We start from the raw sequence: 121,896 nt of genomic DNA, 5'->3' as shown, positions 1-121,896 counted from the left end.
TTCAGTGACAATTTGTAAAATTCATACACAGTATTATGCCATGCCATTTTACTCAGCCGCAATAAGAAGCTTGCTGGGGGTGAAGTGGGAGTTAAGACGATTTCTGTGCTATGTTCTGAAATCCTAGTAGTATTTTATTCTTGGAAAAGAATGCCACTAAAGTTACATATAAAATCTTGGGCCAAGTTTTTCCTATGCTAAAATCTACTTAGTTTATATGCTGTAATTGTTTATATAAAAATCCAACTTGACCTAGATGCTCTCATGGAAAACACGGTGTTGAAGTTAAAGATCACTTCTGAAATGCACGAGGACACAGTCATGGACTCACTCACAAGGGAAGGAAGCAAGTAGCTCTAGAGTAGACAGGATGGGGCTGCTGTAGTTTTGCTACTGGCCCAGATGATCCAGCCCTTGTGTTGCCGGCTGAGTTCACAGGGCTCTCAGGTAAGCCAACTTTGTGCTTCTATTCACATTCCTCTCTGACTCCACAAGGAAATTTTGTTTGCAGGTTTGAAGGCAGAAATCCTTACAAGCACTTGATCATGAGCCATTGATGTAAAAGTACAAGGATGTAGTTAAAGAAAAAAGTCTTTATTTATGGTATTATCTGGGACCATAATAAATAATGCCATATGCTAATGTAACAACAGATGTTCTCATGCATTTACCTCGCTTAGAAATAAATATACAAGAAAAGTGGCTTGCAGGATCAAAGGTGGTGAAGTGTATTTAGCAATACAGTGAAAGGTACAGTGTTAAGACCGCCTAGCAAACAGATTCTTTCCCGATCACCGTAAAAATACATCCCTCTGCACCTGTGAACAAATGGCAAGTTCCCACATATTTCCCACTTTTTGTAAACATGCCAGAGTTAAATTAGCTATCAAAAGACCAGGACCGATAATTTGTTATTTATTAGTACTTCTCATGGAAAACAGATTTTAGAGATGAAAAACAAAACCTAACTTCTGCATATTTGGTGTAGAGGCTGCTAAAAATAATACAATAACATGAATCTGAATGGAATGAGATCCCCGGCAGGTTTTTGTATCTGAGTCTTATTATAAAAGTGCTGTAATATTGTGTTTATAATCTGGTAAATAACAACCAATTACCTGACTGCAGAAGTGATGAACTTCAATTAAAGCTTAATTTTGCTAGTAAATTTCACAGAAAGGATTAAAATAGGATAACCTTTAACATAAAGCTTTAGAACAAATAATTTAAACATACCTTAAACACTGAAAATGTGTTTTAATTGTTATTTACAGTTAATCAACAATACCAGTGTTTAGCTTAATGTAGCCAGTCATGAATCCCCACTTAAACACCCGTTTTTTACAATCTTCAATGTAAATACTCAGGTAACTCAATTGAGTGAAGGAGAGCGCTCTGTGGTCCACAGTAACTCAATGTATGGCCATTTGGTTTGGAGACAGCGTTTAATAGGAGTGTCATCTGTCTGTAGCATGGGGTCTTCAAAACCCATAACCACGGCAGTCCCTTCCACATACATTACCTGTTAAGAGGAAAAAGTCAGCAAGGTCAGTTAATAGTCATAGCTATTAGATAGATCCATTCTCACATGGATACAGACAAATTCACAGGCAAGTATGTTTCTGAGACCTTGTTATGTGGAGCTTTATGTCTAACTGTTTTGATAGGAATTATACTCAACTATAGCATCTGCAAAATAAATTTGTGAGATGGTGATAACCATTTTGTTAGTTAACTGGTAAAATCTAGAATTCAAGATCAAGATAAAAAAAAAGCATAGGTGAATCACAAGTCAGATACTTTTAAAGAAAAACATCATTTTTCAAATGACGGATAAATAGGGTGTGTTTCTTCCCCTAGTGTCCATACACACTGGGTTTCCTCTGGCTGGGCTAATGAGGCAGTCAGTTGCTCTTGCTTCTCAAGAGAACACAGCTATGCACTCTGAGAGAACCTCAACTTCCACTTTGGATGTAAGCACTGCATGTTCAGATCTGAAGGTATTGGCATGCTTGTTAATGAAATCTGCTGTCTTTGGATTGAATGTTTTTGAAATGTAGCTCTTCAGTGTATTTTACATTTTATGACAATCATGGAGAAAAAAAAATCACAAAAGATGTGAGGACAGACACAAAAGTCATGGAAGGATGACAGAGCAAGCTAACCTGTGGCAACGATCACATTAACTATAACTTGGTGGGAAGACACCAGAAAACATTTGTTCTGCTTTTTTTTTTTTAAAGAAAATACTTAAAATTATTTGAAAATCCTAACTATCAAGGATTCAATGTGTACATTAAACACTATGTTATTTAAGGGAGTGTCTATAAACTACTCTCTTCCAGAGTATGTATAGTTATTTTTACCCATTCAATGGATTATACACGTGATTATAATTATGTTCTTGCAACATAAAAACCATAAGCTATGTGACCAAGGAACTAAAAGAAACAAGTTGATCAGCCTTCAACATGAGTTCCCTCAAAAAACAAAACTGATGTAGAAATGTTCTATTACTGGGTCACATAATTTGGTTTATAAACTTTACTCTTTAGGGAAGTCCAAAGGCATTAAGGTAAAATACATTTTTCATATTAAAATTATAACTCATATTTTCCAACCTCAAAGAAAAAGTGCCACTTTGTAAAAAGTTGTCTGAAAGGAATATAACACAAGGTAGGACCTGTTTCTCCAGCTGCTCACAGCATCAGAGCAGGGACAATGTGCTCTCTTCTGAGCTCTCCACTACTGTCTAATGCCTTGCCTGTTGCCTGTGGCTAGTATGCTGCTGTTTTCCTGGTGTCCTGAGTGGTACCTGACTAAGCACTCAGCTCTGTTTCCAGTCCCTGCGTAATGCCAGGACTTTACACTTCTTATAAATCACGTGCATGCCTTGCTTTATGGTTGTTACATAGTATGTCACATTAATACTCTGTATGTCTTGATTTCTAATCTTGTGTTAGTATGTCAGACGCTTGTCACAAGCATGATTTGAAAACTTACTATATACAGGTAGCGTGGCCAAGCAGACCAAGGACAGGATTGGGAATCAGGAACTCAGTTCCAATCCCTGCTCTGTCAATGACTTGCTGTGTGACTCTGGCTGAGTCACTTAATCTCCCTGTCTCAGAGGCCTCATCTGTAAAATATGGATAATATTTGACTACCTTGCAGGGAATGTGGCAGTCAATTAATATTTAGTGGTGACGAAGCTAGGCAAAACTTCAACAACTAGATGAAGTACTCATTAACACACAATAAGATAGCACACAGGGTTTCTTACTGATTGAACTCTGTTACAGATAGCAATAAATTGGTGAAAAGATTTTTGGATATATAAAAGGTTTTGATTTATATTTTGTTATGAAAATAAAAGTAAATTTCAGTCTCTTAGCTTGGTTTCGCTAAAGTAATGTATCTAATATACATTATGATCTACTTTCTGTAGCCATCCTCCAATTTAGAAATTTATAAGACCAGTATGAGATCAAACTGAAAAGGTGTTATTCTTCCTAATATTGGTGATACCTACTGAATAAATGGAAAGACTTGCCACAAGAACACATAAAACTGGCATTTCACTCAAAGGAGTGCAAGTGCTCAGACAAAACTTTTGCCTTGAATGAGGCTAGTTTACTCAGACACAAGGTATCTATGTGCCTCTATCCATGGCTTAGAAAGGAGAGGTGCAAAGCAAAGTGGCTAACTGCACAGGCTCTGGCCTTGGGCTACACTCCTGACACGTTTCAATCTCAGCTCTGCCATTGCCTAGCTCTGGAAAAGCTGCTTACCTGTGCTTAGGCCCCTCTATAAAGCACACATACATACAATACTGACTTCAGAAGTCTGTGTGAAACTAAAGACTAAGTACACTATGTAAGTGGTCACTAAAGCCATTTTGATAAATTAAAAAAGAATTCTCAATTAAAAAAATCCCAGTGTTATCTACTTCTGCATTTAAATGGATTAATAACAACCTTCTGTGGATTAACCAGAACTGCTGATTCAGAAATCCTCCACAGTCTAAAGTAACATTGTGTACACAGCAGACATGGTAATTTTGTCACAGTGAAATTATTCCCCCATAGTTCAATGTACAGCTTAGTCAAACTGAATACACCCAATTTTGACACATGTGGCAGGAGAGAGACTTCTGGAACCCTCTCAAGTAGCAACTGCAGAGGACTCAGACATAGTCATGCACTCATGTAATTATTCAACCCAGCTGAAGACAATTTACTATGTGAATTCTCATACCTTTTCATTATAATTTGACTGCTTCAATCCATTGTAGTGGTAGACAGTAAAAGATTCTGGACCACTGGAGCCCTATTATAAATAAAGGACTATTAAAACCTTAAGTTATATCTTTTTATCAAGCAATTTCTAATGAGCAATGAATGTAAAAATGCCAATTCCTTATTGTTACTGGAGAATCACTTGATAAAGGCAACTTGTATAGAGTTAACTGCCAGGAAAGCTGAGAAAGGAAACAACTGCTTCTGAAAGCAGGGAAGCCCTGACCTGTGCAAGCTCTTTGGCACTTGCTTATGTAGATGTATGGATTACATTAAATAGGACAAGCTCCTAACAAATCTCCTAACTATATCCCTGCAAAACATTTGCTTCTCAGTGTGGAACAAAGCACTAACTTTACTTAAACCACAAATATACATATACCAATATCTTCAATTTGGTCCACAACATTGAATCAGAAGTTTCCATTAAAAATATCATTTCACAGAAATCAAAATATATCATGCCTAATAAGACTTCATTCTCACTCAAAATGCATAGGCTCCTAGCTGAGTCTCAGCAGGCAATTTTCTGTCCCTACAGCTTGTCTTCTTGGCCACCCCTGACATAAGGTGACTATGAACCAACCTGGGCCAGAGTCCCTCCACTGGGTCTTTTCTCCTTGGTAGGAGATGAGCTGCTGGCAGCTCATGCTTCAGTTCTGCACAAGAGATGGGCGGAGAGAATGCAGCTTTACTGAAAGGAGGGAGGTAGGATGTGGTGATACCTTGCTTGTACAAATAAAGCTGGTCTGAAGGTCAGAGAATGGAGCCTGCCGCTAGCTAACTCCATTTACAGTGGGGGACTCTGGGAAGGGTTCGGGCTGTGCTCTAGGCTTGAGGCTGAGAGCAGCTTTCCTTTCCCAAGCTCACTTTTTCAATTCCCGTGAGCTAAGCCTTCCCCTTTAAGAGTTTTTCCCCTTATGCCAAGAGCAAGCAAGGGTCTCCAAAACAGCAGGGGCTCCAATCTGCCCTTTAGTCTGACCCCTAAATTCTGAGTCCTGACACTCAAGACACATTTCTTTCTGAAATGCCCCTTTCTCATTTTCTAAGACCTGACCCAAATCTTACTTTCCTGTAAAGTTTCCTCTGAGCATACCACCGGATTTCTTACTACTCTCCAAGCTTTAAAAAACTGTTGGAATTAATTTGAGAATAAACCTCATGTGAGTTTATACCATTAGGTTGTTACTCTGAAGACTTTACATTTGCTTTTAGCATTTCCCAACTAAAACCTAACCTCTCACAAACTGAACTTAGGGGATCACTTCCTCAATGGTACACTTGAGTCACTCTGATTGCTTAGGTGAGGAATTTGTTCTGGATTGTCACAGTTTATTTTAACAAACATTGTCCTTACTTAAATCCTATTTGTATTCTCAAGGTGGAATAACTAATTGGCATACAGAAACACCAGTAAGACAGAGCGATGCAGGAAGGACTTTGAGCCCTTGGATCAGTCATGTAACAGTGAATGACACCAAGCATGTCTCTTAAATTTTCCAGTCTTCACTACCTCGAATGGGGGACTAGCTGCCCTCAATTACAAGGCATACAGGATATACTTCCTGAAGAAAGCTGCTGCCATTGCTCTGCTCAGCTACTACCTCCTAACAATGCAGCGTCCTTCCACTGCAGCTGTGGTAAGTCAGCACAGAGATTCCTGACTTACAGATTTTCCTTCTAATTTGTTTTTGTAACTCATTTCATTTACTCTTAAGTTCAATGGACACACGTTTACCGAACTACCCTTGTATCCATCTGTTAGGTAAGAAGCCAACTAAGGATGGCAGCAAATTGAGCAGCAAGTGCTGGTATGCACGAGTACAGAGGACACCAGTGACACAGGTCAGAAGGAAGGCAGATATGGCATGGGGGTCTGAGTTCCCACATGGTGTGCAGGGGCAGAGGTGAGGGAGCTGTCCTAAGTCAGACCTCCATTAGTCACCTAATGAAGAGCCTAGAGGTGCTTCAACATTGCTGTGTTGTTCTCCAAGGCTCCTGATCCACCAGATCTAAGGAGAGACTTAGGGGTTTGCATTTCTAATTAGCTCTTACACACTACACTCTGAGAACCTTCTGCTCTAATGGAAATGACAGCATGACCACATATGTTGAGTAAGAAAAGAATATGAATTCCACAGAGGCAATGAGAAAAGCCAGGCTTGTATGGAGACTTTCTTTAGAGTAATAGGGAAGCAAGCAAATAGTAACATGAATGCAGCACAGTACAACCAATTAGAGAGAAATGTCTGTTTCTGTACAACAGAAGGGAACTAGAACATTCTTCTACCACGTAAAGAAATACTACCACAAAGACAGGAACTCTTACTGGAGTCAATGACTTGTTAAATAAAATAGCAAAAAGATGACACACAATTGGGTGATCTGGGAGGGGCTAACGAGAGGAGCTGGGGTGAATATGATCAAAACACTGTATGAAATCCTCAAAGAATTAAGAATATATGAAAACAATTAATTCCTCAAGCTAATAAGTTCTACTAACATTAAGCATCATCTTGTAATTAACACACATGCAGCCAAAAGAACTGGAAACTGTCTTACACTGCACAGCAGTTTTTAATCCCCACCCTAACTAAGTGTTTCAAAACTAATAAGCAGTATTTCTATTAATGTCCTGGTAGCACCTTCTTGAAACATAACCACAGCCTCAAATACTGCTTCAAAACTTCATGATGCTATAATTCATCATCCATTGACATATCTAAAGGAACTTTCAGAAAGGACCAATAATTGGAATGCTAACATACTGGACACTATGGTCCAATAGTGCCTTTCCAATGTTTTGGAAAGGTTTATCTTTTTATTGATTTCATAATTTATTTGCCAAAGTTTAAAAAGCTCAATTTATTATACTATGATAGCATTGGTTGGTTCCTGAATTTTATCACTCACCTCCTTTATTCATAATAACCAAAGGAACCTTGTTTTGTAACCCTGCATCAACTAGTAATATTGAATGCCAGTAATACTGATTACTCTGTTCAAGTCAGACTTGTGCCTGAGATACCAAATTAACAAGCATGTCAAAATGAAATAACTACATTTTCTACAATAGTTGAACAAAATTTGCATTTCTATTGGAACAATGTATACTGCTGATATTTGATGGCATGACCATGATTATTAAGCTGAATAACTCAGTTCAGTGGTTAAATGTTTCACTTAGATCAAAGAAAAAGACAGGTGCAGGCTATAGAATGGCTTGCCACCAAAGCAGGCCTAACTAAAGAGCGTGAGAACGAACAGAGCCTGTTAACTGAGGCAGAGCCCAATAGAAGATATGTGTTGCTCCGCTGAAGACAAAACCACCCTGTTCATCCTTTGCTTCTGGAACTCAGGCTCTTTACTAGGAACTTCTACCCTTTCTTCTTGTGGCACTGTCCTAAGACACACACTAACCAACAGTTTTCCTGAGAGAATGAACTCAGGCATGGGAGATAGAGTGTTATCTGTATTTCATGTACTTCTAATTTTATCCTTCTTTTTAGTATTACACTATCCTCTGCCACCCGTCAGAAACAGAGGATTGCATTAGTGTACTGGCACAGTGACTCCCTTAGAGAACTGCATCACTGCACTAACTATAAAGCCTCCAACCAGAGGAGTGCATGGCTATGCCAGCACTTGTACTACACACATATATCACTGTACTGACATGCATACTCTGAGACCTACACTGTTGTACTAGGACACAGACCTACTGCACAGCACACACCTAATGAGAGGGGTACGGAGCTGTATCAGCACATCCTCTGGGCATTGTATCACTGTACTGACACATGCATGTTTTCTAAGCACTACACTGCCATAAGGGCTCATACATGTCCTTCTGACCTCTGCATGGGAAGCCTTTATGTAATAGTGTTTTCTCAGTCTTACATTTTAGGAAAAAGAAAAAAAAAGTCCTGTTCACAGCCAATCATCTCAACAGAACAATGAATACATATATTTTCTTGGCTATGTTACCTGATCAGGAAAAAATTCTTGAAGAAATGGACCCAATAATATGATTCCTAATCCTTCTGGATCTAATTTATTCTTCATGAGATTTATACTATAGAGAGAGAAAGAAAAAAAGAAAAACAGTGAATACTAAAGGAGACAAAACCCCACAAAACTATTCCGTTCTTTCATGATTAAATTTCTGGTACTCTAACACATTTGGATGCCAAAATCCTAAGAGCTGTTCTTTTTAGAACTTTAATGACAAATACACAGGAATGACATTCAATTTGCCAAAACTTGGCTATTTTTAAATCAGAGTAATCTGTTACTATTTAAAATTTAATTATGATGATGACTTTAGAATATTGTTCCTTATTAGGTAAAGTAATTTAAAAACCAAGGCTTATAAACTCAGGCTGTAACCTCCTAAAGGCAGATTCTCTCTGCTCCCTAGGTATGCATGAATTCAACAATCAAATGGAGCATTTACTTTTCTAAAAACTATTTTAGGCCCTAGGAGTTAAAAAGAAACAAGCCAAGAGGCACTGGGACATCAGATAATAAAAAATGTCTGTCAAAATGTTACTTTTATGAACTAAATGAGATAGACAACATTCTTGGACAATCTAACTTTAAGGCCACAGCCATCAGAGCTTTAATCTAGGGAATTATAGTGAGTGGCTTGGCCCTTGCTGGCGCAGCAGCAATCAGAAGTGAACAAGCTCTGTACAGCCCTTGCCTGTATATTAGGTATAATGGGGGCTGGTGGAGAGTGTCATGTATGAGTAGATCAAGAAGGCAGAGAAAAGGGGAGTGCAGTTGAAAGGGTTTCAAAACTGTTAGTGTGCTTTTTTAGGTTTTTTCCCAGTGCTATCTCAAATGCCAAGTTAAACTTAGCCTATTATGCAACAAGCAAAGCACCATGTTTGGGAGTTACAGGGCATTTTGGCTATCAACTTCCCCAGTGCTCAGGGGAGTCTCTGGCTCAAGCTCTTTAAGGATGGACAGCTGGAGCAGGGGCCAGGCACAGGGGACTATACTCAGTTTGGTGGGTGTTTGTCTTTCCCTTTCTTCCGCCCGTGTTTACACTAGGTCAGTTCCAGAGTTTTTGTTTTTATTAGAAATGGAATCTGAACCATGTGCTCAGGGAAAAAACATTTTTTTTTTAAAAGATTTTCTGAATATTACATCTGTGGAAAGTCTCTAGCCAGGTTCAGTGACACATGGCATGACTATTGTAACCTCTTCAGCCCTGGTGTCATTTGAGTGCTCTATGCAAAGGCTCTGAGTTTCCATGGGTCTGAGGAAGGCCATTAGATTGTGATCTGAAGCAAAGGTAAAGTCATTATTTTCAATGAACCCGCATATATAAAATCTCAAAAATGTGAAGTCTTTGTAGAGAGAAAATTTCAAAATAATACTGAAAGACTTAGTTTTAAAAAGTAAGACAACGCAAAGTGAAGAAGCAAGACCATGATGGATATGTTTATCTGTTCTCAGACTGGATTAGGCTCCCCTCGCCCCTAAATTTGTATTGTTTTGCTATATAGGTTTAGTACTTTTATTTTATTTTTTTGAAAAACAGGGTAAAAATGTTTCGACTTGATGGAATGTTTTTTTGAGTGATCAAAGTAACACTTCCAATTCCACTCACTACTCAGGATCTGAAACAAGGTCCAAGGCTTTCATCACATCTTCTAGAAGGGAGTCAGCTATGAATCCATTATCTGGAAAAACATAAATGGTAAGTTGGAATAAGAACATTTCTGATCAGGTTCTGGGGAGGTGAGGATCACATTACAGGAGTACAAGGAGTTGAAGAAAAGCTGAAGTGAGGATGGCATTAAAAAGCTCAATAACCTAACTAGAAAACTCAGGGGAGAGCCTTATAAGTAGAATGAATCCAGCCAAAGACAGAATATCAGGACTCGAAGATAAAATAGAGAAACCAGACCAAAACAAAAAAGAGTATGAAAAATTAAACACACACACACCCCACACACCCACAATACAGGAAGGGTGGGATACCATGAAAAGACTAAACCTCTGAATAGAATAGGTTGATGGATCCCAGGTCAATCACATAGATAGGATCTTCAATGAGATTATAGAAGAAAATGTCTCCAAACTAAGGAAAGACAAACCCATACAGACACAAGAGGCACACAGAACACCAACTAGACAAGATGGGAAAAGAAAATCCCCAGGGTATATCATGCTTAAAGAGTATTGAAAGTTACAAGAGAAAAACTGCCAATCACATAAAAGGAAGACCTATTAGAACAACAGCTGATGTCTCAGAGGAAACTTGGAAAGCCAGAAAAGCCTGGAGCAATGCAATACAAGTTCTAACAGACCAGGACTGCTAACCTAATCTGTCAGATTTGAAGGAGAAAATAAAATTTCTATGACACCAACACCCTAAAAATTTTATATCCAGCAGACCAAGCCTAAGCAAAATATAAGAAATACTCAGGCCTGAAGAAAGGAATAAGCATAGCTAAGATACTGTAAAAAGAAAACTAACAAATAATTACTAAAAAATAAATTACTACAGAGAACACAATCAACAACAAAAATACAAGTCACAACACAATGCCTGTATTCCACACACACCTTTCATTAATAACCTTAAATACTGACAATCTCATTAACAATTTAAAACATTAACAGCCTCAAAGGTCCAATCAAAAGACACAAGCTGATTAAATCGATCAAGAGACAAAAATCCATCTACCTGTTGTCTACAAAAAGACTTAGTGTTAAGATAGGCACCACTTTAGAGTGACATGATGGACAAAAATATCCCAACCAATGGGAGTGGCAAGCAGACAGTGTTACTCTCATATCCGACAAAACAGACTTCACACTAACTCTAATCAGACAGGATAAAGAAAGATACTTGATTATAACAAAGGTAACATTGACCAAGAGGACATTGCTATCCTAAACAAATGCATCAAACTCTGGGGCAGCCAGTTTCACAAAGCACACTTCTAGAGTTAAAGACAGAGATCATCATCAATCCATATGCAGTTTCACTACCCCAGTATCTCCAGAAGGCAGGCCTTCTGGACAAAAAAATCAGAAACATCAGAGTTAAAGGACATCATACATCAAATGTTCTTAACAGACACCTCCAGATATTCCACCAAACACAAAGGGTACACATTTCTACTCAGCAGCTCAGACACCTCTCTAAAATTGACCCAAACCGGGACACAAACAAATCTTAATAAATTCAGGAATATTGAAATAATTGGCAATGATTCAACAAAATTTAAAGTTAAATGTCAACAACTAAAATGGTGGTGTGTATATACACAAAATAGTATAGAAAGCGACCCAAACTCTACTGATGCCAAAATTAATGACACAAACAAACACTGGTAGGGCAATTACAAATGATAACAGTTCTGAATAAGTCAGTTGCTTATTCTCTTCAATGCACAGTTCACAAGTACTCATTCCCAAAGATTGCCTCTACTTTAAATTAGCAGCCAGCATAATATCTTTTTCAGCAATTAGACAATGTTCTAAAAGTCCTACTAAAAGTCCTACTCCTCTAACAAACTACAGATAAAGTGAGCAGTTGATCACTCTGGATGTCTAATTTTATAGTCTACTAGGTAGGAAAGAGATTAGGAGTATACAAAAGCCTTTTATATTTGTAATCATCTTGAAGTAGTTCACCCTTTTCAAGACAGATTGCCCTTGACTAAAATGCTCCAGATCATTAAAAAATGCACAGATTTTAATGTGAAGGGCTAGTGTAACTACAACTTGTCTAGCTACAAATAATATGAGGTCTAAAGAATAAAATAACTTGCTTGAAAGCACTTTTAAAGACATTCAAGTCTGTAAGCTTGCTTTGATGAATCAGAAAGACGGAGAAAAAAAATTATTTTGTTTAGTTAAGTCACAGCTACAAGCCCGGAACTTCTAAATGTGAAGCAGATTTTATTTGGCCACTAGCAGACAGGAACAATAATCTGGAAAAGTCCCTGTGATTATTGGCTATCACAGTTCTCTACTTAATATTCAGCATCTTAGGAAGTATAATGTAAAATTCTCTGCTGTCCCTGTCTGGACACTTTCATCAATATAACTCTATTCTTTTACTTTTATTATTATTTTAGAATCCCATTATAGTATATACCTGAGGGCAAAGATCAGATCCAAATACTTTTCTCCCAAAATGATCAACAGTTAAAACTGTAGACTTCTTAAATGCTTGTGCATAAGGGTTTGCTGTCTAGTAAATCACTCTCACTATGTTCTGAGCAGTTTTTATTGTCATTTCATAATCTATGGTTTAATCATGAAATCTTGCCAAGTAATTAAAGAGGTTTAACAAAACATTGCTAAGATTAAAATTTTGATAGCATTCCAACTGAGAAAATACAAAAATATATTTTTGATCTGATAATTTTGTTTGACATCAAAGTAAGTCATAGGCTTCTAGAATCCTGAAGAATCTAAAATACAGATTACTGTAATTTTTCAAGTAAAAGGAAAGCCAATACCAAATTATTAGCAGCAATCTAATGTCAACAACTTTACAATGGTGCGAGCATTTCTATGACTTTAGCTGTAAAAAAAGACATTTTTGCTTTAGAACATCTAGAATCTACTCTTGGTTCTGAGAAATACAAAATACGTATGTAGCTTTGAAAGTGACACATACAAAAAGATAGTTTAGCAACTTTGCAAAAAATGGTAATAATCTATATTCTAGGTTATAGTAAAGTGTGTGTGTGTGTGTGTGTGTGTGTGTGTGTGTGTGTGTCATGAAGGTGTGTGTAGATATGAGGTAGATGTTGAATGTTTTCCTCACTCTGTCTCAACCTTAGTTTTGAGGCAGGGTCTCTCGCTGAACCCAGAGCTTGATGATTCAGCTTGGCTGGATGGCCAGTCTGTTAAGTTCAGGGATCTTCATGACTCTGTATCCCCAGCCCTGGGATCACAAGCACACACTGCCATAGCTAACTTTATATGTGGGTGCTGGGGAGCCGAGTTTAGTTCCTCATGCCAGCAGAGCAAATACTCGCCTAACTGAGCAATAACACCAGTCACATGCATGGCATAGCTTGTTTTAACATATTCATGGAGGTAAAATGTTTTCTAAGTTGTAATGTTACTCACCAAATCAGTCTCCATTATGTTTACAAGGTAGAGGAATATGTAGAGGATAGAGAGACACTCAGTAGTTAAGAACACTTGCTACTTTTGCAGAAAATGCCAGGACTCATATTGGGTGACTCACAAGCACTTGGAATTCCAGCTACAGGGCTTCTGAAACCCTCTTGTGGACTCAGAGAATACCTGTATTCATGCGGTATTCTTACATACATGTGGCACACACAGAGATACATACATATAAAATAAAAATAAATCTTAAAAAAAAGCGTGCAAGATATGGTCTACCTGTGGTCTTCCAGTATAAAGTTCACTCATTTACTTGATTATAATTGTGAGGAATGTTATACAATACATATCAAGTAATAGAATTAAAATTTCTACTATTCAGTGAAAAGTTTTTTATCTCCAAATTTTTATGTGTGTTAGCTTGGCAGGGCTATATTAACTAAAATATTAAACAAAAAGTAAGCAAGCTAAATGGGCTCTTCTTCCTCTACCAGACACAGCATTCTATGTATGAGTCACCATAATGAAGATCAGTTTTCTTTTCTCATCACTGCTCTTGATTAAGCAAGCTTAAGGATTAAGCACTGAGCCGAATTTTCATTTTCAGTCTTTTCAGTCACTCACAAATTAATCTGTTCCCCGATGAGGCAGTGCCAGCAGAGGCACAAGAAGGGAGCTGTGCCTGAAGGAAAGGACAGATTCAAGAGCAAAGAGCTTAAAGTAGAAGACAGAGAACACGATGATGACTGAAGCTCTTGAGAGCTCTGGAGGAATGCCCTGATATAACAATTTAGGTTTCTATATGGTAATTTCCAACTGAACTTAAGGTGTTCACTTTGAAGTTGTCTTTATGGGAGGGAGATGCAGGATTAAGGCACAATGTTTTCCTCAGTACAGAAACAAAAGGCCATTGAGACTCCTCAGGTGACAGTAACTGTAGACAGTTAATATACAAGTGAAATTTTCATAACTCATTTTGGTAGAATAAACACAGGATCAGAAGGTGAATGATCAGGATGACAGTCTTACTCATGAAGTATTTTTTCAATTACTTTTTATTGTGTTTGTGTGTGTGTGTGTGTGTGTGTGTGTGTGTGTGTGTGTGTGTGAGAAGTGTCAGATCCTTTGGAGCTGGAGTTACAGGGGTACTGGAAACCACACGAGGACCTTCAGCAGCCAGCGCTCTAACTGCTGAGCCAATCTCTAGCCCCTGTTCTGCTTATTCAGTGTGCATTTGGATCAGTTAAATAAAGAAGAATATTACTTATTTGAATCCTGGCTTTTGACATCCTACATCAAAGAGAAAATCACCTTTAACTAAGGATTCCAATAAACATAATTGCTCAGTGGCAGAATCTGATGGGAGTCACAGTTGGGTATCTTTACTGTCCTGTTTTCCATTTCATCACTTCTCAAGGTTTTTTTTTAGAACTGACACTCATCTTCCATTTAGTATTCCAACTCATCTTTTGAATAAAACCGGAGTATCAATATAGGATGTTTTACCTTCTGGATCATAGGTTTGAAAAACTCTTCTGGCTTGTTCAGAAGGTGCCTCAGGGGCAACTAAAGCCATATCCTAAAAAACAAAATGAATACTGTCAATCAGCTGCAACATTATATTAACAATTAGGGTGAGGTGAAGAAATGCTGGCATTTGGAGTCAGAACTCTTGGAGCTACAAATGTAACATAGGTGAGTGGCCAGAGAAACCACCAACTCTCTTTAGTAGTTAATTTTACTTCTGAAGGATAGAAATGACAGTTAAATCACATAAAATTGAGAGGATTTCATGCTAACATTATAAAAGCAATTGATATGAAATACAGTATGTAAAGAACCCATGATTTGTAAGTATATTTTATATTACTGTATATGTAAAGAAATATATAACTTCAAATATCAGATTCTAATTTTCAACAAATCAAAACTAAGAGAGAAGATATAACAATATACTCTAGTTTTCAAGGCATCAAAACTGGGCTTAGAACTCTGAGACTGTTCTAATTGCAAAGACTAATACAATCACACACAGTATTGTAATGGCAGATACCACTTTATAAGGGGAGTGTAAAACATGCATCAGGTTCATGTCTAATTTAGCTTCCAAGGAGACATTCTACAGCAGAGTTATCCTGTTTCCTCAAAAGTCAAGTTTCTTCATCACTGCTCATCAAAACAGTAGCACAATGCTCTATCGATGTCATTTCTTCATATCGCTTCCTTGCACATACCTAAGCCCTTGTGAAATCCTATTTCTGACTGACAAGAATGCAGAATTGAGGGCCCTGTTGCTGATGTCTGGCCATAGCTTCTCTCCAAGCTTTTACCTGTATTTGTGTTCAGTGAGTCACCTCATCAGAGAATAGGCATTCTCTAGCACCATCTCAAATCCTCAGACAGAGCTACACAGCAAGACCATCTCAAACCACATCAAACCAGAAAACAAACACAATAGCCATGAGGTATAAATATTAAAACGTAAATATATTATGGACAGATTTTAAAGAAAGATCTCTTAACTTCTATGTTTTTTTGTTTTTTATTTTTTTGGTTTTTCGAGACAGGGTTTCTCTGTGGCTTTGGAGGCTGTCCTGGAACTAGCTCTTGTAGACCAGGCTGGTCTTGAACTCACAGAGATCCGCCTGCCTCTGCCTCCTGAGTGCTGGGATTAAAGGTGAGCGCCACCACTGCCCTGCTAGATCTCTTAACTTCTATCCTCACCCATCTTTATCTCATTTATGAAAGAACTAAAAGAACCAGTAAGGAGAATTCTTACCTGACCCTGAAGTCTGACCTCTTCAGGAAAGGATAGCATGTTCCATTTTTATGAAAAATCAGGAATGGGAATCAAAACAAAGCAACCACACAGAACTTACATATTTTTTTCTTTTGTATTCCAAAAAAAGATGAATGAGAAAGAGGACTTGGTATTTTGTATGATTCAGTAATAGAATGTTTCCTGTTTTCCACTCCAGGCAGAGGTCTTTTCTGCTATTCTGACCATATGCGCATGCTAAGCAATATCTTCTTTGGTTTAACTTTCAATTCTGTCCTAAATTTATGACTTAGTATCTTACTGCTGGATATGTGTACGTTTGCTATCAAAAACATTGCGTCAAAGCAAACATGAAGGTATAATTTCATGTGGGCTTAATTATATTTTATGAGAGCTCTACAGTGAGTTACTGGGTCACAGGAAGAGTGCTTTTGTAATTTTGGTAGAGCATAGAGACTTGTGGATTATGTTTGCTTACTTAAACTTATTTCAAACAGTGTTTTATTTTTTGACAGAGTCACAAACTCATTATGAATCTTGGGATGCTCTCAAGCTCCTGGTCCTCTGACACCCTCCTCTTGAGTGCTGGAATAACAGGTATGCGCCTCTCTCTTGGTCTTAACATGCTGGGATTGAATCCAGAGCTTCCTGCATGCTAGGTAATTCTACCAATGAACTACATCACCAGCCTCTTGAACAATATTTCTTAAAAAAAAACTCACATCATCAGTATAGCCTTTGCTCTGGGCTAAAGCTAGGATTAGGATTGTATCCCAGCTCTCAAGATTCAGGGATCAACTGTGTTGCCTATATTCTACATTAATCTTAGTATAATCATTAGCTCTTTTAACTATTCATAACCTTCCTTCTTTCTTCAGTTCTCTTCTTTAGGAGGTCTGTGTGAAAACCAGTGGATGAATACAAAGTGCAGTCCTTCGGGAAGTAGCTCAACATTAGTGGAACCAATTATATGCAAATGGATACTCATTTTTTTCTATTCACCAGTTTCATTTAACCTTCTGTACTATCAACTAATGTTAAAAAAAAAGATAAGTATGATAAAAAATTCCATAGAATTTCTAAGTACCACTTAAAATTATATTCTAAGTAGAGGGGAAGAAAAAATAATCAGGCTTTTCTTGTCTTAAAAAACAAACAAACAAAAAAACCCAACTCTTGATTTTCCAAATTCATGACTAAGGGGTGTCTTGCCATGTATTTGTTCCTTTTTTTTTGTCATCAATGTTTCACAGTTTTTGGTGTCCAGATTTTTCAGTTCCTTGTTTTAATTTTTCCTGGGTAGCTTTGGGTAGTTATTATAAATTGAGGCTGTCCCCTTGATTTTTCAGGCAGTTCCTTGTTGATTTATAGAAACACTAATTTTTGAATTTTACTCCGTCTGTTTGGTAGCTTCAGCAGTCTTCCATGAAGTCTGTACTGTTTTCTATGTAAGATCATACCATCAGCACATGACTCTGCTTTCTCTGCTCCTCTTTGGGTGCCTTTTCTCTTACCTGATTGCTCTGGCAAGGACATTCACAACTATGGTAAACACAGGAGTGAGTGTAGAAGTCTTTGTTCTCTTCCACAACTCAGAGGAAAAGCTTTCAGTGTTTCACTGTTGAGAATTCATGGTCTCCTGTTATATGATGCCCTTCTATAAAAATTTTAGTGAGAGTTTTTAATCATTTAAACATACTAAATTCTGTCATATATTTTTACCTCTTCCCCCACATTAAATAAGATATTAAATAAGATAATCATATAGTTTGTATCCTTCATTCTCTTGATGTGATATGTCACATTTATTAATTAGTCTTTTTTGTAACACTTTTGCATGCCAGAAATACAATGCACTTGGTCTTAATGGATGCTCTGTTTTATGTGCTGCTGACTTCTAGGTGCTCACAGTTGTCGAGGAATTTTGCTTCCATGTTCATCAAGAATACTGGTTTCCCATTTTCCCCCTTTCCTTCCACCTGTCTTCCTGGTCTGGAATCTAGGCTCCTCCTCCCCCAGCCTCCTATGTGCTGGGATCACAGCTAGGTACCAACTTTGCCTAACTCTACTTGCCATCGTCTACTTTTGATGCCAGGCAGTGCTACATTCATAGATTATGAAAGTGTTCCCTCCCCTGATTTTTGGGTTTTTACTTTCTCATGAAACTAGATAGTAGTACTTGTCATGGAAATTAATTTTTTCTAGGTTACTTAATTTTTGGTATGTGATTATTAATTGTAATCCCTTAAAACCATGAAGCAGAAGAATTAACCGTGTTAAAATATTCACACTGCCCTGGGTGATTTGTAGATTCAACACATATCTATTAAAACTCTAACATCATTTTAAATAGAACTAGAAAAAATAATTTAAAAATTTCCACAAAAGAGCCACAAAAGGTCCTAAGTAGTCAGGCAATCATGAGCACAAAGAACAACTGAGAAATACAGTCATACACAACAGAGAACCCAGAAATTAATCCTGGCATGACAACTGATTTTAAATAATGCCATCAATATAGCTCAGTAAGGTACTTGCTGTCAAGGCTGACAACCCAAATTCAACCTCATGAACCACACGAACTCTGGAAAGTTTTTCTGTGACTTCCTGGTTAGCGCGCATGTGTGTGCACAAAGTAGTAATTTTTAAAAACATATTAATAGGTGGAGAAAGTGCTCTTTAACATAGAGAAGACTGGATTTCCACAAGTAAAAGAATGAAACTGGACCCTTAACTCACATCACATATGAACATTTCCTCAAAATGGATTAGGACTTAAATGTAAAAACAAGAACTCTAAAACTACTAGAAGAAAACAATAGGGGGGAAACTAAATGACACTGGCCATGGGTGATTCTATAATTTCACTCAAAACCCCCAGGAACCAAAACCAACAATAGTCAAATGGGGTCACATCAAATTTAAAACCCACAAATGAGGCTATGTTTGCAAGCCCTGCATCTCATAAAGTATTAATACTCGAAATATATAAGGATTCAAACTTAACAGTAAGAAAACAAAAACTCAAAAAGTAGGAAAGTACATGAATAGACATTTCTTAAGATACACAAAAGGCCATGGAATTCATGAGAAAAGAAAAAGCTTAGTATTATAACTCAGGGAAATGTATAGCCAGAATGGGAAATCATCTCTACACTGTCAGAAGAAGACAAGTGTAAGCAAGAAAGGAAAAGTGAGCTCTTGCCATGGTAGTTAGGAATTAATGCAAAACAGCCCAGCCATTATGGGAAACTGTGCAGAAGTTCCTTTAAAGTACTACTTAAAATCCAGCAATCCCATTCTGGAATAACCCTAAGGCTTAAAGGTCAAAGAGTTATTTATGTCATGTACGCTGACAAGTTATAGAAACAGGCCAAATGTCTCACAACAGATGAATAAATCAAAAAAATGTAGCAACAATGGAATACTACTTAGTCTTACAAAAAGAAATACGATCACTTCCATCACTGCACACTGAACTGGAAACTATTCCACTACATAAACCAGGCATAGAAGGGCAAATATTTCTTCTTCTCATCAATATGTAAACTCTAAAACAACTGAATTCAGAAGCACAGAGCAGAATGTTGTTTACAGAAGCTGGGGATTAGGAGGATTGGGAGACCTGGGATCCAAGGAGGAAGAATCAGACTGAGGGAAGGTTTCCCTTTCAGTTCTAGTACATACTATGATGAGTACAGACAGTAGATGACAGTACACTGCTAAACTGTTAAGATGGTAAATATTAAATATTCTCCCCAAATATGATAAGGACTGGAAATCATGGGCACTAACTAACTTGGTCTAAATTATTCCACAGTATACTTATAAATTATAACATTACTTTGCACTCCACAAATTTATATACCTATAAATTAACAATTTATAATAAAGAAGTAAAATAGTATTTTGAAGAAAAACACAGGCATAATGCTCCATTTGGGGGAATGAGCTGGTAGATAATATAAACAAAGCATTATGTCAATACTCCTCTTAAGTGAAATTTGAGAAATGTATTATTATTGTTTGTAAAGTTGAGGGAACATCAAAGTTTTACTAGTACAAGAGGGGTTAATTAACTTCCCAGTGTTACAAGAAAGCACTTAAAGAAAATTACCTGATGCCTTATTTGTAAATTCCAAGCATCAATAAATAAAAGTATATTCCATGTTAACCTATCAAGATATTGAACAAAAGAGCACACTGTGTTCTCTTGGTCCTGCTGACAAGCTTGTTCATTAAGGATGTGTGGAGAAGCAAAGTCCTAGTACAAAGACCCATGACTGAGGAATCCACCCAGGAAATTGGGCTCCATATTAATATTCAAAGTACTGTATACCAAATTTGAACAGAAATATAGAATCTTACTTAATTTAGAGTGTTTTATAATCCTAAAGGAACATATTTCAGTGAGGCTATCATAATTCTCAAGTTTCATATTTTACATCAAGGAACTATACTCTCATGAATAATTAAGTATGCAGAGAACTCTATGCCTCAGACTTTCTACTTCTTACATTTTATTATAGTAAGAGCTCTTAGACTTCACATTTAGCATATTCCCAGTCTCTCAATCTAAACACCCATAGTTTCTTCTCTATTCCGTCTTTCTTACTTTGGCTCATCTATTAGTTGGGAAAGAAAGACTTAGTCTTTGCACTCCAGGTCACATTATAATAGATGAAAGAGAAAAAATATGTTACTTAAAACATTTTCATAAATGCTTACTTTAACAAAATTACTTTCTAAAAGGAGGATCAAATATACTGCACTAACCCTCAAATCTCCCATTCCACACTGAGTTCTAATTAAAGTTATTGTAATGATGTAATTCTATGTCACTCAAGCTATCAGTTACTTGTATTTTCTTCATCTCTAGTTTAAACATTTAGGAAAAAGCTTCAAGAGGAGAAGCATCTGAAACTCTAAATTCTCTTCACGCATCACAAACACAAGAGTCAAATATATTCAATTACAGTTACCATCAAAATTATTTTTGTTGTATAATGAAATCTCTTTTTTGTGTGGCATAATCAGATGCTTTGGCCATAGCAATGTTAGGGTGAATCATTTGTTTTCAGCCCATTTACTAGTCTACAGGGATTACTGGAGAACACAGCCTTTAAGATCATTTAGCCTAATCCCCATTTACTTAACTGGTGAAGTACTGTAGCAGAGAAGCAGGGACTAGGATGTAAAGGGAATACCCAGTATCCCACAGTCAGGAATCTGAACCATGTGTCTCTGTTTCATGTAGCACTTTATGTACTATCATCAGTGTAATTATTTGATTGCACTGTCTTTTTAAAATGTAACTTTACCTCTTCTTTTAGACATGTACTGAACTATAAGGCATGTGTTGGCTAGATACTAGTAGAGTAACTGAGGAGGTCTTTACAATTTACTTATCATACCTTTCTTCATTATCAAGAAAAATCTGCTGTTGTAATCAAGGACCTCCAAAAGGTTACCCAATACAATGATTACAATGATAAAAATGTTATTTTAGCTTGAAGACATTTTATATTGCTATTTAGATCCCTCCAAACAATAAAATACAAATACATAACTGACCTTTCAGTTTGAAGTAAATTTAAAGTCACTTTATAATCTATTTCATACTGATTGTGTCTCCTTAACTATACTTAAAATGATTTGGAAACTATCAAGAAACAGATTTTAATTAATCATTAAATGTTCTCAAAACACACTATAACAATTGAAGCTAGTGGTCTTTTCTTTTTAGTTTTCATTTTCCTAATAACATACAAAAGCCTCAGGCTATCTCTACAGTATCCCATTGCTGTGTGGCACCTACCTCATCCTGCTGTATCAGCAAAGTCAAAGTCATCAGGATAGAAAAAGCATTTAGAGGTTACTCTTCTATATAACTCCAAGCTCTACATGTACAAGTGGAAGCATACACAGCAATGGGAGAAACTGTCTGAGGGGTTGAGGAACTCCAGTACTACAAAGTCACTAACAGTGAATAGCCTGTTGTCCATTGTTCTGCACCTGCAACCCACTTTAACCATCTTTTCAGTCTCACCAGAAGTTTTACTTCTAATGCCCAAGGTACCTACTTTGTAATGATTCTCCTGAGTCCCAAGACTGGTACTATATTTGGACTGCCTTTAGGGGAATTTAGAAAACAATCTTTGAGATTACCCCACTTAACATGAATAATACAGTGAAGTATTAAATAACAAAAGTAGGTCATCAGATTGCCAAAGATGTCAAGGCTAGACCAAAAATGTTAATCAAGATTTTAATAAGCACATTTAGGAATGGTCATACATTAGATATGTTCGATTTTTCCTTCCTTATGTATCTTATAGATACATAAAATAAAATCTATTTTCTATAATAAACTCTATTGACTACACTCTTGTCCCTCAATTAAATAGCCTGAGCTGTGGATTCAACTGCTGACTAGAGAAACTTAAGACTGATCAGGACGGACAGCTTTAAGGACCTTCTATCCAGGATGCTTCATGATTCCTTAGATAATCATTTGGACTCTCTTATGACAACAGATAAGAGAGGCACAAACAGGTCCTAGGAAGCAGGTAGACTGAAATTGAGAAGTGTTGTAGTTATCAAACACCCCCCTGCCCCCCAGTCAGAGTAGAGCAGACAATAGAATAGTACAAATAGCTGCTTTCCAGGCAAGACCCCTGATACTGTGATCCAGATTCCTATTCAAAGTCATCAAAACCAAGTTTTCCTTGTGTGGGGATACAAACTACCTGCAGAATCTTACAGTGTTAATGGGAATTGGCCTAATATACGCCAAGCAGTTAGGGAGGCTTATGTGTTTAATAACAAAATAATTGGAAATGGTTAATTTGTATAGCCTTCTCATCAAGTTTCAATATTTTCAAAATTATTTGTTAAATTTACATTGGAAGACAGATGTTAGGACACACAAATTATGATTTAACCTAAAAATTAAATATGTATCTTAAGTCTATTCCTTTTCTGTAGTGGGTAAGTTATAAAATGTAAATATTAGCAGAAATAGTAAAATCTAAGAAAAATGGATGGGATGACTAAACTTGGTTAAAACACAGAAGTAAACTACTACAAAATGCTCATGTATTATTCCTCATGAGTTTTATCTAATGATAAAAGATACTTAAACGTGAATTTTCCTCACAACACTAAACATTAATACCATGAAGCATTTTACTTATTTTTCATTAATACAGTACTGGGCATTTTAAAATACCCCCAAAACAGATCTCCCTCCCACTTAAGTACATCAGTCTTCCTAATGCTACACAGAGCACACAAAGAAAGCAGCCTGCTCTGCACCCAACCCTAGAAATAAGTAAGAGGACTGGGGTTTCCCCTTCATATTAAACTAAACATCTTTTATGCATTTTCTGTCTAAATGGTAATGTGTATTCATATGCTCTTACCTGAGAGAAAAAGTATTTTACTATAAGTCAAAGATGAGACTGAGTGTGCATGCACATACAGAGGTTTTATAATCCCAAACCAGAACAAAAATCAAAGCTATAAAAATCACCAACCTTGAAAGGAAATTTAAAACGACTTTGAAAAGAATTTAGTCCCTGTTCTTTTGAAGATAAAACATCCCGAGTACATAGATTCCTACATACATAATACATACATACATACATAAATATGTATGTATTATGTATGTATGTATCAATGGTTAGCCCACATTTAGGTTAAAACAAATAATAATATCTAAAATATTCTTTTAAAATGTAAAGTTCCAGCATTGGACCAAACCAAACCCTCTGAATGTGGGTACCAGCTAGGAGCCCAAGAGAGTCTATGGGACCTCTAACAGCGGAGCCGGTCTTTATCCCTAGAGCACAAATGGACTTTGGGAGCCCATTCCCTATGGAGGGATACTATTGCAGCCCAGATACAGCAAGGAGGGTCTAGACCCTCCCCCAAATGATATGACACACTTTGTAGGTCCTTGGTAGAAGACCTCATTATTCCTGGAGAGGAGTCTGGGGGTGGGGTGGGGTGGTTTGGGGTGGGTTAGGTGGGGAACATGGGAAGAGGGCGAGGGAATGTGGGGATGGATATGTAAATATGAGTAATTAAAAATAATAAAAACGTAAAGTTCTGTTAACAATGCAAATTAGCTTCATAATTAGTTCTCAAAAAAGAAATTAAGAAATGCTTCAAGTGTTAATTCTTAGACCCAATTATGAAAAAGAGACAGAGTCAGGAGTGGAAATGATGATTAAAACAGAACCACCTAAGGTGGCAAATGCCCAAATATTCAGCGTGGTAACACTGTAGCCTTTCAGTATGTAAACATGTTTCATGAGGAGACTCAACTCTTGACTATAGGAACTTGTGATTTTGAGAGAAATGCACCAATTAAGGAAGTATGTACAGTTACTTCCACAAAGAAAATACTGAACATATATTATCATCCATTATGTAGACTTGTTTAGTAAGAACTAACTTTATCTTCTGATATCAAAGAGAAACAATTCAAAATGACAAAGTAAGTTTAAGCATCTTTTCATAGGATTTTCTCTAGTGCAGTGAGTTTGCAAGTTCTCATCACCATTGGATACAAAACATAGGGATGTCTGGAGACCCGTGCCCACAGGGCATATTCACTTTGTCAGATCTAAAGGTTTTGCTCTGCCAAAGCTCAGATAGCTAGCATGAAAAATTCTCCATTCAACTTAACAGGAGTTAAATTTCCTTCTTGAAAGGGTCCATTTACTTACTGCATCTTGCATGCCTATGCCTGTATTAGAAGACTGTGTGGGAACTCTAGCACCTGACTGCTCTGCAGTTCCCACAAGGCTCCTACAGGGAGATTCTGTGACATTCTCGTAAGACAAGAATCAATCTTAATCCACATAGGGCAGCTTGGCTTTCATGAGTTTCTCTAGCAGACTCCCTAAGATACTGTGTCAGCAAGGGCAGTATCTTATCACCTTTGCTTTTAACACAGGCTCAGGTTTAGTTAGACCTCTAAAAAGATCACTAGTATATGAGAAAAGAAGATTTATAAAACACAATGGAAAGTTCAAATTTAAAATCAGAGAAAATTCCATAAAATATGTAATATATTTTTAATGTTATCAAATGTATTCATAAAATGATTAAATTCAGTAACTATTGATTTTTCAATAAAACCAACTTGTGATAAAAATTTCTTCAAATCTGATAAAAAATATCTCTTTTGTGGGTCAGAAAGAGATACTAACAGCATTGAAAGGTAAGTTCTAGGTCACTGGGCATCTCATATATGACGTGGTGATTACTGAGTTCAGCAACAAAACTGAAATCACCAGCTTCCACTGGTGTTCTTTGTGGAAAGTTTCAGTCAGTCCAAAGTCAGATGTTCTTATCAAAGGAAACCTCAGAACAATCAGGTGACAGGTTACTTCACCGAAGAGAGAAATGTGTATCTACCTGAAATCACAACAGCAATCTTAATAATGATATACATTTTGATGCTGCTCATTCATAACTACTCTTCAAACTTCTTTTATTCAGTTATATTAGAATCTAAGCTGAATAAACTGTTATTTACAAATATTAGGATTGATATTTGAAAGATACAACAGCAAATTTAGGAAAATCATAAAACATTTAACAAACAGCACTTGCTTTAAAATGGGCCAAGGTTTAAAACAAGGCTGTGTAGCTCACAGCACTGCCAGTCTCCACTTGAAGACTGTCTCCACCTCTCATGTGGTATGTGCTGTGGTTAAAACTGAATGATGATCTGACCTAAGTAAAAACAGTGTTGTAAGGTGACCCTTTAAAAAAAAAAAAAGACTGCTTACATATTTTAATTTTATGTATATTAATGTCTGCATGTATGTTAGGTATCTTGTATGTGCTTGCTGCCTGATGAGGTCAGAAGATGATGCTGGAGCCCCCAGGAACTAGAGTTGGACAGCTGTGAGCTGTCACATGGGTGCTGGGGGTCAAACAGTCCTCTCCAAGACCAGCACAGGCTCTAAACTGCTGAGCCATATTTCCAGTACTCTTAAAAATGCTAGCAATTAATTAGATTCAATTATCATATTCTATCATCTCATTTACTTAACATTTATAGTTTTTCCACTATCCACAACAAAGTATTACATGAAGCCAAGAACATTTGGATGATTCTTGGATAAATACTAGTTCAAAGTATTTGATAATTACCATTTGTTCAATAGGTTTTCTATAAATATAAAATACAATAAACTCAATTTAAAAAAACAGAATCAAGAAACCAAAGTTCTAATCTAAAATAGATAAACAGATATTAACTACAGTGTAGAAAGCTTAACTGGATTCTTGTTTGGGGTAAAAAGTTACAGAAAACACTTTCTGGGCTTGCTCGGCAAGTTTCTTATTACTTACATAGTGAGATGAGGCTGGATTCTTCAGTCTGCACCATATTTCTCTGCACTGTGAAATTTACCAGTATAAATATACTTGTTGCTCAAGTTTCTTGTCTTGCCTGGTCCCATGGCTGCTTTGCCCCAAATACAAACACAGAGATGCTATACTGATTATAAAACTCCTGGCCGAAGGTTAGGGCTTCACTGGCTAGCTCTATCTTAATTATTAACCCATAACTACTAATCTATGTATTTCTACATGGCATTCTCTTACCAGAGAATGCCTAGCACATCCTATCTTCCCAGTCTCTACATGGCATCTCTGCCTACCTATCCCAGAATTCTCCTTGTCCTGCCTATCTTCCTGCCTCTATTGGCCAAACAGTGTTTTATACATCAACCAATAAAAGAGGCATATATACAGAAGGACATCTGCCATCATACACTTGCTTTGAAATCAGAAAATTAAGACGTAGTATTATAAAAAAATACTAAGCTACTAGTTTCAAACTAAGCCCATTATTTTGATAACACACATCAAAATATGTCTAACTTAGGTTAGAAATAAGAGAAAATATAATGAATAAATATGAATTATAATTCGCAATAAAACTGAAGTCTCAATGTAAAGGAGTTTTTTCTTTTTTGCTAGAAAAGAAAGTAATGGAAAATTTGACCAATCTATGATTCATTAAATGTATGGTACCATCTGTGGCAAATAGATGTTAGTTCATGTCTTCCCACAAACCAGGAATGAACTTAATCCTATTATTTTGCTAAGTGGTCACAGTATCAAACTGATATATATATATATATATATATATATATATATATATATTATATATATATATATATGCAGTTCTGAGTCCTCAAAAGAACAGAGAGTAAGTGTCTATGAAGTGCTTAGCCATAAATGGGACTGTAAGAACCAGAGGTTGGCAAAGGGGCATGCCAAACAGTTGTCTTCTGGACATGACAGGGCCACTGAACTGTGTTGTGGAATATTAGTTGAAGATGTGTTATGTTTATTTATTCTGTGGGACATTTGTTTAATGATGCAAAGATGTGCTGCATTCTTTTATGTTGCATTTGTTTAACTCTGAAGCTGTGTAACTTTGTCTGTCTAAAACACCTGATTTGGTCTAATAAAGAGCTGAACAACGGCCTTTAGTGAGGTGGGAGAAAGGACAGGCAGGGCTGGCAGGCAGAGAGAATAAACAGAGGGAGAAATCTGGGAAGAAAAGATCAAGGAGTGAGAAAAGAAGGAGCCAGTCCCCCAACCACACAGCCAGACACAGAATAAGGAGGAAAGAAAAGACACAGAAATAGAGAAAGGTAAAACGCCCAGAGGAAAAAGGTAGATGGAATAAATTAAGAAAAGCTGGCTAGAAACAAGCCAAGCTAAGTTAGGCATTCATAAGAAAGAATAAGCCTCTGTGTGGATTTATTTGGAAGCTGGGTGACAGTCCCCTCAAAAGAGCCAAAAGAGTAAGGAGTAAAAAACAACAACTATACAGCTGTGGTTACCTACACAAGACCTGCACAAGATCAAGCTAGTAAATAATACTCTAGCATGGAGACAAGAGGAGCTCATGACCTCCCACCCTTAGCTGAGAAGCTACATAGACTGCTGGGGAAAGGGCCAGCCAGTTTCCTTAGGAGTGTGGTCCCTAGTAGATAGACCATGATACAGTGGATGCCCCCAACACATTCACAAAATAGGGCAGCACAAACTAGCCTCAGTGGATTATTAAGAAAAAAAAAAAAAAAAAAGGAGGCGAGGTGGAGAGGAAGGGGATAGATTCAGGAGAAGTTAAGAGGAAGGAATGGGTGTGTATGATGATGATAAAAATACATTGTATGCATGTATGAATTCTCAAAGGATAATAAAAAAATTACCCTGGATCAAATTATACCAATTATACCACTTACTAAAAATATGATAAAAATCTGTTTTACCTATGACCTGGATTATTTTCAACACGTCTGTTTTCTGAATCACCCATGGTACCCTGTTCAAAATGCAAATTTAAGCTTGTTCCTCTTCTTACCACCCCTAAACTGGTTGCGGTCAAATTTTTCCAAGTGAGGTGGCTATGAGTGCTTTTAGGCTAAGTAGTAACACAGTGTACTTACATTCCCAGCATTATCTCATACCTGCCTCCCTGGTTTTGAGCACTTCAGCTCTTTTCTTTCAGTGTGTTCACATCAGCTTTTCCTTCTGCAGTCATTCATTCGTCCAACTATTTTCTAAATAGCAAAAGTTCTTGTTCCCTTTGCTAGTTTAATCTCACTGCTACCTCTGTGCTCACTGTAAGTATCAATTCTTCTAGGAAACATCTCAGCTTTTCAAAACTCAGATAAATTCCCTTGGTATTATAGATCTGAGCTTTGTCAAGACTCATCATCACTCTTGAACGTTTCTGAGTGTGGAAACTTCAGCCATAGCCTTTTTTCCACTAGGATACACACCTCCACAACAGCAAGAACAATGTCTGTTTAACACTGTAGTCACAGCATCTGGCACAATTCCAAGACACAACTACCCCTAGAAAACATCTGATAGCTGAGCACAGGAAGAAATGAACACAGCAGCAGCCTATGCACAGCATATGAGGAATCTAACCGTTTGAGACAAGAAACTATGCTTCCGTAGAGGCTGCTGACTATAACAAAGCAAAACGGTGTAACTCCAACCAGGAAAACCCACAACACCAGACACAGAGCCAGTCTACAGAAATGATTTCATAGGACAATTTTTTTGTTGTTGGTTTTTCAAGACAGGGTTTCTCTGTATTGCTTTGGAGCCTGTCCTGAAACTCCCTCTGTAGACCAGGCTGGCCTTGAACTCACAGAGATCCGCCTGCCTCTGCTTCCCGAGTGCTGGGATTAAAGGCGTGCGCCACCTATACCCTTACCTTTAAAATATATCTTCCCCCTATTCTTCCACCCTTAATGTATTTCCCTTCCCCAAAGTGGATCTTTTCTGATTTGTGTCAGGGTAGAATGGATGAGAAATTTGCTTCCTGAGGTAAAATGGCAGGATTTGTGATGACTTTGGGTTTGATAGAGAAGCTATAGAAATGTCTAATGAAATATGTATGTCTAAATTCGACCTCAGAGACTCAAAGATATGTACTTGACAGCTATTCAAGTCTTTTTAAATTTTTTTATTTACAATTTTTAAAATTAAATATATTTTGATCATATTCTTTCCCTCCCTCAAGTCATTCCAGATCCTTTCCCCCCTCCTACATCTACCCAACTCTAAGTTCTTTTTTCAAAAAACAAACAAAAAATCAATACAACAAATCCCCAAGAAACAAGATAAAAAAACATCAAACTCTAACCAAATAAAAGCATACCCCCCCCTTGCACACACACACACACACAAAAAAAAAAAACAAACAAACAAAAAAACTATGGAGTCCCTTATATGTTGGTCAGCTCCTCTTAAAGATGAGGCCCACCTTGGAGTGGTTGATAAATCCAGTGTCACTCCATTAAAAAAACTGATTTTCTCTCTCCCAACAGATATAAACGACAGTTTAGTTGTTAACCTTTACCCTAGTGGCTATGGCTAGATTGTCTTTCATTTGTGTTTTTTAATATAACAAAAAAAACCATGACAAAACATTAGAGTGGACAGGACAAACCAACAGCAGGAAGAGAGTCCAGCAGAAGGCACAAGAATCTGAGACCCACCCATCTGCACTACTAGAAGCCATGATGTATACACAGAGGGCCTGGTGCAGGCCCTATGCATGCTGCTTCATTATCTGAGTTCATATGTGTTTTGCCTGTATTGATTCAGAGGATCTTGTTTCCTTGGTGTTCTCCAGCCCCTCTGGCTTTTAACTCTTTCTGCCTCTTCCATGGGGTCCATGAGCTCTGAGGGAAGGGATTTGATGGAGACATCCTGTTTAGGTCTCAGTATCCATAGGCCAATTATATAGAATTTTATAACTTATTTTTAATAAATTCTTGGGGAAGAAACCTTATAATCTTATGTTTCTTTGGGGTTACAGGATATACAGAGTGAATAAATTAACCACAAAATAACAGACAAAAATTGAAAACAAAACAATAATAGTCAAAGTATGGCCAAAAGTGACAGTTCAACATGTATAAGTATTTTAAAAAGACCAACCCAAATAGTGAATTGTTCCTTTTTATAATTTCAAGGACAGCAAAACTTTCAGCATTTTTTATGTAGTGAGGAATATACAAATACTTTATATTTTAAAATATCTAAAACAGAACCCAATAAATGTTAGCTTCATTTACTATTTATTCAATTTTCCACTGAGGCAGGAAGCCTCAGTCTGTATAGTATCAGCCTTGGCTCTCTCCCATCTCCACAAACCCACTTGTATAGTTTTATGTCAGTTTTCCTAATGTTAAAGAATAGGGTTAGAGGTAAAATAATTGTTTTAAAAACATATTTCATGTAAATTTAAGCTGCTTTTCATTTCCAGAAATATATAGCGATGAATATGTGTTTAGAATTACAAGTTTTCTGTTTCTGAGGTTGACTTCATCCTCCCTACTTTGAGAGTGAAATGAAGAGCAAGTTTCAGACTCTAAATAATGTATCAGGATAGCCTGTACTTTCACACAATGCACTTATGACTTGTCCGTGTTAAAGTAACATGTTCCTTAATCTATATCTATAAGCTGGATTTTGGCTAGCACAATGAAAGCAGGAAGAAAATAAATAAAACGGATTATCAGTTCAATGAAACTTATAAAACTATTATAGAAGCAACCTTATACTAGAAAAAAACATGCTGTCAAAGTCTCCTGGAATAATTAGAAGAGTGCACTTGGAGTAAGGGACCTTGAAAATACACTTTTATACCCCCCATTAGCATCTGATAGTTTGTTCTTAATGGTGTCAGAGATGTCTGTAACTGCTTGCTGAATAATGAATGTGCCTATAGTGCTAACAAGTGCTCAGATTTACTGAGTGCTCACCTAGTGCTACGGACTGTTAAGTATTTTAGATTTGAGGCTGACAACACTTCTAAAAACTAGGTACTTTATAAAGTTCAAGTTTGTCTTGAACATAGAAGAAAAGAGTCCAGGGATGTTGGGAAGCACACCTAGGGTTTAAATGAAGGTTTCCAATGGCAAAGCTCTGACCATCCAGCTGTGGAAAATATTACATCGTTTTAACAAGTAAGATTTAGGAACAGTTTTACACAAGAACCCAGAAACCAAAGTTGTTTCTTCCACATCTCAGTGATTTCTGAACAAGATAAAAAACCAGAGTTCTGAAGTTAGTAGACAGAAGTACATGGCACCTGAGCCATAAAGCAGTTTGCTGAGATGACTCCAAAGTTCCAGCACAGCAACAGGGCTTTCTTAGTATGAACTGATAAGATTTTTTGGAAACATTACATTTATTAATGGTTGGACTACCATCTGAGGAAAGATCAAACTAAATATGGACTTATAGTATTACGAGTTGCCTAATATCATTCTGAAGAAAACAAAGTCCCTACAAGCCTACCTTGGCAAAAAACACGGTGAGGTGGGTTTCGCTGCCAACAATCCAAATAGGGAATTTTGGAGATTTCAAGTAAGAACCAACCTAGAATAAATTCAGCAAAGTAAAACAAATAAATGAAAAATTTATGCTGCTTTTAAATATTTGTTCAGAATTATGTGAAACATAACAAAGGTGTCTAATATTTCTTACACCCAAAGTTTAAATGCTGAGTACAGAAAGGAAACATTCCTAAACTTACACTGCATCTTTAAACCAGAACATAGCAATGTACATCTTAGTGCATATACACTCATCATGAGGACTTTAGCTCAAGAACTCATTCTCAGATTTTGCTACATTTCCCAGATAGAACAGTCACCTCAAGAATTTCAATTTGGCACAAAATTAGAGCCATAAATTTATAATTATTTTATAAGGTAATCATTGTAAAACAATAACTAAGATAAGAGGAAAAGATAAGGGCATCCTTTTCCTTAAAGAGTTTAGGTTAATACAATAACCTCCCCTAAGAAAAAGCTTACAGTATAAAACATTCAACAATATAAAGGACTCCAACTATTTGACACTTGATGAAAAGTTCAGGTTCTACATAGCATCTTTTCTTTCTTTCTCCCCCCCCCCCCCGGGGATTTTTTGAGACAGGGTTTCTCTGTAGCTTTGGAGCTTATCCTGAAACTCACTCTGTAGACAAGGCTGGATGGATCTCCAACTCACAGATCCACCTGTGTCTGCCTCATGAGTGCTGGGATTAAAGGTGTTTACCTGCAAGGTCATATACATACAAGATTGTGCCCCCCAAAAGGTGTGTGTGTGTGTGTGTATACATATATATGAATGTGCCAAAAAACCCTTGCATTTACTTGTAACTTAGATAGAAAGTGCATTTTGAACAAATAAAACAGATTCACACAATCCATCATGTTTATACTAATCAATTCTACACTTCCCTTAAAAACAACTAATCTTACCTATTTAGTTTGCTTTCCTGTCTCATTCAGACTGACTATAACTGGAAACTGTAAGAGGCTTTCCTATTCAGCCAGTAGCCCTTGCTTCACCACCACTACAGCCCTGTGGAATTTACTATCATCACAAGGGAGGTGAAAAACAGGAACTCTTGTATTCATGGACAGAAGACACAGTACTTTGTTCTATGAAAGCAGGGACGAGTTTGATATGCTAACATGAAAACTGGTCAAGTAGGAAGGATCCGTTGAGGACAGCAGAGAAAGAAATAAGCGAAGAAAGGCATAGTGCTCAGATATCCTCAAATGCGGCTGGAGAGATGAGCAACAAGAGGTCTCACTCTTAAGAGAGCAGAGAGGTGCACAGTAGCAGGGCCTGGCTTGGACTTACACAGAGCTAGAATCACAAACAGTGTTCTGACTGCTAGACTAAGTCTCTATCACACAGTGGACAGTCTAGATACTGCTTAATTTCCCTTAGAAAAAGCATGTGCATTTCAGTAAGGTAGAGGCAAAGCAAAACAAAACAAAAAAACAAAACCCAAACCAAACCAAACCAAACAAAAACAAACAAAAAAAACATGCAGACAAATCTTTAGAGTAGCAGTGTTTATAACAGCCCAAACTGGAAATTACTACTCTAAACTATTAAATCTGAACCATTAAGAAATAGAAGACTCCTGTTACTCAATTCTTCATGACAGAAGCTAAATTTAAAGTTTTACAACATTAACAGGTCCTTTAAAATGTATAAACATCCACCAGTTGGTGGATGGAAACAAAACTGACACATTATTAAACAGAGTGGTTTCAACATAAAAGAGAATGAAGTGCTATTACATGAGTGGAGGAACCCATGAAGCCAGAAAGCAGAGCTGTCATGTCTAGAGCTAGGAAGAAGGAAGTGTTAGAGTTTCTTTTGGGGTTGAGGAAAACCTTCCAGAAGTAAGGATGATGGCTGCCCAGCTTTATAAATACAGCAAAATGATGGAACTGTATGCATCAAAATAGTGACATTTATGATAATATATTATTTCTTATTTATTTCCTGGAACTCACTTTGCAGATCAGGTTGACCTTGAACTCACAGTGATCCACCTGCCTCTAACTCCCCCAGTGCTGGGATCGAAGGTGTGTGGCTCTTGTCTTTAAATACAATTAAAAGTACCAATCTTTCTGTGTGTGCATGTAGGAGGGTTATAAATAGGTTCATTTATGTTCCTATGTGTTCAAAATGAGTAAAATGTTAACTTCATTATTAGAAGGCAATCTGCTACACTATCAAAGAATGGAGAAATGTTTAGATTTATAACATTTATATAAGCATAATTCATTTCCTTTATGTCATTTCCCTATCTGGTGACATGACTGAGAACTTACATACTGATGAACTTATATACAGCATGTTAGAAACTGACAGCTCAGTTCTGATGCCCTAGTTATAAACCAGTCAGTCTGCTTTAAGATCAGCTGATTAAATTCATATGGCACCATTCTTTTCATAGTCCTCACACTACAGGATCAGTCTATTTGCCCATATGCCAGTTGCCAGACAAATAGTTATAGCCTTATAGTACAGAGCCCACTGGAGTTATTCAAATTAGCACATCATAAAAATCCCACTTGCCATGTAATCTGCACCTGCAGCTCCAGCTTGCTGCTACCCTGTCCCCAGGGTGGAAGCCATTGGTGGCTCTGTTGTCAGCTCTCTTTACCTATTATTTATAAGCAACAGTACATTGGGGCATTAGAAGAATCCTGTAAGAATCTAATACCATCAGGGAAGAGAAGACAAAACAAATTCAAGATAAAAAAATGTAGAAAGTCACCATGGAGTAGTCAGTCATTCTTAGCAAATAATGAGAAATAGTAACTGAGGGCAGGATGGAAAGATGGCTCTGCTACTAAGGGCTAGGCTCACAACCGACACTATGAGAGTAACTGAGGAAGACATTTTCTGATACAACTTAACCCCAACCTAAGGGAAGAATCAGCCATTCATTTAAAGAACTGGGGCACTCTACACAGAAATAGTAAGTACTAAGGTCTATCAGGCAGGAAAGGGCTGAATGTGTCAGGCCACCAGTGTGTCTGGAACATAGCAATGGAGGGAGCAACCCTGATCTAATAACAGGACCCAGATGAAGACTTTATAGGTTACATGGTTATGGGGTTTAATTGAGAAGTGTCCTCCTTAAGTGCACGCATTTGAACACTTTGGCCCCAATTGGTGGTGCTGTTTGGGACTTTATCACTGGAAGCCTGTTTTAGCGTGTATAGCCTTGGTCCACTCCCTGCTCTCTCTCTTTGCTTCCTGTGGGTAATGATCTCTCTGCTTCTAGATCCTCCCACCACAGCATGTCTCCTTAACATGATGGACTCACTCTGGGACTGTAAGCCAAAATAAATCCTTTTTTTCTTAGATACTTTTGGTCATGGTATTTTATCAAAGCAACAAAAAACTTAAACAAAAAACTTAAATATTTCAGAATACAAAATCACCATAATTTGGTCACATGTAAAAGTGTGTGTGTGTGTGTGTGTGTGTGTGTGTGTGTGTGTGTGTGTGTGTGTGTGTGTGTGAAGGTGATCATAGGTGCATGCTTTCTTCCAGGATAAATGAGTATGTGTGTGGACTGAGGGAGGGTAAGGAATTCAGTTTGGATCTCTGATTCTCAGGCTATCTTAGAAAAATGTTAATTTATATAATTAAAATGACTGAAAAATGAAGGTGTTACTATTGCTTATAGTCACTACTTACAAGTAAGGTCAGAATAGATCCTGTATAGTTCTTATATAAACACCATCTCTGTTTATGTACTGTCATGAAGGAGGAATGATATCTTGACAAACAGTAACAAGAACAGTGGTGAGCACACCCACACACAGTCCCACACTTGTGCACATGCATATGCATACACACAGAGAGAGAGAGAGAGAGAGAGAGAGAGAGAGAGAGAGAGAGAGAGAGAGAGACAGACAGAGACAGAGACAGAGAGACAGAGACAGAGAGACAGAGAGAAGGAGAGAGGGGGGAGGGAGAGGGAGAGAGAGGACAAGATACTTGTTAATGTTACTAAAAATCATCACCATCATACCCACTGTATGAAATAAACATTTAAAATAAAAAAACATAAATCTACATCATTCTTTGTCTAAGAATGTGGTTGTCTTATAAGTGAGAACACTGGCTAATGTAAGCCTCATTTAAAACCACTTGCAGTATTTAATGGTTATTGATGGCTGCACAGGAAGGTACCTCAAAACAAAAATGAAGGTGCAAGGTAGTTCCCAACCCTAGCACACATGTTAAAACAGCTTAAAAGTATCTTTATAGTCAACCATATATATTTCTAATTTTTATATTATTTTGTTCTGTGCTCTGATACACATTCCCTTCATAGGAAAATGAGAATGATTAGCTAGCTTAATTTCTTAACACTTTGTTTAGGATGGGAGTTCAGCAAGGAAGTAAGACAGTGATAAGTGGTAACAGCCAGAGTTGAAGTTAGTTACCATAAGAATGAAAATACTGTCCATAGGATGAACATACTCAAACCCTTCAAGACATTTACCTTACAATATCGTAAAGCTTCCATTAATGTTAAGAATCCTACAGCTGCTTGTTCATGGATACCGAGAAGTTCTGCAAAAAATAAACAAAACCAAATTTAACACTGCTGTATATGTAAGTCTGAGTTGTGTGTGTGTGTGTGTGTGTGTGTGTGTGTGTGTGTATGTGTGTGTGTGTGTATATGTGTGTGTGTGTGTGTGTGTGAGCATAAATATATTTATATTCAAACCATGCCAAAATGTTTTCACCTAAAGCTATCTTTAAACCTTTGCACATATTTATTGATACATCAAATCAAGCCAGGCATGGTGGCTCACACCTTTCATCCCAGCACTTGGCAGAGACAGTCAAGATCGTTGAGTTCAAGGTCAGCCTGGGTTACACAGTGAGTCCCAGAGCAGCCAGAGCTATACAGAGAAAACCTCTCTTGAAATCTGCCTATCTCTGCCTCCCAAGTGCTGGGATTAAAGGTGTGTGCAAAACATGGACATTTCAAGTTATCCCTTTTGACTCTAAAATGAAACCAGAGGTATACTTAAGGCTGGGGAAACAGTGTAACTAAGAAATAGTCTCTGCCTTATGAAAGCTAAGAGTTTTCTAAGGGACACATGAGAACAATGGTGCTCTCTACATATGTACATACATATATGTTGGGGCCCATAGAAATGGCTCTGTTCCACACTGACTTAAGGTCAGAGAGTTCAAAACTACCCTTACTCTTTCAAAATTAAAGTTCTAAGATGTGGCTACTGAAGGATGTTTGGCCTGAAGTGTGGATGTCTTACCTAGGTAACAGAATACTTGATCTAAGGTTACTAGATGTCTTAATCTCAAGGCCAGATAACAAGAGGTTTGATCTAAGGTGTGGTTACTAGATGTCTAGAGAATTAAGGAAGTTATTATGTCTGTTTGTTCCTTGCATCATGGTAAAGGTCTTTTGCCTTTTCTCCCTTTTTGTTGGTGTATAAAAGAATTTTGAGTGATAAACTTAAGGCAGATCCTGGTATTCATCAGGTGCTCTCCCAACTCTATATTCTGTCTTTAGTTTGTTTCTTTCCTCAATCCACTCTCCACCTTGGGTATGGACTGGATAAGTTGGTAGGACCTGACACATACATACACACACTCATGAAGAATGGATGGAGTGTGGCAAAACCTGTTTGGGGGTAGGGAAGTCTTAGAAGAATGGCAACACTGGAATTGAATCCTGTGGCATGTGTAGAAAAATTTCAAGACCGAAAAATAAGAAAATTTAAAACTAAGAAATATGAAGAATGAAAATAATGTACCGAGGTAAAGGATAAAAAGTTGTCAGAGCTTCATGCTGTTTCAATATGGCTTCTTATAATGTTGCACAGGATGGCCCCAAACCCTTGGCCTCAAGGGTCCTTCTACCTTAGCCTACTCTGTACTTAGAACTACAGGTGTGTGATATCACTCACAATTCCTTAAACACATAAAACATGTCAAACCCGATAAACAGTGATGAACTGAAAGAAAGAATTCAAGAAACATGTTCTAAATTTGAGTGAAGATTGAACATGACTTTACTTTTACACAAACAGGGCCTGAAGTGCTTTTGGGACTTCTAAATGGAGATAAGCAACTGTCAGGAGAGCTCAGAAGCATAGGCTAGACCAGCCAGGTGGAATACCAACAGATCACCAGTATAAACTCACAGATGTCAAGTAAAGGAAGTGGTAAGCCACAGCAGCCAAGACACAGAGGACACTGGTATAAGACACTACTCACATATAGATGGACCTGAAGTGCTAGCATAGCTAATGTACACTAAGTACAAGTATAGTACATTAGGACCATAAACATAGATTAAAAAACTTTTCCTCAGGTACACTTTCCAATATGAAAATTATTACTATCTACAAGTAAAATCTATTTGGAATTTTTAATGAATTTTAGGATTATTAACAGTTTAAAATAAAAAGTTTTAGTCTTTGGGCTGCAGCAACTATGGGGGTAGGAGTACAGCAAATGCCAAGATGGGTAGAAATGATACTCTACAGTTAGCAAACATCCCATTTCCTTTCCTCTGGAATATAAGCAGTAACAAAATCTTCCTATTCAAGGACAAACCAGGTTCTACAATTTTATTTCTAAAATCAATTACCACCACCTAGTGTCACAACTAGATACTACATCATCTATTTCCTTGGGTTTAGCCAAATGTCTACAATGGTACATTTAAAATATCAAGCAACTCAACACAGCAAATTAGGCCTTCATAAATCTTGGTGATGTTCAGATCTGGTCAAAAATCACATACTCACGTATCTTTCTTTTCCCCCTCCTGACTGTTTCTGAGAAAAGGTTTCACATACCTAAGCTGCCTGAATGTACCTTGTAGCTGAATATAGCCACGAACTCTTGATCATTCTGCCTCTACCTTCCAAGTTCTGGGATATAAGAGTATACTACTATGACTAGCATTGGACAATAGTATTTCAAAATGTGTTATTCTCACTCTCCCCAAACAGGATATATACTTAATATTACCTTCTTAGATTAAGTATATCAACCAAAATATACCTAAATTTATATTTATACCAAGCAGTAAGACAGTGAGGATATATTTTTCATAACATTTATAGAACTTATTTACATTAGATTTTCTTTAAAGGTCTCAAAGTCTTTACCCTTTACTTGCAAGAAATTGGTAATTTTATGACTATTTTGTCTTTGTCAATATCTCATCTAAATTGCTGACTGAACTTTCAAAACTGCTATTTAGTTTAATGGCAAAGAAACAACTATTCTTTGGCCAGAAGGTAATATTTAATTTTATCTATAATTCACAAATAGAGGTTGTATATAATATACAACAATTCCTAAAATATGTATTCATTGTAGATTAGCTAAAGTTAATTAACACCCAGATATGACTATCTCAAAAAAAAGGAGAAAAAAATCATCTAAACCAGAGATTTGAGCATGTGATTCTTTTTTAACCTCTTTACATATTTATTACAACCCTGTTCAGCCAAGTTGTAAAATCATCCCGAGTACCCATCAATAGGCAAATGAAGAAGAAAATGTGACCTATACACACCAATGGGATTTTGTTCATCCACAAAGAACAAAATTATGTTATTTGCAAGAAAATGGATGGAATGGAAGATCATAGTGTTAACTGAAAGGAGACAGACTCCAAACAAGAAATATCATGTTTCTTTCACATGTGGAATTGACATGAAAGCCAAAGAGATTATTAGGGTTGTGTAAGGAAATGGGGTGAGAGGCAAAAGGAGAGGAGATGAATACAGTACAACTGCATCATATAGCATGTGATTCTTGCCAGATCTAAATAATTCATCACCGGGAATATATGAAGGCCTAATTTTCTGTATTTAGTACCATGATATTTTAAATGTACCACTGTAGATATTTGAAAACATATATATATATATGAAAACATATATATATATATATATATATACAGATACATATATATACATACATAAATATGTGCCTCACATATATATTTTGAGGATAACAATATTTAAAGTCTATTCTTGGCAATTTTCAAGCAGAAACACTGGTTGTTACCTACAGTCACATGCTTTACAATAGATTTCTTAAACTTATTCCTTTTAGCTGAAATGTTATATTCTTTCACATTCTGCCCAACCTTCCTCCACGCGCCCCCTTCACACTCCCCCCCCCCCCCGTGTCCCACCATTATTTTATACTCCATTTCTAAAAGCTTACCTTTTGGGGATTACTGACTGGGTATCTTAGTATTTTATTGTTATTTTCTGCACTACCAACTATATGTCATCTCTTACAACTGCTGGGGAATTTATAGGAGTCCTATTAGATTTTTCAAATATGATGCTATTTTAGAAACAAGACAATCATCCTACATGCAGTAAACATACCCTGGGTGTCAAGCATTGTAAAAAGAATGCCACAGGTGAAGGTGACTGTTACCTTAAGAGCAGTGTAACCTGGGCAGAAAAGGACAAGTAGGAAGTAGAAAGTGCTAGGAAAGTAAAATGCTCAGAGATGAAGTCACAGTCACTTTCAGCAGTGAGAACTCGAAGGCCTCCTCAAACAGGTGACATAGGAAGGGAGCACAGGACTAGACAGGCAGAGGTAGGAAGACACATAGGTCCTCAGATACAGGAACAAAGACACAGAGAATATAGTATTTTGTTCAAGCACAGGTGGATAGGTGGGAAATTGAACTAGGAGGAGATTATACAGGGTCTTGAGAAAGGTTTTAAAAACCCATATTTAAATACAGAAAAGGAAGGTGATTTTTTAAAAAACAAGAACATATAACAGTTAAAACAAAAAGCAATAAAGTACCTGAAAAACCTGTTTATTTCACCTATAGGAAACATACTAGCCATTTGTTTAAAAATCTATTTGTTTAAAGATCTTAATGGGTCTTTCCCCAAAATACACTTAAGTGATAAATTTTGTGCTTATGATAGAGTTAAGAATGAATAACTAGCCAGGCTGTGGTGGCCAATGCCTTTAAATCCCAGCACTTGGGAGGCAGAAGCAGGCAGATCTCTCTGAGTTCAAGGACAGCCTGGTCTATGGAGTGAGTTCCAGGATAGCCAGGGCTACACGAAGAAATCTCATCTTGGAAAAAAATGAATAATTATGCCTCAATTTAAATTATATGAGAGAAAAAGGTAACGCTCCTTTTAAATCCACTGATGGCTACTATTGGATTCCTAAGAAGCTGGACTGATACTACCATATAATAAGAGCCGTTAGACTTAACAAAAACAAAATGCAAACTAGGATGCCCTGTTGGTGTGCTACAGCATTCTGCCAAAAGGCAACTTAGGGGAGGAAAAAGGATTCCTTGGTTTAGACTCCCAGGTGACAATCCATTATTGTGGGAAGTCAGGGCAAGAACTCAAACAAACCACACAGGAAAGCTGCCTACTCCTCACTCCCTAGAACAATTCCAGGCTCAGGCCCAGCGAGCTTTCTTATACATTACAGCTCAATCCCTCATGTCTAGAGATAGATGGTGCAGTCCATAGTAGGCTGGGTCGTCCTACATCAACCATCAATCAAGAGTCACTCACAGACACAGTCACAGGCTGCCTTAGATACTGTTATATTGCTGTGAAGAGACACAACAACCAAGGCAACTCCTATAAAAGAAAGCATTTAATTGGAAGCTTGCCTATAGTTTTAGAGGGCAAATAAAACTTCATGACATGAAACAGGCATGGTGCTTGGCAATGGCTGAGAGCTTTTCATCCTGATCAACAGGCAGGTGGCAGTGAGTGGGGTAAAGGGTGGGAAACAGATAGACACTGGGTCTAGTGTGGGTTTTTGATATCTCAAAGCCCACCCCCAGTGACTCACTTCCTCCATGGCCACACCTACTTCAACAAGCCCATACCTCCCAATCTTTCTAGATCTTTTCAAACAGTTCCCCAGCTGGTGGCTAAGCATGCAAATATATGAGCCTATGGGGTCATTCTCATTCAAACTATCACAGGAGCCAACCTGATTTGTACCATTCCTTAATTACTTGAAGTTCTTTCTTCCTACGTGACTCTAAGTTGGGTCAGGCTGACAACAAAAGACTAACCAGCACACAATTTACATTCCAAAATGTTTGAAATATATGCTACTATTCACATTAAAAATACATACATACACACACACATATACACACTATAAAATGACTGATGACGTCAAATGTAGATTTAACTAGGACATTTAATCTGGCTCTAGCTAATAAAACATGTTGTTAAAAGTAATACAATTTCAGGATAGCAGCACTCTAATCTATTAATCCTGAAAAATCATAATTGTAAATCATATTCTTAATTGCAGAGTTCTGAAATGACCATATTCCTTAGAGTTTACATTTCTATATTTCCACGTAAGTTCATGGGCATCAATTATCCCTTATAATTAGCCATTAAATAAATGTATAAAAATGATGAACGGATAAGACATACTAATGTAAAACATTTGAAGAAAATACTAGAGGATATTAGTTTAACCTTGGGATAATAGAAATACAGAATTGATAAAGGGGGAATGAGTCACCCAAGCCTAACTGAAACAGAAAATATCAAATGACTCTACATGATGGAAGCGAAAACCTTGGGAACAAAAGACATCACTAAGAAAAATTTATATAAGAAAAGGTTGGGAGAAACTGCCTGCACTATAAAGAACTGAAAAAGAACTTATAAGGCCCTATAAATTGTGATAAAGCAATTCCTCCCCCTAAAATGGCAGATGATGAGAAGAGATAATTCCCAGAGGGTAAAACAGTTCAAAGCTTACATATGAATAACCAACTAAGCTCAGGTTCATTAGGAAGTAGAACAAATGTCAAATAAAATACATTATCACTTATCTAAAACTGACCAAATATTAAAGGTAGACAACATTCGCTTATCAACCAGGATACAGAAAAACCAAAACAAAACAAAAAAACAACAATAAAAAACCACAACTCTACATCAGGAAAATATGTTAATACTTTATGAGGCACATTTTAGAGACAAAGTTGCTATTAATTAACAGTTTAACAGATGTTCCCCCAAAGAGTCAATCTTCTGAGTTAATGTAGTATTCATGATTTCGATTTCTAGGTACATAGCAAAGAAAGATAAAAACACATGCTCTCATAAAAACTTGCACACAGATATCGCTAATAGCATTAATCATAACAGACAGGTGGCCATTTCAAAGTCCAACAAATATGGATAAATATGCATGGCTTGCCCAACACACTGCAATATTGCTTGCTCATTAATAAAAGTAAAGCACCAGTACAGGGAAACACTGTTCAAGGTAAAACAACTTTGTCACAAACATCAGACATCGTATAATTCTATTTATATTAAATGTCCAGGACATGAAAATATATAGAAACAGAAGGCAGATTCTTAGTTGTCAACCTGGAGTGAATGGAAGTATGGGGAGCTACTGCTGATGGGACCAGGATTTCTTTATAAAGCAAGAAAGGCATTTCAGATTTGATTTATTCTACATTTTGACTAGGTGGCATGCGTAGTACATAGATTATATTTCAATAGTTATTACTAAGAAAAAGTCAACAGTTGACTAAATTTTTAATATACATATAATTTAAGAAATCAATCTTGCCTGGGGAGTGGTGGGTGGATGGGGTGGGGGGTAGGTTGGAGGTGGGGGAGAAGGAATGGGGGTGAGGGGAGGGAGAGGGAGAGGGGAATTACATGTGAAACAAGCCTGTTCCCTAACTTGAATTAATAATAATAATAATAATAATAATAATAATAATAATAATAATAATAAAAAGAGAGAGAAAAAAGATATCAATCTTGCAAGAACACTGATTTGGATTGACTTACACACAATGTTTCTTACCAATTCATTTTGTAGCAAACTGGAAACCATCTACATGCTCACCCAAGGTAAACTGCTCAAGGCAAAAGGCAAAAGTAACAATTCAAACACTAATAACCTTAACAACTAAAGGTGAAAAATGCCTTGTTCATTCTTCACTGAATATTCCTAGGTCACACCTAACATCCACTTTCTCTTCTATCATCAGAGGAGTGATTATTGCTGGGTAAACAAGACAAAACAAAATCACAACAAATAACCCCAAAATCTAATAGCTGAACCAGTGAGATCCACTTTAAGCCAATCCCACTTGCTTTCTTCTAATCTGACCTCATAACAGCTCGTTACTCCTTGGAGCAGTTAATTCATACCTTTTTTCTTCATTTTTGTACATTTCCCTATGTTCACACACTCAATAAACTTTCTTTTCTTGAGTTTCCTAAGTTTAATGAAGCCTGTTTCTTTTTCTCCACTGCTTGTCATTTCTTTAAAAGAACATGCATCTCTCCCGACTACTTCACACCCATACTCCTGTTTCCTGCTGCTCCCATTAAAAGTGGCTGTTTTCCCTTGTGTACAGCAGAAGCAACCTTTAATGATTACAACAAACACCATGTAACCATCAAAGGCCTCACTTCTATCCAGCTCACCAGCAAAATCCTAGCCCACACACCTGAAGAGCAACCCTCTTATCAGGTGATTTGTATTTCAATTACCTTACTAAGGAAAGACCTTACTTTTAGCCCTCATTCTCAAGTAATGACAAATACTTCGAAGCTTATTTTCCCAACTCTACACTGAGGACAAGGCCCTTTGGATTAACTTCTCTCTATGTGGGCAAACATCTATCTTTTAGGGTGACTAGCACAGAAATGTAGTACATAATGGCAGTATATGACAAGGATTAAGTATATTGTCAAAATAAACACACTTTAAGGTCTTTCCCATGTTTCATGTGTTAATTAATGCAGTATGTTTGATTTAAAATTGTGATAATTACCTGCACTTCACTCTCACCTCTAATATGAGGAGTTCTACAAGTTCTATCTCCTGTAGACTCTACCATAAAGGTGGACTTATTTATTGTTGTAAGTTTTAGTGTCAGTGCTGCCAAAATGAGCACAAGATGGGCTGATTTAGAAGGAGGATATTCTACAGATAACAAGCAGAGGCCTTGGCATAGTAAGAAGTCCTGTTAGTTTAATCACAGGTGTTTCACTTTGGACAAATTAATAATTAGCCAAGCCTCAGCTTCATTAGCCACAATGAGGTTAAAAAGACATACCCAAAACACACTGCTTGTAGGGGGTAAATAAATGCTGTGTTCTCTTTTTCTTCCTGTGCCATTGTCTATCACTGCCCTGTACCTTTCCCATTGTCGAGCTATGTGCCAGAGCTTTCAACTAGTGACTCCACTCCAATAATTAATTCAAAAAACTGACAGCATCTTTTTCTTCTAGATTTCACTGTGTTATTTCTCTGCTCAATACTTACAATGATTCTTTTATCTAATACTTAACTAGGAGTAAATATGGTATTCAGTATGTTCTGTGTTGTCACTCCAGCCTATGCTGATACAGTCTTTCTTTTTATCAGTGTTCATCACAAACCCACTGGTTCTCAAACCCAGCTGCACAGCAGAACCACCTTGAAGTTTTATGTCCATGTCCCAACACCTAAAAGTTCTACCCTTAACTGTTCTCAGCTGGGATCCGACTGTTCATTGTTTTAAGCTCTCTAAATGATGAACACAGCTCTACTCAGTTTGTCTGTCTTCCTGTGTCTATTTACACTTGCCAACATAGACACAGTGAGAAAAGCTCCCTCCTTCCTCAGCATATGTACAGTTCAACATGACTCCTTTTGCCACACATTGAATCATCTATGTACAGGTTCTCATCCACCTAAACTATGTGCATAAGCATCTGACAGAGAATTGAGTTTTTCCTATGAGCCTATCTTCATTACAGACCTCTTACTAATAGCCATTTGAAGACTGTATTAGTTTTACATAAAGGGAAATTAAGGAAGGGAAGTAACTTGTCTTGCGTTACTTTGAAAACTACATATTTTTTTGTTTATGTTCCATACTTCCTTACCATGTTATCTAGGCCAGAAATACACAGAGTAAATGTATGGATTTTTATTTCATATTTAAATATCTGAAAGCAGAATTGAGTTCAAGTCAACATTCTTAAAGACTGGGGCAATTCTCTTTCTGAAGACAACCCTATCTTCTTACCATGGCTTAGTTTTGATTCTTAAACTGTACTTTAAACTACCCATAGTGAAATAACAGTCTTGAACAGTACCTCAAGAATCAGAAAAGAATGAATTTGCATATACCAGAAATAAGGCTTATATAAGTGATGAACAGATTCTGTAACTGAGGTAAGACTCAAAATGGTAAGAGCCTATGTACCAAGGGGAGGCAGGAGGGCAGGAGATATGGGTTCTGTAGTATGGTAACGAGAAGGGGGGGGGGAGAGGAGAATGTACAGGAAATTGCACCAGGATAACTTAGTAATGAACAAAAGACTAAAAGTTATGACCACAGCAAGCAGTAGGAAGTAGCAGTGATTGATAGAGGCCAGATGGGAAGAGATACTTAAACCACAGTTCCTTCTCTAGTTATCTGAAATTACAGCAGATACCTCAGAGACCAGGAATCTTTGGGAGGAGGAGAAATCAAAGAAACTGCACAGTACCCATGAGAGACCGGCACTTTAGCTAGCAGAATCACATGCTTTTAGACTAAATCAGAATGGCGAGTCCTTAGGATGTGCTTGTACAGAGCACTGAACAAGACAGCACTTGTGGGGTTCAGTATCCATGCAGTTTGCAAGGCTGGGCTCTTATTCTAACTTCCCCACTAAGGGAGTTACACTGAACACATTACCTAGTGGAGGGAGTCAGGCTCTTCATTTCCAAACAGTACAGTGGAAAGGTGTATTGTGTTCTCTAAATTCTGGGATTCTATAATTTTTACTCAAATTTTTCTTAACACTGTATTTTTCCTATGAAATAGCTATACAAATTTCTAAAATTTGAGGAAAATGCAAGTTAAAAGTTAAGAATCATATAAATGAAAAGCAGTAACATTTTCTCAAATGTAATATACTCTGTTGTTTGGTAACCATTCTATCGAACACCAAATTGGGGGAAAACATAAATTTGCCTACAAACAGGAACTATGAAGCTTCATGTCCTACAATAGACATTTCAGTAAAAGGTTTATTGCAATTATTCCATAAAAGTTAAATGACTACAGAAATGAGTTCAGACTGTCCAGTAATAAATTGAAGGGGATTTAATTCATTACTTTGCATCAGCTCTGCTTAAGGGAATGGCCTGGCTAATGCACTTCATTTGATGTTCATAACAACATAAGAAGCTACTGAAACAAAATAAATGAAACCAGAAATGGAAATGTAGTTGGAAAGGTAAGTAGATAGAAAGCATTAGAAAACAAAATCTGCCCAGCATATTATAGTATATATTAAAAGTAATACAGAGCTGTTGCTGCTATTGATGCATAACATACTGTCATTATTGGTCTGAATTTTTAGAAACTTTAGCTGTGCTGTCAACTTTGGAAAAAAGTATCCCAGTTTACCGTGTTGAGTTGGCATTGTACAAAATTTAACAGCCATATTGGTCTAGAAATGTTGAACTTAATTTTTTTCCATTTGTACAGAGGTAACGCACTGTATTAAATATGTAAGGTCTTAAAAAAAAAAGGGATTTTGAGAGCCCATCCCTTGTGAAGGGATGCTCCCCTGACCTGGACACATGGGGTAGGGCCTAGGCCTGGCCCAGGATGATGTGGTAGACTTTGGGGAGCCCCTTTTGAGGGCTTTACTCTGCCTGGGGAGTGGAGGGGGGATGGCTAGGGGCAGGTGGGATGTTGGGGGGAGGGAGAGGGAGAAGGGATTGACATCTGAAGCAAGCTTGTTCCTAATTACTAATAAAATATAATTAAAAAAGTAATACAGAGAAACCCAGGATACTGGCAAAACAAGTAATCCAATTACTTTATAATCTCCCATAACTCCCAACGCTGAATGCAGAGCTGTCCCTGGATAAGTAGTCATATATTACATCTACTAAGAGATAGATTACTATTTCTAAAGTTAGTCCCCACAGTCCCAATAACAAAACAGAGAAAACCAAAGCCTTGAGGATTCAAGTCTGACCAAGCTCATACATTTGGTACCCAAGACTGCCTGCCTGCTTCCAAAAATCTACACTTTAATGTTATGGTGTCCTGGAAACTATGAAGTTTCCTTCTAATAGAAAGCACTTACCTTAACATCCATATAATGGAGAGCCATTAAATAGATGAATATCAATCTCCCATATTTCACTAAAATATTAATAATTTGAGGCCATAGCAAAGAACATACTTACGCATTCCTGAGCATTCTCTATCACCATCCCATACATTAGAAACTGCATGTCCCGTCAGTAGGAGGTTAATTAAGCTTTGGCTATCAATAAAAATTAAATATCAGTTAAAACAAGCGTAAAACTTGTTCTTCAAATTAAGTAATTCCTACAATAAAGATTTTAATGACTTCTTATATTTGTTATGTTAAAACACGAAATGAGAGGAAACCTTACTTCATTTTTCTATGGCTGGCTATGGTGAAGGTCTTAGTGTTGCCCTACAATGGCATCTGTTACCATAATCATAGAAGCCACAAAACTTTAAGGGCATATTTAAAGGGATAAGTATTTGTCTGTTTACTTAGTATTTACACTTATTTTTATACATAATAATTTTTGGAATTATATCATTTCCCCCATTCCTTTCTTCAATCTCTCCCATGTACCTCTTTGCTCTCAAATTAATTGCCTCTTTTCTCTTGTTGTTACATATATTTACACACATACATACACAATCTCCTAAATAAATACAAACTACTTGGTCTATATAGTGTTCCTTGCATGTGCATGGAACTGGCTGACTACTTGGTACTGGAGAACCAACTGGAACTGGAAACATTACTACCTGGCAATGAAGTCATGTGTCTTGGAGAAGAACCTGCAAAAGCTCACTTTACTAAATCAGCATAATTCTTAACAACATTTAAAATATTTATCCTTATACATACATTCTTGCCCCCGCAACCAATAACCTTGGCTTTGTAATAGATGGAGAACATTATAATTATATTTAATATGCAGTCTTTGATAGAAGATAGGTTAATGTTAACAACTAAAGCAGACATATCTAAAAAGAAGGATGTGTGTGAGAATAGATTAATTTTCACTATTCCATTGATTTTTGGTAAAATAAAGTAAAAAAACTAGAAAAGAGTTGTTTTATCTCCAAAAGAAACTAGCACAGATAGGTAAGAAAATACTTATTTCTAGGTTAATGTGAGTAAATTTAGCTTTTTAAAAAAAATACATAAATGGATATAATAAAGGAGGCTTTGTTAAAAATATCTTGACAAGATACCTGTCATAATAAGTCATGTGTAAACAACTCGAAACTGGATGTTAACACTGGCTAAAGCAATGCAATGCACGCAGCCCAGGGCTACCAAGCCCGACTTGTTGCCAACACACTCATCAGAAACTCTCCTGCTCCTAAGTTCAGTAAGAGACAGCAGACTGCAGCCTTTACCTGCCATGCCCGTACACGGGGTCTATCAAAGGCTCATTTGCATCTTCAATTGAATTCTTTATGTTTTCAATGCCCTAAAGAAACCAAGATTTCATTAACTTCATTTTAAAATAAAGTACAAAGTATGATCAGTTTGGACTATATGTTTATAAAGTACTATTCGAATTACCCAGACTTGAAGTGGGGTTGCGTTTGATATGGTAAGAAGGGAACAACTAGTGTAATGGCTAAAACAGGCAAGGATACCGAAAGTATCAGAATTTGAGGCAGAACCACTGTTGAGAGTGAATAGTGAAAAAAAGTTCATGAGGGTGCAACACCTTAGCCCCTAGCTACCCAATCACCTGACCTCCAAGCACTTTTGGTACCTTACATTACTTAATGTAGTAACTTGTTTAATATTTGGTCAACTTCTGTTATTATTAATTCTTTATTCTATTTGTTCCCTTTCTCTTCCATTCTATTGTCACCATCCTGCTTTAGGTTTCCACTACAATACTATTTTCCTAGTTTCCTTGACTCTAGTGTTCTATATACCAAATGTCTTCATCACAAATTCTCATTCCAATTTCAGAATCTTACACACACACACACACACACACCACACACACACAGTCATTTCCATATTAAAAAATTGTATTACCTTTCACAGTTGTCCCTAGTTATTTGACACTGCAGTAGAACTGAAGTATTTATGATCTCCTAAGCTGTGTTATACCCCAATATCCCTTTCCTCTTTATACTTGCTGCTCCTACTGTTTGGTAAATTTTATTACAACTTTTCCATATGTATAACTTCTCTCATCCACACATCCACCAAATGGTCCTTACTTCAGAGTCGGTCCACGAGTCCCTTTAATAAACTTAAGTCATATCTTCTATTTTCCCAAAATATTTTCTGCATGTAATAAATAAAATATAGAAACTATCACCCCAAAACATGACCATAATGTAATTATTAGTATGTCATTTTATAATAAAAAATAGAAAACCTTAAAAACGATGTCATATACCCATCTTAGAGTTATGATAAAAAAAATTAGTAAAGGAAAACAAATAACCCTGATTTCAGATAAGGTATAATCAGGAGACATTCCAAATGAGACTGAAAGGCTATGAGCAATTTGATATTGGTATTTGCAAAATGAAGACAGGAACAGAAGAGTGCATGCTTGAGTTAGTTGCAGAGAGGTAAGCTAACAGAAATAACTACCCATAAAAGAAAAATAAGAAAAGAATTACACAGGACCCAGGAAATGACTCTTCTAGAATTCTAAAATCTGGAATTCTAAAATTCAGAAGAGGAGAAAAGAGTTAGAAAACACATTAAGAAGGAACTAAAGCTATTACAGAATTTTTTAAAACAATATGAGAAATTATATGAAAAACAAAAACAAAAACCTAGCACAAGGATTATCAACTAAATCCAGACAAGAGGGGTCAGAAAGGGTTTCTACAGGGGCTAAAAGTCAAGTGCTAGATATTGCTAAGATCAAAGAAAACCAAACTAAGTGACAGCATGTCATGATTAGAACAGTATCAATCACCTCCGAGGTCCATAGGGCAGAGGGGAGCAAGGTGTGAACATGGTTAAAGACTGAATGGAGGCAGGAGCAAACTCCTTATCAGCAGCAAGACTCTTCACCATGGATGTACAAACAGAGGCCACACAGCATTTAACAGCAGGAAAAGCAGCGCTAAGCTAAGACAGTAAATCATCTTAAACAAACCTTTGTCAGTAATACAGAATAGAGAAAAAGCAAGACTCCAAATTTGTTTCCCCACATTGAATACTGGTCCAAGACAGCATCTTTTAATTCTGATACAGTTCTGAATGATCTTTTTCTGGGGGGAAGAAGAATCAAGTATTAGTATCCTGATTACTCCATTAATAAGAGGAAAAAATTTTAAACTCTTATTCATCACAACATACACACAGGAGATATTTATGAAGTATCTTCAAGTTCTAAAAACAAATTTAGCTAAGGAAAGGAAAAACTATTGCTGACAACTCCCTGCAATCCAGTCCACTAAGATTGAGTCCTGGCAGGGAGCCTCTGCCTCTCTTAGATGCAGTACCTAGCACCAGTTCCTCAGTCCATGCAATTGTTTAGACAACAGACTGGCCCTTTTCAAAGAGGTGTTCAATAACAAGACAACTAGTAAAGGATGAAAGCTCTTCAATGAACATCTGAGGGCTAAAACTACAGTATACATTTGTGGCTTCTTTGAAAAGAAATTAATGTTAAATTTCAAAATGCCACCTATAATTCTGTCACATAGAAGCCTTCCTTTGATTTTATGATGGAATCTTTAAATGTCCTGATGAAATATGGGCATTTTTAATGAAAATTACAGGAAGCATATTTTGGCAGATAAATAACCCTAGTATTTGTCTCACTACAAATGGCTTTACATTCATTCAGAAGAGAAAAACATGATCAAATGATTTTTTTCACTGATAATGATGAAGAGGTATTTAACTTAGTGTTTTTAAAAGTATACTTGGATAGTTAGTTACTTTAGGACTTAGAATCACATGCATATATAAATTAGTTTTAAAGTTGAAAGCAAATTAATGCTCAAACAAGGTATTTTAAGCTCGTGTTTAAGTAGAGTACTATGTAAGGCTAAGGATGTTTCCACAGTATGAACAGACTTAAAATGGCAATGTGTCCACAAGGTAAGTATTTTAAATGTTTCAATGTTACTTACTGAATTAATGCATGAAATCGCTCAAAGCCAAGCTCTTCGACAGCCAAGGCAGCTATACATAAAAGACACTTTTCAGCACTACACATGGCAAATAAATGACACAAGATATACACAGCAGGCTGTAAATACTTCAAGCAATCAAAACATTCCCTATTTCTTATTCCCTTACAAGTCTCAGTTCACTCTGAGTAAGGTGAATTTATAGTTTATAATCTTAGTTACTAGTTATAACTAAACTAGATACAGAACTGAGAATGTAGAAGGGTTACTAAGTAACAACATCTCTGTACAATTCAGTTACAGCTGGGAGAATATGCAAAACAGGAACTACTGACTATTTGTCACACATTGTCATGTGTCCTGAACTATAAAATAATCTCCCAGTTTACAATAGAAGTAACTATCAGCGCTGACCTTTTCCACTATAAAATTCTTAGGCTTATTGCTCACTTATTAAACAAAGGTGTATAAAAGGCATAGCATTGAAACACAGGTTCAAGGGCAGATTTAAGTTTGTTTCCTCATTCATTCATGAAACCATTTACAAATTTTCAATAACTGTTAAGATTGTATTAATAAAGTACAAGTTTTAAAATTTTTAAAGAAAACCAAAAACTTTAAAGCAAAGATGACATTTACTAAGGTTTAACTAGGTGCTGGACACTCTTGTGAGCACAAGCCTGAACTCACTTAGTGGCCATGGCCCCTTCATCCCTGGTTGTAGAAGAGGGAACTGAGGTCCACACAGGACCTAAGAGCACCAAGTTCTAGCCAGCACTGGAAGGTAGACTCAGTCTTGACTTCCAGACTTTAAAGTCTTCAAAAGCCAATAGAAACACCTACTTTCTTGCAATGAGCAATTTCATGAAATAAATAGTAGTATGTCTCACACATAAATTTTTACTACTGTTTAAGAGAACTGATTATGAAATCAGAATTAAAATTTTATCTACAACTTAAAATTTCAAATTATACTAGCTTTATATAGCCTAGTTTTAACTTTTCAGTGTTTCACATGAGTTTCTAAAATCTTTAGAAATCCAAACAGATTAATTTATCTTTTGGTTTATGTGAGAAACAAACTGAAATTGAACCCAAGAAAATACTACTATAAACAAGTATGCATTACCAAAAAGCAAAAAATATACACACCACAAAAGCCAATGGAATTAATGCTGTACACAATGTAAAATCAATGAGAGGGAAAAATACTTCACTTTTCAATGAAAATAAAATAATCCTATTTAATCTCTTCCAAATTATACTGTTTTATAATGCCTGCTTACGCTGCACTGGAAAGTTGACATAAAGAGAGTACTTTAAAGAGGTAAGAAAAAAAACAAAACACAACAAAACAAAAAAAAAAAACTTAAAGCTTAGCAGGCAGAAATAATGGTAAATAAGACATAGGAGGAGAAACAGCTGGGAATAAAGAAAGACAGGTAAAACAGATTGTTATATGGAATAAATAATTCAATGTAAGTTCAGTTTAACTGTTAGTATCTAATATACATTCTCAAATTTTCAGCTATTAAAATGTTTTAAATCTATATGAAATTAAAGATATTTCAAATATGGTTTTATGTCATGTTTATTTAAAATTAGCATTAAGTAAACTAGAAAATTCTACAGCATGTCTTTTTTTGGGAGGGGTATTCAATATAACACACCCATCTAAATTATTTACTTAGGGAACTGTGCAATGAGGCCCTTCCTCTACAGCAAGTGCATGGTATGCATTAAAAGCCAAAGGAAAATGCTATAAATGAGCTTAAACTCTTCAAATAGATTAAATCTCTCTCTCTCAAAATTTAGTGTCCCAAATGCAATTAACATGCTTACATGCCACATAGTAAAATTTACAAAACATTTTAAAAGTATTCTTAAATGAAGTTTTATTGTCATCCTTTTGGGTAGTTTTCTTTCTCTTTAAATGTCATAATGAACTCCAAAATAAATTTTTTGAAAGGCAATGTTTTAAAGGCTTGAAAAGAAACATTACATAACTTTAATTTTTTAAAATTGTTCCTTGCAAATGTTAAAATTAAAATTTGGCAGCCACAAGCCATTCTAATTGCAGAGGTAGGGGGAAAATGATACTGGGATGTTTCAGCTCAAGGAAGGCAATACTGCCTCACAGACAATTTTATATGGGTAGTAGTACACATTGCACATAATCAAGTATTTAACTTCCTAACATCAGGTATCTATTTTTTTTTTCAAAACCATCCTATACAGAAGGTAGTAAGTACACTGTGGTATAGATAGAATAAATCACTTATTCAGTCTACGTAGTTGGGGCTACCAATTATCAAAAATTACCTACTAGCAAGATTATTCCTCCAAAGCAAATCAGAAAAACAACTCGTATCTATTTTCCCTACCACCAGAAGTCTCAAATTTACTAGCGCATTTTGGCAATATTTAGGACACTTTAAGAATATTGAAATATGTAATTTTCTTTTCTTTGTTTTTCTTCTTTTTTATTTTTTTCTGAGACAGGGTTTCTTGGTGTAGCCCTGGCTGTCTTGGAACTAGCTCTATAGACCAGGCTGGCCTTGAGCTCACAGAGATCCATCTGCCCCTCCCTCCCAAGTGCTGGGACTAAACCATAATTTTATGAACGAGAATAGACATTATTTAGATTATGTTAAAGAAAGAAACTACAGTCAGGAAAACTTAAGACATAAATAAAACAAAACTAAAATTACCTTGGCCAAGATATATAACAATGTCCAAAATTATCAGGAGCAAAATAAGAGCATATAATAAAGAAAATGTCTCCACCTTTGTTCTAGAAAGCAACTAAGGATATCCAAGCATTTAATGGCGTTAAAACCCCCTTTTAATCTAAAGAAGAATAATGCACATGTATATTCTTTAGATTTTTAAAATCCAAAGATTTAATGCTCAAAGGAGATTTCATCAAGTAGAAGCTAACTAGAATTCTTTTAAATTGCTTAAAAGGTAAATGTAACTCCTTTTGCAAAAATGAATTGTCTTATACTAATTAAAATATTGGAAAAGGAAGCAAAATATTAAAGATTACTAATTAATCTTAGGACAGAAAAAGAGGTATAAAAACAAAATATTTTTTCTTCAAAATTTTCAAGTTTTACTAAAGCAAAAGGACAAGAAAGTACTTCATGAAATAAAAATGTATCTTACAAGAATGTTCCTCTTGGCAACTAGACTGTGCAGGACTCCCAGCAATACTAGCCGCTTCCTCAGTTGTCCTTCCTCTCAACCATGAAACCAAGCAGTATGATCCAGAGCTGTCACAAGCACTTTCTAAAATATCACATAAGGTATGACAAAGGAGTTCCTTCTGCTCTTCCTCTAAAAATAACCAAAGTATAAGTTATAATGGTTTGTCTGAAAAAGAAAATCGTCATGACAAATAGCACAAATGCCTTGGCTTAATAATAAAAAAACAAGTGTTTTGTAAGAATAAGGAAAGTCTGTATATAACTGGGAGACTGTAAATTACTCTTTAGTAAAACAATGTGGGTAAGGATTAAGATATTATCACTTTAAATACTGGTGTCAGTCAGAAGCAGCAGCCTGGAAAACGCAGAATTTAACATTATGAGAAACAGTGTGCTAGGCATCTGTCTCGAGCATCTGAACACTCAGGTTCCTTTACTGCAGAATCAAGCATAACAAATAACAGGGCCCCTAGAGACCTCTGCTCTCATCTTCGGAACTCTAATGTCTGACCAATTTACAGGAATAAGCGCAAGGTGATACGACACCATCAGCACACAAAAACCACAATCCATTACGATAGCAACCACTGTTATGCTGAATAAACCAGAAGCTACTATACCATTCCACAGTAAGCTGAACACTGGTGTTTTGTGGATGGCACAAGCAAGGCCATTTCCTCTAGAACATGAGCAGTTCCTCCCTCTCTCTAGTGGTGCCCCTCTCCAGATGCACTATCACAGTCAAACTTCCAAGTAAAGGCTCTACTAACAAAATCCTATATCACATGTTATGATAAAAGAGGATTCTGTCTTTCCTAATGGAAAGTTCTTCATAGTCAGTAACAGTTCCATGCATTTTGCATCACAGCAATGCTTTCCAAATTTGTCAAAGTGACTGTACTTTTGGGGAAGAAATGTTTTCTGCAATTAAAAGTCACGTTAATAAATGACTCCGAAAATATCTTTATTGAACTTGTGCATTTCCATTTCATATCAACACTTAATATGTATGACCAGGACACCTTTAACTCTTCAGTTCAAAATCATGAGATTATCTGGTCATGGGTTAGGATGGAAGCTATCATGTTCTTATAGGCAATATTGGCACTGCAATATCCTGCTTTCTTCTAGAAGTGACTATGAGGCTCACATGAAATTCTGTAACTGAGGAAAGATCTTTGTAAATTGCCAAGTGGAATGAAAATGTTTGTTATCAGGCAACATCCTGAATTGCTTTCAGTGTTTCCATTATAATGGAAGATAAAGGAATAAAAAGAGAACACCGAGTTCCTGATCAGAGCTCAATAAGCCAAAAAAAAAAAAAAAAAAAAAAAAAAAAAAAAAAAAAAAAAAAAAAAAAAAAAAAAAGGAGACCTGGAGGGAGGAGGAAGATCAATAACAACAAACAGACATGGTAGAGCAAGAGTAATCCTAGCAATAAGATAGCCTGGCCTAAACAGCAAGTTCCAGGCTAGACTTATTATGTAGCAAGATCCCATCACACAAACAAACACCAGAGTAAATTTTCATCTAAAAGTTAAGAGAAACAGCCATTTTAGCAAGAAGCCAAGTGTTTTCCCTTACTTACAATACCCTGTCTTCCTTCTCCTATCATAAATTTAAAACAAAGTCATTGTTTATGAAACTTCCTGAAACATTCAAGAAATACTATCCCACCAATTGTTTCCTATTGAACAGACTTTCTTTTTAAAATTGAATTACTAACAATAAATGCTGTGTAGACCAGGTTTAAAAGAGAAGATAAGTAAGAACTTGAAAGCCAGCTATCATACCTGAGCAATCCCGCCAGGACGACTTCTCAGAGGAAAACAGAAGCTTCTTCAAAAGAAATGCCTTTACACAATTAAAGCAATGGTTAGAATGCATTATAGACACATCTCATGCAACTCGTTTACTTTTAAAAATAAAAACATTAATACTACCTTTCTGTTCTTTTGAGCAGTTTTATTAAAACCTCAAATAGTCCCCCCCATTCAACAGTCAATGTATATGGTTATTTACTTAGATTATAGTAATATAAATTTTATCCCAGAGTCACAAATTACCCACCTCAGATACATACTCTTTAATAAGTAGAGAATCCACATTATAAAGAGGTTATTAGAAATTACAGCAAGTTAGTGTTCTGTTCACATAGTGAATGTATAGGAACATGTCTACATTTCTCTTGGATTTCTGGGGTAGAGACATTTAAATACAACAATGATTCTTCCTTGTTAGCCCTGATCTGTTATACAAAGAATACTGGCCATCCTGGGAAATTAGCAAGACCCTGTCTCAAGCTAAAATACAAAAAAAACACTGTAGATGAGGCTCAGTAGTAGAACCCTTGCATATCATGGTGAGATTATGGATTAGATGCCCAGGACTATGGAAAGAAAAGAGTATGGGAGAAAAAAAAAGATAATCCAACTATTAGAGCAATCACTTCTCACAAGAACTCACAGCTTCATGATTTGAGTCATCAAGTTATATGATTCAAAAGAAAAACAAACTGATCCCTAATTTTTTATTGCCTATGTCATAGAAAGCAGTGGGATATAGGGCAGTGCCTCATTGAGGTACAGTGCGGTTGACTTGTTTAAATGCATGTTCTTGGGTTCCACTTGTTGAATATGAATCTGTTCAGGGTAAGTCTAAGAAACAGGGGTAATATAGGACTCTTCACATGCTACAAGAAAGCAGAATGGAGACTGCTTTTAGTCAGAAGGACCTAAACTTGAGTCTTGATTAACTACCCTATTAATCAAAAATGCTAGGACAAACTTTGAAAAATTTCAGTAAGGGTTATAGAAGAAAATGCATGCAACGCACTCAGCATACTACCTGGCACCTAGCAAGCCATCAATTCAAAGAATTTTACCACCTCCAACAGTAAGGTTCAATGGTACTTACACAGAATAAAGCAAACACTACCATCAAGTATATACTATCATCCAAAATCAACATAAATTAACCACCTTGTATAATTATCTGCAGTACAAACTTTGGAGGTATATTACTGCTGTTGGCATATAATATTTCCTTCATTTGTTCCTCATGACTGGTTTTATAAGAAGAAATTACAATGATTATATTGAGATGTGCACTTTCTGGTTTTCACAGGAATTAATAGCCATAATCACTACTTCTATAAAATTCCCAAGATTTAGCTGTTATTTCCTCATTTAAATTTTATTACAATACATTAGGTTGGTTGCAACTTTTGCTACTATAAATCAGTTTCTTCATGAGGAATTTTTTTTCATAAGGGTTATTTTTAAAGAGAGACTCACAGAAATACATTATTGCCTCAAGACTCTATATTATCATGCCTCTAGCCATAGTCTGAACACCTTCACAGAATCTTAGTTAAATCTGTACTAGACAACAATATTCAAGAGTGCCAGTACATCTCACCCACATATGGCTTGACAATTATATATCTAGAGAGTTTTTAAAAAAGAAAAAGAAATAGAATCAAGCTCTAGTTTGATTTTTACTAGCCCAAGCTAAGCAAGTCTATATCCTTTTATTGTTTAGTATCATTCTACCTGTTAACAACTACTCCGTGATGCCCATCATACCACTGGGGAAACAGTGTTTTTCTTACCGAATTTGTACTAATTCCCCATGTAAGACAGACAGCATTCTTGATAATAATGTTTACTGAAACTATTTTTTTCCTGAGCTTAAAGTAATCCCTTTTCTTAGAGCATTAGTACATTAATATTTGGGTTTCTTATGGTTCAAGATAAGGACCATATATATTTAGTTGTGGTTGGTATACAGCCATTAGTCTCCCAAATTGCCATATTGATGATATTTATGAAACTTCATTTTATTTCACCACTTATGACAGTTCCTTTATCACAGTAAGTGATAAAGTCTTGGTAAACTCTATTTAATAAGTGAATTATCTTTTAATGCTATTCCTATGTACATTTTCTAGAAGCATCATGTTCTAAATTTAATAGTTTAAAAAGGTTAATGTTAATATTTTGACTTACTCGGTTCTCTCATTACTCAACAATTTAATTTTGATGTTTAAGCCAAAGCACTAATATAAATAAAATAATTGCATTGATTGAAAATATTGGTATGTTTCTCAAATTAAACCTATGATTCAAAGGTCTGTAACAAGGTGGCCAGGATTTTACTGTTAAAGTTATCCCTTGTTTATTATTTATATACACTGAATTTTAAATGCCTGTAGTCTATCTTCTGTTCACACATATTCACATACCTTCAATATTATAGTACTATTACTGAAACAGTCTCTAAATAGATTTCCAAATCTAACACACATGAAGAGCATAGGATCTTCACATTCAGACAAGAATCCTACTTCTACCTGAAATTTGCCCCAGCCACTTAGGAAAATAGATATAATAATTGCTTGTAGTATATTATATAAATAGTATATGTAATCACACAGAATAGATAAATGTACTATGGTTATTGTTGTACTTAATTTTCCACTCTATATACTTAACAATTCTGAAACAAGATTCAGACACTCAAATTTCTCTGAATAATTTTACCAGTATGAAAAAAAAAAGCTTTATTCTTTGAAGAAATAAAAACAAGTTGGTCTATAAAGATGTATGTTGGAATAACTCAGAGGAGACTGCTTTTCACTTTTTAAATATTTTTAGCTTTATTTTATGTATATGAATGTTTTGCCTGCATTTTTGTATGTGTACCATGTGTGTGCCTGGGTCCTCAGCAAGAGCAACCAGTGTTCTAAAGCTCTTGAACCATCTCTTCATTCCTGAGATGGTTTTTTCTTTTAGAAAAACACTTTTTGTACCGAGTGATGTTATCATATGGAGGATAAAGTTGGAGACAAATGTATTATGTAGCCAAGAGTTTAGAAATGTCTCCTTCCTGTCCAGTTGGCAATTTGCATCATTTCTTATTCAATAAACATTTTAAGGTATGAATAGCAATATAAGCAAACAGCTCTGAGGTTACAATGATAGTCATACATATAACAGTAAACCAGAGCTGTTGATCCCAGCAATTTAACAGTTTACAGCACTAGTTGGTTCTGAAATTCAAAAACATTAAAATTTATTATTACAAAATGGGTCTCCATCTGTAATTCCTAGTCTTCTGAAAAATCAAGATATACCTCTTACTTTTTCTTGAAAACAGTCAAAATGCTACTGTTGTAAAGACTCACTCATGCTCTGAATCCATTTTTATTTTGGATAGTTACAACTTCATGTGTAAAAGCTGTTAGAGAGTCACATCTGGTTGTTCTGCAGAGTAGTACAGACATCAGAAAACAAATGCAAGTGCTAAACTTTTGAACATGTCCCTCATCTAAGGAGTTGGTAAAGTAGTCTATGTTACCTGAACAGGTGCAATAACAGCACAGGGGCCACCTTCAAACTGTTCTAATGCAGATCCCTCTGATTCACTAAACACAAACCCTAAAAATGAAAGCAAGTAGCAAGGATTAAAAATAATTCCAGTAGCACCTATAAAAGAATTGTTCGTGTACTTTGCTTTGCGATCATGTTTTACAACAGTAAAATATCTACAGTTATCAGAGAGAACAACTCTTCTTTTAGGAGACCAAGAGGATTCTTTGGAAAATGTTATGCAACTATTACCTCTCCTCCAAAATATTTATAAAGTCCTCCCTAAGACACCCCCTCTCCCTCTCCCTCTCCCTCTCCCTCTCCCTCTCTCTCTCTCTCTCTCTCTCTCTCTCTCTCTCTCTCTCTCTCTCTCTCTCTCTCTCACACACAACACACACACACACACACACACACACACACACACACACACACACGATTTCACACAATTTCACACCCAGAGGCCACTCTACAAAGGCAAAGTGGACTTGAATGGAAGGACATTAAATTTACTTTATTTCTTGGTCTGATTACTGAAATTAGCTCATGGATGCCAGGCATATACTCAGCACTAAGCTACACCTCCAAATCTTACTTTTAGATAATTTAATTTGTTTGAAGGAAGAATAGAAATCCACTCTTTTCCAGACAGTATTTTTGTTGTTGTTCATTTCAATCTTTTTTATTTTCATTAAAAATAACTTAGTGAGAGCCGGGTGTTAGTGAGAGCCTTTAATACCAGCCCTCAGGAGGCAGAGGCAGGTGGATCTCTGTGAGTTTGAGGCCAGCCTGGTCTCCACAGCGAGTGCCAGGATAGGCTCCAAAGCTACACAGAGAAACCCTGTCTGGAAAAACCAAACCAAACCAAAACAAAACAAACCAAAACAAAACCTAGTAAAACAATGTAAGAGAGCAGTGGGCTAGGCAGTGGCCAGAGTATTTGCCTATTTGCCTATTTTATTTCCATCTATGAGTCACATTCTGTAATTTAAACACTAAATGGCATGATAGATAGTAAGTGTTCACACATTGGCTCTACCTTACTTTAAATATTCCTAATCTAACTAATTAACTGATAGTAGCTAAAATTATGCCGAGGGCCCTGGGGCAGAAGTCAGGAGAATCTACTAGAAACTCTAGAAAAATCATTTTATCTCCTTGAGCCTCAGTGGTCTTATTTTTAAAATGTTCCCTTTCAACTTCAGTGTGCTAGGGATCTGGTGATTTTTACTAATGGCTAAATTCTGCAACTCAGCAAACACAAAGTATTTTATACCTGCAATTCAGAATATATGCAAGACTGCTACGACCTCTGGTCTAAAAGGAGCTGATAATCCAGCTGAAGGGACATGTAAATCAGTAATACTAAAAGATAGTGTTATTGTAACAGAAGAATAAAGACATTGTGGATGTCCTGGTTGCAAAACGAACAACTTACTCTGCCTGAGTCACATCTTAACAGATGAACTTGAGGCTGATCATGGCAGGGGTTTGCCTGGGAGCAAGGATAGGCAAACGATGTGCAGGCAAAGCAAATATCAGTATTGAAAAGAGAGGGACTGTAAGGGCAGGAAAAGTTGATAGATCAAAGGGAAATTTAATGCAGCTGAGGGGCAGGTTAGGGGCAGAAAGAAGTGGCACATAGACAGAGGGGGAGCACATTACAAAGGCCTGCACGAGCTGGAGGAAGCCCTGGTCCTTGCAGGACTATACAGTTTTCTTTGTTTTTAAAGGATGGAAATAGAAAAGTTCTTTTAAGAGACCAAAAGATGGAACTGACCTAATAAAAGCCTATGGAGAAGATCTATTTTCAGATGTTATTTCTCAAATGAAATTAAAGTTTAAAGTTGGAGCATGCTTTATACAGAGAGTAGATATAGGTACAGAGAAATGAAAGTCGTCTCTGAAGTTTCTACAGAAAAATAACTAAAAATAAAAGTTGAGGATACAGAGCTTCCTCACCAACCTCTCCTTTAGCCTCTCTTCCAAACAGCAGTTAATGTGTATTTCATAGTTTATTAAAAAAATAAGTAAGTGATCCCACCAAAAACCCATCCCACACCCTCTCATTCTTGAACTCTCATCCCTATCCCAGTCATCAATATGCAACAGCCTACCTTTCTCATCTGTCTCCTCAGCGTACAGTATGTGCTTACTTTCAATCCTTGGTTGCACCTAGCTCACTCTCACCCATGTTCACTGTTGATTCCTCCAGGATACTCTTAATGACTCATCTGATGGTGCAAGACTTGCCTAAAATCATGAGCATAAACTCTGAAGAAACTCGGTCTCATTTTGGTTCCTCTTTTGCACATTTTAACCTGTTTATTCCCAGTCTCACTGCAGCACCTCTTAAATGCTGATGATCCCCAAGGCCTGACCTTGGGACATGCATTTTCCTTTCTACATGTTCTCACTGGTAATATGCAGAATTTTATTTACCCCTAACAATTTCATCTACTTCTCTATTTCCATTACTGATTATAACCAAGTAACCCCCAAATATAAACCAGACACACAGAATCTAAAGTCCTTATGTGGTCCTGCACTGTGGACTTCTGTCTCACTGTTTAGATTCTTCCAGGTCTTCAACCATTCCTCCACCTCTTCCACCAGGCTTTTGTGCATAATGTTCCTTCTGTCTGAAACACATGCTAGCTCTTTCTGAAGGGTTCTTCCTTCCTTTTGGCTCAAGGTTCCAAAACATATCTTCATTGTGTCCATTTCTATCCCGTATCTAGTCTGCCTTATAGTTCAAACTGCTATCTATCCCCCTTCTCCTAGCATACTGATGACAGTTTCCAACCATACCTTCCAGCTCCCTGTCTCTTTATTCCTCCTATTCATCAGTATTGCCTGGAGAGTGTTTCTGAAATAGAAACAAAGCTTGGTCATAACCTGCTTAAAAATCTTTCTATGGCTCCTCATTGCAAGTAAAATAAAACCTTAACTCCTTTTTCTGGTCTATAGACATGGGAGACCCGACCAATTCAATGGATATCCATTTTACAATTACTTTGCTTAGCTACAAAGTTGTTATTAATGCTTTCTCTTCTCTCCAGAGGAAATGCTTCCTTCTATTCTGCTCTTTATATTTTTCAGGATTCAATTTAGATGCTAATTCCCTAGAGACTTCCTTGCAAACCTAAGTAGTCTACCATACCTTAGCAGAACTGGCATTAATCATAATCTACATTTATGTTAATTTTTATACAAGTATCATGTTTTCATTGATGGTTTTTTAATCATATGCTGTATAGTCACTGCTTATTAATGCTTGTTGAATTTCTGAAAAGGAAGACAATAAGGGGTGTTTATAAAGATGCAAAACAGTTCAGTTTCAAACATGTAAAACAGCCATTCCTACGAACTAGAAGTAGGAGATACTAAACCTCAGGGCAAGATTTGGGACTATAGATAGGAACTGCAATCATCTGAAACAGGTCAGTTAAAGCGAATGCCAATATGCACTGTCAAGATAATAAAGCTGAGAATATCAAAAAAAAAATGGGTAGAGGCTGCATCAGCAATGCAGGATAACAACTTAGAAAAAACAGGCAAGACAGAAATATAGTAGCTGAGGTTCTAGAAAAGAACAATTAGATATGAGTCGTCAGCTGTGACAAATGCTAAAAACATAAAATGCTGGATCAAGCATGCCACTGCAAGTACTACAAAAGGAAATGGAGCTAGCAAGAGAGCCAGACTTTAAATGACAGAAGGAGAAACAGCAAAAGCAAGCTATTTGTTGCACAAGTTTCACAGAATGAAAAAAGGATGGTGGCATGAAGAATTATTTTGACAGGATGTTAGCTAAAAGAATGAATGGCATGAACTAAAAAATGACATATGCTTTAGTTCCAGTACTAGGGAGGCAGAGGCAGGTGAACTCTGAGCCTAACCTGGGTCTACTCAGTGAGTTCCAGGCAACCAGGGCTACATAGTTTGTTTCAAAACAAATAAGCAAATAAAATAAATAAATAAATGGGGCTGAGTCAATGACTGGTATGGGGAAAAAAAAAAATCCAAGACCTGTAAGTCTTATAAGAGAGCCGAGAAGGTGCAGCATGGCAACAGTGATTGCCAACCAGGCAGAGGTTCTCAAATGAGTACCTAGCCCCACAGGCTTTTTACAGTACTAGAGACTGGTGGAAGGGACCCACCTGAAGTTATAAAACTTTTCCCAATTTATCCTGACATAATTTCCCACAGCCCTGCTAATATATGCTTTCATGCCGAGTTCCTTAATTTTTAAGAGTATAAAACAGGATCCCGAGCTCAGAAAACATGAAAGCTAGTGACCTAAGAGACACAAATTTTAGTAGATTGCTAAATAACAACAGCAAAAAAAAAAAAAAAAAAAGTGAAGTCACTGACTGGAGTCAAGGGACTGAACAAAGGTGAAAACTAAGGAACTCTCTGGATGCTAATTCTGAAAAGCACAAGGACAGCTGATGAGGATAAAGAGTAGAATCAGTGAGGACTCCGGTATGGTGTAAATAGTCTGTGCTGATGCCAGACACAGGTTTATCCAGCACACAACACACTGGAAGTAGTTAAGATGGATGGAAAAAAAAAAAATTAAACTTAATAAGGAAAGTGGAAACTAAGAGGGCTGATTGTCACATTAAGACAACCAAATTTCATGTTCAAGCTAGGAAAGAGAAGTGAAGCCAAGAAAGAATCTGTGCCAAGAGTCAGTGGCCATACCATTCAGAATCCACCAGTCCCTACACCTTCTCTTCTGCTAAGCAGGGGCGGGCCTTGTCAGTACTTGGATAGAGAGGTGACAAGAGACTTCCACTGTTTGTCCAAGAAGAATAAGGAAGGAGCTCTGGACACATGCACATCTAACCAACTGGATAAGCAAGGTCTCTAAAGTCTTATTAACCAGTGTAAAACCAAGGTCACAGACTTGGTTAGATTACTATAAGCCAGATGGTCTAGGCTAAGTCAAATAGCTGAAGGGAGTATATTTTCCTTAGCTAATCATGGGAGATAAATGTTTATCCTCTGCTATCTTACGAAGTCATAGTAAAGGTAAAATAAGGTTTCAAAAAACCTGTACAACATGACACCATAGTATAGATATTTCAAATCTTTGAATTAAAGAAACTCCACTATACTTAGATATCAAGTAATTAACCTCATGTGTTTGCAAATTGTGATCTTTAAATTGCCTATTAGGTGAATTATAATTTAGTTGTGTACAGAAAGGAAAACTTTATATATTTGGTTGAGAGCCTAGCCTTTAATGGCTGAGCCATCTCTCCAGCCCAGGAAAGCCTAAGTTCAAACTTTGACCCAAACGAATTATCTATTTGTGTGTGTGTGTGTGTGTGTGTGTGTGTGTGTGTGTGTGTGTGTGTGTAGCTGTGAGAGGACAACTTGCAGAAGCTGGCTCTCTCCTTCAAGCATATAGGTTCTGAGGATCAAACTCAGGTGATCAGGCTTGGTGGCAAGTACCTTTCCTAACTGAGCTATCTTGTTATCCCATTATATATTTTTAAATGATCCCTTACTTTTCATAAGTTAAAAATCTTATTTTCCATATTATTTAATAAAGACTGTCCCTTATTCCTGAAAATCCCCAAAATAATTTTAATCAAATACAGTCCTGCCACATCACAAAAAGATAAAATCCACGTTGAGCTGCTCTAGACAGTATCTCTTTTTCCAGCACACCTTCAGGTGAAACAATAAAACACAGTGAAGTCTGAAGGAAGGGACAGAGTGGTTCCTGAGCCCCTGAGATCTAAACTGAGGTCAGGGAGAAACGCAGTCCAAATGCTTTGGAAAGCTGTGCCTACACTACCCATGAGGAACACTGAGAACAAGAAAAGGCACTGGCCCTTTGCAGGGAGTCTGCCAAACACTGGGTTACAAAATAAACACTGAAAATTGAACTCCTAGTTTGTCAAAAGTTCCCATGATCAATACTACTTCTGTCGGACAGAGAAGATGCCAATTTGGGTTCTGCTGGGACATGGTCTATCTGCCAGATTCCTGCTGTCTCAATGCTACTATCCTGATCAGCACCACCTCTCCTCCTGGACTACAGGGACCATATGATCTTAGTCACTGTCTCCCCACTGTCTCCTCTCAGCCACAGCAATCAAATCCACCTTCTAAATACAGAACCTGTATCTCCTTGCTCCAAAAACTTCCATTGACTCCCGATTCATTCAGAATGAGGACCAATATCCTTATATTGGCTAGAAAGCCTTATATGACTACATTACTTTTAGAGTGTTTATTCCCCTCCCCTTCACACTGGCCCTCTCCAGCCCCAATGAGCTCCTTTCTGTTCCCTGATTAACTGTCTGAGAACGCTTGGCAGTAAGACTTCTACAGAAGTAGTGCCTCTATCTGGAACACTTTTTTCAGATGCCTGCACAACTGGCTCCAAGGACTCCCAAGTGTTTCCAGGACTCTGTCCCTTCACCTAATAACCACAGCAGGAGCTTGAAGCTTGCTCTCCTATCTCAGGCTTAAGCTGCAAGGGCTAGAGGGACACCAGTGTGGTTTATAGGAAGAAAGAAGTAAGTGGTGCTAATGAACTAAAAAAGTGAAAAAAAAAATGTTGACCCCAACTAGGAACCTAAGCAATAGTGGAGAGGCTACCTTAAAATGCCCTCCCCCTATAATGAGACTGATGACAACCTTAAATGCCATCCTAGAGCCTTTATTCAGTAGTTGATGGAAGCAGAAGCAGACATCCACAGCTAAGCACTGAGCCAAACTCCTGGAATACAGTTTCAGAGAGGGAGGAGTGAAGGGGTCAAGGCCATGCTGGGAAAACCCACAGAAACAGCTCACCTGAGGAAGTGGGAACTCATGGACCCCAGTGTGACAGCTGGAGAACCAACATAGGACCAAACCAGGCCCCCTTAACATGGGTGTCAGCTAGGAAGACTGGGCAGTCTATCAGGCCTCTGGCAGTGGAACCAGAATGTATGCCTAGTGTATGAACCCAGGAGTGCCTAGGCCCTGCCCCAAATGACTTGAAAACTTTGATGATCCTTCATGGAAGGCCTCACCCTCCAGGATGTGGGATGGCATGGGGGCATGGTGAGGGGCATGGAAGGATGGGAGGGAGAGGGAACTGGGATTGATGTGTAAAATAAGATTGTTTGTAATTTAAATAAAATATAATAAAAGAGGTAAGTAAATGAACAGGAAAAACTGAAATGAAAAGCAAATTGTCAAATTAAAAACAGCCAGCCTGGACTGGCAAGATATGGCATGTCTTTTATCCCAGCACTCAGGAGGTAAGGCAGGTGGATCTCAGTGAGATTGAGGCCAAACCAAGATACATGATGAGACCTTGTTTAAAAAAAACAAAATTAAATTCAAACCTTTTATCAAAAGACTTATTGCTTTTAACAAAACTGGAGAGAGGGCACAGTAGCTAAAAGCACTGATTGCTTGTGAAGTAGACCTGGGTTCAATTCCCAGCATCCATATGCAGGCTCACAGCCATCCATAATTTCAGTTCTGGGGAATCCAATGCTCTCTTCTGGCCTCTGTGGGCACAAGGCATGCATGTGGTGCACATGCATACTTGGTAGCAAGACATTCATACACATATACTTTTTAAGTAAAAAATAAAATAAATTGTTATACAAGGACTGCTCAAAAAATAACCCAACACGAATACTTCTCCAAGCGAAAGGGATTTCCAAAGAATTAACTAAAACTGGCATATGAACAAAAAATGAACAACTTTATACTACTCTAATGGTTTATTTTAACAAGCAAAGTAACTTGACTAATGTAGCTTCATAAATGGAATCTAAGTATAACTTTGTTATACAGTAACCATTTTACACCTGCATCTTATTTGCAGAAGACTGAGGTTGCAGCTGTCAATTCGATGCAGTTATCGACCACAAAATCCAGCCGCCTTGCTAATGCAGCAAGTCAGTGCCCTGCGCCTACTCCCATAATCCCCAATGACATTTAGCAATGGCTTCTAAGAGTAAGTAATTCTGAGCGCCATTAGACTGACCGAGGAAGTGTTGTGATCCACATTCCTTTTAAAATACAACAAACAATATCAGACACCATCTCACAACCAGGGATACTTGAGGCCAAAGTGAACAAGCTGTAGCGAGCGATACCGTGTTTCCATTCGGAGCACCACACCTAACCACAAAATTACAACATAAAATTGCTTTCTGGCCTTAGTCACTTGGATTGCTACCTAACTTCACCCCAATCCATCCGCTCTCCCTCCTCCAACAAAAACCCAAACACTGACAACATAAAACTCACTTGGAGACTGGAGGTGTAAAGACCCTGACAGGTGGCACTCTAGGAGTCACACATTGCAGTCCAACTGGGCCCCTCACCCCTTAGGCAAATCAGCCCAGAGTGGCAGAGGCGCTTAGGCTCTTTGGTAAACACTCTCCTATCCAAGTTCTTCCCATTAAAATCCATTTAGAGCAGCGGTTCTCCACCCCCAGATGGGAGGGGGGTCGCACTTCAGACACCCTACATAGCAGGTATTTACATTACGATTCACAATAGGAGCAAAATTAGTTATGAAGTAGCAACGCAATAATTTTATGGTTGGGGACCACCACATCAGGAAGAACTATAATAAAAGGTCGCGCTTTAGGAAGGTTGAGAACCATGGGTACTAGAACCGAGCTCGGGGTATCCGACAGGTCAGAGCTGAGGCAACAGCAAGAGGCTAAAGCGAGGAACCTGAGGTGCAGGGGCTGGGTTACCGTAACCAAGTGTAACCAAGTCCGGGTATTAGAACTGAGTGCGGAGTCCCAAGGGGGCCGGAGCAGGGGTACAGGGATCGAGCTCTGATACTGCAAGAGTGCACCAAATGCCAGTACAGGGAAAGTGCCAGAAGCCGGGGGTCAGAGCTTGGAGTACGGGGACCAAGGGCCGGCACAGGGCAAGAGCGAAGATACGAGAGGGACTGCCGCTGGGGTACCAAGCCCGAGCACAGGGAAAGAGTACCGGGGGAAGAGGAGTCGAGGTACTGAGACCAAGCGGGGCTACTGGGACAGAACTCGAGCGCCCAAAGTGCCTAAAGCGGGGCTACTGGGACCAAGCACGGGGACTGGTAGAGAAGGGCACTGGGGCCAAACGCCAGGGACCCGAGGTGGTGGAGCGGGGGTCCTGGAACCGAGCGGGGCGTCCCCGCCCGACACCCAGAGCCCCGGCGGAGCGGCTGGAGCGGCGAGCGCTGTCCCGGTACCTTGCGTCCAGCGGCAGAAGATGGTGTCCGACAGCCCGGGGCTGCTCTTGGTGCCCCACACCAGCTCCAGCAGATCTTTGGTCACTTCGGACATGATGGGGACTGAGCAAGAGGGTCTTTGCTTCCCGGACTCCGGCCCCGGAACATAGGGAAGGGGAGACTCGAGAAAAGGACGGCGGAACGGCGGCGGCCGGGCGCGACCGGGAGGCCGAGCGAGGTGAGGGGAACACGCAGCCGGCGGAGACCTCGCCTGTCAAGCCGGCCGAAGCCGCAGCCTGGAGTTTCCCGTGCCGGAAGTGGCCGGATTTCCGACTTCCTTTAGCTCCGCCCCCCCGCGGAGCATCGGGGAATCTCTTCCCGGGAAGCAGAAGTAGGTAGAGTTCGGGAGAGCTGGGAGTGTCTGGTCACCTTGGGAACTGTACAGATTGTGTGTGGTTGGACTGTTGACTTTTGCTCTTCCCTGCCAGGGGACTGAAATAGCCCCTCCCCTCCTGGGCTCTGCTCCACTTCTTATAGCAGGCTTTGACTCCCTCGCTCTACCACCTGGTCCTTAAATCTAGAATAATACACAAAACTAGAATTTTAAGATTATAGCTATGCCCTTGAGTTGGAAGTTCCCTTCCACTGTCCCTTGATAAACTATGTAAAATCCAACCAACTCATTACCTGGTTACACCTGCAAATGCATTCTTGTATTAAAAATAACTGCGGTGAAACACACATTACAGAGCTAGCAGGAGCTACACTGACCTAAAGCAACCTTTTTGCAAATGGCACAGAATTCATCTCTCATGTTTGAGACATGTGGGGCCCAGGACAGCTTGGGCACACTGCTGCCTGATGCCATGGCAGGCATAATAATAATAATAATAATAATAATAATAATAATAATAATAATAATAAATAATGCTAGAAAGGCTAGAGTTTCAGTTTACTGGCAGGCAGCACTGGGTTCCAGGAAAAGCCATAAACTGACACCACCCAGGGAGGGACAGCATCTAAGGGGGAGTACCCTATATTCCAAACATCCCAACCATTAGATATAATCACCAGATGTCCTTGAGCTGTGATAAAACACCATGACTAAGGCAACTTATAAATGAATGTGTTTAATTGGGCTTACACTTCCAGAGGGTTAGAGTCTGTGATGGTGGAGTGAAGAAATGACAAGCAGGAAGCAGAGGGCACACTGGGTATGACATTCATCTTTTGAAACTCCAAAGACCTCCCCCTGTAACACAGTTCTTCCAACAAGGCCATACTTCCTTATCCTTCACATATATTTTCACTAATTAGGTACTAAGTACTTAAACATAGGACCCTATGGGAGCCATTCTCATACAAACCACACACTACACTTAAATTAAATTCCACCACTCTGTCTCCCCTTCAAGCTCCTTCCATGGCCTCTTGACCTCTTCTCAAATTCATTACTTCATTGTTACATACTACACCTTAATGGGTCTATTTAGTGCTGTGCTTATATACACGTGTTTAGAGTTGACTACTTGGGGTTGGATAACTTGTCCTTGTAGAAAACTGATTCTCCCTCTCTCAAGAGGCATTGATTTGCCAATAGCTCTTCATGTAGGAGTGGGACCATGTGAAATGACCCAGTCCCCATTAGCATGTCAGCAGGTCATTATGCAGATCTTTTGTAGACAACCATATTGCTATGATTTCATGGGTGCAGCCTCCCCACTGTCTATAAAACCCTGTCCAGGAACAGGCAGCCAGATCTGTCTCTTACAATCTTGTGCCCTCCTTCTGTGATTTTCCCTGTGAGGAGTACAGGCCTAGTTGCAGCTGTATTATCTATTGTAGTTGAGCACTCTATGGTCACTTAGTATGTGTTTTGGGCAGCTGTGGGTCTGTGTAATAATTTCCATCTGTTGCAAACCAGCAGAAAAAGCTTCTTTGATGAGAGATACCTATGGGTATAAGGATAAGTATTTGAAATATAGAAATTATTTTAAGAAAATGGCAGTAATAGATTCTCTTCTAGAGTCTAAGACCTCTCCAACCATAGATAGTTGGATATGTTTACAATCCCAGGCATGAATTCCCTCCTATTTAGGGGTCCTTAAGTCTATTTCTTCATCTGTTGTTTAACTCAAGATGAAAGTGCCTTTATTGCGTCATTAAGGATATTTTGTCCAGCTAGTTAGTCATCATTGTGATTTGTAGGCTTTACAGGACTATTTATAGGACTATGCTTCTCCTCCTTGAAAACTTGCATAGTACCTTCTGATACTATTGTTGTGCCCAAATTCTGAACCCCCCAAATCACCAGGAGACCCATTCTGATGCAAAAGCAAAAAGTCTGCTAATGTTTAACAAGCTAACCCCATTAACTAGGGCCCTTTGTCAGTTCATTGCAGCTGATGGCTGGAGAAGGACCCCAAGAAACTGTGAAGCAGGGAACTTAAGGGGCAGCATAAGGGGAGTATCTTGGGGTATGCAACGGTCTCGGGATTGGTGAGCTTCTGGGCTTGGATGACCTGTCTTGTGTTGATTGGTCAACTGGTTGTTATGGCCAATAGGCCCTCCCAGGGCAGTTGCTACACTCTGCACATCGCTGTTGTGCCACTTTTACTGTAAAGCACTCCCAGAACTGTAAAGCACAACCAAAGTCCTGGGTATCTGACCAGGGCAGGCCCAGCAAGGTCAGACATGTGCTGAGTCAGAGGCCTGCATGTCTTTTCTGCAGTCTGTCATGGCTACTAAAGCAGGTTTTATTTTTTTCCGGTTTTTTTTTTTTTGTGTGTGTGTGTGTGTGTGTGTGTGTGTGTGTGTGTGTGTGTGTGTGTGTGTGTGTGTTCCCTTCATTATGAGAGCTAGTCTTCAGGGAGGAGATTTCCAGGTAAGTTCCAGTTTGGTTCTTCTCAGTCCAGCATCTGAAGTGTGTGGTGTTTCAACAGTATGGTCTTTCAAGAGGTAAACTCAGAGCAATGCCAACAGACAATATTGTCTATGGAGTCTCTTGGACTCCCATGACCAACAAAGGAAGGTTTCCCATGCCTAGCATTGGGGGTTTTGTTAGGTAGTCTATTGCTCTTGAGCAATAATCACCCTGTGTGACATGCACATACACACACACACACACACACACACACACCTATAACTTGTAAAGCACTACTTATTTTTTTTCTAGCAGTTTTAGTGTGCTTTGAGACGAGGAAAATTTCTTGAACTGTGACTTTTCTGAATTTTCATCTATACTGAAGGAGGCAGATCTCAAGCAGATACTGATTAATGTCCTTGCCACTTCTTTTATACTGTACCTATTATTTTTGGTGTTTTACATTTTTAATTAGCAGTGCATATTTTAGCAAGTAATATTTAATTAATGTTAAATTATTTATTGGCTTATTTATTCTTTAATTACAACATTTAAATTGTGTACTTCTTTTACAATAGAAATACAAGTTTTTATTGATTCAAAATTTTCTTATTCAGTAATTTTATAATAATAAATATGCACTATGTCATGTCAAGGGAATTGCTGACTATAATTCCTTAACCCTGTTTAATTGCTTTCCTTTTCTTTCTCCCAAGTTTCTTTCAAATAAAAAAAAAAACACAGTTTCGCTGTCTGTTCCTAGTGACTATGAGAGCAATTTTCAATGGGAGTCCTAATCTCCTAAGTCAGTGCATTTCGTTACACTAAAATAAAGGGAAATTTTTCAAAAAAAATTTCCCTTTATTTTATTGCAGGGTAGCATGCAATTCATCCCCATGCCATTAATGAAGCTTACTCATATATTCTCTGCATTCCAGTAAAACCAGAAATCTTAACACAGTTAATGAATTTTACTTTGCATCATCCTAACTTCTGCTCACCTCAATTTTTATACTGAGTACATGAGACCCCTTTCGAATCCTCCATGGTCACATTCAAGTGTGGCATTATTATACCAGCATTTCCTACCAACCTGACTATATGGTGGGAAAAAATGTTACCATTAGCTTCTAACCAATAAATTTAAGCACATTGTTTAATTTCAATGTTCCAGAAATGGCAAGTATGCTCAGCATAAAAGGAAGGCATTAGAGTCACTATCTTTCTCTAACAGTTTATGTTCTGGAAAAAGACTGTCAGGGAATGAGTGGAATAAGAAAATCTAAATCTACCAGCTGTGGCACTGGTTATGTCAATTCACTGTCTTGTCCCTTGCTTTCTTCATCTGTAAATTAAGGACTACTTGTAAATAATTTCTTAAGTCCTTATTCACTCAATCAAGATCTCATAACTTATATTAATTCTAAAAATTGTCTGTCTTCAACTGAAAGCATATGGGAAAAGAATGTTGAGAAATAATGTGGGATAAATTGTTATGATACACAATAGTGAACACTGGGTATAAAAATAGAAACAGTGAAAATACCCTTCTTATACAACCTATTGATTTAGAAAAACAGCATAAAGGATAAAAGGCAAAATAAGAACTATTTCTTCATTTCAATTAGAAGAAATCAGAAAAATTCAAGCTGGAGAGAATTTTGACTAAAGAATGAGAAAGGGCTTCCAATATAGCCCTGCAGGAAAGCGGCTTGCCTGCAACCATGATGAACCCTGGGTCTCATGTAAAGGAGAAATCTGACTCCACATGTATGTTGTAGCATGCACACCTCTACACACACCATGTACTTATACAATAATATTTTAAAGGAAAAGCTATATATATGCATATATATACACATATACTTATAAAGAGAGTACATGTGGCTTTTAGGTATGAGATATTATTATGGAAAAATTCTGATTTTTCTGTAACTAGAAAGATACAAGTCAGGAACTGAACTGTTTTTCTGTGAACTCTACATGTTTAAAGCCTAACCACAAAGGCACTGGGAGATGAAACATTTCAGTACATAATTGAGGTTCAATGAGGTCGTAGAGTTGGGCCTTTATTCATTAAGGCAAGCATCTTATTTGCTGGAAGTAAACACCAGAATACATATATTCATTTACTTATTCTTTCTCTCTCCTTTTCCACTTCTTCATTCTCCTCTTTCTCCATTCACAGAGAGAAAGCCATGTAACTATATGATGCAGTCAGCCACCAATGATCCAAAAGGGAAGTCTCTAAGCCAGTGATCCTCAACCTCTGGATTGTGACCACTTTAGGGGTCAAATGACCCTTTTATAGGGGTCCTTAAGATCACCAGAAAGCACAGATATTTACATTATGTTTCATAAAAGTAGTAAATTACAGTTACAAAGTAGTAAGAAAAATAATTTTATAGTTGGGGGTCACCACAACATGAGTATTAACTGTATTAAAGGGTCACACCATTAGGGAGGTTGAGAACTACTGCTACAAGCCAATCCTTAGAGATGTTTAATGTTAGAAATCTGGCTTCCAGAACTGTAAAAAGAAAATAACATCTGCCTAAGCCATCTAGCCTGAAATATTTCATTAGGGCATCACTAACTGATCACTACAAGGGTTAGAATCTTAAAAAATACAGGACACTGTCTTAAATAAGAATAGCAGCAGCTAATATTTATTGCCTTAGGACGATGCAGGTCAGTACTAAGTCCTTATGTATATTACAATACATAACTCTCACACCCTGTGATGTAGGTTACTACATCTTTTGCAAGGATAAGTACTTTGCCCTGGGTCATGCAATAAATGAAAAAAATCAGAATATAAACCCAGGACCTACCATGAAACATTTTAAGGCAGAGGTTTGATTTCAGAGCCTATCCCCTTAATCTTCTTACTTAATACTGCTTGCTTCTAATGTAAACTTTATTTAAAAAGTAACAGGAGCTTGAGAAGAGTCTTGAGCAACAGGCGAGATCATATTTATACTTTATAGTGCTGCCTTTCAGGGAAGAGTGTGCACACTAAATCAAGAGAAGGGAATCGGGAAATTGCTAAACCAGTTAGGACTCGGCTGGCTGTAGTAGTCCAGGAGAAAAGCTTTGAGTTAGAGCTGTGTCAGTGCTGAGTTTAGGTAGTAGCAAATCCCACAGGCATTTTGGAAGCAGAATGGATAAACTTGGTAGATTAATTAGCGAGTTGAGACATAATTCTGCCTAAATATATGATCAGCACCTCTGCTGACAGAAGTGCATAAATGGAGATGGAAGTGCCCCGTGTGGAAACAAGACTGAGCAACTAGGTCTTTGATGTCTAAAATCCAATATTTACTGAAGTCATAATGCAAAAGATGGGGTTTACAATGGGCCTCTTTGACCCAAAAGTCAGCTATGAGCATCGCATGAACTGTTACCCTAGTACTGGAGAAGTAAACTTCAGGGCTGAAGAGGATGTGGAGTCCATGTAGCAGCAGAGCTGTGCATGCTGATTTCTGCAGGCTTTAAGACAGACTGATTAAAAAGGCACACACCTACAGGCAGACTATTCAATAGCCTGAATCTTTGAGGGAGAATTGCCAGCCCAAGGGTGAGAATTTCATCTAAACTATGTATGTCTATGTATACACAGACTTCTATGTATTATCTGTAATTTTAGATAGATAGATAATGATTCCTTATGATGTTTTCAGACATCCTTAGTGTTTCTTTTTACACTCCTCCCTCCCGATTCATCTCCTTCCCCACACCATAGTTAAAGCCCCAAATTTCTTCCATCCCCCATCATTATACCATCCTATTCCCTCTCTACTGCTCCTCATCCCACCCCCCCCACCATCCCCTGCATACACAAGCCTGGAACAAGGACATCGACCAATAGACATGCTAGCAATGCTTGTTTGTAATATACACTTTATTTCAAAGAATTAACAAGAGCTTGAGGTTTAGATTCATGACATTAGAACATCATGTTTATATTTTATAACGCTACCTGACAGGATGAATTGAAGACAATGAAAATTCACAAGGCCACAACCCTAGACAAAGAACTAAACAATGCTGAGAGCAGGAGAAATAGTCTTCCCCAGGGAAAAGCCCTGCGATTCAATAACAATGGTCAGCCCTGAGAAATAATATATGAATAAATATATTTTGCATTTATATCTTGAGAAATATATATATATATATATATATATATATATATATATGTGTGTGTGTGTGTGTGTGTGTGTGTGTGTGTGTGTGTGTATACATATGTACATGCATGTGTGTGTTAATAATTAAAGAAAAAGAGTCATGAATCTGAGAGAGATAAAGGAAGGTATACATGAGAGGTGTTAGAGGGAGAAAAAGGAGGGGAGAAAATGATACATTAATTTAAAAAGTCTTAAATGTTATTTTATTTTACAAAGACAGATTAGTTTCCTTTTCTTTTCCAGCCTCAAAAGGCTTTCTGCAGCTCCTGGCTTCTCACCTTCTCTTCTAATTCAGTGACCTCAGTGTTCCAAATTTATTTGGTGACACTCTACCCCACAAAATGTTGATGTTAAATATGGGAAAGATGATTTAGTCATGAGGGCAGCAGTCTCTTTCCTGCTTGAGATTGGTGTCCTCATGAAAGAGGACCCAAGAACTTGTTCTCCCTTTTCATGAAATCACACATGACTATGCCACTGAGGAATCAGAAAGAGGCTTTGATAACACATTTGCCAGTGCCTTGAACTTGTTCTTTCCAGTCACAAAAGCCAGAAGCAATAGGTTTCTATTGTTTATAAGCCACTCAGTTTAGGTATAGCACAAAGATGGCTAGAAAGGGATCTGAGATCCTTTAAGATCACATTCTTCTAGCCTTTCCTGCTGTTCTCCACTTCATTCTAAATACTAGTGATGTGCTAACAATATAATTAAAATTATGTTATAGCTTGCCCATGTTAGCACCTCTTCTATACTCCTTCTAAAATTTATTTTTAATGATTTGTAGTTGTGCATGTGAGCCGGGGAGTACATGAATGTGAGTGTAGGTGCCGGCAGACAAGAGGCAACCCCTGGATCTAGAGTTACAGATGGCTGTTAGCTATCTGGTGTGGGTGCCTAGAATTAAACTGGTCATCTGCAAAGACAGTACATGCTCTTAACCACTAAGCCACCCCTTCAGCCGCTGTCTTCTGAGTTTCTATAGTTCATTAGCCTTTAGTGTCCAGGATCTTCCTCTCCCATTATTTTTCATGCTTTCTTCTGGGAATTGTGTCTTCATAATCCCTCACACCTCATCCTCTCTGGATAGGTTAGGGATGCCGTAAATATATGTGGAACTGAGCTGCATAGTAACACAGCCTTCCAAAGTCTGGTGGAGGGATACTGCTTCTAGGTAGGCATAGTCTCTGAACCTGGATGGACTTGGACGGCTAGAAGATAATGTTCTCCAAGCTTTCAGCTAAGTCAGCAACAGTGCACATGGAATCAGCAACAGTGCACATGGAAGCAAATGCAAGTTTTCCAATTGAGAGGCTTTCCCCAGCTCTGCTGGTGTGTCTTAGTTTTATTGAGTAGGAGCTTACTACAGCTTGGACTTTAAATGTCACAATGGCCAACAAGTTAGATGTGTTTGGTCATCAATATGGTGCTTTGTGGAAGTAGTGGAATCTTCTAGAAATAGGTTCAGTTGGAGATTCTTAGGTCATCAGGACAATGTGTGTTCTTGAAGAGGACTGTAGTACCCCAAACCTTCCCTTCCTCCCTCCCTCCCTCCCTCCCTCTTGTCTAAAGTGTGTAGGCAGAGCTTTTCTGTAGTTCAGCAGCCTCTCTCAAATAATCACACTGAGGCTTATATTAATTACAAATGCTTGGTCAATGCCTTAGGCTGATTTAGCTAACTTACATTTAAATTAACCAATATTTCTATTTGTACACCGACACGTGGCTTATGGTTCATGGCTACCTCATTTTCTATACATCCTGCTTGCTGACAGCTGGCTGGCATCTCTCTGACTCCCCCTTCCTCATCCCATCATTCTCAGTCTGGCTTTCCTGTCCAACTTTATCCTGTTCAGCTATTGGCCAGTCCTCTTGTTTATTAAACCAATCACAGTGACATATATTCACACAGTGTACAGAAGTATTTTGCTGTATTTCACAGCAAAAGTGAGTGGTTTATCTCCAGCTTCCACCTTGATATGTTATCCTGTCACAGGCAATAGAACCAGCCAACAGTGCACGGAAATCTCTTAAACAGTCAGCTAAAACCATTTCTCTTTTTAAGTTGGTTTCTCACTGATTTGTTGTTGGTGCTGGACTACTGCATGGAAAACTAGAGGAAGAGATATGTGATCATTAACCCCCTGGTTCAATGGTGGTCATGGTCACAACCATGACCTTTGTTCACAGAATGCCATGTTTGCCAAAGGATGAATGCCCTCTATACTTGGACTTTCTCTGTCACACATTCTGCAGTATTATGAAACAGCTTTAGTTGAGATTGGAGCCTGGAAAGATGGACTTAGGCCTGGTTTACATTATTATCATCTTAAGGCACAATGGATGCTGCTGTCTTCCCAAGGTTTTAGGTTGGAAATATGTTATGTTATTTTTGCTAACTCTTCATCAGGTAGACCACCATAATGAGATCTGTGAGGTAAACAACATATAAATGGGGGAAGATTTATATTTCCCAGTTCAGAAGCATCTGTCCAGCATCATTTATCTGCATTGTTTGAGGCCTGTATCAAGGCAGAATGTCATAGTGGGAACACACAATAGGGCAAAACTGCTTATCTCATGACTGTAGAAAGCAGAGAGAAGGAGGCTTCAGGGAAGGCTGGAGGGAAGAGAGGGAGGAAGGGAGGAGAGAGAGGGAGAGAGGGAGAGGGAGAGAGGGAGAGGAGAACAGGAAGGTAAGGAAGGAGAGGAGGACATGCTCACATTTGCAATTGATTTTCATCAATTCAGGGGGGGAAATCAGTCATTTCATTTATTCTGTCTTTCAAGTGTTGATTTCATTCATATTTTCTATTTCTTTATTTCCGTGGTTTTTATGGTCTTTAAGTTTCTGCTTAGTTCTTTTATTCCCACTTTTAGTCAATTCACAGAATTGCATATCTCAACAAATTTTTGGATGATACAAGTTTTATCTATTGTTTTCTGACTGTGCCCAAGAATTTATGATGTTTCCTGAGTTACTGGTGATGGATAATATTTTAGATAAATAATTTTATTTAGATTTAATATTTTTAGATAATAATTTAGATAGAATCTCTTCTTCAGTGGAACTTCTTCAGGATTCTGTCATTACTGTTTGGCCTACAGTAGTTCAGTTTCAAGTGGCAACATCCTGTAAGTTCCCAGGACAGCTTTTTCTCTGTGAGACCAATCACCCTTGTTTTCTGACACAGGTCTCTCACTCGAACCTAGGGTCACCAATTTAACCAGGCTAGCTGGCCAGCAAGACATAGGAATCATCCTGTCTGTGTCTACTTGGTGCTGGGATCACAAGACTATGTCACAATACCCAGCTTGGGTCAAACTTGGGTCCTCAGACTGGAGTGGCAAGCACTTTTAGAACTGATCTACCACTCCAGCCTCATTGCTCTGTATCTGAAGTCCTTCAGAGACTTTGCCTGTGAGGATGCTCTTTAGGTATTTTTAAAATTGTATTTTTATTAATTATAACTGTCCTTCCCCCATCTCTACCATACCGCTCCCTCATGTTCTCCCCCTTACCCCATCCTTTCTCCTGCCCAAGCTCCCAATTTTCTCAGAAGATTTTGTCTATTTCCCCTTCCAAGAGTGATCCATATATGCCTCACTTAGGGTTCTCCTAGTCATAGTCTCACTAGCTTCTCTGGGGTCATGGACTATAGGCTGGTTATCCTTTGTTTAATGTCTAATATCCATTTATGAGTAGGTACATACAGTGTTTGTCTTTATGCGTCTGTGTTACCTCACTCAAGATATTTTTTTCTAGCTCCATCCATTTGCCTGCAAATTTCAAGATGCCATTTTTTTTCTGCTGAGCAATAGTCCATTGTGTAAATGTACCACATTTTTCTTTACCCATTTTTCAGTCAAGGGGCATCTAGGTCGTTTCCAGGTTCTGGCTATTATGAATAATAGTGCTATGAACACAGTTGAGCAAATGTCCTTGTGGTATGAGTGTACATCCTTTGGGTATATGCCCGAGAGGTATTGCTGGGTATCAATTTGAGATAGATTGATTCCCGCTTTTCTGAGAAACCACCATACTGATTTCCAAAGTGGCTGTACAAGTTTGCACTCTCACCAGCAATGGAGGAATATTCCCCTTACTCTGCATCCTCTCCAGCATAAGCTATCATAAGTGTTTTTAAAGTATCCAAGAGTATAGTCATTATTTTATAAAAAGTATTTTAAAATTTATTTACTAGTTATTTATTAAGTCCATCTTGTTTCCAATAAACAAACAAATAAATGCTTCCAAAAATGTGATCTGCAGAACCTTAATGTTCAATGCAATCTTACTATATGTTATATTAAAAAAGTCAATGTTGATGTTGAGGAGATAGTCATTAAAGTGCTTGTCACAAAACTATGAGAACCTGAGTCAGATCCCCAGAACATCACCCCTCACAGTGCATGGAGCAAGAAAGAGATGCCTATAACCCCAGCACAGTGCATGGGGGGAGGAAACAGATGCCTGTAACACCACCACAGTGCGTGTGGGGAGAGGAGACAGAGATTTCATGGAGAGTAATAGACGGTGACTCCTGATATTGTCCCCTGGCACGAACACACACACACACACACACACACACACACACACACACACACACACACACACAAATCAATGTCACCAATAATTTTCTTCTATGGCTTACATTTAAAAAATGAGGGGTGACTGATCTTAATTATATATCCTCTTATGTTCATATGATAATGGGTCCTCAAGACATCCTGTGCAGTGCTACAGAAGGCCAGGGTCAGAGTGGCATCCGAGTAAATTGATCACAGTGTAACTGCCTCATTATGTCATCTGCTCAGCTGTCGAAGACCTATGCTCTGTCTTTAGACTTTTAATTTCAGTAGCATGTGATCTTGTCAGTTCTGCCATCCCAACAACAGGTGGTGCCATTGGATTATAATTTGAATTTTGTGAAAGGGGGAAAAATGGAGCAGTTGGCTCTGTAAGCACCTCACCTTTTAAAGAGGATTCAGTTACTGCCTTTGCTGTAACTGAAAATGTATGTGGTTAAATTCTATTGTGAAAGAATGGTATTCTTCCAATACATAAATCTAGAAACTGTAGGACATATGAATGTTATATTGTCTAAAGAGAAATTAATAGCTCCCAAACAGATTTTAGTAAGCTGCTAAATAGTCTGATATTTACTTTAATATTTTAGGTCATGATAATTCTCCCTTTTATGATTTTTAAAATATTGCTATGTGTTAGAAAAAAACTTCTGTTTTTTTCCATTCTAAGGAAACAAAGATCAATCCAATGCATATTTACATTTCTTCTTTTACAAATGCTATTAAGTATAATATTGATCTTAGGTCTTCCAGACAACCCTTTGTAGCTACATGTTCCCGGAATAACACTGTGGAAACGGCTTTCATGTTGCTGTAAGTCACACAGGGACAGCTTGCTACTGATGACCCCATCTGCCCTGTCACAAAGAGAACACAGAGAATAGTACACCAGCTCTATACTGCTCAGAGCTCTGCGCTCTATCCCTGCACAAACTGGAGATGATGTTTGTATAAGGATGGTTTTTGAAGCCACAGTGTCATCACAGAAGGTGGTAAGGAGTTGGCACAAGTCACCAAGAGGGAGATTATCTTGAGGCTTCTTGTGATTATTATTCTTGGGAATTCCAGAAACCACTAGCTCTTCCAAACTAATTAGTACTGTGTTGTTGATTTGGATGATCTGAAAAAACAGTCATTGAAAACAATATAGATCTTTAGCAAGTACAGAACTGTCAACAGTACAAATGCCAAGACAAGAGCCTGAATGACTTTAGAAGCATTTGGATCGATTAGATGAACAGGTCAGCATACAAAAAATTCAGTACCCAAACAGATGAAAAAACTATATTTGGGATCAGAAATCCAAGTTATGAGCCATACATTCAATAAGGCATTTATCAACACAGTAGACACATTTTATTAACAAAATGTGTGGTATTCTTAAAATCACTGTCTTCAACTTTACTATGTTAGAATTTATTTTCAAATTTTCTTATTACTGAACTCTTGGAAAATCCTCATTTCACAATTGAGCTTTCAGATGTTACCCTCAAAGGAAATGTTAGAGTATCCACTAAAGGTCTTTCTAAGTCATGTACTCTTTGTTACACAATGAGAATTGGAAGATTAAATTTTAACTGTGACTCACTATGCTTACTTTCTGACATAGTAAGTAAGTTTTGTTTGATTTTTGAGACAGGGTTTCTCTTTGTAACAGACCTGGCTGTCCTGGAACTTGCTTTGTAGATCAGACTGGCTTCTAACTCACAGAGATCTGCCTGCCTCTGCCTCTCAAGTGCTGGGATTAAAGGTGTGCACCACCATACCTTCCTGGCTTCAAATGTCATTTTAATTATGACAGTGATAATAGAGATTATATTTTGTTTTCTATGAACCATGCCACAGTAATTTTCTGTCTTCACTGGAGTGTAATACAGGAGCAGATGTGGATTTTTTTTCAAATTGAATTGCTGTGTAAGTGGTGGGAAATACAATTTTGCTTGACGAAAAGAGAATGAAAGAAAATTCCAGAAAACTTAACATTCAATTTTTAATGTGTCACTATACCCTTAATTTGCACTCCCTTGTCCATCATGCATGGGGTGATAGACTAGATAATCATCCTGGATGGCCAAGGGAGGCTGTTAGCTCCCCCTAGTTTGCATTCCCTAGTCCATCTTGCATGGGGTGATAGACTAGATAATTATCCATCCAGGACTGAAGAGATGGCCAAGGGAGGCTGTTAGCTCCCCCTAGAACTGTTATCAATGATTATGAGATGCCGAGTTGGTGTTGGTAATCAAACCTAAATCATGCACAAAAGCAGCAAGTGCTCTTAACCATTGGGCCATCCCTCCAGCCCCAGAGATATGTGTTTTAAGACAGGGTTTCACATGAATCTGAGAATGGCTGGAAAGGCACATTGTAGCCAAGGCCTCACTATCCTGGCAACCCTCCTTCCTCAGGACTCCTGAGTGCTGAGATTTCAGACATGAGCTACCATGCCTCGAGCTCTATTCTGCCACTCTGAGATCTGGTGTGTATAGCATATGCTTCAGTTGCTATTTATTATAGAATGATGGGCACTTCCTCCTTCATACCCAGTGTGGTGAAGAGAACACCACCTCCTCAGCTTGCGAACAAATATTCTTCCTTTTAATTTGGGTAATTTAGTTTATAAACCCACCCTTAATTCTTTTCAGAGATTCTCTATGCTGTGATTGGTATAGGCTTGAGGCTAAGACCATTATATAAGAAGAGATCTGTGATTGTGATAACTGAAGTGTATAAATGAGAAACTACCTGGAAGCCCAGGCAAGTTGATCCAAACATGGTGTTGCTACAGAATGACAGAGTGGGTTTTAAGAAGACAATCACTGTCCTGACACAGTTCATGAAGTACAGTTTTCAGGCAACTAATACAGTAAGGACATGAAATTTTTAAATGTTGGCATAAGTCTATAACAAATAGTCTTATGTTGAGGTGTGTTCTTCTCTTGGTTTTTTTTTTTTCAGAGCTTTTGTAATGAGTGGACTTTTACTTTGCAAGGACATAATTTTAGATACTTTTCTTCTGAAGAAAGATTTGTACACACTCAAGAGAAAGGTGATACTAATTATACAGTTTTCTGGCCAACCTCCACAACTGCCTGTCTCCTTGGCTGTGAGACTGTATGGCACACAGTAGCTCTCTCAGATCCCAGCTTCAATTTTAAAATTAACTAATTAATTATTTCCATGTTTGTGCCTGTCTGTGCGTGCGCACACGCACGCGCACGTGCGTGAGTTTATGTGTATTTATGTGTGTGAGTTTATATGCTTATTGGAGTTAGAGGTAGCTATGAGCCCCAAATGTGGATAAGTTTCTCACTAGAGAAATTTTTTAGATCATCTGTGTTCTTCTTGCTGCTAGTGAGGAGGTCCTTAATGCTAGTCAAATGCACATGCTTGCTCCTCAATCCCTTACTTGCATTCTTCAGAGACCAGTTCTGATACCATTGCTGTTTTGATTTGTTTTCTGGGGAGCAGATGTTGATACTAAGTTAAGGATGTAGGACTTTATTTTCTCTCTCTTTCTTTCTTTCTTTCTTTCTTTCTTTCTTTCTTTCTTTCTTTCTTTCCTTCTCTCTTTCCTTTTTCCTTCCTCTCTCTTTCTTTTTTTGCATGTGTCTATGTGGTGTAGCCAGCTTGCTCTGGGGATCCTTCTCTACCTTGCCAGCATTCAGAATACAGGTTCATGTCATATGATTTGCTTTTTTTTCTCCAATTAAAAAAAAACTTAAATTAGAAACAAGATTGTTTTACATGTCAATCCCTAGCCAGGCATTGGTGGTGCACACATTTAATCCCAGCACTCAGGAGGCAGAGGCAGGCAGATCTCTGTAAGTTCGAGGCCAGCCTGGTCTCCAGAATGAGTGCCAGGATGGGCTCCAAAGCTACACAGAGAAACCCTGTCTCAAAACAAAACAAAACAAAACAAAACAAAAACAAAAAACCAAAATATACATGTCAATCCCAGTTCCCTCTCCATCCCCTCCTCCCCTATTCCCCCAAACGAACACCTTACCTATCCCATACCCTTTCTGCTCCCCAGAGAGTTTGAGGCCTTCCATAGGGAGTCATCTGAGTCTGTCATATCCTTTCAGAAAGGGCCTAGGCCCTCCTCCATGTGTCTAGGCTCAGGGAGTATCCCTCTATGTGGAATGGGCTCCTAAAGTCCATTCCTATTCTAGGGACAAGTACTGACCTATTACAAGAGGTCCCATGGATTTCTGAGGCCTCCTCACTGACACCCACAATCCTGGGGTCTGGATCAGTCCCATGCTGGTTTCCCAGCTATCAGTCTGGGCACCAATAGCTCCCGCACTTGTTCAGGTCAGCTGTTTCTGTGGGTTTCACCAGCCTGGTCTCCACCCCTTTGTTCATCACTCCTCCTTCTCTGCAACTGGATTCCAGTTCAGTTCAGTGTTTAGCTGTGGATGTCTGATTCTACTTCCATCAGCTGCTAGATGAAGGCTATAGCATGGCATATAAGTTAGTCATCAATCTCATTATCAGGGGAGGGCTTTTGAGATAGCCTCTCCTCTGTTGCTTAGATTGTTAGTTGGTGTCATTGTTGTAGATCTACAGATATTTCTCTAGTTCCTGATTTCTCTTTAAACCTATAATGGCTCCCTCTATTATGCTCATATCTTGCTCTCTTCTATTCTTCCCCCAACTCAACCTTCCTGCTCCCTCATGTCCTCCCCACCCCTCCTCTTCTCCTCTTCTCATTCTCCTAGCTCCCTCTTCCCTCCCCCATTCTCCTAATTTGCTCCAGAGATCTTAGCCCTTTCCCCTTCTCCAGGGGACCATGTATATCCTTGTTTCCTAGCTTCTCTGGAGGTGTGGACTGTAGGCTGGTAGTCCTATGTCTAAAATCCATATATGAGTGAGTACATACCATGTTTGTCTTTTTGTGACTGGGTTACCTCGCTCAGAATGGTTTCTTCTAATTCCATCTATTTGCCTGAGAATTTCAAGATTCCATTTTTTTTCCCGCTGAGTAGTACTCATTGTGGAAATGTACCACATTTTCTCTATCCTTTCTTCAGTTGAGGGGCATCTAGGTTGCTTCCAGGTTCTGGCTGTTACAAATAATGCTGCTATGAACATCATTGAATAGATGTCCTTGTTGTATGAATGTGCTTCTTTTAGGTATATGCCTAAAAGTGGAATTGCTGGATTTTGTGGTAGACTGATTCCCATTTTCCTGAGGAATCGCCATACTGATTTCCAAAGTGGCTGTGCAAGTTGGCACTCCCACCAGCAGTGGAGGAGTGTTCCCCTTTTTCTAAATCCTCTCCAGTATAAACTGTCATTGGTGTTTTTGATTTTAGCCATTCTGACAGGAGTAAGATGATCTCTCAGAGCTGTTTTGATTTGCATTTCCCGAATGGCTACGGATGTTGAGTACTTTCTTATGTGTCTTTCAGCCATTTTAGATTACTCTATTGAGAATTCTGTATTTACATCTGTACCCCCACTTTTTGGTTGGATTATTTGGTGTTTTTGAACTAGCTTCTTGAGTTTTTTTGTATATTTTGGAGATCAGACCTCTGTCAAATGTGAGGTTGGTGAATATCTTTTCCCATTTTGTGGGCTGCCGTTTTGTCTTGCTGACTGTGTCCTTTGCCTTACAGTAGCTTCTCTGTTCCAGGAGGTCCCATTTATTAATTGTCGATCTCAGTGTCTGTACTACTGGTGTAATTTTCAGGAAGCGATCTCCTGTACTAATTCATTCAGGGTTATTTCCCAGTTTCTCTTCTTTTAGGTTCAGTGTGGCTGGCTTTATGTTGAGGTCTTTGATCCATTTGTACGTAAGTTTTATGCATGGCAATAGACATGGATCTATCTGCAGTCTTCTACATGCCAGCATCCAGTTATGCTAGCACCATTTGTTGAAGATGCTTTCTTTATTCCATTGTATACCTTTATAGAGCTATAGTCCTGAAAACAGCTTGGTATTGGCACAGAAATAGACAGGTAGACCAATGGAATTGAGGTGAAAACACTTATATTAACCCACACACCTATTCACACCTGATTTTTGACAATGACTGGCTTTTTTTTTTTAATGGATGTAAGAATATGGACTCAGACTGTCATGTTTCCACACCAAGCATTCAACTGACAAACTCATCTTTCTAGGGTAGAAATACAAAGTCTAATCAAAGACACATCAATAAAACACTCAAATATATACACAGATGTCAAAAGAAATGCCGTTTCTTGGTTTTGAACTAAACCAAGTTTGCCCAGCAGTAAAAACCACTGCAGTGGTGGTCTCCAGGATGCAAAAACCTAGTGTATGTACAAGACATATTTTTTTAACTCAGGCACAAAATAGAGATTAATAACAATATGTAAATATAGACTAACTACTTAGAATACTTTTTCTATAACTTCTAAGCTAAACCAGAAATGCTAGCATCAGGGAATATTGACTTTGGTGTTTATTATTAAAAGAAAAGGTGAAAGCAGAATCCAACTAAAAATAGCATTTGAGAAGTCCTAATAAACTCATATAATTAAATATACACAAGAGCTATGGGCAAAGTTATAGAAATAAAAGTGGAAAGCAACAAACTAAAACCTCTGAGTATAAAAGTTGATTTGTTTTGAAGGAACATATCAAACATATGGTAAGAACTCTAACACATTGGTGATCACAAGAAAAATAGGGAAAGAATGTTGGAGTAGTGTTCTCAGATGCGTTTGACTAAAAGATGTATAAACAAATTCTTCCAACTGTTCTAAGCATAGACTGGTCCATGCTCATCAACACAACACAATCATGTGCATTCAGGGTGGTAGCATGCACGCTTCTAGAAGGAACTCTATCAGCATAAATATCACATCTGCATCTTATTGAATTATTGAGAGGTGTTTCCTAAAAAACGTCACAGTTAAATGACATACCTGTTATTTAATTTTCTCTAAAATACATCAGTGAAAATAGAGGTGATACATTGAAAGTTAGATTGTAAAAAGAAACACAAAACCTTTGATCTACAATGCTGTCCTCCTGGAAACTATGCTAGAGCAATGGAGGCATAATGCTTGTGGAAGTAACCAACCAATATCTGATTTAAGTTCATAGAGACTGAAGCAAAAAGCACAGGGTGTGCAGGGATCTGCACCAGGCCCTCTGCATATACAATTGTAGCTTTTACATGGGACTCCAGATGTGAGAACAAGTGGGTCTCTGCTTCTTGTTCCTGTTCTTAGGGTTCTTTTACTTTAGTTGGTTTGCCTTGTCCAACTTGGATGTGATGGGTTTTGTTTTGTTATGTTTTACTTTGTTATGTTTTGTTAGAAGACTGTTCTTTCTAATGAGCGACAGAAAGGGAGTGGATCTGCATGGGAGGGGAGGAGAGGAGGAGCTGAGAGGAGAAGGAGGTTAATGTAATCAGAATATATTGTGTGAGAAAATAAACTATTTTTAATAAAAGGGTGACTGTTTTTGAAGTTTCAACTAACTTAGAGGTTCCAGGTGTTTAGAATTCACTCAACTTTTCTGTATATCTGAAAAATTTCAGTATGGAAAAATAAAACCCAGTTTTTTAAATGAAAAAAAAAAACCCTACCCACTATAAAAATCGCAAGATTAAGAATACATGAGAGGCAGTTTCTGTCACCAGAGAGTGGATGACTAGTAGAGCAGACTTTCCATTTGTGTTGTTAAATGTAGGAAATTATATGTGTGAATTCTTTCCATGTAGCTAGCATATCCATAAACCTGAAAAACAGCCATAGCGAACTATAAATTGTAGCACAATTATCATTTATAATACAGATCTTAGTTTTTTTAAAAATCATAGTAAATATTAGACATCACTGTATTTTGACAATGATGCAATATCAGAAAATCAATTAAAATTTACCCCATCAGCAAGACCCAGAAGAAAAAAACCAGAACTCTAGAGATGCTGAGAGGCAGTTGAGCAAGAGTGTATTAGTCAGCTTGAAAAAGGCAAAGTTTGGGTTGGGCTCACAGTTCTTGAGTCTATAGTAGAATGGCCCTGCCTTGGGGCCTGTGGTGAGACAGCACATCAGAGAGCTTGAGCTAGATAGAACCCACTCACCTCAGGATGAGAAGAAAACAGGGAGATGGTGATGGGTTCCCACTCCCCAATTAGAGGGCAAACCCTAACCCAAAGTTAATGTCTAGGGCCCTCATCTTGAAGCTTCTACCACCTCTGGATAGAGCCATGCTGTGGGACAAGCTATTGGGCCAAGCTATTGGGGATACTAAAGAAAAGTTGAACCTTCTACTCTACATTAAATGACTCTAGGCAGAACAGTCACTTTGTTGTTATAAACAGTATGGTCCAATTGTCAAACAGTATCTTCCTGAGAGGACAAGGAGAATTCCCTGAATGGTGGTATACTCTTGCGACTCAAGAGGAATTTGAGTGTGTGTGTGTGTGTGTGTGTGTGTGTGTGTGTGTGTGTGTGTGTGTGTGTGTGTGTGCATGTGTGAATGTGTGTTGAGGCCAGAGGTCAAACATAGGGTGCAGCTTCTCAAGAGGCATTCACTTTGTGGAGACAGACTCTCTCCCTAGGACTTGGCTACTTTGGCTGGCCAGTAAATCAGGCACCCCCTCCATCTCTACATTCCCAGCATTGGGATTATAAACTGGGCTATTGTACTGGTATCTAGCTTTTTAAATGTGATCTGTGAATAATCCTTGTGTCCTCAAGTTTACATGGCAAATGCTTTATGATCTGAGATATTTCCCTAGCCAAGAAGAATTTCGAATTCCATGAACAGAGACAGAAATGTAGAAGTAAAGATTGCTCCATTATAACAACACAAAATCTAAAACAAATGTCACTAAGTCAATGTATTAAAAATTGAACATCAAATGACACACTAGGAAGTATATGTGCAACACCTAAGCTAAGCAAGCAAGTGACATTTTTATATTTAGGATAACATTTATAATGATGATGAAAACTGTATCCTCATAAAAAATAAGTTCAGAATATAAATGTTTAATTACAACTACAAAAGAAATGAAGTAACTCACATGTGAATAAATATTGTCCTGCTCTAGTGACTAAAATACTGAATCTTAAAGCAAGATACTTATTTGTACTTATATTGGGCTATTAAATATATGTGGCTATTTTTTGATAAATTGCTGCATATTTTGGGAACAAATTGGCAATGTATCTCAAAAGTCTGAAAAAAATGTACATACTCTTTGATCCAGCATATGGGATGCTATAAATTTATCCTGAGGAAAAATTACAAATATGTATGCAGATATATGTGCAAAGATTGTTTATGAGAGCAGAAAGTGCACGAGTGGGATTCTTTAAGTAAATTATGGAGCATTTATCAATGTAGAACTAATTACTAGAATAATTAATGAAGGTGATATGGATATATTTATTAATATAAATATTTCTCATATATTACAGGATAAGAAAATGCAGTTTCCTAAACATGTGAATGCTTGCCCCCATGCATAGGAGTGTGCACATACAAGTGTGTATGTGTGTGTGTGTGTGTGTGTGTGTGTGTGTGTGTGTGAGAGAGAGAGAGAGAGAGAGAGAGAGAGAGAGAGAGAGAGAGAGAGAGAGATTGTGTATGTGGGTTTGTAAATGATGAGGCAAACCAAGAAAAATAAAAACAAAAAGCCAGCCAACCTACCAAACAAACAAACAAACAAGGTATTTGTTATAAAAATCAAGAGATATATCAAGGATTCCAACACTACATAGAAATGTTTTTAAAAAGACACCATGATATTAAAGAATTGTCAACATTCTTCATCTTTCATTGCTTTCTCTGTTTAATTCCATGATCCATGTGGTGGATTATGCTGACACCGGAACTCCAGCTTCATATATTACAGTGAGCTATATCTAGAAACCACTTGGCATTCTGTAAATTACAGATTTTTATAAATTATAGTTTTAAATTCCTGGAGACATTTGGACTGAGGGCATACAAGTGTATGCCTGTCCTCAGGGTCTCAAGTTAGGGCCTCAGGAATAGTGTTCCACCATTGCAAATGTAACTGCTAGATATTCACTAGATTTGGGAATTTCATTCTCTTACTAGTCAAAAGGAGAATGAGCATGGCAAGACACAGCTCCCACATGTAAACATATTAATGTACAGTTGAACTGGTTGGTAGTCTTCATTCATGTAAAGCATGATATTGAAATCTTTATTTGGTGTGTTTGACATGTTTCCTTAACATTTTACTTCCAGGGGTTAGTAGTTCAAAATGGTCAGGGAACACACTGTGTAACACTGTCAATGACTGTGATAAACTCTAAAACCAAAGCAGTTTGGGAAGAAAGAGTTTATTTGGTTTACAGGATATAGTCCATCCTCAATAGAAACCAAAGCAAGAATTCCAGGCTGAAACCTGGAATCAGGAACTGAAGCACAGATCACAGATGAAAGCTGCTTACTGCCATGCTCTCCATGGGCTCACTCAGGCTGCTTTATTATAACAACCGGGACTACCTGACCAGGGGTTGGCCCTGCCACGTCAATCATTAATCAAGAAAGTGCCCCACACTCGCATACAGGCCAATCTGGTAGAGAAATTTTTTTAACTGGGGTCCCCTCTTCCTAGATGATGCAAGCTTTCATTAGGTTGAACAAGACTACTCACATACGTGGCCTTGCAATCCTACTGTCTTAGACTCCAACTGCTGGGACTGAAGGCATATGTCACCATGCTGAAAACTTATAGAAAATTTTCTGTCTGTCCGTCTGTGTGTCCATCCGTCAGTCCATCCATCCATCTCTCTCTCGCTCTCTCTCTTACACACACACACACACACACACACACACACACACACACACACACACACACACACCTAGTTTAATTCTTTTACTATGATAAAACATTAACCAAGGGCAACTTGTGGCTGAAAGGGTTTGTTTAGTTTACACTCCTGGTCACAGTCCATCATGGAGGAAAGTCAAGGAAGGAAATCAAGGCAGGAACCTGGAGCTAGAAAGGAGAGAAAAGGACTGCATGCTGTCTCACTCTTAGGCTCATGTTCAACTAGATATTTTATACAGCCCAGGCTTAACTGCCTAGAGATGGTGCCAGCCACAGTAGGCTGGGCTCTCCCATAACAAACCTCATTAAGATATTCTCTCACAGACATGGCCACAGACCATAGTCCCTTATATCATTAGTGGCTCTCAACATTAATACTGTGACCTTTTAATATAGCTCCTCATATTGTGGTGACTCCAACCATAAAGTTATTTTGTTACTACTTCATAACTGTAATTTTGCTACTGTTATGAATCATAATGCAAATATCTGCTATACAGGACATCTGATATGTGTCCCTCAGTGGGGTTATGACCCATAGACCCATAGGTTGAGAACCACTGCTCTAGACTATCTATGCTTTACAGTTTTCTGTTTTTATTTCATATCCCAGATCTACTTTATTCTTTTGCATTGTCCCTTCCTATGAAAATCATTCAAGCTATTTTTGTCCTTACTCACTGTGTCTTAGAACAACACTTAGTACAGCAAGCACCAACACATTCTGCAGACAGACACCGAGTTACAGTTGCTGTATTTGTTCAAAACATGCAGGATTCACTTACACCTATGTAGACAATGGTGAAAAGATATAAAACAAAACTTTAATATTGCTTACCAACAAAAGGTAAAATTATCGGCCATTTTATATTTTTGGTTGTGAGCCTAGCCTTTAGTGGCTGAGCCATCTCTCCAGCTCTTATGGGGCATTTTAAAACTGACTATGTTTTCTTGTTTGTTTTTCCTAGTTTTTTGTCTTCTCATCAATCTTTTTGAAAATTTCATATTAATTACTTGTTTTGAAAGACCCGCTCGGAATGCTTCTGCATGCCCCCTGCCCCTCTGTCTTCCCCGCCTGTGCCGGTGCTGGGTGTTCTCTCTGGAGCAGGCGGGAGGAGCAGTTGACCCAGGGCAGCACGGCGGGGACTGAGCAGGGCAGGGCCGGGGTTCGGCCAGGGGCTGGAGAGTGCAGCGCGGGCGGCACCTGGAAGGGGAACTTGAGCTGGGAGAGCAGAGATGCTGCTTGTCCAGGAGCTGCGAGCGGGGAGCCACCTCCAAGGCCAAGGACACTGGGGCGCGGAGCTGCCGGGGCCTCCCAAGCCTTCACCCCGGCAGGGCTCGCGCCCCCAGCCCGCCCCGCCTGGCACTGCGCCTCGGGGCTGGGGCTGAGCAACGAGCACCAGGTGCGTTGGCCCAAGGGCAAGAGCACCAGTTAGGCCGGCCCGGGGCCCCGCCCCCACACCCCCACCTGATGGAGAACACTCAGTCCCAAGGTCTCCGCCCCCAAGGTCAGCGGAGGGAGGAATTGAATCTGTTGTACCAGACACCAGACCTTGAGAATATGCTGGTCTGGAATGGCTCTGTGCCTCATTTGAACCACCCAATAGAAATGACTCTCTATTTCACCTCATTTGAATAACTCTGTACTGCGCCTCATTTACATTGACCAATGGGAATAGCTCTGTACAATGCCTCATTAGAATTATCCAATAGAATCCCTGCTTCCAGCTTGCGCCTTTTTCCCTATATAAGGACCCCTTTCCCTTGGCTCGGGGCGCTTGGCCTCAGAAAAGCTAAGTCGCCCCGGTACCCGTATCTTCAATAAAGCCTCTTGCTTTTGCATCCAAGTTCGTGGTCTCGCTGATTCCTGGGTGCAGGTCTCCTTCTACGAAAGTACCTCTTCGGGGGTCTTTCAGTTTCTTAAGTAACATAAAATTGTACACATTTCTAGGTACCATGTGTTTTATTTCTTTTCATTATTAACATTATTTGTTTGGATAAAATGAAGTGGATTGTGTTGTGATATTCATACATACACATCATTCCACTCTGTTCTTTTTCAGCCTGGGCTTAATTTCAATGTGAGGGTAGTATGTCTATCTTCTCATGTTAAAAAAAAAATTGTGAAAAAATTACTCAAAATCCTTCATCCATGTTTTAAAGGACACTGTACATTATGATTATCTATTGGCACACTACTGTAAAATTCAACACCAGAAATGTTTTATCCTATATTTAAATAAGTATGTATTATGTATTATTAAATTAAAAGTATATGTGATGTAGAGAACAAACATACTTTTCTTGTGCAAGTCATTAATATTGATAACATATTATTTCATCCTAAGCACATTAAAACCTCCTATGATGCCTTAAAGCACTTTACATTCAGTAGTGGTTTATAAATAATTATGTTTAGAAGAACAAAAAACACATGAAAACATAAAACAAAAGTTAACATTGTGGTTTACATGGAAAACTAAGCCAGAAATGCCTGTAATGAACAAGGCTAATTATTTCTTTCAATTACAGAAAATCCTAGGGTAGCCAATTATGAAATTGGTTTCTTTTCTTTTTAATTAAAAATATCAGTTTTGTGTGGGTTTTGGGGGGGCAGTGAGGGACAGGAAAATGCACATGAGTGCAGGTGCTCATGGAAGCCAGAGGCATCTAACTTTTCTCTGTAGCAGAAGTTACAGGTGGTGGTAAGCCACCCAATGTGGGTGCTGGTAGCTGAGCCCAGGTCCTCTGTAAGAGTACCATGTGCTCTTAATCACTGATCTGTCTCTCTAGTCCATGAAATTTTTTTTCAGCCAGGAAGTAATTCCATTATTGCATACAACTCTAACAATCAATAGGAGTTGAATAAGAGTTTAACAAAATCTACTATGTTATTATATAATGAGCTATGGTGTATTTTGCACTATACATACATACACACATACATATTTGAGCTTATTTATGTATATACATCTATGCCTGTGAATACATGTACATATATCAACACACATACATATATCAACAGTACACATGTGTTACCTTAGGATACACAATTTTAGAGTCACAAAAGGTATTGAAATAAAAGCTTTTGCAGACTCTTGATTGTTGCTACATTGTACTTGCAATCATCCCCAAATTCACATTGGTCAAAGACTTAATTCTTAGTTTTGTGTTGTTGGGATGGAGGCAGAATTTTCAGAATTTGGGCCCAAAGGGAGGGATGAGATAATAGGTAGATTAGTGTATCTACTTGTCAACTATTTTAACAGTTGTTAAATAAAATTTACATTGATACAGATTCTTGTATATTGATACTTATGTAAAATTATTTTGTATTCCTGTCTTAGATAATTGGTATATTGTGGCAAACTTGAAATTATATTTCTCATATTATCTATGTTCCTCTTTCTGTTTACAATATTTTTACACACTAATATAAAATTAATTTTGTCATATTGTATGTATGTTTCTGCATAAGTTTAAGATATTTCATATATTGATACAGTTTAATGATATTTTTGTAATATTGCACTTTGATCAAGACATTTATATATATGTATACAGTAAAATTCTGAGGTCATTGTCCTCATGCTGTACATCTGTTTAAAGATTGTTTATTTTTATATGTGAAGCTCCAGTCAGTAAGTGATATATGTTATTGACAATCACAGGTTATAGTCACCCATGCTTTTCATACCTAGCTATGTTAGTCAAGTTCTCTAGATGCACAGAGCTGTATTAACATAGATAATTGATCTTCATACACTTCAAAGACCTACAGAATATGACATTTAAATATTTTAATATACTCTGTTGACATGAAACATGACCACTCCTGGCAACACCAAGCTATTCCTGAGAGAATGTTAAACACTAGAGCCATTCCACTTGGAGTTTGTTTTCTTCATGGCAAACTGGTCTGTTGGGCAAAAGACTGCCCTTGCCTCAACTGCTGACAGTAAGCAGCTGTCCAAACTGGACAAGCAGGTTACAAAAATAAGCGACTTTTGAACTTTGCCAAGACAAAGTAGGATAGTCTTTCAATTTTTTCCTGCTTCTGAAAATGATCTGTCAGATATTCTAGGCCTTAGCCAAAGTTGGTTGCCCCAAAGTTATTATGAAACCTTGGCTGACTGTCCAGGTAGCCAGCTGTTTCTGTCATTTCTTGCATTTTTAGGAAGTCTCCTGTTTGAACTTCCTGCTTACCCAGGTAATATTATTTTCCTTCTCATGTCTTTGATGAGGTTGAAGACTAGATAGTCACAGCTATATCCTATCATATCTCAGCTAAGACATTTTAGTTCCAAGACTCAGACTACTCAGGATAGGACAACTGTTGGAATAATCTCTATATGTTTGCCAATTACCTATAGCCTGGATATTTAATATGTGTCTCTTGCTTGACGTTGCTCTTTCTGGTTGTAGGTCTAAAATTGTGTATGTTTTTACCTTTCTTTCTCCTGGACAATACTTGATATCTATTCTTATTGTATATAGCTTTTGTATCAGGTTTAGAACTCTCTTATCTAGACATTAGGGACAGTATAGAGGAAATTTGTTCTGCTGATAGTTTTCAAGAACCAGTCTTAGTGTGTGGCTTCTGTGTGCAGATGTGATTCCCTTATAAGGAAGAGGAAGGGTCTCTCTCATTCTCTCTCTTGGGTGGTGGTCATGGATCTGGTAGTAGCATCCTGTGCCTCCAGGGCAGAAGACAGTGGCGGCTCTTTACCTTCATTGTGTGAGTATTTGCCAAATAAATATTTGATATTTTTTATTCAGGCATCAGTGGACTTCCTTACTCTGCTCACATTGTTTTTTTTTGTTATTTATTTATTTATTTGTTTGTTTGTTTGTTTGTTTTTCAAGACAGGGTTTCTCTGTATTGCTTTGAAGCCTGTCCTAGAACTCGCTCTGTAGACCAGGCTGGCCTTGAATTCATAGAGATCCTCCTGCCTCCACCTCCCGAGTGCTGGGATTAAAGGCTTGTGCCACCAATGCCCAGCCCACAATTGTATTTTTAAGCTTATAAGGAATCAACTTTTCAGCTTGAAAAATTGCACACAGGGTTTTATTGCACAGAAATTGGCTTGGCATTTGTGAATGCCAACTGACTAAGAGGTATTCTTGGAACAAGTAAGCTAGCCCTTAATTTGCAGAAAATCCATTTTATAATACTACATCAGAAAAATAACATTTTTTACACAATCCAATGGTCTTTATGTTTTTAGGCAATTTTGGAAAATGGGAAGTAGTAGATTCACCCATGGCGCTACAAGATTACAGGAATATGTGTGTGAAACTCAGCAAAGTGCCTAGGTAGCTTGCCTCTTCCCCCAAATCATGCCTTTGGGTCTTCACTGTACCTTACTACTTACAAACTGTCAAATGTAACTGACAGAAACATTTTAGATTACCAAGCACCCTTTCACAAATGTGGAAACGTGTGCACTAAAACCCACAGTCTTTATCTTGAAGGCTTTAGAGTTCATAAAATTGGAATGTCAGGGTACAGTAAAGAATGCTGGGACAACAATGGTGACAGAAAAGGACAATTGCCTTATATAATTTGAATATAAAGAAAAATGATCAAATGAGTTCAAAAGAGACAAAAACAAATTTGATTATTCTCCATAAGACATCATAATATCTGGTAGGGAAGATTACTGAAGTTCCCACCTGGAGACTGGGCTTGTATTTCAAGACTGAAGAAGGTGTGGATTCTCAACACACTCCATGGTTGATGTGGAGTCTATGAAGGTGCCTTTCTTGCCTTCTTACCACACAGGTTCACTACAGTTTATACACATAGTAGGCACTCAAAACAAAATTCTTTTTGAGAAATTCAGATGTTCTGCAAATTAATTGATAGGTCTAAAATTTCCCATCATCTTGTAGTGTCATTTAGAGAGGTGCACCTTTAAGTTGTTAAGCATATTTTGATCACTATTCCATCCTATATACAAAAATTGGCCTGTCTTCTCAGCAGTCAGTAACTTTGAAAGTTTGGGCTTCTTCTTTTCCTCTCTCATGGATTTTGACAGAAAACTCCATTCTTTAAGGAGATTAGTGGAAGTAAAACTTCAAATAGAATCCCATGAGTTACTCATGTATCTGGGAGCAGAAGGAACAGGACCGATATACAAAGTAGGGACAGGACTGAAGCAGTCACTTGATTTTCTCACCTTCTCAGGGAAATAGTTCTTCCTCCACATGTTTATACTTTAAAAAAAATATATCCCCCTGATAAGAAGTGGCTTCATGAAGAGTCACGTCTAGGAGACATAGACCTGATTTTCTAAATTCTTAGCACTTTGTAGTTAGCAGAGATCCAGCATTGACATTTAAAAATTATCCCAAGCTACTCTTTAAAGCAAGAGGCCTATGTATGCGGACTGGTGTACATCTACATGATAATTCATGTCAACCATACACTTACTGCAAACTCTCAAATACTTCCCCACATAAATCAGTTCTGAGACCTTAGAAACTCACTCATTAAAATTTACTTGCGATTCCTGTAACCTTTTCTCAGGAAGCAACAGCAGGCATAAAAGGTGCAGAGTTTTTATTTTTTATTTTTTTAAGCTTCAACTCTGATCTATAAAGGAAATTCTTTGTGAGTAGTTGAAAAGTCTGGCAGAGGGTGGGTGGGAAGCTCAAACTTTTGGAAGTGTGACACAGTAGATGATGATAAATTAGAAATTTGTCACAGAGGACTGATGGAAGAGATGCCAGGCTGAGTCAGATTTTCTAGTGCCTATGGGATGGTAAAATTGTATTAACATGTTTGGCCACTAGGTTTATCAAATTCTTGCCTCCCCATGCAGAACCACTAACAGTCTGCAGATGTTATAGGTGGCATCACAGTTTGTTGCTACTGATGATGCTAAATATAGCTCTCTGATATTTGCAGAAATCTTGTGTGTGTGTGGTTTTTCCTTATATAACGAACAATCACTGTGTGATTGATTATAAAATAGAGTAAAAACTCAGCCTGGCATGCAAGGCCACTACCATTTGGATTGACATTTGGATCTCACTGTCTCTTGTTTCTGCTCACCTAGCTTCTGTGTTAAGACTCAAACTCATATCTGCCCCCTTATACTATTATTGTGCCTACATATTGGTATTATACCAATCACCACCTGAGTGACTATGATATGCCAATAGCATGTCCAAAAGCAGTATGGGTACTTAATTGGAGTTGTTACATTAATACATATATACCTTTAAAATAAACCATAACTGCCAACTACATAATCTGATTGACATGTGCAACATGAAAAATTCTATGAAAGATTACACCAACTTTTACCTTTGTGTCACCTGCTTATCTTTTGGTATGGGGAAGTCTCTACACAGGATTCAATGTCACCCCCATTTTATGGATAAAGAAATAACCATAGATTATTTTATGTTAACAAGGAAAATTGCCTGGCTGAGTATGATCTTATACAGGAGCCTAATGCAAGCTAACTTCAGCTGATAAGAAAGAGTCAGAGAAGAAAAGTAGAAGAGCTGTGAGTGGATACTCTTCTGCTGGTCTTCTGTATGGTAAGGATGCCATCAGAGTCAAGACTGTCCTGACAACCAGAAAAAAAAAACCTGTTAACATCTGGAGTGGGATTTTCCACTCACTTGCATAGGTTTGGGCATGGATCCTTCCAGAGCCTCCGAGAACCAAACAGAGCTTCTGACACCTTGATTTCAGTCTTTTGGAGATGTGAACCACCTCAGCCTTGTCATCCCAGTAATATGTGACAAAACAAATGAGCATTTAAAGTGTTTAAAGCTGCTAAGTTTATAGTAACTTGCTTTACAACAATGGACATTTTCTACAGTTATTCTGTAATTGCATTAAATAAGTTCCATGAACATGGCTTGCTCTCCTTTTGATAATTTATTTAGTTTATAATTGCTCCTAAGTCAGATTGATGCTTGCTAACTAGATTAGAGCATTTAGTCATTTCAAATCAAACCACACAATGTTACTGTTTATAGTACATGCCGAAGGCTCTTTGCTGGGTCCAGGCTGACCCTCAACCCTCAGTGTGTCTTATAATAACAGGGACATAGTGACAGAGATGATAAAGGTGTACATGATAGCCTTAAAGTTGGAATGCCCAAAGTTGTAGGGGAAAGTCGTGCATTCTAAATTGACATTCTGTTTGTTTGTTAAATATGTCCCACATTTCGAATTTTAAAAACTTTTTGCATTTTCTCTCTGTACATACAATTCTATTTTTTCATTCAAAAGAATTTTTTATATTGTTAACTTACTTATCTTTTCTAATATCTATATGCTGCTATTATTAGGTCAACTAGCCAATCATAAGGTTAGAAATGTATCTAATATGAATTCTGTAGCATCTGAATTTCTAAGAAAACATTAATAAGGCATGTTTTGTTAAAGTAATGGTATGTTTTGACACGAATTAAATACCATCATCTTAATAACCTAAATACAATGTAATTAAAATGCTGAGCCTATAGCACTTATAAAACCTCTGAACTAGTGTTGTTGGTTGTTTTCTTACCCCTCTGATTCTTTTGGGGCCTGCCATCCAGCTCTCAATAAATGCATGGAGGCTCATTTTTATTTATGAATGCCCAGCCTTAGATTGGCTTGTTTCTTCCCAGCTTTCTTATCTTTTCTTTCCTTCTTATTCAGTGTCTGGCTGTGAGGCTGTGTGACTGGTCCCTTCGTTTCTTGCTCCTCAGTCTCCCTCCCAGATTTCTCCTCCTATTTATTCTCTCTGCCTGCCAGACCCACGTATCCTTTCTCCTGCCTTGCTGTTGGCCATTCAGATCTTTTTTAGACCAGTCAGGTGTTTTGGACAGGCAAAGTAACGCAGCTCAGAGTTAAACAAATGCATAAAAGAAAGCAACACATCTTTACATCATTAAACAAATGTTTCCCAGCATAAACAAATGTAACACATCTTTAACTAATATTCCACAAACTAGATTTACAGGTAAGCTGTGACAGTGGCTGTTTGTGATGATGGTGTATGCACTAAGTGCTCATCAAGAGCCTTGTTGCACAGCCATATGTCAGAGTCAGGGATGTATTAAAGGTTAGAATATGTATGGATTCTATGTGGGGGCTAAGGTCTACAAATATGTGGAGAGCTGACCATGTAGTAGGCTAGATAGACAACTGTGTTGCCACCAGGTATAGGTTGAGCTAAACATCAATCAAAAAGCAAGACCAAGAAGACAATTTTACTTTAACGTTCCTTAGGGTGTGCATGTTGTGTGGCTGCAATGATTTTTTTATGCAGTTTCTTGGTCCCAAATGGATGCTGAGCTCTTTACAGGACATGCCACATTATAGGGATGGCATCGGGGGGAATGAAGTAAGAACGTTTACAGAATTGTGAAGTAGTGACTGAGCTCTGTAGTCCTTCTGTTTTCTTTGCACTTTGTCAATTTGTCTTATGCATACATGTTAAGTAAGAGTGAACCAGTATGGTTAAAAGGGTCAGTCCTCCAGGTATGTGCACATATCAGTTTATAAACTCACAAGAATCAAGTAAGCTTATAGGAACAAGTCCAAACCACAAAGAACATTAAGGATGTAGCAAGTTAAGGTCATGGCCAGCCAAAGAAGTTTATTATGGTAGATATTGAAACATGAGGCATGCCTTGGAAAAGATGAAATCATTTTTTTTCTGCAACAGTGAGGGCCAATGAGAGGTATGCATTTCTGAAATCAGGACCCTGTGTTGGGATGTGAGAAAAGCCCAGCTGGTGGAGAGAATAAAATTCCAACTGAGAGAGGTTTTAGAGTTGATCTAATAGGCAATAGGGAACAGTTTCCATTTGTCAAACAGGTGGTGCTAATGAATTGCGGGTACTTAGGAGTCAATCAACTGCTCAGTAACAAGTCGGCAGCTAAGAAGTTTTAATTTATTAAGCAGCGCTTGAATTGGAGAAGTGCTTCCCAGTGGGCTTGATAACGGTCACTAGGGAGCAACTACTAAAAGTGAAGAACGCTAAGCCCCTCTTGTGGTGCTTGTGTTTTCCTGGTTTGAGAGCAAGAACATTATTTTTTTTTTCAAGCTCACAAAATGGATCTTATTTATATACACAGCTCTATTCCAGACAGTTAGAAAATGTACTCAATAACACATTTGCATTTTCTCTCTGGGGAGTTTCAGTTGGATTATCCGGGGCAGAAATCCAGCCTTGGTGGGGAAATCCAGGGCTGTAATGAGTTTCATTTAGGCAACTTGACAGGTAACATGTGATGGCTTTAACTGTATCCTTCAAGTGATTGTATATTTTCGTTCACTAATTAATTTCTGAGTTACAATCTCTATAAAAAATGAACTCTTATACAGATTAAAATAATGTATTCCAGGAAAAATTTGAATAATAAGGGATTTTATATAATGAAATGTTAAGTCTTTATCACCACCTTTCATATCAATGGAGGCATTTCCTGCTTATTACCAGTAGAGGGAGCAATAACTCTTACTATAAATAGCTCTTTCCTTCCATCAGAAATAATGTCACAGCTAACACCATCAGACCCTTAAACTTGTAATTAATATCCAGGAAGTGTAATATTGTGTATTTTTCTTTCATAATTTAAACTTGAGGATTAATAAACGGTCTAGGCTATGCCATGTTTTAAACTTCCTCATGTGAGTTTGATATATTGTATTACAGGTTATGCGTGGTCCTTTGCTGGCCTCTGTCTTTGCTTGTCCTGTCCACCTCTCTGCCACCACCCGTGAACCATATGTCTGAATGTTATCCTCCTTGTTTTCTTGAGACCCTCTCGTCTTCTGACCTTCTATACAGCACACTTACCTTCACTGCTCAAAGCTACGGATATCTTACATTGATTAGAAAGAAAAAATGGATTTCAATTTTTATTAGATATTTCATCTGGAATTTCCAGATGAAATACAGAAATTCCAAACTAGTAATTCTTTTTTTAGTACAGGTATATACCTTGAAATATCTGAGCCATGTTTAAGTGAATGTTTGTTTACTTAGAATTCATGTTTAACTAGACATTTTCATCTTTGATAAGCCTGATAATGATTATAAGCACGCTGACTGCAGAGTCTTGTCTTGTTCATATTCATGATCATAGCCTGCTGTGTCAGTTCATTGTGGTTGCTCAATAAATCAAAGGGTCAAACTGTGACATGGGACTAAGTTACTTTGGAATGCAATATCTTCTTTTGAATCATTGGCATTAATATTGCATTAATGTGTTGATAGTGAATTTTATTCATTCTAAAAAAGAAAATCCTTGTAAGAAAGAAAGCACTGGGTACTAACTACAAATTTAAGGTTTTAAATATAAAAATTGGAGGGAACATCAAAAGATATTTAAGTATCTTAAAATATCTTTTTGACTTGTTAAGAAACATTATGCAGGTTAAGAAATTCTTTTGCAAAATGATTATGGATCCTCTACAAGAAAAAATATGTATGGTTTTCAAAAATGTGTCATGTATGAAATTTAAAAAAATATAAAAAGATGCTACGATACTGTTCATTAAGAATAATGAGGTTATTTTGTCACTTTGCCACAAGTAGAAGAGAAAAATATCGCCAAAGTACTTCCTTTCTTGAATAAACACATCCTCTATACTTAATTTTAAATATCTGTAAGTCCAGTTATGATAATACAATGCTGGTGTGCTTGATTTTTATGCAGGACCAGGGAATGAACCCAGGCTCTTGATATTACAAAGCAAGTGCTGTATCACTGTCTTAGCTACTGTTTTGTTGCTATGAAGAGACATGACCAAAGCAACTCCTAAAAAAATAAGAGAAAGCATTTAATTTGGGGGCTTGTTTATAGTGACGCTATAAACAGGGTTAGTCTGTTAACACCTTGGCAGGCAGTGAGGCTGCATGCATTCAGGCCTGGTGCTGGAGAAGTAACTAAGAGTTTTATATCCTGATCTGAAGATAGCAGGTAGGGGTGGGGAATGGGGGTTGCTGGAGGAGAGAGAGACAGAGACAGAGAAAGGGAGAGAAAGAGGGGGAAGAGAGAGAGACTGGGCCTTCGGTGGGCTGTTGAAACCTCAAAGTCTACTCCCAGAGACACACCTCCTCCAACAAGGGCACAGCTACTCCAACAAGACCACACCTCCTTATTCTTCCTAAACAGTTCATCAACTGGAATGAAGCATGCAAACATACCTATGGGGACATTCTCATCTAAGCCATCAAAGTCACTAAGCTATGTCCATAGCTTTCTGCACAAATTCCTTAAGCTTCTTAATTTATTTATCTAGGAAAAAATAAACAACTACCGTTAATAATTTTCCTGTAACAACATCTGAAGACCACACCATCTCTAAAACTTCCCTTCAGCAGAAGGAAGTCTTAGTTCACACAGTTTCATAGCCAAGTTCCACCATACTCAGCCTGACATGACATTGGTATTGAGAGAGATGGAAATATAACAGTACAGTCAAAGAATAATGGGGCTACGGAAATGGCTTAGTGGTTAAGAGTGACTTGCTAGTCCAGAGGACCTGTGTCCGTTTCTCAGCACACTTGACATGGTACAGAACTGCATGTAACTCAAGATCTGGGTGATCTGATGGATGCTCTCTTCTTGCCTCTGTAGGCACCTATAATCACAAGTGTCTCCCCCCACTATTTTTTTTCAAATTTTTTTATTTGAATTAGAAACAGGATTGTTTTGCATGATAATCCTAGTTCCCTTCTCCCTCCCGTCCTCCACTACCGCCTCCCCACCAACCAAAATCCTATCTATCACATATCCTTTCTGCTCCCCCTGGAGGGCGAGGCCTTCCATAGGGTGCCATCAGAGTTTAATTAAAACAAATAAATACAAATAAAAGAACAACAGCCTATAGTGGGCAACACACACATAAAATTCTAAGTGACTCTAATCAAATGACCATTTGGAACTCACTTTTGACAAAGAAATACAATTTGTACCAATATGTAGGGCTTTCTCCTCAATTAGATAATAATTTTGAAACTGTAAGGCACTTATTTGTTGCTGGTGATTCTTCATAGACTATTGACACAACCATTCTAGAAAATACCTAGGTGACAGTTGTTTTATCTGGTTGAGACCTGTCTCTTCCACCGTACCTGACCTCTTCTGCAAATGATCTTATGGGCCCATCATCCTCTGTGGAGAAAACCTTACAAGACAGACTCATCTCCTCCACATTATTTTCAAGTAAGAGCTGAGGTAGATAGGAAATTTAGGTGTTAGGAGAGTCTGTCTAATCCAACCCCTGTGGTAGATACAGTGAAAGAACAAAGACCCATGAGAAAGAGGGCTCCAAGTTTCAGAACTGCTACAAACAATAGTCAACACAGTCCTTCTGATTATCCCCACCCCACATTGATGGGCTGAGGAGGTTCATTACCCCAGGTTTTGTTGTTTGTTTGTTTTCCAAGCAGGGCTTCTCTTTATAACAGTCCTAGCTGTCCTGGAACTCACTCCGTAGACCAGGCTGGCCTCGAACTGACAGAAATTGCCTGCCTCTATCCTTCCAAGTGCTGGGATTAAAGGCACGCACCACCACCATCTGATTTACCAGTTTTTAAAATAGATGTATTTTGCTCTGAAAGAATGAGGTCCATCCTACCTATTCTTTAATCTTATCTTTTGTATATTAATTATCTAATTTAAAGATATTTAAATGTGCACTTTCAAGAAAATAATTTTAAATGAATAAAATTTCAATGTAGACAAAAAATAGGAACTCTGATCCAAAATTGAACATCTTCTTCTACCATGCTGCTATTTTTTTTCTTAAACATGTGCGATTTTGTAGACCTTTGGGCCTTCCAACCACTTTCCATGTTCTTTCAATTTATGTAACTAATTCATTGTACTTTATTACAATAGGATAATGTATTTCAACATTATTCCTTGTGGTCATTAAATATTTAAAATATCAGGTATCTGGTTTTTACCTGTTCAGAATGAACCCAGATGTTCACCTGCTGGAAAGGTGCCAGATTTCTTCTTTCATAGATTTAACTTGGAAGAATAAATTTGGAACAATTCTGTAGGGACTATTGGTCACAGATGGCTGAGTGATAATAAATTCTCAGGTGGAGATGGAGCCCTTCTGGCTTGCAGAACCTGAACTGATTTTAATAATTTAAAATACTCTATATGCATCATCCAACTAAACAAAAGGTATTTCTTATTTTTTATATAAGATAAACAATTAGTTTGTGACACTTTAATTTTTAGGGGGCAGACTCAACGTGTAGTGCAGGCTGGCTCTGAACTCCCAATACCCCTCCTTCATCCCCCCCGCCAGTTCTGAGATTATAGGTGTGATCACTAAGACGGTCTTTCTCACACCTTTATGTTGGTTTTACTTTGTATACTAGCATCTCTTCCAGGGCTTCACTCCCTCCATCTAAATTATGACAGGTCTGAGTATCATTCAACTTTAAAACAATTCTAATGGCACATTAACCCGTGTGCCAGTGAGAGTGTTTCATAAAGAGGCCATATAAAAGCTGGTGCCAAGGAATATAGACACTCATAGTGGGAGGGAAGAGGAGCGGTGGCAGGAAGGCAAGCATAGTAGAGGGAATGTGATCACAGCAGAGCCGCTGCGAAGAGTGGAGATAGGGTGTTGCAAACTGGGGGGAGAAAACATGCTTTGAAGACAACCACCCTCTAAGGAAGAGCATAGCAATCCTGAGGCAACTCTACTGCACTCCTCCGTCTCCCATTGACCAAGAGCAAACTTCAGGGAAGTGGGAGAGCATGTCCTCTGATCCTTATCTGTTGACTTCCTAAGGCAAAACACAGACAGGAAGTGATCTGGAAGGGAATTAAGGAGACTGCTCATTACAACGAAGGGAAGGTATTTTCTCAATGGGATGTTCATGCAGCTGAAAGAGAGCCTCAAGCCAGCAACCAAATACCCATTGTGGCTGGACTTCCTTGTATTTATTTTTAGCTGAATATGGCAAAACCTGATCTTCAGGACCTAGATGGGATGGCAAGACAAGGTTGAACCCATGGGAACTTTTAACTGTCCAATAATAGCTCAAGTGTGGGTGAATTATGCCCCTTTGACCCCAGGTCTGCTTTCATATGAGAATCCAGGACTACATTTGCATGAGTGGGATAGTTCTTATAAGGGAATACATTTCTCAATGCACTAAAATCTTCCTGCATGAGTGTTTTTTTTAATGATGTGGAGAGAATGTTCCATCTGAGTTCATTGTGGCTTGTCTACAATGTGCAATGCTTTTTTTTTCAAATGCTCTATCATCTTAGTCTACCACCTTCAATTTAAATATGAGTAAATCGTGCTTTGGAAATTCTCTTTATCATCTGTATTGGACTTAAATAGATAACAATTTTCACATATCTGGCTAAAGAGAATATTGATCTCTAAATAAATCTGAGAATGGAAGATTTTATATACATTGATTTTATCACTCCACAGATATGAAGTATATTTTTGATTCCTAAAATTGGCACACTGGCATAGCAAGTAAATGATGTAAAAAAAAACGTATGCGTGTATAGAATAGAAAACAGCTTTGTTTTCTAACAAAGACACAATGGTCATCAAACAGGAAAGTCCTGGCAGTAGACTCTTGATGAAACTAATAGCTTAAAAATCAGATGACCTGAGGCTGAAGAGATGGCTCATCAGCTAAGAGTACTGGCTGCTCTTCCAGGGGGGCCGGTTCTATTCCCAGCATCCAAATGGTGACTCATAATCATCTGTAACTCCAGTCCCAGTTCTGGGGACAACAAGCACCCTCTGCCTGTCTCTGAGTGCACCAGGCATGCACACAGTACACATATATGCAGGCAAAGCACACATGAAGCAAAACCTAAAATGCAGTAGACCATGCACAAAATGATAGAGCTCAATGGTTATGTTATCCTAATGAACATACCACATCTTTGCATAGTATAGAATATTAAACTTGAAAATATGGAGTTGTAAGGAAAATACTAGTGTGGTCAGCCAATGTGTTATATGTGAATAAATGAATAACTTTCAGTGAAAACGCATATCGTTATTTCAGTAGTCTGTGCCATAGGTGGGTAAAATTTTGTTATAGAGAGGACTGACTAGATTTCTCTAAAAAGAAACTCATTTAGTATCAATACACTCAGAACATCAGTACTCCTATATAGTTAAAAAGTAAAAACAGAAGACTAAATGTTACCTACGTAGTTATGGGAACTAATTTGAAATGAAAAGACTAGACCTTTTCAGAGAGAGTAAGATTTATTCAAGGCAGCACACCAGCTGGTTGTGTTTCAGAATGCACTGTGCCCTGAGGAAGCATTTCTGAAAAGAGGAAGCTGAAGACTGCATCCACAGTTTTCCACTTACTCAGGGCTGGAGGCCAAAAGCTTAGGCTCTGAAATCTGATCTCCTGCATATGTGCAGTTAGTTCTCTCCTTCCACCATGTGGCTTCCAGGGGTTAAGATTAGGTGGTCACCAAGCTTGGTGGCAAGTGTCTTTAGCCTCTGAGCCATCTCACTAGCCTGATTCCACATGTCTGAATCCAGATTCTACTCTGTGTCATCAATCATAAGAGTCAAAGACCACTAGGTGTGCCTGTGCTTCAGTGCTCTTATTTGTGGGAAGGGTATTCTGAGATAACTTCAAAACAGGTCAAATAGAGCTTTCAAAGCCTATCTGTATACTCTTAGAATAGTATGTAATATGTTGTAATGCTCCATTATCTTTCATTAATTTTAAACCAAATACCACTTTATTCACTGACTTATGTGAGTATACATCTTACTCAATATCAGTATATTTCTGTTTAACACCAACATATGTTCAGTGTTTCACATAAATCTGAAAGTTTAATTGTAACACAGAAAATAAAAGACCTAGAGATTGATATTGCAGTTCAAGCTTTAAACTGATGATCAGAAAAGCAAAGTAGCCGACCACTAGCTCTTACCTCTATCTCAGGATGAAAGGGCTGGTCCTGTCTCCATGAGCTCTCCACCAAGCCTCAGACTCATGCATCTCTTCAGCATGGCTGGAGAATCTATGACTTCCTATCCTCAAAGTCGCTGGAGAATGAATGCCAGCTCTGAGATCCTATCCCTGTTTTAAATACCTCTCATGAGTCCTGTGATTAAAGGTGTGAGCTCTGTTACTCTTTTAGACTGATCCAATCTTGTGTAGCCCTGGGTGGCCTTGAACTCAGAGAGCTCCATCTGCGTTTGTCTCCTGAGTCCTGGGATTAAAGGGGTGTGCCACCACTGCCTGGCTTCTATGGCTAACTAGTATGGCTGCTTTGCTATTTTCATCTCCAGTGGCTTTCATAAATCAAAAACAATATATGACCACATTTAATGAATATATTTGTGCAATAACTTTATTGAGCCTCTAGTCGATATTAGGTACTGTGATAACTATTGGAAAGAAGCATACTAACAGAGACCATATAGTAGCTACAGTGAAGCTTTAGGTCGGGCAGACAGGGATGACCCTCCAAGGCAGACTCCATGGTAAAACATTTGGGTCTGAATGTCATAATGGCCACTCTCTAGCTTATTAACAAATCAAGCTCTAAGACGGTAAGTCTTGTATCTTTCCAAGTTGCTAATCATGCCTGTCTTATTCTTAGAGTTGTGTAAAGTATAAAGCTCTCAGTCAATATTTCTGAACTATATAGAGGAAAACAAAAGACACCAGGGAACATGATAGATGTGTTACTTAAAAAGTGGGGGTGACGTGAGATTCAGCATGCCAGTCCTTCCTTCTCTACTCCCACTGAAATGCCTGGACCTTATGAAGTTCCTGATGAGATAGTCCCTTAGTGACAGAACAGGATTTGAAGACCAGCCATCTCCAGATCTCTGTATCACTTCTCATTTTAAGAGAGGTTTTTGTGATTGGAAATAAGATTTGCTTGTTGATTATTTTTACTTAAACAATTTGCCCGTTCACATTAATATCTGGAGCTCTTTTGAACCTGTTCATGTTCTGTAAACTTCTGCCTGTATTCTTTCATGTGCCATTCCTGCATTAGATCTTAGATATTATTTAGTGGCTGGGTGTCAGAAAATTCAGGATTGTTTTCAGAAACAATATTGAGAATAAGATATCATCTTCCTCCATAGAAGGCCTTCATTATTTATTTGTTTTTATTTTATTATTATTGTATATGTATAAGGTGTGTGTGTGTGTGTGTGTGTGTGTGTGTGTGTGTGTGTAGTGTAGTGTAGGTGTTCAGTGCTATGATGTTCATGTGGAGGTCAGAGAACAACTTTGGGGAATTGGTTCTTCTCCTATTTGGTTGAATGGGGGTGTTTCTAGTTTTTCTGCTATACTGTGTGCTATAGGACTGGCCATCTAGCTTTCAGCTCTCCATTCTCTACTTCCCAACTCCCTGTAGGAATGCACAGATTACAGATTTATGCCATGGTACCAGGCTTTTGTCCTGTGGGTTCCAGGTCACTAGGGTTGTGTGATGAGCATTCTCACTTACTTAGCCATTTCTCTAGCCCCCAAGAGTGTTCTGGGTGAGCTTTGTCAGATCCCTGGGAGCTCTACCATCAGAGATCATCCCAGACATATTTCAGAGTCTGAAAAGCTTTCGAAGTGGGCTGAACTTCCTGGCGGGCCACCTGTTTGCATCTCACCCTCACTCCTGACACAAAGGTTCCCAAGAAAAGCAAGTCCTTTCTCCCCAGTAAGATGATCTGTATACTCCTGCTCATTGAACTGCTTTCTCCCAGTATGCCTGTCTGTACTCACTCCTCCTTCCTTTGTCCAGCTGGGTTGTTCAGGTGTGATTCTTCTCTCCGTGACTGTTACAGAATCGTTGTTCTTTCCAGAGGAGACATGTGCTTGAATCTGAGGTGGAGGAGCAAGAAGAATGGAGGGGAGCAAAGAGGAAAGAGTGAGAAAGGGGCATGCAAGGCAAATCCTAGCACCAAAGAAGCCAGGGCCCCTTCGGAAACTGGGTCATAGAATCCCAGAAAAATGACGTTGAAAGAAAGGAAGGCGTTGCATCATTTTGAAGCCCTTTAAGGAATAGTAAATAATATTCCCTGCTCTGTTGAGTAATCTGCATATTACCTACCTCTGAAAACCCTGTGGTGAAAGTCAAATGAACTGAGCACAAGCTGAGGGGAATAAGGGGAATGTGGCAAGGCAGAAATTTGACAGTGGTTTTGCTTACTTTTAGACTTTGCTGTGATCTGAACATGTCTCTCTAAAATTCATTTATTCCCAAACTCTACTGTTGGGGCTGTTAAGAGGAGGGGCCCTGGGAAGAAATGAAGTCATGATGACTCTGTTGCATGAGTGGGATAATCACCCCTTTAAACCACACTGAGGGGAGCACATTTGATCACAGCACGAACACAATGTTGGTATCTTCTTTCATGTGAGAATTCTGCATTTGAAGACAGAAAGAAACATTTTCATCAAGCACTGTATCTGCTGATGCCTCCAGATGGGCAAGAAACAAAACTCTATTGTTTATAAATTACAAAGTCTGTTCTCTTAGAGCAGCAAAAAATGGGGTAGCCCAGATGAAAACTCAGATTATTTTTTTCTGATCCAGAGCCTGGAAAGCAACTGCTGTTCTGATCCCTACCTCTAAAAGCTGATACAGCTGTTCCAGCACCAACATCAATGGAATGATGAGTGTCTGCTCTTTAATCATAATTGTTTGAGTTTCATCCATGTGTTTACATTATAAGTAGTTTATTCTTTTTTCGGTGTTCAACAGTGTCCCCTGACACTAACATACCATAATGTTTCCCCATACTGTTGCTTCTGGATTGGGGCTTTTAGGACTGACTTTATTACTGTTATTTCCTGGCTAAAAATCTAAGAATAAAATTGTTGAAATGTAACAAGTAACATTAACTTTATGTGAAATCACCAAAGGGGTTGTTGTGTCTTACATTTCCAAGCAGGAGTGTTTGCTTTTATTTTCCACACATATATGATGTGCCACACTTATTGTAGGCCAGAGGATAATTTTAGGTGTTGTTCCTCAGTAGCCATTTACCCCAGCACCCCCGCCCCGCCCGAAGTTCCCAGCCCCAGACAGAATCTCTCACTATCCTGGAGCTCACCAAGTAGCCTGAGCTAGCTGGTCTTAGAGCCCCTATTCATCATACACCCATCTCTGTCTCCCCAGTATTGGGATTGCAGATCTACAATGTTGTGAACTTCCTGCATCCACAAAAGCAAGCACTTTTCCAACTGAGCTGTCCTCCTGCCCATGAATAATGAATAGGGTGCTGGTGGTCTTCAATTTTAGCTGTTTCTTTGAAGCGTCTCCATTTGGAGGCTAAGAATGGAGATCTCATTGTCTTTAATATTCTTTTCACTCATGACTAATGATTTTCAGAAGCTTTTCTTTGTTTATTGATTATTGGTATATTATTTTTGTGACATTTTTTTTTTGTTCATTTTAAATCCAGATGGATCACATTTTTTTTTTCTAGTTGATTTACTGGAATTCTGTAGTAATCCTTAGTTGCTAGTTTTTTTCAAATATGTACACTAAGACTATGCTTTCCAGCCAAAGAATTCTCTACTCAGTTTTTAAATGTACAGTTTCATAATTTCTTAGTTTCTTAAAGCCTTTTGATGAATATATTTTTAAATTTTTAATTGTACTTAGGTCATTTTTGTCATTAATATTTTGATGTTTCAAAAATCTTTCCTGTTATTGGTTGTGAATATATTGTTTTATGAATATAAGAACATATTACATAAAAATACAAAGTAGGACTTCATAGTCTCAGATTTTATATCTATGATTCAACTTAAATTAATTTTTTGTGGCATGACAATTGTTTTGTTCTTGGCAACTTTGAAATGATATATAATCTTCGGTAAAATCAATTGCTTCTTTTCCCATTGGGTATTCTCTTTGTAATTTTCCCCTATATATTGTTGCATTGCCCTGTCCTTGTGTTTAATATATAGCTTCTGCAAAAGAAGAAAACTTTTAAGGTGGGGGAGATTGGAGCCAGCACTTTAAATCCCCTGGAAATCAATAGTCAGACAAGTGGCTTACAATATCGTGGGATCTCTGACCACAGTGGCTGCCTGCCTGTGTGTCTGTTCTGTCATCAGAAGCAGTAATTGACGGTGCAATCACAGCCCCCCTATATTTGCAGATAGGATTGTGTTTGCAGCCACAATCTGTGTACAGGTTACCTTAGAAATGCAAGCAGAGGTGCCTGTCTTGGTGATGGGGTGGAGTAGCTGCTACTGAGCCAAGAGCTGACATGACAACAACTAACCACAGCTTACTATCTAAGATGCTTTCAGGAAGGTGCCACCTTTGGTGGATTCCAGAGATTTAAAATGTTTCCATCAATGAGACCTGCCTGCCCTGCAGCTGTTGTCTAACGGAGAAGGCTGTTTCTAATGCGTTTCTCTTGCTCTTCAGTCGTCTCAGAACCATGGCTTAATTTTAATGGATTTTTTTGTTTCTAATAGAGTAAGAGTGTTTTGTATTTATTTTTAAAACATTTTCAAGCATAAAAAGTTAAAATAATTTAGTATATCAATCACTATTATACACACCTCATGAATATTAATTTATATAAATTTCCTGATAACATTAGAAGACAGGTACTATTGTCCATGTAGAAAACATTATAGGGAAAACTCATGGACTTTGGTGTTGAGTAATTATGTTCTTTATTAAGTAAAGAAAACATCTTTCCATGCCAAATGGGCAATGTGGTTTTAACAAATATATAACTGAAAATAATACATTAAATTAAGGTCTCCCTGTATTCTTAGAACAAATATTCTTTAGTTTTGGTGTTGTAATTGCTTGGCTTGTTCTTGTGCTTTTGCATATTTTAGGTAAGTTTTCCAAAAGTGTCCAATTCTTTTCAAGATTTATTTTGGTGTGTGTGTGTGTGCATGTGCCGTGCATGCATGCGCGCACGTGTGTACTGTGGGTATGAATTTCAGAGAACAACTTTCAGGAATTGGTTCTCTCATTTCACTGAGTGAATTATGGGGATCAAACTTATGGTATCTGATTTGTTAGCAAGCACCTTAAGCTTTGCACCATCTCACTGGCTCTGACTTTATATCTGTTGATTAGATGCCATTACTGTAAAGGATAGCTATTTTTTTCCATTTTGCTAGTGGGTAGGTTTTCCCTTGAATATGATTTTATATTCCTTAGACAACTAGGCATAAGAACAAATAAAACCCAAATAGAGAAGGGTTCTGGTTATAGAAAATTGGCTACTTGTCCACAGCATAGGTACCAAGTATCAGGCAGCCTGATACTTGCTCCTCATTCCCCATGTATTGAATAGCATAAAAAGTACTTGGTTGGCAACATGGCTCAGTGGGTAAAAGTGCTTGCTGCCAAGCCTGCTGAAATGAATTTGCTGCCTGCAGTCCATGTGAAAGTGTAAAGCAAGAATAGACTGCTTATAGTTGTCCTCTGACCTGTATACATACAGGCACCCCCCAACACACACACACACACACACACACACACACACAGAAATATTGAAGGTCCAAAAGACACACAGGCACCTCACTTTTGGGGCTTCTTTGAATGGACTTTAATATTTAAGATGGAAATTTCAATGCCAACTAATAAAATACTAAACATATAACTGTATTAATTAGAGGATATAGTCTCTATATATGACAAAAAATCTGCTATCAGTATCTCTTGAACCAGGGTCTCTGTCGTCTACAAATTAAACCTGATCTTAATATAATATGTGCCTCCTGTAGATGGAGAAGATGTTCCTATTCATGCTGGTATAGCTCCTTTGGATTATGATTTCCAGTGTCACATTTTTTAAAATAAAATGTTTTAATTTTCTTTCATTGGAACACAGCAAGCTTTATTTTTAGGACTGAAGATTTAATTCCAACAGGATATGTTTAGAACGTTCATGTACTGGCTTTCTGAAAACATCGAGTTTCATCTTATTATGAAAAGTGTAAACAGGTTATAGCTCAGAAACAGGTGCTGTAAGACTCAGCTCTCTGAACTTCACAGGGATGTCTTCCAGCTGCGCACAGCGGACTGCTCACATGTGATTTTAAATCACAGTGAATTAGAATCCCTTATTTCTCTCTTTGCTTTTCCTCTTTGTTAACTGACAGTATGCCATGTAAGCTGCATTCATATGGAAAATGAAAAGCATCCCCTTCCCAATTTTTGTCAACACATTTCCACAGGAAGCCATATGTCTAACTAAGAAAAGCAGATTTTTCCATGCAAAATTTTCATGAATACAATAAGAAATGTGGTTTAGTATATGTATATGTTTTGAAAATTAACATTTTATAAAGCATCTATTATGCACAATGCGTGTTATCAAGGCATAAGAAGACACTTGTGAATACAACAAACAAGACACTATTCAGGAGAGGGGGAGATGAGAAACCAATGAGCAACATACCAACAAACAATTCAAGTCTCTTCAGTTAGTTAAAACTGCATTGGAGAAAACAATACAAAGCACTCAAAAATGGAATTGTTACAGGAGCATAACAGAGTGTGAGGTGGTTGGAATGCAGACACTGTATTTGAAAAAGTCTCATTATTTTAAAGAGTTTTAAAGAAATTGGTTGTAACCATCTCCCTAGGCTTGGCCACTCTAAGTTAATGATTTGAGGACAAGTAGCTGGGTCAACAGTGAAGATTTGTTTGGAAATCTAGCAAACTGAAGACTATAGATGATGTTGTTAGATCATCTTTCACAGGTGTTATAGACACAAAGGCTGTGCAGGGCTTTGGAAGGAAGTGTAATTGTTTAGGTGTACATCAAGGCTGTCACAAATGTATTGTAGTCAGACTTTCTGAGGCATGGGCTCCTTTTATCTGTAGTTCACTGAGATGCTTTATATTTTGTGAATTTAGAGAATATGAATGGGAAGTTACTGACTGAGAATAGTTAACTCTTCACTTAATTATAATGATAGAAAAGGTCCCCTTTCTCCAGAGAACTGGAAGATAGCAAGCTGTTACTTTCCCAGGGTGGACCAGGAGACTTAGAAAATAGCATACTTGTGCTAGAAGATAGGGAGACATAATGTTTACTACATAGCCTTTTCAACCTGATAGGTGACTCCAATCAAACATATCTTCTATGGAAAAGCTAGTGAGAAACTGCATTCATATTGTCCAGCTGTGTGATTTCCAAGATTAATTATCTTAAAAGTCTGTTAGAAGCATTCTTAATGAATTTTATATTATTTTAAATGCAATCCAATGGCCACTTCATAATTAAATTTCACTCACTTGTTCACCACATGTCCTACATATGGTTGGCTACCACAGGCATTATTGAACCCAGGGTCAGACAGTTCATCTGATTGTCATAGCTCACAAAACTCTCATTTGATCAAAGTCATGTCTTAACATGGAGATGTAGGTCATTGTTTTGAGGAATATCCAGCTTCCTAGGATATTGTCACATTTCTCTCTCATGGTGTTTTTTAACTTATAGCTCAATGCCTTACATTTTCTGTTCCCTGGAATTCGGTCCCAAAATCTTGATTTTGCTAAGTAAACACTGTAGCTGACTGCATGAAAAGTGATGTGGATGCAACACTTCATAAGACCAGAAAATGTTCCATTTGTCCTATAATCATTGAAAAGCACAACACATTGGCCAGAGTGTTAGAAATGACCTTCTTCCCTCATGGTACATCAACATCTCTCTTTAGAAGCATGAGATGATCCATGTGGTGTCCTCTGGCATCATGTATATGACTTCCAGTCAGCCACTCATGTCTTGGCCGTAAAACCAATTTGTAATTGTTGCCTGAATATATAATTTCATTAGCCATTACAAAATAATGATTCCTTTCTAATTAATTCTTCCTGTCATTAGGATTAACTGGAAGCATTCCATCATGAACTGGCATCATTTGATTACTGTGAAAGCCAGTTCCTATGGACAGATAGAGATCCATGTGTTTAGTTTGTCTCTGGTTTTCATTTTCATGAAATGGTTGGTAATTTAGCATTAAAGATGTTGCTGAGGATATTTCTAGATGTTTCATTTTTAAAAAATTATTATCATGATTTTCAACTGATTTTATGTTTTACTAACATTCAGTAAACACATCATTATATTACTCTCAAACAGCACATTTTTTTTTTGCCAAAAGAGAAACCTTCACTAAACCTTTTCAATGAAGTAGGAGGATACAAAATTAACTTTGAAAATTCTGTAGCCTTCCGATATCCCAATAAGAAACATGTTGAGGAAAAGGTATGGAAACAATACCATTTAAAATTGCCTTAAAATACCTTTGAGCCAGACAGTGGTGGCCCACACCTTTAATCCTAGTACTTGGGAGGCAGAGGGAAGCAGATCTCTGTGAGTTGGAGATCAGCCTGGTCTACAGTGTTAGTTTCAGACAGCTAAGGCTACACAGAAACCATGTCTTGGAAAACCAAACCAAACCAAACCAAACAAGACCAAAACAAAACCCTTGGAATAAACTTAGACAAAGAAGTGAGGGCCCTCTATAATAAAAACTTTAAAACACTTGAGAGAGAAATTAAATTAAATTAAAACACTAGGAGATAGAAGAACATCTCTTGGTCTTGAATTGGAGGAATCAATTTTGTAAAAAATGGTCATAGTACTAACAGCAGTCTTCAGAATAATTGAAATCCTTATCAGCGCTTTAACAGCGTTCTTCAAAGATGAAGAAATAATCTTTCTAACAAATAATGATTTGTTAGAAGCACAGAAAATTTTAGACAGTCAAACCCTGAGCAAAATGAGTAATGCTGGGGTTAACAGCATACCTGATTTCAAATTACACTACAGAGCCAGAGTAATTATAAACAGCATGTCACATTCACAAAAATAGGCATGTAGATCAAGACACCAGAACAGAAAACCAAGACACAAACATATTCAGCTTTAGCAGTTGTGTTTTCATGAAGATGCTGAAAACATCCAAATATTCATTGGAAAAAAGACAACTCCTTTAATATATGATCCTGGTAAATTGGATATCCAAGAGGAAAAGGTAGATGTGATCAAAACACATTTTGCACATGCATTAAATTCTTAAAGAATAGATAAAAGGAAATTCCATATACACATGTAAAATATGAAACTATGTCTTTATCTCTCACATTATACAAAACCCAACTCCAAATGGATCAAAAACCTTAATGCAAGATCCCAAACTGAAAATTCTAGGTGAAAACATGTCAGGATAGAGGCATAGGTAAGAAATTTCTAAGTTGAACTCCAGTAGCTCAGGAAATAACACTACTGATCAACAAATGAGAACTTGTGAAATTAAAAAGCCAACTGGGTCCCAGACATCAAACCTGGATTACTAGGCTTGGCTGCAGGCATCTTTACCTTCTGAGCCATCTTACCATCCATAACAGAATTTAATCAGACAGTTTCTTTCACAATAATATCATTAACCTAATGAGAAAACACACAAAATGGACCTATGACAGTCAACTATGTTTTCAGTTCATTTCCATCCCATTGCCTGTTTTTATAAGTAAAATTTCATCAAAGCAGACATATCCTTTCATATAGAATTGTCTAAGGCTACTTTTACACAGAAGTAAAATGGAGTAGCTTTGGTAGGGGCTTTATATTATGAAATCCTAAAATCTTTATTATGTAGTCTCTTACAGAAAAGGTTTGCTTAGCATGTGGAAGGTCTAGGTTTGACAGTGTACACTGTAGTAAAGGAAGAAGTCTGCAGGTTCCCTGGTTGTTAACTATGAGATGTAGGATTTCAAGTAGGATGTTTTGTTTGTTTGTTTTGTTTTTGGTTGGTATAGTTTCTCAGATGGATGTTGTCCTTTAAACCATGTTACTTGTGTTGCTTAGGAGCAGAAATGTGTGTATGTTTCATAATGCCTGGGCAGACAGGTGAGCATAGAGCAGGCATTTTGTAAATAAGTGATTGGTTTAGCTACTGAAAATGTGTCTTCTTATATGGTGCTCTCTCTCTCTCTCTCTCTCTCTCTCTCTCTCTCTCTCTCTCTCTCTCTCTCTCTCTGTGTGTGTGTGTGTGTGTGTGCCAAATATACACATGTATTTACTGCATTGGAGTGCTAGGTGAATGCAAGGAATATATGAACATACTCATAACTATAGGGTCCATTACCTGTACAATTCATGTTGGATTGCAGAAATTTCAGCAATGGCCTTACCTTTCTACCTACGTGCAGTTTAGAAAGATAATGGTTTGTTTTGTGAACTCACTGAAAAAGTGCAGTGTTATTTGTAACAAGACTAGATGAATTGAGATAACTTTTGTCTTTAGGATGAACCTCCTGTGTTGAAAAGGCCTCTGCCTTTCTGGGGAGACATGAAGGTCAACATCTATGGTTCTTGGGAGCTTTTGCTCAGTTCAATATAAAAAAGAGATTAAAATGAAACAAGTCCATATTGGAAAGAGCAATGAAATGTTATCCACAATTTAAGTCTAGGAAGGACCGTCACTGATCCTAGGCTGAGGATTTGTCAGAAGGGAATAGCCACTATTCACTTTAAACAATTCACTTTACCTTCTCTATGTGTTACCAGTATTGTCAGTCTCATTAGAATTCAGAATAAGGGAGAGCGCTGTCCCTTTGCAGCAGGATTGTTGGAGTAGCGCAGCTTTGTCTGTATTGCTTTTCATGTGTACAACTCTTGTCTGATTGCTTGGCAAAAGTGATAGCCAATCATCTGTGTTGGGATGTTTAGGCTGTTCTCACATCTTGGCTATTATGAGTAGTGTTAATGTTTCAGATCTCAATTGCAGTTCTCTGGGATAATCAGAAGATGAGATTTCTGGATCACATGATGGTCCTATTCTCAAGTGCTTGAGGACACTCTACAATGTTTTTCATGGCAGCTGAATCATGTGGCAACCCAATGTCAAGGATGCCATGGTTCTCAACCCCCTCCATAACACTTATTTCTCTTATATTGCTTTTTACATTAGTATATTTGTTATGAGAGTAGATATCATGCCTATTATTCTTAGTCTAATAATAAATACTTAATAAAACTTAAAAAAAGAATCTACAAAGTGGGTGTCTATCACTATGGTAAATATCTTTTTTTTATATGACAAGGAAATATTTGGCTCTTGGGTGGAAAAGGACTTCAAAGTTTAGGTTACAGTTTTAAAATAGTGATATCTGTATGGAAATACAATTTCTGTGACATAGTGAATTATTTCATATATATTACTCATAAATAATATAGCACTGTAAAATGAATACTTAAAGAAATATTGTTCCATTAAAATAATGTACCATTACCCTAAGTTTATGCAGTTAGCAAGATTTGCATAGCTGTAAGTCATTTCAAAATTGACTGCAATGTTTCATAAATTTAGTGTGTGGATAATTGAGTAAGGAGTCAATTAACACAACAGGAGAAGTACAAAGCAGGTTTGTTTACTTTCCCTGTTAGGATTAAAAACTATGCAGCTAAACTATGTTACACATTTAATAGACTTTCTGATCTACTTCATACACATTAATATTTCTTCAGTATTATATTTGAGTTCTATATGCAGCTATATGCACTTGGTGCATATGAGTATATAGTTGGCCTTCTGTGTTGGTGGCACAAACAGAAGTTTAATAAATGTGGATTGAAAAAAATTAATTGCTTCTGTACTGACCATATATAGACATTTCTTTCTTGTCATTATTCTTTAAAAATGTAGTTTTTACTAATTACAGTTTATTTACATTTTATGGATATTTTATGTGTCCCAACACAAAGTGTGGAGAGATGTGTCTAGGTTAAATGAAAATGCTACAATATTTTACAACATAAAACTTTTATTATTTTGGAATTTCACATCATGAACCCGGAACCCACTTATTTCCAAATCCTGCTGTGTCTGCTCCCCAACACTTGTGCCCCCCGCCCCCGCAAAAATGATGAAAGAAAAAAAGAACAAACAAATAAAAAAACCAAGCCCATTTTGTGTGGTTCGGGACTTCCTCTCTCGAGGATGGTCAAACTCCCAGTGGCCATCCTCCTCAAAGGAAACTGAGTCCTTCCCCACCTGCATTCTGCCTGAAGCCATCAATTGCAGAGAGCTGGAGAGCTACACTTCAGCATCCTTATCACAAGGTTTAAGAGTTATCTTTGTTGGCTTCCTATTTGGGGCTGTTACTTTTGGGTGGGGGGTTGGGGTAGAGGTAGGGTTGTCACAGAAGCCTTTTTTGTCACCCTTTCTCAACTGGGAGTCTACAGTCATTGATACCACCACCGAAGTAGCTTGCCTGTTCTTCACAATCAGTAGGAGCATGGAGCCTAAGCTTCTACATGGGTTCTGGCATCAGCGTGGACCGGGAACATCCACATGGTCTTCAGCATCAGTATGTGCCAAGAACCCCCACTTGGGCTACTGTGGTAGCACACC

General features: G+C 37.8%; 1 protein-coding gene across 5 annotated transcripts; it reads right to left on the bottom strand.

Moving 5' to 3' along the window:
• Positions 1-573: 573 nt before the first annotated feature.
• Mindy3 (MINDY lysine 48 deubiquitinase 3) lies at positions 574-70,407 on the bottom strand. 5 transcript variants are annotated; one of them, XR_003483292.2, is made up of 16 exons: positions 70,093-70,404; positions 60,865-60,944; positions 57,297-57,357; positions 55,463-55,633; positions 52,295-52,346; positions 51,310-51,424; positions 49,580-49,653; positions 48,355-48,434; positions 36,602-36,672; positions 32,062-32,142; positions 14,919-14,991; positions 9,919-9,991; positions 8,286-8,373; positions 4,258-4,329; positions 3,004-3,139; positions 1,385-1,522 (listed from the first exon to the last, which is right to left on the bottom strand). XR_003483292.2 is itself a non-coding variant. In XM_027405230.2 (15 exons), exons 1-15 carry the CDS (start codon positions 70,184-70,186, stop codon positions 1,373-1,375), a joined length of 1,335 nt encoding a protein of 444 aa, XP_027261031.1. In that variant the 5' UTR covers positions 70,187-70,402; the 3' UTR covers positions 574-1,372. The 5 variants fall into 5 exon arrangements, 4 of the variants coding, with proteins under 4 accessions (XP_027261031.1, XP_027261032.1, XP_027261033.1 ...); XM_027405230.2 differs by lacking the exon at positions 3,004-3,139 and having other exon boundaries at positions 574-1,522; positions 70,093-70,402; XM_027405231.2 differs by lacking the exons at positions 3,004-3,139; positions 4,258-4,329 and having other exon boundaries at positions 574-1,522.
• Positions 70,408-121,896: the final 51,489 nt, after the last annotated feature.

Source organism: Cricetulus griseus, chromosome 3 (genome assembly GCF_003668045.3).
Source record: "Cricetulus griseus strain 17A/GY chromosome 3, alternate assembly CriGri-PICRH-1.0, whole genome shotgun sequence".
Lineage (NCBI taxonomy): Eukaryota > Metazoa > Chordata > Mammalia > Rodentia > Cricetidae > Cricetulus > Cricetulus griseus.
This window is presented reverse-complemented; position numbering and strand designations above follow the sequence as displayed.

What these genes read in the sequence shown, in the direction of transcription:
- Mindy3 (XM_027405230.2), bottom strand. Translation starts at nt 70,186, where the DNA reads ATGTCCGAAGTGACCAAAGATCTGCTGGAGCTGGTGTGGGGCACCAAG. An exon ending in TAGAGAATGCTCAGGAATGC is followed by an intron (nt 36,673 to 48,354) that starts GTAAGTATGTTC and finishes TATTTTTTGCAG; the next exon opens with AACTTCTCGGTATCCATGAA. An exon ending in AAGAATTTTTTCCTGATCAG is followed by an intron (nt 4,330 to 8,285) that starts GTAACATAGCCA and finishes TATTTATAATAG; the next exon opens with GGCTCCAGTGGTCCAGAATC.